Source organism: Kogia breviceps, chromosome 3, assembly GCF_026419965.1.
Source record: "Kogia breviceps isolate mKogBre1 chromosome 3, mKogBre1 haplotype 1, whole genome shotgun sequence".
NCBI classification, from domain to species: Eukaryota; Metazoa; Chordata; class Mammalia; order Artiodactyla; family Physeteridae; genus Kogia; species Kogia breviceps.
In genome coordinates, this window is record NC_081312.1 from 60503630 (window position 1) to 60647808 (window position 144179).

General features: G+C 37.6%; 1 protein-coding gene across 2 annotated transcripts; it reads left to right on the top strand.

Annotated features, from left to right (window-relative positions):
- The first annotated feature begins 2058 nt into the window (after positions 1 to 2058).
- SEC23A (SEC23 homolog A, COPII coat complex component) lies at positions 2059 to 65995 on the top strand. Of its 2 annotated transcripts, none has more exons than XM_067028559.1 (20): positions 2059 to 2135; positions 7698 to 7939; positions 9709 to 9766; positions 9978 to 10064; positions 11453 to 11689; positions 17579 to 17658; positions 18437 to 18581; positions 24509 to 24667; positions 26061 to 26176; positions 29876 to 29999; positions 34760 to 34840; positions 35860 to 35949; positions 37613 to 37719; positions 41734 to 41887; positions 48820 to 48897; positions 51140 to 51301; positions 53721 to 53807; positions 55429 to 55584; positions 57264 to 57329; positions 64581 to 65995. In XM_067028559.1, the coding sequence occupies exons 2-20, from the start codon at positions 7719 to 7721 to the stop codon at positions 64668 to 64670; spliced, it is 2298 nt and encodes a 765-aa protein (XP_066884660.1). In that variant the 5' UTR covers positions 2059 to 2135; positions 7698 to 7718; the 3' UTR covers positions 64671 to 65995. The 2 variants fall into 2 exon arrangements, with proteins under 2 accessions (XP_066884660.1, XP_058915110.1); XM_059059127.2 differs by lacking the exon at positions 2059 to 2135 and adding an exon at positions 2637 to 2826.
- The last annotated feature ends 78184 nt before the right edge of the window (positions 65996 to 144179 follow it).

Below are 144179 nucleotides of genomic sequence, written 5' to 3' on the forward strand. Positions count from 1 at the left end.
ATGGAGTTATTCCTTTTGAATGAGTAAGTACATGAGAATACCACATTTTCTTTTTGTCCTTAGAAATATATTGTTAACTAATTAATTCTTGAGTTTGAAAAATTCATTTAGGAAGTGGTCATCTAAAGATTCCTAGTTTAAGATTATTAGGGTCTAGAGCGCTGTTCTCTATCTCTGCATTAATCTTCTGAATTCTCAACTATATTCAATGAGAGCTAAAGCATAGTACAAAGGTCTAGAATGATGTTGCAGTACTTTGAGCATTGCAAAAAGAAAACTGAAGGATAATGCCATAGTGATGACTTGCTTCACTATTCTATCATCTTAGGTAATTCTATCATTTTCCATTTTCTTATTATTTTAGTATATTTTGAAGCATGGTTTGGAACAATTAATGAGTAATGATGAAATAATTCCATGGATGATGAAGTAGGAGAATGTTTCAAGACATAGGAAAAATAAGATCAATAAGATTCCATGACATATCCTAGATTTACAAGAGTCCAAAGGACACATATGACCACTGCAAATAGAGAAAGTTTTATCCTATTTTTTTTTTTTTTTTTTTTTTTGCGGTACGCGGGCCTCTCACTGTTGTGGCCTCTCCCGTTGCGGAGCACAGGCTCCGGACGCGCAGGCCTAGCGGCCATGGCTCACGGGCTTAGTTGCTCCGCGGCATGTGGGATCTTCCCGGACCAGGGCACGAACCCGTGTCTCCTGCATCGGCAGGCGGATTCTCAACCACTGCGCCACCAGGGAAGCCCAATCCTATTTTTTTAAAAAATAAGTTTCCTCTTTGTTTTTTGGAAGACCTTTAAGAAGGAATAAAAGTCATGAAAAAAAATCAGTCCTTACAAATAGTACTCCCAAAAGAGGAAATCTCAGAAAACTAAAGTTGGGTCTAATAGATCCTGATGATATGTACAGGGTTAAACTCTTAAACTCATTCACCTTTAAGCACATAAAGACAGATATGAATGAATTTGTTACCCATCATAACATTTATTTCATTGTAATAGGAAACAAAAGCCTTTTGTTCAGCTGAAAACATAGGCATTATGACTTCTTAGACTTCATTGAGCTGGATGGCAAAGATCCCTTTCTGGGGACCGTAAAATGAATGAAATTACCGAAGGTGCTAAACTTTGGTGTATTCCTCACTGAATTCCAGGATCCTGGCGGATCCTCTCATCTATGTCTATTTACCCTACTCATTCTTAGATCTTGTTTCTTTTTGCGAATGTCCTTATTCCACCTTTATATCATTGTCTACAGCTATTTACCTGCTGTACTTTCAGCCAAGAATCCTTGTTAACGTAGTATCCTGAGCCCACTTCATTTGCAGGCCTATACAGAATTTTGGCTTTTGATTCCCATTTCCTCTTCAGGATTGTATTAAAATTTGATAAGCAAACTCATACTCTTTTACCTTACAAAACAAGCTTAGAGAAAGTAAAATATATGTTTGCTGCATATCTTATTTCTTGTGAATATAAGCTTGGAAGAACAAAAAATTGATCTTTTTCTCTATTCCATAAAATGCTTATAGGGGTAAGCTTTGCAGGATTTTAGGTGTTGTCCTATCTGGAAATAATTCCGTGAGCAACCCCTCACTGAAGGGTGGGGTTGCCTGAGACCACCAAGCTCGAAAGCTTTTCCAACCACTTTCTGTCTGTCCCATTTTGCTCAGTTCTTTTCTTGGAAAGAGAAGCAGAAAACACATCAAGATTAATCAGCCAAAGATTGTAGTGTGTGTGTATGTTTGCGTGTGTGTGTGTGTGTAGGGGGAGAGGTGGCAGAGGCAGTGTAGGAGGAAAGAGGTAAACTGACTAGGAATACATGAATAGTGTATAAATAGTATATAAATTCTTCCAGACCAGACATTTGGCTGTTTTGCCTACATCGTATCACAGCATCGCTACTGTGACTGGCACAAAGTAGATAGATGTTCAGTAAATGTTTGTTGTACTAAGTGAAATAACTAACTTCTCACTTTGCTTTTTCAGGGGCTATGCAGCCTGTGTTTCTTGGAATCAACCCGGGCCCTAGAGGAGAGGATGTCCTAGCGCAGGGGTCCCCAAGCCCCCACCCTCACCTGTCTGCGGCCCGTTAGGAACCCAGCTGCACTGCAGGAGGTGAGCAGCACGGAGTAAGGGACGCTTAATCTGCCACTCCCCATCGCTCACATTACCGCCTGAACCATTCCCCCTACACCCCTGAAAAATTATCTTCCACAAAACCGGTCCCTGGTGCCAGAAAGTTTGGGGACCACTGTCCTAGAGGACACCTCCATTTCTCTCAGCAAGCTGAGGAGTCTGGCGACAGAAGGTCACACATCATGAGACCCGTGGGGAGTGGGAGCCGCCATAGCTCCGGGGAGAGGGGCCCGGAGCGCCATGGCGCACCCCACCCTCGCGCTCCAGTTCCACCAGGTCCCGCGCCCCTCCCCGCCCCTCCTGAGTACCCCTGTTAGGTTTGTCATTGTCACCCCGCCCCTCCAGCTCTGGTCCCCGCCTCTAACCCCTCCCTATCCCCTCCCCCCGCTCCGCCCTGGTCCCGCACCTCCCCTTCAGTTCCCTGGCCCGGTCGCCCCGCCCCCAGAACCGTCCCCTCCCCCTCCCTCCCCCTCACGCCCCGCCCCCCCCGTTTGACGTGGCAGAAGCGGCACCAGCCATATTAGTCTCGCAGAGTTCTGCGCCGATGCCGGGGGCGGAGCGGCGCCGGCCCTGATTGCGGTGCCACGGCTGATCTGGCTCGGCGGAGAGGGCGGATTTTGTTAAGGCCGAGGCTGCGACAGGCGCGGATCTCGTACGTGGTGGCACTGTGGTAAGGATCCACTTAAGGGCTGCCTCGTCTCGGCTCCCTTGGGGGTCCGCGGGCGCTCATTGGGAAGCGGGGGAGGGGCGGCTGTGCGGCGGCGGGTCCGCGGGCCGGGATATCAAGGGTGGTGCCTGCTCTGCCGTCTTGGTGCCCCGGGGCAGGCGGGGTGCGCCGGGGCTGCGAGCCGGCCCGGCGGGGCTGCCTGAAACCCTGAACTTGTCACCCTCTCACCCACCACCCTCTGCTTAGTTCTCTCTGGGCCTGGGAACCTGGCCCCCTCACCCACCTGCCCTGTATCAGGTGCGAAAGATGGGAGTCGGGTGAAAAACAGCAGTTTGGGCATCTCCCCCAGCACCCCACCCTCCGCTCCCGGCTGATCTGCCTTCCCCACCCCACCCCATCACCGCTTCTGGGTACTTTGACTTCTTGGTTCATTCCCTGCCTGAGCTGAAGAGCCCTAGACTTTGAACCGAGGTGACTTCGTCACCCGTAGTTCGGCCTTGGGAGTTAAAGGGGATAAGGAGAAAAGTGCCAGGTATAGCTAACACCTTGGGCCTTGATTATAAATAGACTTCAGTTATCAGATTAGACCAATTGTATCTACTTCATTCAGCCGTGTTTTCCCGTTTTGGTGGGAAGGGAAAAGTCATAGTTACATCTGCATGTAATCACTGGATTGAGTAAGTTGAATTCGTGTTTTCACGTGAACTTCCTCAAGTTACATCCCTCAAAGTCGTTGGTAACTAGCCAAGTTAACTTGGTTAAAAGAAGTTTTAGATTTAAATATAGATTTAAATATAAATGCGTGTTAAGTCTTCCTTCTCTCCCTTCTCCAGTAGTCTAATGGACATCATTTTGGAAGTCCAGTCATTTTTAATAGGCTCATAATTTTAGATTTAGAAGGGGTCTTGTAGTTTTCTAACCCAAACCCCTGATCTTACAGATGAGAAATTGAGGATCAGAGGGGTTAAGCTATTTTTCCAATATAATAAATCTAGTCATGGGAAGTAGTTGAAGACACTTCATTGAAGATTTTAGGACAGAAAAGTGAGAGAGGCACATATAATTGTTAACAAATATATCTGATTGGAAGGAACTCACATTTTACTTGCAGTTTACAATGTTTTTCACTTAGTTATCTATAAATGGGCTAAACTCGGAATATTTAAAAACTTTTAATTATTATTGAATAGGTAAAGCCTTTTAAAATACTGTGGGCACATAACTGATGTTCTAGGTTAAAGTGACTTAGTGCTTCTTTGCTTTTAGTTATACCATGAGAAAGTATTTAACTAAAGTAACTCCCAATGATTATAAGTTGTGCTGAAAAATGAGACATTTCTTTAGAATGGTCTTTTGTGTTTGTGCCACTTAAAAAAATATATAACGACTAGTATATTAAGTCTGCATCCTAGTATAGTGTTTGAATCCTATTTATTTAGTTTTATGTTTTTAAACAAACATAATAGTAGGGGAGAGAATGCTTATCAAGTAATGCTATTTTATAAAAAGCTGGTTTGTAAAAGGACTTTATTTCAGATATGCTATTGTTGAATATGGGACCAAACCTGGCAAAATTTGTACTAGAATGAGTGGTTTTAAGATTGAGTAATTTCTCCCTTGGAAAGGTGGGAAGTTGAGGGGGTGTTTTGCATGCCTATGTAATTGGACCAGTTAAGAAGAAACAGGTGGGACTTTTTCAAACCACTGCTGGAAAGTGAGAAGGTAAGAAATAAATGTGATTTAGTGAACAAATATGATCTTAGAGCAGAGAGACTGAGAGGAAGAAGAGTGAGGAAGAGGAGGGGAATTGTACTCAGATATCACTCAGGTGATATTTAGTATGTCTCAATAAAAAGTAAGGATGTGGAGTTAGAATCCAGAATTGTTACCTGTTGTAGAAACTTAAATCTGGCTATTGCCTGTGTGTAGATGTCTTCATGCTAAGTTTCATAGAGCCTTTCTCTACTGGGCTCCCAGATTTTGAATTAAGCCCTAGAGTCCTAAGGAGGTGATTCTCAATAACTCATTATACTCTTTTTTTTTTAAAAATGGTTGCACTTATAAATTTATTTATTTTATTTATTTATTTTTGGCTATGTTGGGTCTTCCTTGCTGCGCAGGCTTTCTCTAGTTGTGGCGAGTGGGGGCTGCTCTTCGTTGCAGTGCACAGGCTTCTTATTGCAGGTGGCTTCTCTTGTTGTGGAGCATGGGCTCTAAGCACATGGGCTTCAGTAGTTGCAGCACGTGGGCTCAGTAGTTGTGGCTCATGGGCACGGCCTGTGGGATCTTCCTGGACCAGGGCTTGAACCCGTGTCCCCTGCATTGGCAGGAGGATTCTTAACCACTGTACCACTAGGGAAGTCCCAAGACCCCTTTATACTCTTAAGCATTATGAAGCACATAATACTTAAGAGTATTATAGAATCCAGAAAAAGAAAAACCTGGCTTAATAGAAGACAGGTAGATTTTTATATCTACTGCTTTGCAGTCTATTGTAATATGTTGTTTTGGTTGAATTGTGTGAAGGAAGTCTGGCTTCACGTAGGTACATGGTTGGAAAAAGGAGAGGTAATATTAATAGCTTTTTCGTATTAAAAATGTGCATATTCTTTGATACTATACCCAAACTCGACAGTTTTAATTAAGAAATCAAGGCTTAATTGCAGTGTGGAGTCTGAAACCTTAAAAATGAACTTTTTGTACTTATTGCATTATAACCCATTGGTCTGTCCTGCACTTTGAATGGATCATTTACCCATGCATGATTTTATAACTTCATGAACAGATCATTTGGGAGCTCTTGCTTCACTGAATAATGTGTATCTTCCAAATGTTGGAATGTTTCATTATACAGTATATAAAAAATCATATTATTATCACTACTGGTCTCATCAGCAAAATCTTTACATATTAGGAAGTTGTGAGGCTCATGGTATTAGGTACAAGTTTTAAAAAATTTTAATTTTTTAATTTAAACTTGAGAAAGCTCAGATTTTATCATTGGCAAAAAATACTGTGAATGGTTTTGCAGGTGACAGGCTCACTTCATCCATTTTTAAGAAAATATATAACAAATACCTAAGTACTAGTTATATACTCTTCTTGGAGAATTGAGAAAATAGTCACTCAAAACATTTTTTGTGTTTTGTCATTCAAATGAACAACCCTGATTGGTTGAGTATATTTTAATAGTCTTTTGATGCTTTTTGGTGATGCATTTTAGATGTATCTCAGATTATAGATGCAATTAAGTAACAAACAGAAAACTTCATTTGCTTTATGTTCTGTAGAAATAATGGGAGGGATTGCATACTCCTAGAATTTATAGTCACATCTGTAGCATGGAAGCTGTTGCTAAAAATCATTTCTCTTTCAGAGGAGGTTGTTTCTCCTCTTATTGTTGCCTGTGTTAAAACTGAGGTTGGCATCTTCTAACTCCTCTCTGATTATCCCAGACCTTTGTTTTATCATTATCTTTCAACAGCCACTTTTTCTTGAAAGCTCATATTATCTTTCTCAAAGCTGTCTCCTGTATTTAGCTTTAAGATAATCTTTTCTAAACAAATCTAGATATCTTAGGATTTCTCTCTACCCTTTATCAATCTTTGAAAAATACATGATCGCTTTTGAATAGCATAAAATTCCTTAGCTGTCTCTGGAATTCTGATATGAGGAAATACAGTGTTTAATTTTAATTTTATTTTTTAATTGAGGTATAATTGACATATAACATTTCTTTTAGAGAAGGGAAGGGTCTTAGCTGCTTAAGATACTTAAGATTTGTTAAGCTTCACTTTCTGTAATTTGTATTACTAAAATGTATTTGGACATTTTTCTAAAATTAAAATTGTTACTATATCTAATAATACCTTTTCTTCCCTTACTTATTACATTTTAGAATCAGTTCCTCATCCTATTGTTGTTCTTAGCTACTTCAGCATCCATGTTGCCTTTGCTGGCACCCTACCTTCATAATTCTTTGGTTCTTGATGCCATTCATCTCTCCCACAAGTCTTTTAGCCAGCCACATAGTACTTGAAATTCTATCTTCTCAGACCTTTACATTTTACAGTTTCCTTCCATCACTAACCACTGTTGCATTTTGAGAGCATGAGATAGATAGAACTGCTTCCCAGGTAGGAGAGCTGGCATCCTAGTCAGGAAGCTAAAGAATAACAAGATGGAGATGTCTCTTGATACTGGGCACTAACCAGAATGGCATCTCCCTCTTCCAGTGGTAAAGTTAAATGATTATATTGAAATTATATATCTCAAATTAGAGTTTAAAATGCTCTCTTAAGTTGGAATGTTAAAAGTATTCTGAATTAAGTTTCTGCAAGAGAGGTTAAATGATGCATGATAAAAAATTACCTGTCTAAAATAGAAGTACCTAGTTTTAGAAGAATATTTTTGTTTTGCACCCTTAAATATTCTCTTCTAGCAAGTTTAGTGGAAACTTACTACTTTCTGGGTAGAAAAACATGTGAGTTTTAGAATTTAATATTTTTGACAATCTATTTATTAGAATAATGTAACTCACAAGGCTGATATGGAAAACTTAGGATCTAGATTTTCCCCCATTTTTGCCTTAAATCAATAGGACATCTATTTTATTATTTATTATTTTTTGCCATAGTTTTTTTTGAGAGTGAATAAAAAATGATAAAATACCTCTCATTGGGCCTAATAGGCATTGGGTTCTGTAGAGCCGTTCATTATTTTATAATTGTGGTCATTGTTGTTTGCTAATTTTTTTGAGATAAATATTTTCATTTGGTTATGATTTTTAATGGATTAATATTGCTGGAAGTGGGAAAAACATACTTATTTTGAATTTTAAGAGGATTTAAAAATATCCTTTAATTTTGTTACAGAAATAAGAATCAAGCTCTACAATGACAACCTATTTGGAATTCATCCAACAAAATGAAGAACGAGATGGAGTACGATTTAGTTGGAATGTTTGGCCATCAAGTCGACTGGAAGCTACAAGAATGGTCGTTCCAGTAGCAGCCTTATTTACACCACTGAAGGAGAGACCAGATTTGCCACCCATTCAATATGAACCTGTTCTGTGTAGTAGGACCACTTGCCGTGCAGTTTTGAATCCTTTATGGTAATTAAAGTATATGGAAAAAACTAATGTGTCACTATGATTTAAAAAAATATAGTTTCTTTCTTGCTCATTTATTTAAGAATATCTTTGTTTTTGTTTATAGTTATTTTTTCAAATTAAGGTAGTCAGATCCAAAGAGCTATAAAATTTTAGGATCATTCTAGTTGTAGTGAGTTGATAAGAAACCAAATGCAAAGTTGTCACTGTGTAAACTGTTAGATTCTATCAGTATTCTCTAGATACTGATGCTGGCAATCAACCCATCTTGTGTCATTTGAAAAGTCATAATTGAGTGGTATGGTGTTTGAAAAATGTTATGATTTCTTGTTACATAAGCCAGACTCTCAAGAATTAACTTTTATTCCTCTTTCTGCTCCCTCTCTCTCCACTCAGTCCACTAGCAAATCTGGTGGATTCCATCTCCAGAACAATCAGGATTCTGTCTCTTACTCTCTGCTAGAACATGGTACTTCAAAATATACCATCTTTTTCCTGGATGGTTTCATTATCCTCTAACTGGTCTTTCTGTTTCTGTTCTTGCTTTTCAGCAGTCTCTTCTCCACTCAGAAGCTAGAGTTTTACAAATGGATATCAGATTATTAAAATCGTTCAATAGCTACTTATTACACTTGGAATGAAAAATCCATAGCCCTTATCAAGACCTATAAAGCCCTATATGATCTAGCCTCTGTGTATTTCTGCCCTCATCTTGTATCATCCATTTTCTTTATTTTCATCTGCATTATACCTTACCCTCTCTCTTATCCTTGGATATACCTAACTTACTTCTACCACAGACTTTGTGCAATAGCTATATGTGCTGCCTGGATTGCTTTGCCCCTAGATTTTCCTGAGACTGGTTTCTTTTCATTCTGATTACATGTCAGTTGTTTATTTTTTTATTTTTATTTCTTTTGGCTGCATTTGGGTCTTTGTTGCTGTGCACGGGCTTTCTCTAGTTGCCGCGAGAGGGCTTTTTGTTGTGGTGCACAGGCTTCTCATTACTGTGGCTTCTCTTGTTGTGGTATGCGGGCCCAGGGACGTGTGGGCTTTAGTAGTTGTGGCTTACGGGCTCTAGAGCACAGGCTCAGTAGCTGTGGTGCATGGGCTTAGTTGCTCCATGGCATGTGGGATCTTCCCGGACCAGGGATCAAACCCGTGACCCCTGCATTGGCAGGCGGGTTCTTAACCACTTCGCCACGAGGGAAGTCCCTCATTTGTTTATTAATGAAGGCTTTCCTTTAAAGTAGCCCTCCCAAATACATTCTCATGTCCTGCTTTGTTATCTTTAATCTTTATTATCACTATCTAAAAGTATGTTCTGTGTTTATGCATTTACTTGTTTGTTGTCTTGTCTTTCTCTTCTACAATATAAACTCTGATAGCAGGGACCTTTGATCTTGTTTACTTCTTAATCATCAGCACCTAGAATAATGGCATTCAATAAATATATTTTTATTGAATAAATGCTTTCTATATCTGAGTTTAGAAGTTACTGAGCCATTTGGAGAATAAAAAATAGGATTATCTTAATTTTATTGTTGATATTTGCTATATATTAGAAGTTACAATATGTTCATTTTGGTGAACTTGTATGTGTTAAAAGTATGAATTAAGTATTGGCAACACCTAAAAATACATGGCTTTTAAAGATTGCTTTGATATCAATTTGAATGTATTCATTTTCAGAAAGAAATTAATTTTATTGAAATTAGAATTATTGTACAATTAAACTGAACCATGAGCTATTGTATCTTTTCTTAAAACAGTCAAGTGGATTATCGAGCAAAACTCTGGGCTTGCAACTTTTGTTATCAAAGGAATCAGGTAAGAAAACCCCTGTTGCAGATGTTAATGCTATAATACTGCTCTAAATATGCAGAAAGATGCATATTTAAAAATAAAGATGAAATAACTTTATATATGATGAAACTATCTTTTTAAATAATTATGTGGTCAGGAAATAATTATTTTCAGTTTAAAATTTCATTACTCACAAATAATTTGTTAAATTTTTTTTTTTTTTTTCTACCTGCAGTTTCCACCTACTTACGCTGGTATATCTGAACTGAATCAACCTGCTGAACTTTTACCTCAGTTTTCTAGCATTGAATATGTAGTCCTGGTAAGAACATAAGAGTGACTCTTTAAGAAATTTAGGGCTTCCCTGGTGGCGCAGTGGTTGAGAGTCCGCCTGCCGTTGCAGGGGACACGGGTTCGTGCCCTGGTCCAGGAAGATCCCACATCACGCAGAGCAGCTGGGCCCGTGAGCCGTGGCCTCTGGGCCTGCGCAAAAAAAAGAAATTTAAAATATCCAGTAATTTATACCAAAATAACTTAAATTGAGCTGACTTAAAAGGCATCACCCCCTTTTTTTTTTTTTTAAGAAGATGTTGGGAGTAGGAGTTAATTAATTTATTTTTGCTGTGTTGGGTCTTCGTTTCTGTGCGAGGGCTTTCTCTAGTTGTGGCAAGCGGGAGCCACTCTTAATCGCGGTGCATGGTCGTCTCACTATCGCGGCCTCTCTTGTTGTGGAGCACAGGCTCCAGACGCGCAGGCTCAGTAGTTGTGGCTCATGGGCCTAGTTGCTCCGCGGCATGTGGGATCCTCCCAGACCAGGGCTCGAACCCGTGTTCCCTGCATTAGCAGGCAGATTCTCAACTACTGTACCACCAGGGAAGCCCAAAAGGCATCATTCTTGATTCTCACATTGAATTGATTGAGAATTTCAAAGGTAAGAACTGTCAAGGTCAGTTTGAGTAAGGTAATTTCTGTTGTAGTTATTTGAAAGGTGGCCAAGGTATTGGGTGGTGTGGTTTGCTATACCGAATAGATCAATACACAGTAAAGTATCAATTTTGCTTTGTAGTTAGAAGGTCAATTACAAATACTTGGTCAGTATGATGCTAGAGCCTAATGATATATTCCAAAGTCTAATAATGAAATTACTCTTGCATTGGCCCTTGTTAGGAAAATCATTATTCTTCCCTTTCTGAACAGCTTTACATAGTTATTTACATATTTAAGTATTAAGGTAATATTTTTTATGAATGTTTTAGAGAAACCAGAATATGGTTCACTGTGCCAGTCAGTAATTTGTCCACACTGGCTAGTTTCTAGTTCTCTTATAATCCAATTCAGGGTTAGATAATTATTTTATAAAAATCACCTAATTTTGCTTTTAAGCTTTATAGTTACTATTTTCTTATTTTAAAAGAAATAAGTGCTTATTATAAGAAATGAAACCTCATGCAGTTAAGTAAAATTGAAAGTGAAAATCTCCTTCATGTAACTATAAATAATGTTTTTAAACTGAATTTTTCACTTGATGAGGTCTTGGATATCTCTCCATGCATATATAACCTGTTTCATTTCTGAAATGGCTTTATTAGGATTCCATTGTGTAAATGTATTGTAAATTATTTAATTAGTCCTCTATTGATTATCCTGTGTATTGTGCTGAAGTGTTAATACTTTTAAAACATCTTTTTTTATCGCAACATTTTTTAAAAGCGTGGTCCTCAGATGCCTTTGATATTCCTCTATGTGGTTGATACTTGCATGGAAGATGAAGACTTACAAGCCCTGAAAGAATCTATGCAGATGTCATTAAGTCTTTTACCACCTACAGCTTTGGTTGGCCTTATTACTTTTGGGAGAATGGTGCAGGTTCATGAACTTGGATGTGAGGGCATTTCAAAAAGTTATGTCTTCAGAGGAACAAAAGATCTGTCTGCCAAACAACTGCAGGTAAACAACAAGAATGGTAGTTTTAGCCTGTTTGTGCACATCACTCTACGTCTATAAATGCCTTCTAGAAAATATTATGAGTGACTAATATAATTGTATTATAACAAAGCCTTTAAATTTAGTGTTGGCCTCAGCATTCTTTCATTTGCCTTAAATTGTTATCGTAGAGATTGAAGACCCTTTACTTTTTTTTTTTTTTTTAACATCTTTATTGGAGTATAATTGTTTTACAATAGTGTGTTAGTTTTTCCTTTACAACAAACTGAATCAGTTATACATATACATATGTTCCCATATCTCTTCCCTCTTGCATCACCCTCTCTCCCACTCTCCCTATCCCACCCCTCTAGGTGGTCACAAAGCACAGAGGTGATCTCCCTGTGCTATGCAGCAGCTTCCCACTAGCTATCTAATTTACATTTGATAGTGTATATATGTCCCTGCCACTCTCTCACTTCGTCACAGCCCACCCTTCCCCCTCCCCATATCCTCAAGTCCATGCTCGAGTAAGTCTGTGTTTTATTCCCGTCCTACCACTAATCTCTTCATGACATTTTTTTCCCTTAGAGTCCATATATATGAGTTAGCATACGGTATTTGTTTTTCTCCTTCTGACTTACTTCACTCTGTATGACAGACTCCAGGTCCATCCACCTCATTATAAATAACTCAGTTTCATTTCTTTTTATGGCTGAGTAATATTCCATTGTATATATGTGCCACATCTTCCTTATCCATTCATCTGTTGATGGGCACTTAGGTTGCTTCCATGTCCTGGCTATTGTAAATAGAGCTGCAATGAACATTTTGGTACATGAGTCTCTCTGAATTATGGTTTTCTCAGGGTATATGCCCAGTAGTGGGATTGCTGGGTCGTATGGTAGGTCTATTTGTAGTTTTTTAAGGAACCTCCATACTGTTCTCCATAGCGGCTGTATCAATTTACATTCCCACCAGCAGTGCAAGAGTGTTCCCTTTTCTCCACACCCTCTCCAGCATTTATTGTTTCTAGAGTTTTTGATGATGGCCAATCTGACCGGTGTGAGATGATATCTCATTGTAGTTTTGATTTGCATTTCTCTAATGATTAATGAGGTTGAGCATTCTTTCATGTGTTTGTTAGCAATCTGTATATCTTCTCTGGAGAAATGTCTATTTAGTTCTTCTGCCCATTTTTGGATTGGGTTGTTTGTTTTTTTGTTATTGAGCTGCATGAGTTGCTTATAAATTTTGGAAATTAATCCTTTGTCAGTTGCTTCATTTGCAAATATTTTCTCCCATTCTGAGGGTTGTCTTTTGGTCTTGTTTATGGTATCCTTTGCTGTGCAAAAGCTTTTAAGTTTCATTAGGTCCCATTTGTTTATTTGTGTTTTTATTTCCATTTCTCTAGGAGATGGGTCAAAAAGGATCTTGCTGTGATTTATGTCATAGAGTGTTCTGCCTATGTTTTCCTCTAAGAGTTTGATAGTGTCTGGCCTTACATTTAGGTCTTTAACCCATTTTGAGTTTATTTTTGTGTGTGGTGTTAGGGATTGTTCTAATTTCATACTTTTACATGTAGCTGTCCAGGTTTCCCAACACCACTTATTGAAGAGGCTGTCTTTTCTCCACTGTATATCCTTCCCTCCTTTATCAAAGATAAGGTGACCATATGTGTGTGGGTTTATCTCTGGGCTCTCTATCCTGTTCCATTGATCTATATTTCTGTTTTTGTGCCAGTACCATATTGTCTTGATCACTGTAGCCTTGTAGTAGAGTCTGAAGTCAGGGAGCCTAATTCCTCCAGCTCCATTTCTCGTTCTCAAGATTGCTTTGGCTATTCGGGGTCTTTTGTGTTTCCATACAAATTGTGAAGTTTTTTGTTCTAGTTCTGTAAAAAATGCCAGTGGTAATTTGATAGGGATTGCATTGAATCGGTAGATTGCTTTAGGTAGTAGAGTCATTTTCACAATGTTGATTCTTCCAATCCAAGAACATGGTATATCTCTCCATTTATTTGTATCATCTTTAATTTCTTTCATCAGTGTCTTATAGTTTTCTGCATACAAGTCTTTTGTCTCCTTAGGTAGGTTTATTCCTAGATATTTTATTCTTTTTGTTGCAATGGTAAATGGGAGTGTTTTCTTAATTTCACTCTCAGATTTTTCATCATTAGTGTATAAGAATGCCAGAGATTTCTGTGCATTAATTTTGTATCCTGCAACTTTACCAAATTCATTGATTAGCTCTAGTAGTTTTCTGGTAGCATCCTTAGTATTCTCTATGTATAGTATCATGTCATCTGCAAACAGTGACAGCTTTACTTCTTCTTTTCCTATTTGGATTCCTTTTATTTCTTTTTCTTCTCTGATTGCTGTGGCTAGAACTTCCAAAACTATGTTGAATAAGAGTGGTGAGAGTGGGCAACCTTGTCTTGTTCCTGATCTTAGTGGAAATGGTTTCAGTTTTTCACCATTGAGAACGATGCTAGCTGTGGGTTTGTCATATATGGCCTTTATTATGTTGAGGAAAGTTCCCTGTATGCCTACTTTCTGCAAGGTTTTTTTTTTTTTTTTTTTTTTTTTTTTTTTTTTTTTTTGCGGTATGCGGGCCTCTCACTGCTGTGGCCTCTCCTGTTGCGGGGCACAGGCCTCGGACGCGCAGGCCCAGCGGCCATGGCTCACGGGCCCAGTCTCTCCGCGGCATGTGGGATCCTCCCGGACCAGGGCACGAACCCGCGTCCCCTGCATCGGCAGGCGGACTCTCAACCACTGCGCCACCAGGGAAGCCCTCTGCAAGGTTTTTATCATAAATGAGTGTTGAATTTTGTCAAAAGCTTTCTCTGCATCTATTGAGATGATCATATGGTTTTTCTCCTTCAGTTTGTTGATATGGTGTATCACGTTGATTGATTTGCGTATATTGAAGAATCCTTGCATTACTGGAATAAAGCCCACTTGATCATGGTGTATGATCCTTTTAATGTGCTGTTGGATTCTGTTTGCTAATATTTTGTTGAGGATTTTTGCATGTATGTTCATCAGTGATATTGGCCTGTAGTTTTCTTTCTTTGTGACGGAAGACCCTTTACTTTTGAAGTATCTTTAAAATTTAGAGTGAAACTGAAGCTATTTTACTAGAGATTTGAAGGGCTTATAGAAGAGTCATGCTGAAGACTGAGAGAAGGCAACCACAGAATTTTAGCTTTTGTTTCTTTACATCTCACTTAGGAACTAAACACTTTGTGTTTGGCAAGGGGACATATTTTAAGGCTTGAGAGTTAATAGGTGAACCATGAGTATATATATTTTTTCACATAGTAGGACATTTTTATCTTTAGGGCAAATTGAAGCTTTGTCTTCCAAGGCAGGGAGTTATGTGTAACATACTAGGATCATCTTGGTGTATTTTTCAAAATCTTTTTCTGTCCAGAGATTATGATAGATCATAAGAGAGTGAGTGAATATGTGCTTCAACTGGAAGATAGTTGAGAGGGTAGAGATTGTTTATGTAAGTGTTAAACTTTCTAAGTGATTCTTTTTTTAAAATTAATTAATTTATTTTTAGCTGCATTGGGTCTTTGTTGCTGCGCACAGACTTTCTCTAGTTGCGGCGAGTGGGGGCTACTCTTCGCTGCGGTGTGTGGGCTTCTCATTCAGTGGCTTCTGTTGTTGGCAAGCATGGGCTTTAGGCACACGGACTTCAGTAGTTGTGGCACATGGGCTCAGTAGTTGTGGCTCGCAGGCTCTAGAGTGCAGGCTCAATAGTTGTGGTGCACGGGCTTAGTTGTTCTGAGGCATGTGGGATCATCCCGGATCAGGGATCGAACCCATGTTCCCTGCATTGGCAGGCAGATTCTTTTTTTTTAAAAATAAATTTTATTTATTTATTTATTTATGGCTGCGTTGGGTCTTCATTGCAGTGCTCAGGCTTCTCATTGCATTGGCTTCTCGTTGTGGAGCACGGGCTCTGGGCTTGCGGGCTCAGCAGTTGTGGCTCGTGGCTCTAGAGCGCAGGCTCAGTAGTTGTGGCACACGGGCTTAGTTGCTCCACAGCATGTGGGATCTTCCCGGACCAGGGCTCAAACCTGTGTCCCCTGCATTGGCAGGCAGATTCTTAACCACTGTGCCACCAGGGAAGTCCCTCTAAGTGATTCTTATACAACCCCCAGTTGAGAAATTACCCTGATTGATAAACGTGGTATAAAGTAGACAGATATGAAATCAGACTTTGGAGGCATCCAGGTAGCCCAAAATGAAGAAAAAAAAAAAAAAAAGATTTTGAGGATGACTAATTTGAAGCTTAGCAGACTGGGATAGTGGTGCTGCAGTTAACTGAGACAGGAATATGCATTTTGGAGGGGGAGGATAAATGAACAGTGAATATGATAGTGAATCATAGTAGTGATTAAGATTTGAGGAAGTGGGGAAAATTAGAGTCTGTGTTCTTTCAAGAGGTTTGTTGTTGAAGGTAGGGAAGGAGATGGTGTGAAAGTTTGAGAGAGAGAGGACTGAGTTAAAGAGGTTTACTTTAGGAGGGACACTTGAATGTGTTTATACACAAAAAGAAAGAGACTGAAGAGGGTGAGTGAAAGCAAGAGTGAGATGAGGAGAGTGAGGTTTCACAAAACATGACAGAGATTCCTTCAGGAGCATAAGAAGCAGAGTACCTTGAAGGGGAGGATCACTTGTTTCCATGAGACAAGAGAGAGTGGGCAAATTTTAACCTCTATGTACCTTAGTTTTTTCATGTGTAAAGGGAGATAATAATAGTATCTATCTTACAGAACAGTCATGAAAATTAAATGGATTGTGCTTTTAGATGTTTGCTATTACTGTTATTTTTAAACTGTAAATTTATTTAAAGTAGTTTATTTCTAGTTCTGATTGTAGAATACATTTTACTTAAATTATGTAATACATATGTAATACATAAAACATCTGCCTTTTTGAAACAATGAATGCATGCAAACTAAATATTTTTCTCCATCAAAATGTTTTTATCTTCCTTCTCTACGCATCTTGTTGAAGAGAGCCTGGTCTTTGTTCCCCAAATAGTTCTGGATTCAAATCTTAAACTCTTCTAGTTGTGTGATCTTGGGCTGATCTCTTTGCTTGTTTTCTCCTCTTCTATGGAAAGGAATAAACAATACCTATTTTACCAGATTATTTTATTTTAATACTAAATGAAATAATATGTGAGAACACTCAGTGTAGTGTAAACTCTTTCAGGGCTTTATAGCAAAATCTAGATTAATATCTTGCTTTGCTACTTAACTAGTTTTGTAACCTTAGGCAAGTTACTTAGCCCTTCCGAATGTCAGTTTTCATTTGGAAAGCAGGAATTTAAAAATCTACTTCATTGTATTTTGTGAGAAAATAGTATATACAAAGAGTTTAACACAGAATCTGGCACATAGGTCCGCAGTAAAAAGTTGCTGTTCCTTCAACAGTGTAGGAAATACTGCAGGATGGGTTCAATAATTTTTTTTTGCAAATCTTTAGACTTTCTGATTTTCTGTTATATACTTTTATTCTATTACTTTATGACAGCATTTCTAGATTCAAGAAAATTTTAGTAAAATAACATTATTTTCATGTGTCTAGAGAGGAGTTCTGCACACATCTAAAATTCAGAACTAACCAAACTGGCAGTTTGGTTAGGCATTAAGTCAGAAAATTAAGAAGAATAGATGTATAAGGTGTGTGTACCTTATAAACCCCATTAATTCAATTCCTTGTATCTCTCCTTTATATTTATTACAGTTGCAATTTTATACTTATTTAGCTAATGATTTAACTCTTGTCTGTTTCACCAGATATAAATTTCCATATGGTCATATGTCATAAATATTTGATACATCTTTGTAGGAGTAATTAAATGGATATCACAAAAATAATCTCTTTACAGGAAATGCTGGGGCTCTCTAAAGTACCAGTTACTCAAGCAACACGTGGTCCTCAGGTACAGCAGCCACCTCCTTCCAATAGGTAATAAATACAGCAAAGAGAATTTTACAATTCATGTGGCTATTTTAAGCATCCTATATCCTTAACTTGAATGTAGGGATTCAGTGATAGTATATTGTTAAACATTTTTAGGAATATAAATATTGCATTAGTATACTTTTTAAAGAGTTGAGGTAGAATCACATCGCTGAAAAGGTTTGGTTTTTCTTTATTACAATGTAAGGTGTTTCTTTAATTTTGATATATTCTTGATTTTCTAAGTTCAGAAAAACTTAATTTTTGTGGTTTGAGGGCAGCCAAGCAAAAATAGTGCCCCCACAAGCTTTTCATTTTGCCTCCTTAGCCTTGTAGTAGCTTTTTCCACTAAACTTACTAATCAGAGGTGGTCTTACTAAAACTGAGTTGATGTATCTTCTCATAATTAATTCAATAACCTTAAAACTTACTAGATTGGTAAATGGAAGATGCAGTCTCAAAGTAATACTTGGTTTGAGTGTTTTATTTATAGTAGTTGTACTCGGTGTGGTTCCTCTCCAGTGGGCAGCATCACCTGGGAACTTATTTGAAATGCAAAATTTTGGTCACCACCCCAGACCTACTGAAACAAAACTCTGGAACCAGCAATCTATGTTAAAACAAGCCCTCCCACCAATTTTGATGTACACAAAAGTTTGCGAACCATTGGTCTACTGTGTATTCAAATTATTTTTCTCTATTTTTAAGAAAGTGGACAATTTGTTTCTTAAACCCTCACCCACAAACATTTATAAATGGCTTTTTATTTAATTTTGTTTTGCAGGTTCTTACAGCCAGTACAGAAAATAGACATGAATCTCACAGATCTTCTGGGAGAATTGCAGCGAGACCCGTGGCCTGTACCACAGGGAAAGAGACCTTTGCGTTCCTCTGGGGTGGCACTTTCCATAGCTGTAGGACTACTTGAGGTAGTGACAGTAGCTTTGTTTTGGAATGTAAATGTGTATGTGTGTGTATGGAATGATGTGTACAAGATAATGTTGGGTGGAAAAATCAGGTCATAGGACAGCACATATGTGATTTTATTTAAGTTTGATCTGTGGTATATCCTTTTGTGTATAGAGAGGCTTCTGGAAGGATATTTACCCAATTGTTAACAGTGGTGGGTTAAGGAGAATTTTACTTTTAAGTAGAATTTGAAAATTTTACACTTGAAATATCTTAGCTTTGTAATTAGAGTTTTTTAAAAAATGTTTTTTAAAATTTGAAATGTTATTAAATTTATAGAAAAGCTGCAAAGGACTTTTTGTCTGAAGTGATGTTACTAACCCCTTGAATACTTCAGTTGTATTTCCTATAAACCAGGATATTCTCCTACATAACCATAATACAACTTTCAAAGTCAGGTTTTGAAATATATGATACATACACTTATATATTATATAATACTTAACACTGATACATTACTACCATCTGATTCTCAAAACTCATTTAAGTTTCACTGGTTATCTCAATAATTTCTTTTACTGAAAGGATTTAATTCAGAGGCATATATGTAGTGGTTATGTCCGTTTAGTCTCCTTTAGTCTGGTATAGGTCCTTAGCCTTTCCCTGACTTTCATGACCTTGGCACTTTGGAAGATTTAGGCCAGTATATAGAATGTCTCTCAAATTAGGTTTGTCTTGATGTAGCCTCACAATTAGATTGAGGTCTTGCATCATTGGCAGGAATATCACAGAAGTAATGGTCTGTTCTTATTGTATCCTCTCAGATGGCACATGATTTTCATTTGCCCATTATTGATGATTATCACTCATTACGGTGTGTCTCCTAGGTTTCTCCACTGTAAAATTACTCTTATTTCCCCTCCTTTTGTAATTAATAAACATTAGATGGTGAGGATCTTTGAAACCATGCAAATATCCTATTCCTCATCAAACTTTCAATTTATTCATTTATTAATATCACTGTGGATTCGTGGTTTCCTATTTTTTACAGTGAGTTATCTGTTACTATCATTTTTTATTCTTTTAACTTTCTACTTTGACATAATTCCAAACATGGAAAAGTTATAAGAATGGTTCAAAGAATTCCTTTAAACCTTTCACCCAGAGTCCTCAAATGTTAACATTTTATTACATTTGCTTTATCCTTCTCTCTCCAGATATTTATATAGGTAGTGTGCTCTCTCTATAAATATAGATGTAGCTATATATAGGTATCTATTTATATGTTACACACATATAAATTTTAAAAAACCATTTGAAAGTCAGTTACAAATGTGATGTCCCTTTACTTCTAAGTTCTTTTTTTTTTTTGCGTTACGAGGGCCTCTCACTGTCATGGCCTCTCCCGTTGCGGAGCACAGGCTCAGCGGCCATGGCTCACGGGCCCAGCCGCTCTGCGGCATGCAGGATCTTCCTTGACCAGGGCACAAACCCGTGTCCCCTGCATCGGCAGGCGGACTCTCAACCACTGCACCACCAGGGAAGCCCTACTTCTAAGTTCTTTAGTGCGCATTTCTTAATTACATTAGAACATTCCTTTGTATAACCGCAGTTCATTTAACAATCATGAAATTAACATTGATATAACACTATTTTCTAATCTTTAAACTTTATTCAGATTTCACCAGTTATCCTAATTAATACTGTGTATTGTATTCAGTTGTCATTGTCTCTTTGGTGTCCTTTATTCTGGAACACTTCCAGTTTTTCTTTGTGTTTCATGACAATACTTTTTAGGAGTATAGGCTAGTTATTTTGTAGAAGGACTCTCATTTGGGTTTATCTGATCTTTAATCATGAGTAGATTGAGCTTATGCACTTTTGGGGGGAATATTGCAAAACTGATTTGTGTTCTGCTTAGTGCAACATATCAGGAAATTTTATTACTACTGTTGTTACTTAGCTTTGATCACTTGGATAAGGTGGTTTCTGCCAGGTTTCTTCACTGTAGAGTTACTTTTTTTTCCACTGTAGAGTTAAGTATTTAATGGGGAGATACCTTGTATATTCATCAAACTTTTACTCAATAGTTTTAGTATTCATTCATGATTCTTGCCTGGTCAATAATTATTGTGATGGGTGCTAAATAGTGACTTTCTAATTCCATAACTTCTACATTTATTAGTTGGCTTTCTACTTGAGGAAGAGCATTCTGTTCTTCCCCATTTATATATTTATATTGGTGTGGATTCTTATTTCATCCAATGGATTATATTCCTTTACTATCATTATTTATTTTGATACTCAAATTGTCCCAGATTTGGCCAGTGGGAGCCCCTTCAAGCTGGCTCCTGGGTCCTTATTATATGTCATCATTGTTTGAACATTTGCTTGCTTTCTAGTACAATACGATATTCAAGGCTCATCTTACACCTGCCTGGACCTGATATCAGCCATTTTGAAGCCCTGGTTTCTTTTAGCTTTGGTTCCACCAGGCAGATCTAGATGCTTCATGTGCTCCCTGTTACTGGAATGTCCTTACTTGTATGTCCTAGTGGATCGAGCTAAGAAATATATATATGTGCACATGTATATGTATGTATGTATGTTTCTATAAATGTATATATACACACATACCTATATAATTATGTATGTGTGCATATATACGCATATATCTAAGTACCCCTGCATACATCTATGTCTGTCTCTATTAAAACCACAAACACTATATATTAAAAACCAAGAGTTCTTTCAGATATATCAAATTCCAGTTCAGTACCACAGGGTTTATTCTCTCCTTCCCATATTTGTAACTCCCTTCTCTGACCACAGGAAGCTGGTTCGGGCTATTCAAAATATGTGTACTTATTTGTTCAGTCCTAGAATACACATAGAATAGTTTTAGAATTTCTAGCTCGGACCTCTGAAAAAGAAGCCTAAGAGTTAGAGCTCAGTATTTTTTAACATTCTGAGGATATACAGGACAAAATATACTGTACTCAAAAGTGAACAGGGTTAGTTATCCACAACCTCCCTCCTCTTAGTGTGGTTATGTTTTTCATTTGCTGTACATTCTGTGCATTTCTTTTTTTAAAATCCCATTCTTGTTTTGCATGTGTATATATGTGTCGGGAAACATTAACATGATTCCAAAGCAGAGTTGTACAAAAAGTTATACTCAGAGTAGTCTCAGTCCCTTTGTTGGATGAAACTTGTCTTCTAATAAGGTTCTTAAGAAGACTTAAGGGTACAGAATTTCCTAACCTGTTGAATGTTTAAACTGTTTTTCTGTGGTCTTTTGATACTTGAAGGATAGCTTGGTTGGATATAAAAAGCCTTGGTTCTCACTTTCTTTCCTATAGTTTTTGAAAATGATGCTCCATTGTTTTCTTGCTTTGATGTTGTTTTTGAGAAGAGTGATGCCTGTCTAATTCTCTTGCCCTTGTAAATTATTTGATCATTTGCTTGGACTATTACTAGTATGTGTTGTGGATTAATTTTCTCTAGTGCCTGGTGATCCTTTTCTATATGTGTATTCAAGTATTTTGTTTCTATAAAGTTTTCTTGTATTACAGTTTTAAGTGTTCGTTTTTTCATTGTTTTGTTTATCTTCTTTAAGAACTCCAATTATACATAAATTGGATCTTTGCTTGTTTTCTATTTCAACCACTTTATCTCTGATCTTTTATTATTTATTTCGTTTTCATGCTCTTGATTATTTTCTTGCTTTTCTTTAGTGCCCCTTAATAAGTTTTCATTTGAATCTGGCAGTTGTTCTATGCTGGCTGCTAGCTTCCTTCTTTCTTCCATGTACTTTTCCCCAAACTGCCCTTGCTTGTGTGTAAGGCTTGCATGGGAGATAGCTCACTGGGACTTAGTGTTTATTTTATTTTTTTTTACTTATAAGTAACTTGAAGTTTGAATGCTTTTTGAGTTCCACATATGAAGGTGTGTGGTTTGTATACTTTAATTTGTACTTGTTCTTTACTGATGTTTCAGCTTTACAAGACTGCTGTTACCTCAGCAGGATGATACCCAGTATGAAAACAGTATTTTTATTTGTTTATTAATCTAGTTTAAGAATGTTATAGAAGTAATAAGTATACCTAATAAAAACATTCAAACAATATGCAAGGATGTATAAAAATGAAAAGTAAAAGGCAGTTTTCCTTGCTCTTGCCTAGATTTGTTAATCATGAATTTAAAAAATTATCATCAAAGTATATATCATTGACATTCTTTTCTGAAGATAAAGTAGCTTGAAAATGCACTGTGTATTTTTGTTCAATAACTGCTTATAGAAATTAGAAACAAACATTTCAAATATGATATAAATATTGTTAATTGTGGAATAGAGTGGTTATACACATAGAGAAGGAGATGTAATTCTTTGTCATTGCAGTTTTGCTGCTTGCTGGAGAATCTTTCATGTATTAAAGTCTTAGGATACCTTAAAATTTTTTTTTCTAGATTCCCTGTTTCTTTTGAATTGTACTCAGTTCTTTTGTTTATTATAAATTTTCTGAGTTCTTGCATGTCTAAAAATGTTTTTTAATTTTTCCCTCTCACTTCATTTGTACTTTGGGTCCCTATCTTCAATAGGATCTTTGAGCCATTCCTTGCTAGTATTCTAACAGATAGTTTATTGGATAATTTGATGTAGTCTCATTCTTAGTCCTTTTCAGGAAACTTACTTTTCCCACTGAACATTTTTAGAATGTTCTCTTTAATTTTAGAGTTCTGAAATTTCATTAGGCTGCGTTTAGGTTTGATTATTTTTTCATTAATTATGTTTGGTTTTTGATAGGTCCTTTCATTCTGAAGACTCCTATCATTCTTCAGCTTACTTTATTTTTTTCTTTTTTATTCTTTATTCATTAGATTGATGCTGGACTTCTGCATTTCTTCATATCTTTATTTTTTTCCTCATATTTTCCTTCTTTGCTCCTATTTCTTAGAGGTTTCTTCAAGTTTATTTTCCATATCTCTAACTTGGTCTTCAGACATGCTTCTTTTTAGCCCATTCTTTGAGGTATTTTTACTTTTGCCATGATTTTAATTCTAGAATCTCTTGAGAGTTGTCATATTTGTTTTGATATTCATTATAACATGTGTTCTGTTCTGTATCTTTCAGCCCCCAATTTCTATGCTAAGAACCTTCTCTGGGAAGATTGCCTACTTTTCTCAGAGAGCTGTTCTTAGGAATTGCTAAAATCTGTTGTCATTAGCTGCTGTTTCTGGAACTGACTGCACTTCTTTGGCCCATTGCTGCTTTTTGTGTTTTTTTGACTCTAAATGTAGAGTTTTTAAGATATTCCCTTGGGAAGATCTGGCTTACTTTTGGTATATATATATATATATGTACATATATATTTTAAATTATACATAATATATATAGTTAAAATTCTTTTGTCAATCCAGTACAATCTGTTGTTTGGATTCCTCAAAATTTATAGTCTGCTGATAGTACTCTTATTTATTTTTTAAACAGTACCATTTATATCATTTCACTGGCATCTTGGGAAGAAGGGGGAGGTAGAATGAAGTACTTAATCCATCAGTTTGAGTTAGAAATATAAGTTGTGCATGTATTTTAAGCATAGAAAACAAAAATAACAACCAAACAGAAAAAGATACCCTCTTTTCTTCTTCTTTTCCTACTCTTCCCTATCTAGTACTAGTTAAGCAGGAGGAACATCCTTGCTTATAGGGATCAGGTTTATAGATTATTTTAAAATGAGGAAGGCATTGCTATTAGAATAGGATTTCAAAAGAAAGATATTCACACAAACATCTTGTTTTTAAATTTTGTTTTAAACATTTGATTATTCTTGGAAAATGTATGCTTCCCTGTTTTCTAGAAAGAATATATCAAAATTCACTATCATAAATGTATATCCATATGTTTTCCTTTAAACTCTTCTCATGAGTTACTTTTTCCTGATAGTGTACTTTTCCCAACACTGGTGCTCGTATCATGATGTTCATTGGTGGTCCAGCCACTCAGGGGCCTGGAATGGTGGTTGGAGATGAATTGAAGACACCCATAAGATCATGGCATGACATTGAAAAAGACAATGCCAAATATGTTAAAAAGGGAACTAAGGTAATTTTGGTTTTTAAGTCTTTTTGCCTTATTAGAAAAATTCATTTGATGGAAGAGGAAGAATATAATTACTTTATGATAAATCTGATATTGTGATGATCCTGCAACTGCTCCTCAGAATTAGAGAAATAGTCTTTTTCTTCCTTGATAATTTGTTATATTTTTTCCGGTTTTAAATATTTAAAAACTTAATAGGGGGCACCAATAGGTGTCTCTTTAAAAACTACTCCTGAGAGAAAACTGTGTGTCTTTTAAAAATTTATTTGTTTATTTATTTATGGCTATGTTGGGTCTTCGTTTCTGTGTGAGGGCTTTCTCCAGTTGTGGCAAGCGGGGGTCAGTCTTCATTGTGGTGCACGGGCCTCTCACTATCACGGCCTCTCTTGTTGAGGAGCACAGGCTCCAGACGCGCAGGCTCAGTAATGGTGGCTCACAGGCCCAGTTGCTCCATGGCATGTGGAATCTTCCCAGACGAGGGCTCGAACCCATGTCACCTGCATCGGCAGGCAGATTCTCAACCACTGCGCCACCAGGGAAGCCCTCTTTTTTAATATTCATGTTAAAGAATGTCTTTCCCATCAGGAAGAATTTCTTGAATTTTCCAATTTTTCATTTCCAGGAGGCTGCCCTTTAGATATGTATATTGTTCATAGCTTGAATAGTCCGTTATTTTCTCGTAAGTTGTTCTCTGTTCATGTAACTTCAATTTTATCTGGGTTTATGTCAGTACATTTTCACTACTGTAGATTCTTGATACCCTTGTATTGGTTCTGCTTGTTAATGTCCCATCCCTCCCCCGTTTTTAAAGACATTGTCTAAAGTTTACAATTTTAGTTTAGTTGTCCTGTATTATCTCATATTTCTTTTTGGTAGTCATTATTGTATTTTTAGGGTGTAATTAATAACAGATAATTTTTGTCACTATTAATGGATGCTTTTTTTTCCTGTCACCTAATTTCCCTTTTGAATTTGGAATATTTCTTAGAGCTTCAAAAAAAGTTTTATATTGGTTTATCTTAATGCTTTTGCTATTGTCTATTTTTCATGTTACTTGAGTATAGATTTATCCAGAAAAAAGATTTGTGTTGTTCTTCCATCATGTGTATGTATGAAGTGCAACATGCCTTTTTTCAAGGTTAGCTTGAAATTTAGGAGTTCATTTAGAATGAATAGCATTTAAAGAAAAGAATGTGAAAGTGTCAGACTTATTAGAAGTTATCGTATCATTTTATGAGACGTTATAGAAAATTAAATTAGAACAAATCACATTTAAATTATTATGGATTATTCTTTTAGTATTTCTTAGATCATTTTGATTTATTAATGGCAAAAGATTTATAGGATGATTAAGTTTGTACATTACTTTGATTTGATCTTAAAAAATCTGTTGTAGCATTTTGAAGCATTGGCTAATCGCGCTGCTACGACTGGTCATGTTATTGATATCTATGCATGTGCATTAGATCAGACAGGTCTCCTGGAGATGAAATGCTGTCCTAACCTTACTGGGTATGTATATACATTTTTACAAGTATTGCAGTTATAAACTAATAATGACACTTTACAAATATAAACCAATAATGGAAAAATAAATAGTCATTATCCTGCCACTCCAGTGCAACAGCTGTTAACAGTTTTTGATACTCCTTTCAGTAAAGCTTACTTTAAATTTTTTTCTAAAATACAGTTTAAAAGGCACAAGTTCTGTTTGAAAAGATCATCTTCATACCCTTCAGTCATTTTTTTATATTATTATTTTGGTAGCTTTTTTGAGATGTAATTCACATACTATAAAATTTACTCATTTAAAGCATGTAATTTAATGGGTTTTTTTTAAAGTGTATTCTACCCATCACCATAATTTTATTTTAGGACATTTACATTATCCCATCAAAAAACTCTGTACCTATTAGCAGTCACTTCCCATTTTTCCTTCCTCCCCCTCCTGCTTTCAGTCTAGACAACCACTAAACTACTTTCTGTCTCTATAGATTTGCCTGTTCTTGATTTTAGGGGGAAACCATTTTATCCTTCACCATTAAGTATAATGTTAGCTGTGGATTTTTGTAGATGCCTTTATCAGGTTGAGTATGTTCCTATGCCTAGTTTGTTGGATTTTTCTTTGAGTGAGATGGGAAGTCAGAGAGTTTTCAGGAGAGGAGTGATATGATCTGACTTAATGCTTTAAAAGGATCATTTGACTTTAGTTGTCTTTAGTACGTAGAGGGACACAGGAATATCAAGTGGTGGCATCACAGCTGGTGAGAAATGGTTGGATTTGGGGTATATTTAGAAGACAGAGAATTTGCTAGGAGGTTGGATCTGGGGTTTGAGAAAACCAAATGAGTCGAGAAGGATTGAGTTGTCCTTTATTGAAATGGGTAAGACTGGGAGGAAGAACATTTGGGGAGAAGATTAGAAGTTCAGTTTTGAACATGTTTGGTTTAAGATGCCAGTAGACATCCATGGGGAGAGGTTGAGTAGGCAGTTGGATATTAGAAACTACAATTCAGAAGATAGGTCTGAATTTACATCTAGAGATATAAATGTGGGAGTTGTCAGAATATTGCTGTGGTTTTTATTTTTTATTTATTTATTTTTTTGGCTGCGTTGGGTTGCTGTGCACAGGCTTTCTCTAGTTGTGGCAAGTAGGGACTACTCTTCATTGTGGTGCATGGGCTTCTCATTGCAGTGACTTCTCTTGTTGCGGAGCATGGGCCCTAGAGTACATGGGCTTCAGTAGTTGTGGCACACGGGCTTAGTTGCTGCACAGCATGTGGGATCTTCCCAGACCAGGGATTGAACCCATGTCCCCTGCATTGGCAGGCGGATTCTTAAGCACTGTGCCTCCAGGGAAGTCCCTATTGTTGGTTTTTTAAAGCAATAAAAATGGATGAGATTGTAAGATTGTGTAATTTAACACTACGAAGGTCATTGGTGATCTTCCTAAGAGCACTGAAAGTTGACTTAGAGTGAATAAGAAAAGGAACAGGAGGAGGGATCGGAAGCAGCTAACATAGACCAGAGCTTCTCAAACTTTCATGTCACATGTACAAGTCAGTTGGATATCTTGTTAAAATGTAGATTCTGGATTTAGTATGCATAGGATGGGACTTGAAATTCTGCTTTTCAAACAAGACCCTTGGTGATGCTAATGTTGTTGGACCAAGGGCAGCACTAAGTAGTAAAGGTATAGACAGCTCTTTCATAGAGATTTGCTGTAAAAGGGAGTGGATTAGTAGGGTATGTTATACGTTGCTGTTAATTTAGGATGTTTTACTAGGTTTAGTGATAACATAGATCATTCTAGATGACATGTTTGCAAAAGTAGAAAATCTGAAAAAATCTACATGCAAACTATTAGAATTAGTATGTTAAGTTTTCAAGACTTCTAAATCAAGGTCAGTATACGAAATTCAACTATATTTTTGTATAATAGTAACAAATACAGTAGACCCTGGAACACCATGGGTTTGAACTGCACAGGTCCACTTATAGGTGGATTTTTTTCAATATATACATACTATAGTACTACATGATCCTTGGTTGGTTGAATCCAAGGATGTGGAACCATGGATACGGAGGGCTGACTAAAGTTTCACACAGATTTTTGACTGCACATAAGGGTCTGTGCCCTAAACTCCGCATTGTTCAAGGGTCAGCTATAAAGAGCAAACAAAATTTAACAGCATACAATCTATAAGAGCATCAGAGATAACATAAATTAGGACTTTAGCAGTATCAAAAACAAAATTTCCATTGATTAATTATACCATATCAGTTTTTTTCTTTTGCCTAATGTAATTTTTGATTGTTTTATTGTTGTTTTAAAAACTACTTAAAATATTTTTAAAATATGATGAGCAAATACATGTAAATGTTTGTACTCAGGTTGTATATGGATATCTGTATCTGCCTTTTGATTTAAACAGTAGAAAGTTTTACATAGCTTCCCCTACTTTGCATTTTTTACTTATATCTTGGAAATGGGTTTATAGTAGTACAGTTGACTCTTGAACAATTTGAGGATTGGGGGAACTGACCGTTTGCGTAGTGGAAAGTCTGAATATAATTTTTAGTTGGCCCTCCATATCTGTGGTTCCTCTGTATTTGCAGTTCTGCATGCTCAGATTCAACCATCAGTGGATAGTGTAGTTCAGTAATATTTACTACTGAAAAAAATCTGCTCATAAGTGGACCCACGCAGTTCAAAACCTGTGGTTTTCAAGGTCAACTGTATATTACTCCATTGTGTGGTTGTACCGTATTTTATTCAGCTAGTCTAATAGATGGTCATCTGGATTGTTTCCAATCTTTTATTATTATAAATAATACTTCAGTGAATAGACTTGTGCCTATTTTTTGCTTTTTGGTTTTTGTTTGCCCGATTATCTTTGGGATAGATTCCTAATAGTGGGGTGGCTGGATTACAGAGAAAATACATATGTAATTTTGTTAGATACTGTCAAGTTCCCTTGCATTGGGTTTGCACCATTTTCCATTCCCATAAGCAATTATGAGCATGCCCGTTTTTCCACAGCCTCATCAACAGAATATGTTGTCAGACTGATTTGCTGATTTATTAGGGTGGAAATGGCATCTCAGAATAGTTTTTATTTGACAGTTAGTGTTTTTAAAACTTAAAAAAATTTATAAAGGTACATGGTTACTGAAAAAAATTTAACAGTACTTAAGTGCATAAAGTGAAAATGCTCCCCAAATATGCCTGTATTCTCATTCACTGGGTATAACGCTGTTAAGTTCAGTGTGACACACAGAGACAATATATGCGTATACACACACTACACATGGAGATATTTATTTTTAAGAATGAGAATGAATGCTGTGAACTGTCAGATGTCTTCACCAGTAGGGAGAACTGGGTAGGGAGAGACACATATATTACTATGTACCCTTTTGTACTTTTTGAATTTTGTAATGTATAGATGTATTACCTATTTAAAGAAGAATTTTTAAAAATTACTGAGGACAGATACAAGTGTAAGGGGCACTCAGGTACCCTCAGAATTGAGATTATTTGTGGCATGGGGAAATTTTCATATAATTGAGTTTTTAAAATTAATGTTAATATCACACATTTTTGGGAAATATCTTTAAAATTTTGTTGGTAGTGTTGAAAAATAATATACTTTTCTGGTTTTACACATGGACCCTTGTGTCACATTGTTTTTTGTTCTTTCCATGCAGAGGATACATGGTAATGGGTGACTCTTTCAACACTTCCTTATTCAAGCAAACTTTTCAAAGAGTTTTTACCAAAGATATGCATGGACAGTTTAAAATGGGCTTTGGTGGTACATTAGAAATAAAGGTAAGAACCAAAACTTGACATGTATGGTATATTACCAAGAGAGAAATTTGTAGGCTTGATCATAATTTTAAAACATCATCAATCAGATTCAAGATATGCTTTAAAAATAGTGGTTATTTTCTATTAAACCTGGAGTTAGAGATTTGTTCACCAGAAAAATGTTCATTGTTAAATGTACAATGAAATTATACTTGAGCATCCTGAAATGTTAAAACAAGAGGAAATTATATAAGTAAAATTTCCTTTAACTCTATTTTTTGTTTATATAGGGTTTAACTTTTTTTTTTTTTTCGCGGTACACGGGCCTCTCACTGTTGTGGCCTCTCCTGTTGCGGAGCACAGGCTCCGGATGCGCAGGCTCAGCTGCCATGGCTCACAGGCCCAGCCGCTCCGCATCATGTGGGATCTTCCCAAACCCGGGCACAAACCCGTGTTCCCTGCATCGGCAGGCAGACTCTCAACCACTGTGCCACCAGGGAAGCCCTAGGGTTTAACTTTTTAAGTATAGTCATACCTCATTTTATTGTGCTTCGCAGATACTGCATTTTTTTTACAAATTGAAGGTTTGTGGCAACCTGTGTGGAGCAAGTCTGCTGGCACCATTTTTGCAACAGCATTAGCTCACTTCATGTCTCTGTGTCACATTTTGGTAATTCTCACAATATTTCAAACCTTTTCATTATTATTAGATTTGTTATGGTGATCTGTGGTCCGTGATCTTTGATGTTACCATTGTAATTGTTTTGGGGCACCATGAACCGTGCCCATTTAAGACAGTGAACTTAATCAATAGATGTGTGTGTTCTGATTGCTCCAGCTGCTGGCCATTCCCTTGTCTCTCTCCCTTTTCTCAGGCCTCTCTACTCCCTGAGACACAGCAATATTGAAATTAGGCCAATTAATAACCCTACAATGGTCTCTTAAGTGTTCAAGTGAAAGGAAGAGTCCCATATCTCTCACTTTGAATCAAAAGCTTTGTGAGGAAGACATGTCAAAAGCCAAGACAGGCCAAAGCTAAGTCTCTTGGTTCCAAACAGTTGGTCAAGTTGTGAATGCAAAGGAGGAGATCTTAAAAGAAATTAAAAGTGCTACTCCAGTGAGCACACAAAGGATAAGAAAGAAAAATAGCCTGACTGCTGATATGGAGAAAGTTTTAGTGGTCTGGATAGAGGATCAAACCTAATACAATGTTCCCTTAAGCCAAAGCCTAATCCAGAGCAAGGCCTCTCCTCCCTTCAATTCTAGGAAGGCTGAGAGAGGTGAGGAAGCTGCAGAAGAAAAGTTTGAAGCTAGCAGAGTTGGTTCCTGTGGTTTAAGGAAAGAAACCAGCTTTGTAACATAGAAGTGCAAGGGGAAGCATCGAGTGCTGATGTAGAAGCTGCAACAAGTTATCCAGAAGATCTAGCTAAGATAATGAATGAAGGTGGTGGCTACATAAAACAACAGATTTTCAATGTAGATGAAACAACCTTCTACTGGAAGAAGATGCCATTGAGAACTTTCATAGCTAGAGAGAAGTCAGTGGCGGGCTTCAAAGGACAGGCTGACTCTCTCGTTAGGGACTAATGTTGTTGGTGAGTTTAAGTTGACCTAATACTCATTTACCATTTCTCGAGATCCTTGGCCCCTTAAGAATCTACTCTGCCTATGCTCTATAAATGGAACAACATAGCCTGGATGACAGCATATCTGTTTACCACATGGTTTACTGAATATTTTAAACCCACTCTTGAGACCTACCACTCAGAAAAAAAATATTCTTTTCTAAATATTACTGCTCATTGACAATGCACCTGGTCACCTAAGAGCTCTGTTGGAGATCGACAACGAGATTCAAGTTGTTTCCATGCCTGCTAACACAACATCCATTATGCAGTCCATGGATCAAGGAGTAATTTCAATTTTCAAGTCTTATTTTTTAAGAAATACATTTCATAAGGCTATAGCTACCATAGACAGTGATTCCTCTGATGAATCTTGGCAAAGTAGATTGAAAACCTTCTGGAAAGAATTCACCATTCAGATGCCATTAAGAACATTTGTGATTCGTGGGAAGAGGTCAAAATATCAGTCTTAACAAGAGCTTGAAAGAAGTTGATTCCAACCCTCATGGATGAATGTGAGGGGTTCAAGACTTCAGTGGAAGAAGTAACTGCAGATGTAGTGGAAACAGCTAGAGAACTAGAATTGGAAGTAGAGCCGGAAGATGTGATTGAATTGCTGCAATCTCATGATAAAACTTGAATGGAGAGGAGTTGCTTCTTATGGATGAGCAAAGAAAGTGGTTTCTTGAGATGGAATCTACTAAAGATGCTCTACAGATTGTTGAAATGACAACAAAGGATTTAGAATATTACATAAACTTAGTTGATAAAGCAGTGACAGGGTTTGAGAGTACTGACTCCAATGTTGAAAAAAGTTCAACTGTGGGTAAAATGCTATTAGACAACATTGCACGCTACAGAGAAACTGTGAAAGGAAGAGTCATTCGATGCAGCAAACTTCATTGTTGTCTTATTTTAAGAAATTGCCACATATATCCAGACAAATCTCTAATTCAAAAAGATACATGCACCCCTATGTTCATAGCAGCACTATTCGTGATAGCCAAGACATGGAAACAACCCAAATGTCCATCGACAGATGAATGGATAAAGAAGATGTGGTACATATAGACAATGGAATACTACTCAACCATGAGAAAGAAAGAAAGAATGCCCTTTGCAGCAACATGGATGCAACTAAAGATTATCATACTAAGTGAAGTAAGTAAGAAAGAGAAAGACAAATATCATATGATATCACTTATATGTGGAATCTAAAATATGACACAAAGGAACCTATCTACAAAACAGAAGCAGACTCACTGACATAGAGAACAGACTTGTGGTAGCCAAGGGGCAGGGGGCTGGGGGAGGAATGGAGTGGGAAGTTGGGGTTAGCAGATGTAAGCTATTATGTATGGAATGGGTAAACAACAAGGTCCTACTGTATAGCACAGAGAGCTGTATTCAATCCTATGATAAACCATAATGGAAAAGAATATATAAAAAAGAATGTGTATATTTGTGTAACTGAATCACTTTGCTGTACAGAAGAAATTAACACAACATTGTATATCAACTATACTTCAAAAAAAAGAAACAGAAAAAAGAAATTGCCACAGTCACCCCAACCTTCAGCAACCACCATCACTCTGATCAGTCAGCAGCCATCAACATCGAGGCGAGACCCTCCACCAGCAAAAAGATTATGACTCACTGAAGGCTCAGATGATAGTTAGCATTTCTTAGCAACAAAGCATTTTAAAATTAAGCTATGTATATTGTTTTTTAAGACATAATGCTATTGCACACTTAATAGACTACAGTGTAGTATAAACATAACTTTATGTAACATAAAGTTATAGAACATAACTTTATGGGAAATTAAAAAATTGGTTTGATTCTCTTTATTCTCAATATTTGCTTTATTGTGGTGGTCTGGAACCAAAACCACAATATCTCCAAGGTATGCCTGTATGTTTTTTTTAGTGCAAAATTTCCTTATGTTAGTGCTAGATTCTTTAATTGCAGGAGTTGGTATCTAACTTAAGAGAAACATTTTTCTGTTCTATTTGGATAATCAGTAATTGTTTTTGGTAAGTTGTTGATATTATTCAATTCTATCATTCATTTCAAATTTGGGATTCAAGAAACCCAAAGGCTTAGTGTTATTTATAAGTATCTTACAAGCACATTGATTTTGAATTATTAAATATTTCTTGTTAATCTTCTTATTTCATCGAATGTTTGCTATATGTCCAGGATTAAGCTAGGAAATTGTAGAGATCTCAGGGAATATCTAAGGCACAGGTATTCTTATAAAGAACTTATTCTTGATAGAAAGACAAGATTAACACATGTGATTGAATGAAACAATAGTAGATTATAAAAAAGCTGTAAAGGTTTAGGGAAGAAAAATGAATGTATGCAGGATACAATTTATCCTAGATGGTTTTACAGTGACTTAGAGTGGCTTTTGAAACATGGCAGAGTTTAACTTGGTTGAGGAGACTGATTTTAGTAGAATCAGCATGGTATGTTTGGGAAAACTGCCCAGTGAGAGTGGTTGGTTTATATTGGAATGTAAGTGAAATAGTTTTAATTGTGTGGTTTGGTTGTAGTTTGGAGATGCATGTGTAGGCAGAATAAGCCTTTATAGTTTAATGAAGAACAGTGTTTGGGGTAAAATTTGTCTTAATAGTGGTATTCAGGATTTGTTAGGAAAAAGAATCTCATGTAAGAAAAGAGTTGGGCTTCCAGATTTTTAGATAGAAGATAACATTAGCTTAAATTTTGGGGTTAGTGGAGATTGGAAAGGAACCAGTCTTGGTGACAGATTTTCAATAGGAGTTAAAATAGAAGATGGTACACCAAAGTGTACTAGAGTCATTCCTTGGTATCTGTAGGGTACTGGTTCCAGGACACCTCCTCCACACCACCACTGCAGATGCTCAAGTCCTCTATAAAATGGTGTAATATTCTTATGTAACCTACACACATCCTCCCACATACTTTAAATCATCTCTAGATTACTTATATTACCTAATAAAATGTAAATGCTATGTAAATAGTTGCCTGTACACAGCAAAGTCTAGTTTTGCTTTTTAGAACTTTCTGAAAAACTTTTTTTCAAGTATTTTCTATCTGAGGTTGGTTGAACCTGCAGCTGTGGAACCCACTGATATGGAGGGCTGACAGTATATTCTTATTTTGCAGACCTCGAGGGAAATAAAGATTTCAGGAGCTATTGGACCCTGTGTGTCTCTCAATTCTAAAGGACCTTGTGTGTCTGAAAATGTAAGTCATCTTTATTCTAAAAATAAAATACAGTTAATTCTCAGGGCAGATCCAAGAGAGACCTGGGGTGGCAGTCTATAGCATTCCTTTCAAAATTATTGTGTGGGCTGTTTTTCAGTAGAATGTGGCTCAGCTTCCATTGGTATACCTGTATTTGTTGTTCTTTCCACATACCCCTTTTCCCATCCACCCCTAAATTAAAACTTTTGTACTGTCACCAGTCTTCTATTTTTTATGCTTAAGTTATTCCTTGCCCAGCATGCCTGAAAAAACAACAACAACTATGATTTGGAAATTTGGAGACTCCTGAAAGTCAAAATTAATTCTGAAATTTTTTTCCGTAGTAGAATTTCCGTCAAAGTAGCCAGCAGAATTAAGCTTTTAAGCTTCAATTCCTTTCTTTTCTTTTATCACATCTAGTGGACATATAAGGCACTTTGAAATGGTAGAATCATGTAGCTGTGGAGAGGATGATGGGACAAATAACAAAGTGTGCAATCATCTTTACAATGACAGAGTTTAAAAATTAATTTTAAGCAGTTTGCATGGAAAAATTTATATCTAAGAAGTTTTCTTGGGAATTAGACTGCTTAAATTACACAGTTCTGATCCAGAGAACCTATATTCATATATGCGTATGTTATATGTTAAATCACTATCTCTTTACACACATTAGTTGGATAGAAGGATAATGTTAGTTGTAATTACTTCATTAAATGGTGTATATTTTTAAAGTCTACAATATGAAGAACTTGTGTCAATACTTTTGTAATTTACTTAGCAAGTATTTGAATTAATTATAATTTTATTTGTGTAAAAATTGCTTAAGTTTATTTCATGGTATATTTATATGATCTTAAAAAATCTTAAACCTCTAACATTTATTGAATTAGTTAGAAACCTGAAATAGATTTTTTCTTACTGGTATTTTTTTCCACTTTTTCACCTTAATATATATATATATATAGTAATAAACTATATTCTCTGGTTTTCAAACAGACTGTGTTTTATTTTTACAGGAGATAGGAACAGGAGGCACTTGTCAATGGAAGATATGTGGACTCAGTCCCACTACAACCTTAGCCATATATTTTGAAGTTGTCAATCAGGTATGACTTTTTATATTTGAATATTGAAATATATATTTGAAAAAATACTTAATTTAGGCCATGAATATTTCCAGAGCTTATGACCCAAAGCTTATTCTGTTTTGGAGTTTTTGTTTGTCATTTTCCATTTCTCAAGGCTACACTCCTTGGTGAGAGGACATACTATAATAGAGATGTCAGGGAAACCTGCAAATGCCCAACCTTGGGCAACCTTACTTTTAGTCTTAGTTTTCTTTTGTTTTTAATAAAAAATTGGAGCATAAATAAAATCTTAAATTCTGTTCTAGTTATGCATTTTTGTAACTAGGTATCTAGTTCCTCCTAGGTGTCTCAAGGTATATAATATTTGAGTCCTCCTACGAGAAAGTTTAATATATCAAAACTTATAGAAAAAGATTGGAAGGTAAAGATGCCAATATTTGGAAAGATTTTATTCTGCTGCTGCAGGAGAAAGTTATCATATTAAAGAATGATATAATGGATAAATTATTGACTTATACACCAATAGTTACTAGGCATAAAATGAGCCACAATGTATTAGTAGTCAGCCTTCCTAAGACAGGTGCAGGAATTTTTTTTTACAATTAAAATTTGTGAAAAAGATAGTGGCTCTTATTGACAAACAGTTACAACAACAACAAAGCAAGAATGTTGTCAAAGGGCATGAAGAAAGTTTCCCTATTGACCACCCCACTCTTTCTTTCTGAGGATCATTATCATATATTACTATTGGTCTCTTCTCATTAATGGTTTTCTGTTAGTCATCTCTTCATCATGTGATTATCTTCCTCAAAGCTCTGTTTTCATCTTATGTACCTAGGGGAGGAGAACATAGCTCAATTTTTTTTTCTTTTTTTAAATTGAATTGTAGTTTATTTACAACGTTAGTTTCAGGTGTACAGCAAAGTGATTCAGTTATACATGTATATTTTTCTATTCCTTTTTCAGATTCTTTTCCCTTATAGGTTATTATAAAATATTGAGTATAGTTCCCTGTGCTATACAGTAGGTCCTTGTTGGTTATCTGTTTTATATATAGTAGTGTGTATATGTTAATCCCAAAGTCCTAATTTATCCCCCACCCTTTCCCCTTTGGTAACCATAAGTTTGTTTTCTATGTCTGTGGGTCTGTTTCTGTTTTGTATATAAGTTCATTTGTATCATTGTTTTTTTAGATTCCACATATAAACCATATCATATGATATATGTCTTTCTCTGTCTGGCTTACTTCACTTAGTGTGATTATCTCTAGGTCCATCCATGTTGCTGCAGAAGACATTATTTCATTATTTTTTATGTTAGCTCAATGTCTTTTTATCCAGTTACTATTAGGCAAAATTGCCTCACTTATGCCTTTTCTTATCTGTTAATTTCTTTACACTTCTCCCTTCATTTTGTTTTTTCATGTTTCTCTGAATTATATATTACTTGAAATTGATTTCCTAGCTTGACTCACTCCTCTTATCCTCCATAATTTTTCTCCTCTCCCAAATCCGTTTTTTTTTCACGTGGCAAATCACCACTGTTTTCTATGCACTGGAAATAAGCATCCTTCTGATAGATTTTAGAATGAATTTTGTTAGTGCTAGGATATGCAGTCTATGACTATATGACAACAATGTAATAGATCTTGCTTAGATTCTACTCTTTTATATTTATACAGCATAATGCTCCAATTCCTCAAGGAGGACGTGGTGCAATCCAGTTTGTGACTCAGTATCAGCATTCAAGTGGGCAGAGACGTATCCGAGTGACCACCATTGCTAGGAAGTAAGTTGTATTTGTTAGAGATTTGATTTACATATCAAAACTATTCTGGGTTGTGCTCCCAAACTGGCTTCCTATTTTGAGTGACGTTTTGGAATGAAGTTAGTCTGGAAAGGATTCTTAGATGAGGTGAGTCTAGAAGTGAACAGGCTTTTGGTCTTTTTCTGTTTGTTTTAGACTTGATTGTCTGGGTAGGAAAAGTGTTGGTCAGTATAAACTTAACCTGATTTAGGCATAGCTTAGAAAATGGACACTAAAGGCATTGTAACTCTCATTTTATTGAACTGTATTTAAACTCTAGCTTCATTTCTGAAAACCATGAGACTATTTTGGTGAGTGACGGACATGGCCTAATGAACAGTGTTGTGTTGGATGGTCTGTTACTTAGCAGAGGGTAGTATGTAGAGAGATTTATTGTCCTGTTGTAACTTTGCTTTGACTTAAAATCCTAGATGAATGTTAAGGGAATACATTATTCCTTTGAAGAAAAAGTGCCCCCTGAGCTTTCCTTTAGATCTGTTCATTTGCATGTCATGAACTTGGAAGTATTGATTCTTGGCGAACTTGTCAATTTATTTATGGCCCCTCAGCACACACCCCCAACCCCATATGCATGTATAACTTAACTTGGAATTCAAAACATTTACTTAAGGAAACAAATGGGCATACCAATTTGAGGGATATTTTATAAAGCCACTGGCTTAGACTCTTCAAAAATGTCTTAGAAGGCAAAGAAAGTGTTAGTAACCAGTTCAGATTAAAGTAGACTAAAGAGAATTACATCTAAAGCCAATATATGATCCTGGATAAAATCCTGTCAGGAAAATTTTTGCTATAGAGGACCTTGCTGAGACAGTTGGGGAAATTTGAATATGGTCTACATATAGGATAATAGTATTTTATCAATGTTTAATTTCATTAATTTAGTAATTAATTGGGGCTATATAAGAGAATTTTTTTGTTCTTAGGATACACACTGAAGAATTTAGGGGAAAGGGTGATGTATCTGTCACTTAGTCTCAGAAAGTTTGGCAAAAGAAAAAGTGTGTGTGTATGAAGGAAAAGAGAATGATAAAGCAGAATGTTACAGTGCTAACAATTGATAAATCTAGGTGATGGATATATAGGAGATTATTCTACTTATAGCTTTATATTTGAAATAGTCTTAAAATGAAAAGTTCTAAAAAGAGTTAGGTTAATCATTCAAGAAAAAGGGAACTTCTGTCATGAGAAATTTTTCATGGGTTTATATATTTTCAGTTTTTTACACAGAATTTATGAGGCTATTTGTAGAGAGATACTATGTGTGTTATGGTGCCATTTATATCATTGTGTCTCACCAAAGCACCCATTCTTTCAAATTAACTTATCCTGACCATTTTCAATAATCAAGGCTTATTTTTTTTCTCTATTTATTAGAAATATGACTTTAGGGGCCTAGGCAAGTGCATTTGTTAAGTGAATAAGCCATATGAAAATAAAGGACTCAAGTTCCTGAGATACAGTCAAAAGTTATCCTATATTTATAGAGAAAATAACTTTGATCTGGAAAGTTTGGTTTGAAACTAGTTGTAAGAATCACAGTGAAGGGGTACTGAAAATACAAAAGACAGATTTTACAATGTGAACAAACCCTTTAAACTTTAAGAGCAAAATTTTAAATTTATGGCTAAAGAACTTTTAAGTAGTAAATTTTTATGTGCTTACTTGCTAATTTATTTTCACTACTGAACCATTATATTGATATTTTCAGAAGAAAAATGTCACCTTTATGTTTCAGTTTGAAGCAAGTGAATACCATGGTCATACAAGTTGGGAAAATACCAATTTAAAACAATTTTGTTTTGGGGAGTTCCCTGGTGGTCCAGTGGTTAGGCTTCGACACTTTCACTACCATGGGCTCGGGTTCAATCCCTGGTTGGGGAACTAAGATCCCACAAGCCGTGCAGCGTGACCAAAACAAACAAACAAAACCCAGCTTTGTTTTTAGCTCTATGATATTTTTTAATTGAAAAATTAAAAAATAGGAACTTCCCTGGTGGTCCAGTGATAAAGAATCTGCCTTCCAATGCAGGGGACGCAGGTTCAATCCCTGGTTAGGGAACTAAGGTCCCACATGCCGCTGGGCAACTAAGCCCGCGTGCCACAACTACTGAGCTCATGCGCTTCAACTAGAGAGCCCATGTGCTGCAAACTACAGAGCCCACGCACTCTGAAGCCTGCGCGCCACAACTAGATAGAGAAAACCTGCACGCCACAACTAGAGAGAAGCCCATGCACTGCAACGAACAGCCTGTGTGCGGCAACGGAAGATGCTGCATGCCTCACCGAACATCCCGCGTGCCGCACCTAAGACCCGATGCAGCCAAAAAAATATTTTTTAAATAAAAAAATAACTAAACTAAACTATTAGTATAATCGCTAAGTGTTCAAATTGCACTAAAAATAACTTTTGAAATTACCAGCTCTTGGGATTTCCGTGGTGGTCCAGTGGTTAAGAATCCGCCTTCCAATGCAGGGGATGCGAGTTCAACCCCTGGTCGGGGAACTGAGATCCCACATGCTATGGGGCAACTAAGCCCATGCACCACGACTACTGAGCTCGCACGCCTCAACTAGAGAGCCCGCATGTGCAAACTACAGAGCCTATGTGTTCTGGAGCCCGTGTGCCACAACTAGAGAAGCCTGTGTGCTGCAACGCAGACCCAGTGCAGCCAAAAATATATATATATATATTGTGCTTTGCATTGTGTATCTTTTTAAAAAATAATTACCAGCTCTTATTCCTTTATTTATTCTCATTCTTTTCTGACTCTTGGTATTTCGTTAGACTGAGATAATTCGTGGTTATCAGTCATCTGGAAAATATTTTTAAATTTTTCGTCTATTTGAAAATAATTAAAAATAGAGGAAGAAAGGAGAAGAATTTTGAACGTTGCTGCCGGGATTTTCTTGGGATCACGTCTTACATCTTTGAGTCATGTAAAAGGGGTTCAGCTTTTCACGAAGTCTATAACTATTGCCAGAATTGCTTAAAGTGAGGTACTTTAGAACTAAGATCAGCTGAAGTATTACAAAACTCTGTGAAATGTTAAACAAACAAACAAAATTATTGCTGGGTCTACCCAAGGTCAGTTTGGATTAGATTTATAGAACATGTGAATTTAATAAATTACTGCTATTTTGTACGTAATTTCAAATTTATCCCTTAGACTAAAATTTTTACTTATTAATTTTTGATTGGTTTTAGTGTGTTAATGTGGAGAGAAAAGAATAGATAATAATTTTAATTATGTAATTTTTATCACTAATAATTGAATTAAAGACCAATGAGAAAATATTCTGATACTTTATTCATTTTCCAGTTTAGTAAATGACAATTAGTCTGGGAGAAAACTTTATTTTTCTATTCTAATATTTTTGCTTTTATAAAATTGAATAAGTGAATTTTTAAAGTCTGATATACCAACTTGTGTATCTATGTACATATGCACACACATTTTTACATGTAAAAATCTTAATGTTTTAAGGAATATGTTTGGAAATCGACCTTTACAGTTATTTTAGAGAATTTTATTAGGTTTGGATATATTTTTCTGAAGAACAGTGAGTACTATGCTGAAACTATTACTAGTGATTTTTTTTTTTTTTTTTTTTTTTTGCGGTATGCGGGCCTCTCACTGTTGTGGCCTCTCCCGTTGCGGAGCACAGGCTCTGGACACGCAGGCCTAGCGGCCATGGCTCACGGGCTTAGTTGCTCCGCGGCATGTGGGATCTTCCCGGACCAGGGCACGAACCCGTGTCTCCTGCATCGGCAGGCGGATTCTCAACCACTGCGCCACCAGGGAAGCCCTAGTGATTTTTTTTTAAAGCTAATTTTTCTAGGTAATATTGGAATTTTGAAATATTGAAGTAATTTTCTGTATCTTTTAAATTTAAATCTGTGTGACAGCCAACTATGATATCATGAATATAATAATTTAGCAGCATTTCTTGCTTTCTTCTTCTTGTCTTTAGCTGGGCAGATGCTCAAACTCAAATCCAAAACATTGCTGCATCTTTTGACCAGGAGGCAGCTGCCATTCTTATGGCTCGGCTGGCAATATATAGAGCAGAAACAGAAGAAGGTCCAGATGTGCTTAGATGGCTAGACAGACAGCTCATTCGACTGGTAAGAAGTAAACATCATACTTTTCTAGATCCGTATGCATTTATTTGTAGTCAATTATTTTCTGATAATCTCTTTCAAGGTACTTGACAGTGTAACTGAAAGTCCGTATGAGGGACTCCTAATAAAGTTGCTGAGAAAGGCATAGTAATGGATAGCAGAGTTAATTTATCTTTTCCAGTAAATGAAAATGCCTTTTTTCCTTAAAATAAAAGAGTGACAATTATGTAACCTGTTTTTGTTATTATTTTGGGGGGCTGATATGAAATTAATTCCCAATTTAATCCTAAATTACTATATCTGTTTTTACTTTTTTTGCATATTTTCCTTCATTGCTGTGGTTTAAATTTTATATTTTCATTTTAATGGAAATTTTAAGAGAAATTAGTTAGGATATAAAAATTATATACATTAACATATAAAAATATAGGCAAATCTTTTTTATCTGGATCTAGATTACCAAAGTGTATGTTAGTAAAGTTATTGATAATGATGATTTACTTGAGCTTGTAACATGTCAGGAGCCCATTACTTTCATTATGACCTAGAATGATTAGTTCTGTTCTTTTTTTTTTTTTTTTAAATATTTATTTATTTGGTTGCACCAGGTCTTAGTTGCGGCACACGGGCTTCTTAGTTGTGGCATGCGAACTCTTAGTTTTGACATGCATATGGGATCTCATTCCCTGACCAGGGACTGAACTCAGGCCCCCCGCATGGGGAACTCAGAGTCTTATGCACTGTGCCACCAGGGAAGTCCCAAGTTCTGTTCTTAATGCTTCATTTTCACTCAGCAAATTCTGGCCTATAATTTCCTTGAAAGTACTTCTTCAGTTCACCCTTCAGCTCAGACAGCCTGTTGAGAACTCTCTCTGCTAAGCTATCAAATTTCTGTTTGTAGCAGGAGGTTTTTGTGCCCTTTGTCTAGATTTTCACACAGTTTTTAAAACATTATTGAGGGAACTAGTCTTGGTTTAATAAAGTTAGCCATTTTTTGTAGCATCATCCAGAGCTTTTATTCTTTCATTTCTAGCACCTCTTTGTGAATAAAGCAGTCTTATGACGACATCAGCTTGTCTTTTTTTAACAATAGGCATAAAACCTTTCTTGGAGTCAACCACTGATTGGACACCATCAGTACAAATGTCAACATAGTTCCTCCAAGGTGGACTTTTGTTTCCATATAAGAAGATCAAAACATTAAATATATTTTGACCTTTGCTTGTTTAGGGCAGCAAAGTTCTCTTGAATTTCACTATTATTTAGCAACTTGACATGACATTGGTGAAATCTGTTGACTCATCAGCCTGAATAGAGAAGCTGTTATTTTTCAGCTAATTACACAAAACTCTTCAGCATCACATAACATGTCATGAATGCATCCACTTGTTATATTGTTTTAAGATGGAACCTTTTCAATTTCTCAGACTTCATCTTGTCCTAGCATTTTACTTACTGTTATTTTACATGTCATTGTTAGCACTCATCAACTATATGACTTTTTCTTTTCTAGATAATAAATTTTGCTCCGAAGTATCTTGCTTCCTGAGCCTTTTCACTGATTGTGACTTTGTTTTAACAAACGCTTTATTGTTTTGAGAGTCTAAAAGCTGTTTGAAGTAATCAGCACCTTTATTTGTCAAATGGTTATGATCTGTAGTAAAGTACTTTTTCCACTTTGCTGGAGCTATTACTACATTTGTAGGCTATGACATGACACAAAATTGGATAGTACAACTTGGCTTATCAGCCCCATGTAAAACCCACTGATAAGTAGCTTTCAGTGTGAAGATGGACTTTTTCTGTGTTCTGTTGTATGGGTTTAGTGAAATGACTCAGAAGATTGTAATTCTTTGGAATTCTCTGTAGGCTTCTGTCTAGACTCTTTCTCTTCTCACACCTCAGCTTCAAAAATTGCCATATTGTTTGACATGCCTGTAAAACACAAATGCTAATAAAATATAAAATAGACTTGTCTTGTAAATAACTGAATGAGACAGTTGCAAAAAGTACAAAATGATAAAAATCTCACAATATAATTAAATTCTAAGCTACATATCCTGCAGTTTGCACCATTTACAACAGCAGCAAGTTGAGAGTAGAGGACAGGCAAGTCATGACATAATGAAAATTATACTCTGATCGTCTGTCACAGCAGTATAGCTTGTCTGTTCCCATGAGTCAGTTGGCAACTGTGTGTAAGAGGGGATTGGTGGAGGTAGTTTCGGAGGGAAAGGCTGACATCATCAGACTGTTGCCGTGCTTTCTTTGCAAAACAGCTTTCATCAATTATCCATGACCCCCCCTTGTCTTGTGTCAAAAACTGAGAATGGAGTTATCCAAATGAATATAGTCCTACTGCCACGTGAGACTAAAAGATCTGCAATGAAACTGATAACAGGATAACTTGGAAACTGCATCACTGTGGCTGGCATCATATGGTGTGCAAAGTTCAAAAAATAATTTTTAGGGCTTCCCTGGTGGCGCAGTGGTTGAGAATTTGCCTGCCGATACAGGGGACACGGGTTCGTGCCCCAGTCCAGGAAGATCCCACATGCCACAGAGCAGCTGGGCCCGTGAGCCATGGCCGCTGAGCCTGGGCGTCTGGAGCCTGTGCTCTGCAACGGGAGAGGCCACAACAGTGAGAGAGGCCCGCGTACCACCAAAAAAAAAAAAAAATTTTAAAATCACAGTTTCTTATAGAAACCCTAGTGACTAATATATGGTAAAAGTGATGGGAATATGGTTTTTACATTCTTTTATTGGTTGAATCAAATTAGTGTACAATTGAAGTGAAGTGATGTGAAGTGATGACAGATGAACCTTAGTATAGAAGCTATTCTAAGTAGCTAACATAGTGTAGCCTCATTTTTAAATTTTTTAAAATTTTATTTATTTTTGGCTGTGTTGGGTCTTTGTTGCTGTGCGCGGGCTTTCTCTAGTTGAGGAGAGTGGGGGCTACTCTTCGTTGTGGGGCGCGAGCTTCTCATTGTGGTGGCTTCTCTCATTGTGTAGCATGGGCTCTAGAGTGCGTGGGCTTCAGTAGTTGCGGCTCGTGGGCTCAGTAGTTGTGGCTCACAGGCTCCAGAGCACAGACTCAGTAGTTGTGGTGCACAGGCTTAGTTGCGCTGCGGCATGTGGCAACTTCCCGGACCAGAGATCGAACCCATGTCCCCTGCATTGGCAGGCGGATTCCTAACCACTGCGCCACCAGGGAAGTCCCTAGCCTCATTTTTTGTAGTGATTCCCTATTGCTGAATTTTCAGCTATAACAATGATAGCAACACAAACAGAGAAAGGATTAATGCCTCTTAGGTACTACACTTTTCTAATTTTTTTCCTAATGAAAAACCTGTGAAATTATGCTAACAAACTTCTTTACCTCAATTTGGTATAGTGAATATAATTGTTTTCTTTTTTTCTTGATGACTAAGAGTCATTTTAATTAAAAATAAGCTAGTGGGAACCTTTTGTATAGTGCAGGGAGCTCAGCTCGGTGCTCTGTGGTGACCTAGATGGGTGGGATGGCGGCAGGGTGGGAGGGAGATCTAAGAGGGAGGGAATATATGTATACATATAGCAGATTCACTTTGTTGTACAACAGAAACTAACAACATTGGAAAGCCACTATACCCCAATTAGAATAGATAAAATAGAAGAAAAAAACAGAAATAAGCATCTTTTAAAAAACTATTTTGGGGCTTCCCTGGTGGCGCAGTGGTTGAGAATCCGCCTGCCGATGCAGGGGTCACGGGTTCGTGCCCTGGTCCGGGAAGATCCCACATGCCGCGGAGCAACTAAGCCCGTGAGCCATGGCCGCTAGGCCTGCGCGTCCGGAGCCTGTGCTCCGCAATGGGAGAGGCCACAGCAGTGAGAGGCCCGCATACCACAAAAAAAAAAAAAAAACTATTTTGTAGCTAATGAGCATCATATGGGCAAGATTGGTGCTGTACCACATTTGCTTCTGACAGCGTTAATATAAGCTTTCATTCTCCTTGGTCAGAATCACTTAAGATTTCGGTATCAACACATGATATATGCTGCTTCCATTCTCAGACTCTTGTTTGGGTCCATCTTGTGTCTGGCTTCATGGATCTGTTCCTTACCTTTTTGGCTCCTGACCTTTTCTACTGAATGACATCTTCGTATAACTTAAAATTACTATTTGATTTTTTTCATCTTTGACCTTTGGTTTACCCACTAACTACTCCCTTCAGCTGTGCTGCTAGCTATGATGGATGAACAGTTCATCTCTCAGGAAATCATTTCTCAGGAAATTTCATTCCCAGGAAATCTCTCTTGTTTGAGACTCTTGGGGCTTTCCTTGAAAATTTTATCACAGCTAGGTTTTCTTCTTACTATACCAGTGGGACCAGGCACTTCAGTTGTGCTGTTTTTAAGGAGGACCACTTTTGTCATTACCATTTTCTTATAGAGGTTATGCTTTGACCCTTTGGGCCCATTTATGTGGATGGCTTTATGTATAACTAATTGCTGAATTGAAAACATGACTAAACTTCTTGCAAGTGTTGTTATATTCCTCAAGAAAATTGTATTACTTATGCTTTATCTGCCTAATCTTATTACTTCTAAATAACTCGAATGGTGGATCTTTGATATACCTCCTTTATGCTTCAATCTTTTTTCTCATTTGTATTAGTGTTTTGGTTGGATTGTAAATAAGGACTACTCCTCATGATTACAGTAATTAATGCTGGGGCATTTGATAAGTGTTCAAAAAAATTTTAAGAAGTAACCCAAAGATTAGAAATTTATGTATGTGTATATTATACCAAATTTATATTGTTTTCTTTGGTAGAGTATAGATGATATTATCAAAAAATAAGTTAATATGTATTTAACCTCTGGATGCAGAAGGATTTTAAACATGAAAGGTAAAATCAGGAGCCATTAAATAAAAATATTAAAAGATTTTATTGCATTAAAATGAGACAAAAGTCTGTGTGGTAAAAATACTATTAGCAGAATTTCATGCCAACATTTGTTATATGTATGACAGAATGTGAAAATTTTCATGTACAAGAGCTGTTACAAATCAGTAGTATTTGGGCAAAAGATGAGCAAAGTGATGAGCAAGAAATTAGCAAAAGAAGGAATGCAAGTGACCAATAAACATATGAAAAAGTTACCAGTCTTATTTATAATCAAATCAGATGATGTGTGACATACTGGCTTTTCCATAAAATCTTTTCAATGTGTTTGATATTCTAGATCTCAAGTGTATTTTATATTCTGGATCAGCACTGTCCAAGAGAACTTTCTACAGAGGTGGAAATGTTCTGTGTTCGGCACTGTCCATTATGGAACTACTACCCACATGTGGCTCTTGAGCACTTGAAATATGGCTAGTGCAACTGAGGAACTGGATTTTAATACAGATTAAATTAATTTAAATTGCATCATAGCTAGTGGCTTTCATACTGGACAGGGAAGATTATTATCTAAATCTATAAGTTTCGTCAGTGAAGTGTTATTAGGGGGCTTTGAAGACAGAAACATTCTTATTCCCACATACCAAGATCTATTTTCTGAGGATTAGTGCTACAACTATAGCTTTTCTATCCTTTGGATAACTGTGGTTCTGAAATGATTTTTCCTAGAAGCCAAAAAATGTGATCAAACCAATTAGGCCTTTGTATGTGCTCTTTAAGGCACAGATAACTACATAAATTATTTAGTTGAACATTTTAGGCTGTAAAAGTCCTGTACTACTTGCAGCAGTGAACCTTTTGTTATTTTTTGCTTATTATTTTTGCCCTTGATCATATTCAAGTACCGATAAATGTCGCCAGGAAGTAGACCAGTTACATAAGTACTATAAAAACTTTTTAGGTCAGAGACTTTCCTCAAGAATGAGAGGAAACTAACATTTATTGAGTGCTTAGTGTCAGTCATTGTGCTAAGCACTTTCTTGTGGATTATCTCAGTTATTTAGATGCCTTTTGTCACATTATCATAGAGGGTTTACTTCTCTGTTGCTAGAGTATGTGTCTCCTTGATTTCCTTCCACTTTCTGCCTTTGCATTTCTTTTTTTTTTTTTTTTTTTTTTTTTTTTTGCGGTACGCGGGCCTCTCACTGCTGTGGCCTCTCCCGTTGCGGAGCACAGGCTCCGGACGCGCAGGCTCAGCGGCCGTGGCTCACGGGCTTAGTTGCTCCGCGGCACGTGGGATCCTCCCGGACCGGGGCACGAACCCACGTCCCCTGCATCGGCAGGCAGATTCTCAACCACTGCGCCACCAGGGAAGCCCTGCCTTTGCATTTCTTTACCGGTTTACCTGTTGATCTTGCTTTTCTTCAACAATTCTTTCTTTTTGGTCTTGTTTCTAGTGTACCCAATTTTATACCATCAATTTGCCTTTGGAGCCACTATGGTATTTTGATAGTGCATCTTTCTGTCAGTAGACTATTGTCTTTTTTAGGTAGAGTTTTAGGGGGTGCCTGTTGAGCTCTTCTGGGCATCGTCCAAGAGCTCTTTATTTGCTATCAGAGACAGTTTAAAAAAATTCAAACATTTTAAGATGAGTTGTTTTGCATTAGAACAATGTATTATTTGTTTCCAAAATTCAAGTTTATGTCTTTGGTTGTAATCATTCTCTTGGTAAGTCTATAAGTAATATTCCAGTTTTATCCTATATCAAGTATCTTGCCTCCTAAAGAGTAATAACTTTAAAAATAGAGTATGCAGCTGATGGGACATATTTGCTCTCTTTAATTTGTGTCCCAAGCAATTTTGGGTGTTATCATACAGAACAGATTTGGAAATTCTTTTTTTAAACAGAATTCTTTATGGTTGTTCATAGTTGCTGAATTAAAAGTGACAAACATTCAAACATTCAAAAAAATGGAGTATGCATAGACAAAGTTTTAGCTCTGTGCCAGGGAATATATTACTAACATGTTTTATTTTATTTAGTGTCAGAAATTTGGAGAGTATCACAAAGATGATCCAAGTTCCTTCAGATTTTCAGAAACTTTCTCCCTTTATCCACAGGTAAGTAGATAAAAGGTCTGTGTTCTTAGTGTTGACAGTAGCATTGGGTTTCACTTTTCCTGTTGTCTTTTATTACTCATTTTATAGGGTCAGTCTTTTGGTTAGGTTTTAAGTTTTGAGATAGCTAAGAAATTAGTATTATGCTTGAATAGCTAGTGAAAAGTATGTAGTATTTTTATGATGGCCTTGCAGATAGCATTTATTTGTGTTGAGTAGAAATTTACACTGGAACCCTACTGTGGAGTAGAATTAGGTGTGAAGCAGATTAGCTTTCCATCTGATATAAGGGATCTAACTAATTACAGTAGTACCAAAAGGAAGTAATTTTACAAATCTTTAGCTAGTCTTATAGCATGGTCTCATTGCCTGAGAACAACTTTATGGGGACATCCCAGATAAATAGAAAAGAAGCTAATTTGATTTATCTTCCAGAACCTTTTCCACTTGGGTAGTGGAGTCTATCTGTTGTTTTGATAGATAGTTTTAAAAGTCTAGGTTGTTTATATAATGAGTAATAGAGATAATATTTATTCAACTACGTATATACTATGTGCAAGGAATTTAGGAGAATAAAGATGGCTGACATGGATCCCACTTTCAAGGAGCTGTCATTCTGAAGGGTGAGATATGAAATATACATAAACAACACAGGAAAGAAAGTGAGAAATACTATGAGAGATATATAACATTTAAAGGAAACTTTAAAGAATCCTTCCAAATGGATGATTTGATATATCTTTATAGAAGAGGTAGTATTTTGTTTTAGCTCAGACTGGAAGGATGATTAATATTGAGATGTGGAAATTCAAATTTTTGCTCACAAAAAATTTGTTTAAAGCTTCAACTTTATTAAGTTGAAGTATAAGAGCTATATTTATTTTTTGAAAATCGTTTAGTGATCTGTAACCTAGAAGCTCCATGTTTATACGGGGAGACTTTCCTAAATCATTGGTTGAGGTTTTGGGGAGCTAGGAAAAGGCAGGGTCTATTTGTCTTAAGGGAGGCAACCCTTTGTGTTTTGGGAATTCTCAGGCCTCATCTTCATAGAGAAACTAATAGGAAAGGGAATTGAGGGCATTGGTCTAAGTATTTGACTAAATTCTCTACACTTTCCTTACTTTCTCTTCTCTCCCTCTCCAAGCCTTCTCTTTGGGCTTTTGGATCTTCCAAGAGATCTGGGCATCCCATCTTTTCCTCTCATTGAAAGTAGAGAGCCAGAGGATCCAGAAGTGCTTTTTTCTTTGGGTTTTCAAAGCCTTATGATCTTCTAAAAGGTGACATAAACTAAATCTAAGGGAGGTCTTCATTTATAAAATATTTACCCCCAGATTTACCAATTATACATTTTTGTAAGTAAACAAGAATGATTGAAGTGGTAAGGGATGAGAGAGCCTCTCAGTGAATTATGGATCACTGAAAAAAGGAACAGGAATAAGAATTTCAATGAGTGGCATGTGTTGGGAGAGAGCTGTGGAATGAGTCCCAGGCAGGGCAGCATGTAGGCACTTGAGACCTGAGGGCTGAAGGAAGTTGAGAGAAGTAACTAAAAGACAAATGGGAGTATTTTGGAGCTGATCCTATTGATTATATCAAAGAGCCCTCATGTCAAAGGATAGTGTAGCTGTCCTTCATCCAGGCCTAATTCACCCCCCTTTTGATCTCTTTCACATGAGGAGTAGGTAGAAGGGGAGAAAATGAAAGGAGAAAGAAATTATGAAACAAAGTCTAGAGAATGTTTCTTAAGGATAAAGGAGACCTTAAATATTAAGAAATAAGTGGGTATGTACAAGTCCTTTTTTTTTAAACCAGTGCAGTTTTGGGGATCTGTCTGTTAATCTATTTTTATGTTCTCTTAGAGTCTTTTGGTGGTGGTAATGAATAGAAATAAAAGAGCTCAGAGATGTGGACAGAGAGATGAAGAATAAAAACAAAGGTTGCTGCTAATGCGTCACCTAGCATCAGTCTCTCATAACTTAGATCTGAGCAAGGGGTTGTTGTCCCTATTCTTGTTTTCCTTTTGAGTCACCTTTTTTGCTTTAATTTTTAAGTTGTTGTTGAATTATATTTTTAAGTAACTGATAAATATCATGAATAAGATTCTTCTGAGAAATACAATTTAGAATGTTCTTATTGTAAGGTGTTGTTTTATTCTGTTAATGGTTGTAATCAAATGCTTTTGTAGCAGTCAACTTGCTGTAATATTAAAATCAGTAAAAGTTATCTCACATGTTTTATCTTGTAGTTTATGTTTCATTTAAGAAGATCTCCTTTCTTGCAAGTTTTTAACAATAGTCCTGACGAGAGTTCATATTATCGTCACCATTTTATGCGTCAAGATTTGACCCAGTCTCTAATCATGATTCAGCCTATTCTGTATGCATATTCTTTTAGTGGACCACCAGAGGTAAGAGGGGCAGTAAAAGAAATTGGTTTTGTTACTGTGATGTGTGCTATTAAAAAAATAAAACAACTAGGTTTTTCTTGAAATATAGTTATTAAATACAAGAATTTAATTCAAGTGTAGTTATCTTAAGTTATTCATATATTCACTTAAAAATATTCATGAGTGCTTACTATATGCTATATACAATGCTAGGCTGTATTAGGAAATCATTAAAAAATAAAACAACAGTGAGGTAGAAGAGACTTTTTAAAGATCATTTTGTCTAGTCGTTTAGTTGATTAAATCCTATAGGGCTCATGATTATTCTTATGTCTTTAACAATGTCTAGAGGTAGTGATGATTCTAGAAACTGTCTTCCAGAGTTTAGTGTCTGACAATTAGGGCATTCTGTCTAAACAGAACTTCTTGTTTTAATACAGTCTCATTCTCCTGTAGTCTTTTTGGAACATAAGATACAGTTGATTATAAAGATATACTTTAAAAAGTGATAAAGTCATCCATTTTGCCTTCTTAGCAAACTGTCACACTTATTTTAACCTATTATTAAATAAAGAGTTTTTCCGTTCTAAGGTTAAAATGATCTGTTTCACTACTTAAAAGTATATAGTGACTATATTTGAAAGTAATACTTTAGGAAGGTTTATTATAAAGAGAATATTTATAATATCTACTGATTAATGATCTCTAATGATGCCTTTATTCACTGTTTTGTAAAAAATAGTGGGTAAAATGTTGTATTTAAAAAAAAATTTATTTATTTGTTTTTGGCTGCTTTGGGTCTTTGTCACTGCACCCAGGCTTTCTCTAGTTGTGGAGAGCGGGGGCTACTCTTCGTTGTGGTGCACAGGCTTCTCATTGCAGTGGCTTCTCTTGTTGCGGAGCATGGGTTCTAGGCACCTGGGCTTGAGTAGTTGTGTCACGCAGACTTAGTAGTTGTGGCTCATGGGCTCTAGAGCACAGGCTCAGTAGTTGTGGTGCATGGGCTTGCTTAGTTGTTCCGCAGCATGTGGGATCTTCCCGGACCAGGGCTCGAGCCTGTGTCCCCTGCATTGGCAGGTGGATTCTTAGCCACTGCGCCACCAGGGAAGTTCCCTAAAATGTTGTATTTTGTTACTATAATTTTTAAAGTAATTTGTCATAGTTTCTACTTTTCTAGAAAATACATTTTTAATATGTTGGTCTATATTTGGTCTTGTAGTTCTTTGAATCAGGAAAAAAGTTTTAGAAGTAACGTTTTTTCTTATTATCATAGTAATATATGTAAGTTGTAGACATCTGGAAAATGTAGAAAACTGTTTAGAAGAAAACTGGAGTCCCACTGCCTACTCCTATCAAATTTCAAACTCTCTGTTTAATCCATGAATCCCATTAGCTTCATTTCTTAAGACTTTGCTTTTGAAGTTATCCTCTTTCTCTTCTGCATCATCACTTTCTCTCATCAGGATCATTCTCATGAACACAGAAACCTTAATAGCGCTCATGTTAAACAAAAAGCCCCTGGACTTCACATTTTCTCTAATTGCCACCACATTTCTCTGGTCCCAGTCACAGCTAAATGCAGAAAGTTACTTGTTTATATGTTCCACGTCACATTCTCTTCTCAACCTGTATTAGTCAAACTCTTGTCCCTAATTTTTTTGTTTTTTATTTATTTTTTATTTGGTCGCGCCGTGCAGCTTGCGGGATCTCAGTTTCCTGACCAGGGATTGAACCCAGGCCACAGCAGTGAAAGTTCAGGATGCTAACCACTAGGCAACCAGGGAACTCCTCTTGTCCCCAAATTATACTGAAACAACTCTTATCAAGGTCACCAAAGCCTTCATCTTGCCGGAACTCTCAACAATATTTACCTTGAGGATTCTCCTTGAAAACCTCTTGCTCTAGGCTTCTCTGACAATCTACAACACCTACTGGTTTTCCTCCTCCTCACTGCCTGTTCCTTCTCAGTCTCTCCCTGCTGGTTTCTCCCTTTCCGACCTCTAAGTGTTGGTGTGCTCCGGGCTCAATCTCTGACTTCTTCTCTAGTTTCCCCTTCTCTAAGTGGTGCAGTCTCACCATATAGCTTTAATTACCATCTTTATGCCTGTGATACCCAAGTTCAGGCCACTTCCTTCTATTTCATGTTCAGTACTATTTTTCCATCTCCAAATTTGTTCTGTCCCAAGCTTTTCCCCTCTCACTCAGTGGTGCCACCATCAGTTAGAACTCTTTCCTCTTGACTGGACTCTATTTTTCAATTGTTACTTCAGTTTAGAGATTCCTCAAAGTTAAATTGAAATAAACTTTGAGAATTCCTAATACCAAGAGGTTTTATATAATAAGATAATAAATTTAAAAATTTAAAATATCCTAGAAAGATCAATTTTATGTTTTTAATTATTTTTTCCTGCTTCCTCTTTCATTGTTTTCTTCGTGTCAGCCGGTTCTTCTTGATAGCAGCAGCATTCTTGCAGATCGTATTCTCCTCATGGACACATTTTTCCAGATTTTGATTTATCATGGTGAGGTAAGAGTCCATAGCACTTAAAGCTAAGCACGTAGGTCCGCTAAAGTCTTTTTATTCATAGAAGCTTTCCCCCCTTTACTGTATGACTAGTGTTTCCTCTGTGATAAGCTTTATTTCCACTTTTATAAGATATGTGTAAAGTGTGATTCTTCCTTCTACAAGTTTTTAGACTTAATTTGCAATTGACCCATCTGTGGTTATTTTGTCTGTTTGTCCACACATAATTGGAGAAATGGATTTTATACAAAGCATAGTTGTGAAAGTAAGAGTGTTAGCATATCATACTTTTGGGTTTTACCTGAAGACATTGAGAGGGGAAAAGTCAGCCTTTGTCAGTAGGCAGGCTTTCCTTTTCATTATTTCATGTAACCATTTGAGTAGTATTCCACATGAAGTATTTAAAAAAATATTTCACTTGATTCTAAAAACTGATGTAAAGCACAAATTAATTAAAATTTATAACTTCAGTTAATTGGAATGGTAAATGAAAAGAGCAGAATATTTGAGTAGCAGTTAAACTTTAATCTAGGTATTTAGCATAACTCTGTTCATTCCTGCATTTATTCATTCAGCCAGTATTTAAGTGCTTCCTCTGTTTAAGAAAGCACTGAAATCTAGATTCTTTGAGAGATACAGATCTCTTTTTTTCACAAACCTACACTCAAGCTTATAGTCTAGTATTCTAGTAACTTCAGCAGATATATTTTTCCAGTATTTTAATTGTAAATGATTTTAGATTTGCACTGTAATGGTGAAGACCTTATTGAAAATATTACTTTAAGTGATATTATCCAGGACTTTTAAAAAGACCTATTGATTATCATTTTTAATTGATACCAGTTACTAGTGCAGTTTACCTTTTAAGAATAATGCCTATGATATGACAGAGCTAGGTTTTTTGCTTATATCTTTTGTCTTTTCATACTTTTGTTTCTTCAAATAGCTCATTAATGTACTTAAATGAGAAATCAGAAATGCAGATGACTGTTCCTCTGTTAAATACGGAGATATAAAGCAATATAGAGTATACATTGATTGATTCAGTTAACTTAGAAATCAAGCCAGTTTTAAATTTATGGATGATTTAATTACATGGTTTTTGGAGTCATTTTCCTTAGTAAAACAATTGATTCAGATGCTCTTTTATAAGTATATTATTTTTATAATATTATTGCTATTATTATTAAAGTTTTTATGTTTATATATCTTGGGAGAATGTAACTCCATTGGTACAGACTTCATTATGGTAAGTCATTAATTTTGAAGTCTCTGGGAAATCTTCTGTAGTGAAAATCCCCCTTATTTGTCATAAACTTAGATAGATAGCTTTTAGCTAACATTAATATAAGTATAATGTTTTACAATTTTTCTGGCTGAATTATTATTTCTTTTTACATTTAAAGGAGAAGAAATATCCTAATTTTGCATCTACTTACTTAAGAATACTGAAATTAGCATTTGTAACTTAAAAAAAATTTGTAACTTAAAAAAAATAAATAGGATAATGTTCTATAATTTTCTTATTTTCTGAAGATTGCTTCGTTTGAAAAAAAAATCTTCTCTTAAAGTTTTTGGTTAGGCAAGAAAAAAAGTCATAATTTTTTAACTGTTGTAAAATTAGACCATAGCTCAGTGGCGTAAGTCGGGATACCAGGACATGCCAGAATATGAAAATTTCCGCCACCTTCTGCAAGCCCCAGTGGATGATGCACAGGAGATCCTTCACTCCAGATTTCCAATGCCGAGATACATTGACACGGAACATGGGGGCAGTCAGGTAAGTACTGTTAATTTGTTTGTGTGTTTGTTTGTTGCTGGTTTTACCAGTTGATCCTACTTGCCTTCTGATGTTAATTTGAATAGACTGCTTCACCAGGCACGTGAAAAAGGAAGGAGATGGGCAGATGGTTTCCAGGGGAAGGTATGCTTGCTTTTTGCTTTAGCTTTGAGAGCAGAGCAGTAAGATTATTGACTAGCTGTCTAAAGCTAGTGGTGTATCCCATCTTCTTCCTCCAGCCCAGCTCTGGTAAAGAGCCAGGATGGCATTATGGTAGTATGCAAGCTTAGTTGAGCAAGAAGATATGAACAACTTGGGAAATAATTTAGTGTACTTTTCTTCAATCTGTTTACTTACTGGTAAAGTCTATGAATATGAAGTTTGTGGTAACAATGTTTTTCTGTTTTCCTCATTCTATCATTTCAATTTTCTAGGAAATATAATAGGAAAGCATTATGGCATTGTAAAAAGGTGTGTAATTTTTAGAATTATGAGGATTAAATAAGATACATGTACATGTACATGTAGCCCTTTTGGGCCTTACAGAAGACTCAGGACCCCTTAACATACACTCTTAAAACACTTTTACTGCTCCCTTGTAATTCTTATTAGAGTTATATAAATTATAGATTATTGTAAGTTTGTTTCACTTGTTCCTTAAAAGCACAGATGTTACTTTGTTTATTAATGTATCCCTAGTGCCTAGCACAATATTACATAGTAGGTATTAAATATCAGTAACTATTATTCAGAAATGATAGCAATTATTATTAGGGTTTTACTATAATAGAAGCTACCCTGTATTGAGAATTTGCAAAGCTGATAGTTAGCACTTTACATACCTTCTCTCATTTGATTCTCATAGCAATCCTATTGTTATCTCCATTTTACAGATAATAAAACTGAGACTTAGGATACTTGTGGCCAAGGAAACATAGTAAATGGAGGAACTGGGATTTGAATCCAGACGTTCTGACTCTTGAGCCAGTGCTCTTGTGTTTCTACTTTTAGAGTAGAAAAAGATTTTATATGGTACTAAATTTCAAAAGACAGGACTGTCCTTGTTCTTCCAACATATAATAATAATTTATGACTGGTTCTCTCATTGATGTTTCACCACATGTAGTGCTGTCTTCCTCTTTTATTCTGGTTATTATTTAATGATGATAAGGCATAGTGGATAGATGGGTAAAATGTTGGGTAAGTGCTCTCATAGAATAGCCACAGTTTAAAAAAGTTTGAGAGTCATTGTTTAAAAGAACATGTATAGGTTTTCATGGTTTTTATTTTTATCATTTTTGGGGACTTCCAACCTCTGATGACGTTTCAGACCAGGTATTTGGTAAATGTCACAGTAACCTTGTCATAATTGTTGCAGACATAATCTTTATATGCTGAGTTTTGTACTCAACAATTTGTATTTGTTACTATGAATGTTATTATGTATGTATGATTTGGTGAGAAGAGGTTATATTTATTATTTATGTGTAAATAATTAGTGATTTAGTGGCCTATATATTTCAAAATTTAGTTCATTTTTTAAAGTTGCATTTTAATAAAGTTAATTTGACCAAAACATATTAAATAAAATTGAGTTTAGATGGTATAATACATTTGTTTAGCCTATATTGACCAAATCTATTTTTGATGGATAATGTTATTTCTTCTTTGCTTTTAAGGCACGTTTCCTGCTTTCAAAAGTCAACCCTTCACAGACTCATAATAATATGTATGCCTGGGGACAGGTAAGTGTAAATAGCAGATGTTGGAAATTATTTCTTTGTGTTATCATAGTTTGTTATTTTAGTGAAAGCTACATTTTTTCCTATGTACTTGGTAATTTCTGTTGGAAAAGTAATAAAAAAATAAGAGTCAAAAATAGAATTAGCATTTGGTGGCACCACAGAAAATAAAAAAGTGATTATATCAAATAGATAGAACCCCTTCATATTTCAAGTTTAACACTTTACCCTTGAGATAAAAAGCAATAAAGTATAGAATATGAGATAGGAGGTGATGATTCAAGCTGAATGCTAGACTATGAACCATAAAAGGCCACAGTAAGCTGGGAGTGGTCAGGGATTGTGGTTGAGCAGGAGAGGCTGGAAACCTGGAAATCATTATTAATATATTTTAATTTGGTGGAAGTCCTACCTCTTGATACAATATATCAACATTTATCAAGTGTTCCAATCTTCATGACTCTATATTGGTACTTTAAGATCCACAGTGATCATCCCTGCCTTTGAAGAGCTTGTAGTCTAGTATTAGAAATAAAATACATACCTAAGTAGTTAAAGTACAAGGCGGAGTGGGCTATATGCTTTTTTTTTTTTTTTTTTTTTTTTTTTTTGGTATGCGGGCCTCTCACTGCTGTGGCCTCTCCCGTTGCGGAGCACAGGCTCCGGACGCGCAGGCCTAGCGGCCATGGCTCACGGGCCCAGTCGCTCCGCGGCATGTGGGATCTTCCCGGACCAGGGCACGAACCCGTGTCCCCTGCATCGGCAGGCGGATTCTCAACCACTGCGCCACCAGGGAAGCCCGGCTATATGCTTTTAGGAAGATGTAAAGTATTATAGGGGGATAGATGAGGAGGAGTGGAAGAGGTCACATGGTGGCAGCAGGAGAGGGTGTCAGAATAGAGCTCAGAAAAAGAGACATTTCCTTTTAGAGTGGTTATTAATCCAGTAAGTAGAAATTGTATGAGGAAGGGAATTCTAGGTAGAAGACAGTATGGAATAAGGTAAAGGGTACATGTAGGGATGAATAGTAGAGCTATAAATTGGCAATATATTGTGCAGCCAGATTGTGGAGGCTCTTGAATGCCAGGCTGAGGACTGAGGAGCTGAGTCTTTATTTGGTTAAGTAATGGAATGTTATTGAAGGTTTTTGGACAGAGGGGCAAATTTGAGTCTTAGATAATACAGTCGAATCTTAAGATTAATTGGGAGCAGTGTATAGGTTGAAACTGTATCTATCGAAGTAATCCAAGTGAGAGGGAAAGAAGACAAGATGGTGAAAGAGAGTAGATTTGAGCAATGTTTCAAAAGTAGACTCAGTGAGATTTGATTAGAAGTTGAAGGAAAGTAAAACTTACTCCAGGGCAAGACAGCTGTATGCAAAATGTGAATTCTGACTGAATTCTGGATTAGAGAGAGTGAACAGCTTATAAAGAACATAATTGGGATGATTTGTGATATTTGAATGTGGACTATATGTCAGATACTAGTATAATATTATTAAATTTCTTGAGTGTGATAATGGTGTTGTGGCTATGTAGGAGATTGTCCTCGATCTTGAGAGATATATCCTGAAGTGTTTGGGGGTAAAATATCATGATGTCTTCAACTTGCAGAAATTATTTAACAAGAAGAAAAAGAAAAGGAAAAATATATAGAAACATAAAGAAAATGTGGCAAATGTTAATTGTTGATTTTATGTTTAGAGTATGTGGGTGTTTGTTCATTGTACTTTTCTCTCGGTTTGAATTTCTGAAAAATAAATAGTTGAGGGAGAACAAGGTAAATGGGGTTTTGAGCCTGGGTAACTGAGGAGAACATGTGCCAGGAAGTGGGAGGGTAAAAAGAAAATGTTTGATTTTATTTATTTTTTATTTTATGTTTGATTTTATTTTTTTGCCGCATTGTTTGTGGGATCTTAGTTCCCTGACCAGGGATTGAATCCTGTCCCTCGGCAGTGAGAGCACAGAGTCCTAACTACTGGACCACCAGGGAATTCCTGAAAATGTTTGGGTTTAGACTTTGAGTTTGAGATACCATCTAGATGCCCAAATTGAGGAGATTGTTGAGAATTTGGGTTTGGTAATCAGGGCAAGGATTCATAGACAAGTGATACTTAAAGTCATCACAGTAAATTCTTGTCCAAGGAGAGAATAGAGAGGCAAAGCAAGGATGAGATAAAACCTTGAGGAAGTACAAGTGGTAGGAATATTTTATAAATAATCAGAGAAGTGGAAGGAAAATGAGAAGAATACCACATCCTAAATGACGAGGGAGGACGTTACAGAAGGAAGAAGGGAGTAGCAAATATTGAGGTGCTGCAGACACTTGATTTGATGACTAGGAGGTTATTTTTGGCCCTCGGTAAGGAGTTTTAATATAGTGGTTGAGTAGCAGATAGATTGTAAGGAATTAGTAGGTGGTAAAGAAGTGGAGGTCATAAGTGTAAATGATTCTTTGTGTGTGTCTGTGTGTGTGTGTGTGTAAATGATTCTTTTGCAAATTTAGCCTGAGTGAAGAGTAGGATGATTGTTATTAGAGTAAGGGCACAGAATTTATTTGTGGACCAAGTGTAAGGAGCTAATGTAGGGGAGACACAAAAGAACAGCGTATAGATGTTTAAATTCCTCAAAAGAAGACAGTGTGATCACACACATTGTATAATGGTTAAGCATTGGTAAGGAGGCAGGACATTTCTTTCTGCAAAAGCAAAGGATGAGAAGAAGGGTAAAGACAGAGAAAGATTTTGAGGTGGAGAGAAAACTCACATTGGATAAGCCACTTTCTTTTCAGTAAAAGATTATTTGCTAAGAGAGAGAAATGCTGGGGTTAAGGACTAGAAAATAGAAAAGATCAAAAACAGCTATAGGGAATATAAGAAAGCAAGAGAAGATGATACTTAACTCTAGTTAACTGAGTATTGGTTTTGGTTCTGGATCCCACAACTTAAGAAGAACTTATTTAAGAAAAGAAAATTACAAGAATTTAGAAAAGTAGCACCAATAAATAGAGTTAATGGAAATGGTGAATAATCAATATGAAGGGGAAGTTAAAGGGTTGAAGGATACTTTAAAATAGTACTTGTCAGGGGTCACATATCACGTGCCCCTAGGGACCAGGTGAACAAATGAGTGAAGCTGGCTGCATATAAGAAAACTTGACTCTCAGTGTCAAAAAGCAATACCTGGGGGCAGCGGGCTATGGCAGACTAGGGTTTGTGGGGAGGGTACACAAATCCTTTTCTAAAGGGGGTAGTGTTCCTCCCCTCCAGATGATTGTTGCCATACACATAATTCAATTAACAAAATGTTGTGAGCTCACATTATGAAGACCAAATAAAATCTATCTCTTTGTGGCTGAATTTCTGCATTAAAAAAGCATGGTTTAGTTCTTGGAAATAATGGCTTGTTCCTTGTTTTGGGAGGTTTAAATTACAACATGGAGATGTAGATGGAAGACATAAAGTAAGGAACTTGTTGAGCTGTTAAACATGGAGAGGCATCATTCTGGGCTGGTTATTGAAAACTCTGCCGGTTACTAAACTTCCTATGCCTTCTCTTCCTTGTCTGTTATAGAGTTTGATGACATATACTTGATATGCCCAGTAATACTCAGTAAATATTAGTTATTAGTTTTCCTTGTTATCACTGGAAAAAAAGTCTCTCTAAAGATATTTAAGATAGGAAAGAAAACCTATTTTAAACTGAAGTTTAATTATTACTGCCTGGAAGTAGGGGCATTAGAGACATAAACAAGAGCCCTAACACTTAAGCCAGACCCTGAAAGACGGAGATTATTTCATTGGGTGAATATGATGGAGAAGGAAATCTCAGGCAAAGGAACAAACATGCATATTGTTTATCTGATTCGCTCATTTGTTTATCCATCCACCCATTCATCTATTCAGTACTCAATTTTGAAAGCCATCACCTTTGGAGAAACTTAAGTGTACTTACTTGTTATTAAATGAATTCTTTTTATTGATTTGATAAAAAGTTATTTAAATATTTACAGTCATTAAGTTAAATTATATCCTTATACTATATGGTGGTTTTAATTACATTGTTATCAGGTCTGTCTCTCCTTAGATTTTTTATAAAGTGTTTTCCTCAGAGAGGCAGTTGAAGACAGTTTGGGTTTCTTCTCATTGTTGCATTTTAGAAAATATAATCATCTTTTCCAGGAGTGCACTTTAAAAATTTTTGTAATTTTTTGGCCGCTGCACACTGCACATCATGTGGGGTCTTAGTTCCCCAAGCAGGGATCGAACCTGCTCCCCCTGCATTGGGAGTGCTAAGTCTTAACCACTGGACTGCCAGGAAAGGCCCCCAAAAATGCATTTGATTTAGCAAAATTTAGGATTTAGTTACAGTTACACCTTTGGGGGAAGCTGACATTTGATCCTATCTTCTATGAATAGATTCTCACAAAAACAAAACAAAAAAATTTCTATAGGATTTTACTTAGACCATTTCTTTTTTTCAGATTGGTTCCAAACTATTTGAAAAATCTCTCATTTGTATTAAACTTGTTCATGTGTCTAAAAACAATGAAATTTTGGTCTGACATATTTAAATCAGTGTTTCTCAGTCTTTATGTTTTGTTAAATTTGAAAACATCCCTTTCCTGTAATGCTGTTTGAAATGTCAAAATTAAATAAATATGTTAATTAGAAGTAAGAAAGAAACCAAGAGCCCTAAGGTCTTTTTTGACCTATGATTTTTGTAAGAGAAATTATGTTAATATTTTTATAGATAATAGCCAATAAACTGAATCTGTACTGTGTTTTAGTCATTATGCTAAGATTTTCATACACTTCTATTTGTTAAAACACTCCTGTAAGGTGAGTACTATTAATCCTATTTTTCAAAAGAGGAAATTGAGGCTTATATAGTTTAAGTTAACTTACCTCAAAATCACACAGCTAAACTGTGACAGGGTCTGGATTTGAACCTAGGTTATTCTAACCCCAGAATCAGAATTTTTAACCATTAAGCTAAATTGATGATTGAAATTTAGGGAGTTAACATGGTAGCCAAGCATTTTACTAAAAATTATGGAATTTAATACCTTAGTTTTCTTTTTGTCAGAAATCAAGTACCCAGTGTTAAGTATTATCCACCGATGGCCTGAAGAGGGCACCACTGCAACACTGCTTCTGTGACTGTGCTGGAGGTCTCTGTTGCTATAGTGCTTCATATACTGAATGATATAAAGCTTGGAACTTTTTGCTTAATCCTGGATATATTTTAAAGAGAAAAAGAGTGCAGTTGTAAAATTGAGATCAATCAACTGCAAATTTTTTATAAGATTGAGTTGAGCATTAGTATTAATCACTTCAAATAAGATCACAGTATATGAATTAGAAAATCTCTATATATTTTGTCTTGACTAGGAGAAATAGATCTGGGATTGGGTGAACTGAGGTGGAAAAATATGTAAAATGGAAAAAATTCAGGTATAATAATAGTAATGTTATATGCCTACTGTGTGTGTCAGGTATTGTTCTATTTGCTTTACAAAGTTTAACTCATTTAATCATTATAACAACCATGTGAAATAGGTTCTGTTATTATCTGTATTTTAAAAATGAGGAAACTAAGATTCAGAGAGGTTAAGTAAGTGGCAGAGCCAGGATGTGAGCTCGGCAGTGTGGTTCCAAACTCTGAGCTCTTAATTCCAGTGCTGTTGTCTCCCTTCATTATCAAGTTTTTCAAGTTCTTATAAATTCACATATGAAAACACATAATAAAATTGATTTTCCATTATTCAGGAGAGGTTATGGCATATCTGTGCCTATGCCAGCCTAGAACCACAAGAGCTATAAAGTCAGAGCTCATATTTGCCACTAACTTGCTGATATCCTCTGAAAATTACTTAATTTCCTTGTTTTAGATATTTTATATATACTGATAAATAAGAAACTGGATATCAGGTGAAAACTTTAAAAATCCTGATATAAAATATTCTAGAAAAACTTTCTTGTTACAATAAAATTTCATTATTAGTGGATTGGATTACTAAGGTAATCAACACAGTTTTTATTAAAATAGAAGTTAGGAATTTTCCCTAACCCTTGTTAATTACTTAGAACCCACAGAAATCAATTAAAATTACTTGAATGAAAAAATATAAGTATAGTTTATTTTTAAAATGATATAAATTCTCTTCCTTCCATCTGATGGTTCTGCTAAAATGTGTGAGTGGAATTTTATTTTAGTAAACAGGCAGCAATAAGGGAGACTTATTTCTTAGTAGTGGTAAAAACACCAATACATTCAAGACAAATGAACACTTTACAACTTTAAAGATTAAGTTGGGGATGGAGCTATTGTAAGGCCAATTGGTAAACTGCGGTACAAATATGACTCTGACCACATGGGGTTAGTGCAGACTCCAAAAGTTAAAGGACATGGTCCATGAGACTGCCCTGACTTCAGATGCCAGCCGAAAGTCGAATCTCAGGTTACCCACACTTCTGACCGACTGGCTACAAATCCGTGTGTGTGTGGGGGTGATGAGAAAGGGAGGGTGGTGGGGTGGGCAGTGGGTGGGTAGAGTGGGTGGGGGGTCAGTTCCCATTACCCCCCTCCCCAGGTTTGGTAATTCCCTAGAACAACTCACAGAACTCAGGAAAGCACTATATTTATGATTACAGTTTTATTATAAAAGTTACAAGTTAGGTCCAGCTAAATGAAGAGACAGCAAGGTCTGGGAGGGTCCCAGATACAGAGCTTCTGTGCCCTTTTCCCATAGAATCAGGATGCGTCACCCTCGCAGCACATTGATGTATTCCTCAAACAGGAAGCTCCGCTGGGCTTTGGTATCCAGTGGTTTTATTGTTTTTGCCTTTGTTTCTCTTAGGCATGATTGATTGAATCTCTAGCCCTGCATCTCTTCCTCCCTGGAGGTCAGGCTCTCTTAAAGCCCAGGCATCTAATTACATGGTTGATCTTTCTGGTGACTGGTCCCTATCCTGAGTCATCTCATCTCATAGCATAAACTCAGGTGTGATCTGAGGGGCTCATGAATAACAGATACTACTATCAGGAAATTCTAAGGATGTAGTTTCCCTCTCAGGAGTCTGGGACAGGAATCTGGGACAAAGGCCAGCAGATTCTTTATTATACAACAGGAGCATAGACATTATTCTGCTTAAAATGATTTCCTTGTCTATTTTTTTACACATTTGCTTATACACTTTAAGGTATCATCTCCTGTGTTTTAATCATAGAAAATATCTTTCTTTTCCTCTAGGAGTCTGGAGCACCTATTCTCACAGATGATGTTAGTTTACAAGTGTTTATGGATCACTTAAAGAAACTTGCTGTGTCAAGTGCTGCTTGATGTGCTAAACATATTAAGAACACTTAAGAAGATGAAATAATATTTCAATTTTTTTCCCCCTTTTTCAGTTAATCTGTGGAAACCAATAGAGAGATCTCTCTAGACTCTTTTTGTATTAGTATGGTTTGAAACAACAAATGGAAAAATGTTCATGTTTGTAGATTAAGCTAGAATATAAGAGCAATAAGAACAAATTTGTTTTGCTTGCCTCAGTATTATAACTGGTTTTAGAAATTTGAGGTCTTTATAACATGTTAAAAAGTAAAGTCTGCCTTGTACTACAGAGATATATAACTCATTTGTATGTTGCAGACAAATTCAAAGTGGCACTGAATGTTCTTGACCTTTTGAAAACTTGTTTCTTAATTTTAACCAAAAAGTAAACAAGATCATCAACAGTAATGATAAATGTGAGAATTTTTGCCTATTCATTGAATATTTTTCTGTGATTTTCAGCACTTACGTATACACTATTTCTGTATTTACTCTGTTAAGGCAGATTTATTTTTATGATGATTTGTTTAGGAATTATTTGACTTTATATATGGTAATTTTCATGAAGATAATTTAATGTTTTTGGTCATTTGAAAAAATAGTTTAGAGATGAAAGTTTTTTGGGGTAACAATTCCACAGTTGACAACATATGTGAAATTCCCAAAAAGTACTCAACTATGTGATTAAAAGTGATAATTTTTTTAATAAAGGGAGATAGAAAATAAACAGTTTGGCACAGTACATTTTAGAAAGGCTTTGCAGAAAAAGGACTTTTGTAACTTCTAAACCAAATTTGGTATTCACTGCATGGTTTTGTTGTTTCCCTTTGTTTTACTAAGGTAAATTTTACATTATATCCTTCAGTATTTTAAACTATTTTGGGAGTTTACACACTACTTTTGGTTTTTGCTTCCATTTTTTGAACTTTATTAAGTTGTAGTTCTTATTGAAACAGTATTATCTAATATTCTGTTGAATTTTATCATGTGACGTTCAGTTCTATTTTGATTTATTCATTAGTATCATTCACTTTTACCTTTTAAAGTTTACTTGTAGCAGATGTTTACATTGCTAAAGCCAGATATGTTTGACAATGAAATTTACATCAAGTACTGCACATAAAAGGTGGTGCTATGATATGGGCCCAGAAGGACAGTGTCATGATTGTACTTGCATGAACACTATCATTTGATGGTAAAATAGACAGAAACTTAAAAAAATTTGTTTATATGTTATATTCAATTAGAGTAAATAAGTTGCTCTGTTCCATTTTATTTGAATTGAACTGTGCTAGGTCTAAATACCAATAAAATATACTTTTTCTCTGTTTTCCTGCTTATTTTGAAACCTAGTAAGCCTGAAAAGCCTAATGTAAAATTAAAGCGTTTATAAAACCTGATATTAGTGGATTAAAAAGTTACTCATTTTAAAAAATAACAGCTTTATTGAGGTTTAATTCACATATTACACAATTCACCCATTTGAAGTGTAAAGCTCAATGGTTTTTAGAATATTCATGGAGTTGTGTAGCCATAACCACAATCAATTTTAGAGCATTTTCATCTCCCAAATAGTTAATTTGTTTTTGCTATAAGGAACTGAGGAAAATCCCTGTGATGATGATACATGTTTAGTTTGCCTGGCCCCTTAACTTATATTCTTTAAGAATGCATTGTTTTTTCTTCTCTTGAGTGATGAGCTGCTACTTACTCCTAAACTGTCCTCTACTTCTAAATCAGTTACAGCCGAAGGTACTAAAGTATCTCTGTATTTAAGGGATAAGGATGAACAAATATATCATCATACCCTTTTAGCTTACCATTTGAAAGAAGTCACCCTGGATAATTTTTGTGTATAATTTAGCTATTACTAAATTGCTAGCTATTTAAATAGACTTGAAGGAAGAAATGTTTAACCCTTTTAATGAACTTAGAGTGGATAACGAATATTTGCTAAATCACTAGCAGCACTGAGAAGCTTTGGTGTGTCCAGAACTATTAGGGAATTCATTCTTGAATCTACTTACCCCTAGTGGCTTTATCTCTGAAAATGACTTTAGATCTCATCCATGCACACTTATATTTTGTTGTAACAGAATAAATTTATGCTTTTATTGGCTGATCAAAAATGATCTGATACTTTCTCTATCCAGTTCCCCACTTGATAAACTTCCCTCTCATATACCGTAGCCCAGACTGCATCTAAGGAATGTGCTTGTTTTCCAGTCCAGACCAGAAACTAAGGAATCATTTTCAACTCTTACTCTCCTCAACATCTTTAGTAACCAAATTATACCAATTCTATCTCTGTAATATCTCCCTAATCTGTTTACTGTTCTCCATCTTACTGCTATTCTACCTTCATCATATCTCACCTGGTTTGTTGAAATAGCCTTCTAACCAGTCTGCTTTCCCCAGTCTCTTTTTCTCCATCTTTCTCTTCAATTCACTGCAACGTGGATATGATTATGTCATTTCCTCTGCTCTCATAATGAAATCCAAACACTTTGACCTGGTAACATTGTATACTACACATCAAATCCATAGCTCTCTCCTAGAAATAGTACAAAGGATGCAATTGGAAAGGTAGTGCTGGAGGGTGGTGTCTAGTTCTACTTAAGCATTAGTCTTAGGTGTGATGTTTGGGGTCAATATAGTGACAAGAGCAAATGCATTCTTTATTGGTTGTTAACAAACTAAATGCTGTGGCTCATTGCACTTGGCTGTTAAAAAAATGAACATATTTTTTCAGTTAATTTTCAAACACTACTGACAAATTAGGATTATTTGTTTTCTAACGTCTAGCTTTACATTTTAATTTATCTTTTTCCTGTTTCTGATGTACATGCATACATCTTGTACTCTTATGTGCTCAATTTGTATTCATCTTGAGCATTTTATCAAGTAATTCTAGAGATATTTCTGTTTCTTGTTTGCTTTTTAGTAGTTTATGAAATTAATACATTCTTCTTATGTTCATTCTACCTTCTTTGTTTAATATATTGAAACAAAAGCTGGTCTAAGTTTAATGTATTATCTGGTGACTATAATAATAGGAATGCAATACCAAGTATGTAATAGTGAAGTTACATTACTAAATCAGATTTTTTTTCTCTCTCACCCCTATCTATGGCTTATACTGAAATAAAGCCCAATTATTTGGGTTGAAGATGTGATCCTGGAATATAAAGGATTTTTTTAACTTAAGTAAACATAGAAAAAAATATAAAGTAATGCATCTAAAGCATTTGGAAGGTGGATAGAAATATTAACTTCAGGCTTTGTTAGATCAACATAAAATTAGCTATGTATTTTTAAAAGTTAAGGGTAACAAAGATAAAACCAGGATACATACGTTTTAAACCAGAATGTGTAACTTCCAAACAGTAGGGGAAAAGAAGCAATAAAAGTAATTTTATCAATCAAGAGAAGGCAAGAAAGATTAAGAAGGCAGCATGACAGGGAGATCAGCTCGGTGCTTTGTGACCACTTAGAGGGGTGGGATAGGGAGGGTTGGGAGGGAGGGAGATGCAAGAGTGAAGACACATGGGGATATATGTATATGTATAGCTGATTCAGTTTGTTACAAAGCAGAAACTAACACACCATTGTAAAGCAATTATACTCTAATAAAGATGTTTAAAAAAAAGGCAGCATGGCAAATGGGAAAGCATGGTAAATAAACACAAAAAGGAAGAAATAAGGGATTAATATTTTTTAGTGAATTTTGTGAAAATGGAAAAATATCTACTTATTGGTCTTTCACTGTAATAAACAATATTACATGTACTATTTTTTTTTTTTTTTTTTTTTTTTTTTTTTTCGGTACGCGGGCCTCTCGCTGTTGTGGCCTCTCCCGTTGCGGAGCATGGGACAGGCTCCGAACGCTCAGGCTCAGTGGCCATGGCTCACGGGCCCAGCCGCTCCGCGGCATGTGGGATCTTCCCGGACCGGGACACGAACCCGTGTCCCCTGCATCAGCAGGCGGATTCTCAACCACCGCGCCACCAGGGAAGCCCTACATGTACTATTTTTGAACCTTCTGCAAATGTGTCTTAAGACTTTATAAAAATTGGTCTTTTCATGTACCCATGCTCTACAGAGTATAGCCAGGTTGGTCATTCTTTGTTCATAGTTGATTGAAGAACACTTTTTATTAATTTCAAAAGTTTTTTTTTTTTTTTTTTCATTTAAAGCAACAGATACACGAATAGGAAATCAAAGATAAGTTTGATAGAGATTCATAAAAATTCCATTGCACAATAAATTCATAAATTCTTAAAACTGTTTTTTTAGGATTTATTTTAGTGGCTTTCAAAAAGCTTCTTGGTCTGAAAAATTCCACTAAAATATATAAACCAGAAAATTCAAGATAAATTCCTATTACATTTGGGAAAACCCTCCAAAATTTTTCTTTTGCAAAAAGGAGAGCAAATGGCTCAGTGCTGGTGAATATTGACATTATTTGATCCATTGATTTAGAACAAATGTCCATTTATGGTGAAAATGATCAAGGCATTTGAACATTGCTCTTTTAGTTTCTTCTGACCATTTAAGACCAACATCTTTTTGTTGCTTTCCTGGCATTTTTTGAATTTGATTCTTCAGTGTAAATGCCTATCTTACATTTTGTCATTGCATAGCTAATAGTCTTCTCTACAATTGCTGTGTGCTGCTCTTTGAGGAACAACTTAAAAACTTTAAATGTTTTACTGTACATTGTTCAATTCTGTTTAGGCTGCAACCGTTTTGATTTCTGATCAACCTCATCTAAAACTTCACACCAAGAAAAATTTCTAAATTGTGCCACTAATGTACTGGTTTATTTTCTTGGTTAGTCCTTTAGTTTTAAAGCAATAGTTTAAAAAGACAATTTTAATTGTAAAGATACCAAAATTCAGTAAAAGTTTCCATATACACACTAAAATTTGTGCTTACAGAAGAAATTACACCTCAGAGTTCACAGTGTTTCACTGTTTCAAAATTTAATAACAAACAAAAACTCCAAGTGGTCATATAGATTGAGAGAATTGTTTTTTCATCTTTGTAATTACTGTGCTGGTATTTTTTGAACCTACTGTTTAAACACCAGGATATTTAGAACCATAGGTATTGAAGACACAAAATCTTCCCAAGGGAGCTGTAATGATTTAAAAAATGTTACTAACTTAACCTTCCAAGTGCAAGGGTGTCTGTGTATATTGGGACTGGATTGTATGGGAGTTCTCTGAATCAAGTTCCATGGAGAACACAATGTTTATGAAAGGATAAGTAGTAACAATGTACTAATCAGAAGGTTATACACATATTATTAAAACTCAGCAGTAGCCATAGCAATTGTATAGATTGTAGACCAATAAAAATTGTTTCATTTTGGAGTATTTTATCACTGACATTATTTGGAATTGCTGGCATATGGTGATAACACTCAAACCTAGTGTTCTGTCCTTGTTACACTATTGTCCTCGGACACTAAACAATCAGGTTTGATTTACTCATAATTATATAAGAAATTTCAATGAAAATTACAACATATTTAGAATTGAACAATGAAAGTACTCTATCAAAACCTGTGGTATGGGAAAAAGGATTATATATTGAGGGATATATATTGTTTTAAATGCAACTGGAGAAGAAGGATTGAAAATAAATGAACTTTGTATTCAATTGAAGAAAATGAAAAGCAACAACAAATCTAAGGAAAGAAGGGCAGAGGAAATAATAATGATAAAATAAGAATTTTAACGAGATAGAAAACAAACAAAATAAATGGAGATGTTTCATAAAACCAAAAAGATAATAGCTCTGAAAGTCTTAAACCCATTTCTAAAGCTAAGAAGAAAATTGGGTATCAGCTTATCTTCTGAATAATTTTACTGGAAATCTTAAATGAATAATTATTCAATTTATTTTTTGTCCAGGCCAATTAAGTAGCATCATTGTTTAGTTGTTTAATTATTTAGTTGTTCAATTAAAATTAATCATTTAATGAATTTCAGGGAAAACGATGTTAAAATCATACACTTACTACTTATGAATGTAGAAGTAGTTATGAAGTTGAGAAATTGTGGAATTTTGTAGTTAAAAGAGTCCATTGAGGTCATTAAGTCCTATCTCCTTTCCCAGTTCAAGAATTCCCTCACAGTATCCCTGATGGTTGATCATCTGACCTCTGTAGGACACTTGCAGTGACAAGTAAGACAAGAGAGCTGTAAATTGCTGAGTGCTACAAGTGACTTACACTTTTAGAGAAAAGATAGTGAATTGGGAGGGATTAATATGTGACATACCAAAATAAGCCTTGACCAGAATTTGATGGTGAACATTTAAATCTGTTTTACACAACACATTCTGAGGACTATAACCATTGACCCGCAAAGCCATCTGGCACTCTGATACTGTCATTAAAAGAGAGTGAGGCAGCCCATAATGCAGGAAGTGTGTGCCAGTTTAGAAATATGCTTTCCAAGCAGGACACCATGCACATACTTTCCAACAGAGCACTATGTGTTTCCCAACTTCAGTAACCGGAGTACATATTTAGGTGAGAAAAGAGCATTAAGAGGCTGGTGGTGCAAATCTGTTTCCTAGGGGAAATGTGGCCTGATCTGCTGGGGAAAATTCTATTTTCTGATCTGTGTCAAGATCTTGCTTAGCTGCCTTAACAGGGTGAAGCAGCCACAGAATGATCCTATGTATACATTTACCTGTTCTAAGGACTGCACCGTTTGTTTTGGCAAAACAGGGAAATCCATAAAATCAACAATTTTTGTAGGGGTTAGAATATTTTCTAAGAATAACAAATCTGCAGATTACTTATGAATTACAGTAAAAATGTCATTAGAAGTGATAAGTGTACTGATTAAAGAACCTCCAATGAGGAAGGGTCACATTTCACTAGATTTAGTGGTTTAGGGCTGATACTGCCTGTCTTCAAGGCAATTTAAAAATAACTTAATCCTCAGAGGTTTAAAAATTAATCTTCATAAAATCCTTGTGAGATGCTGATAGGTCAAGTATTTTGCATGTTTGAAAACATTTGTGAAGAAAAATTCAACAGAGATGAGAGAATCGTAGCGCAGTGCTTCTCAAACTTGACCAGGTATAGGAATCACCTAGTAATGATAAAAATGCAGATTTTGAAGGTTTGAAATTGAGTCTGAGATTTTTGCATTTCTAACAAGCTCCCAGGTGACAGATACCATTGCTGCTTTCTGGACCACAATTTAAATAGCAAGTTCAGCTGGAAGCAACATTTTCACCATGGTTTGGAACTTCCATAAGAAGAAGTCCAGCAGTCAGTTGGAGATGTGCATTCTGGAATCGGGAGACTCAGGTTTGGGAACTGTAAGCATAAAACTGATAACTGAAGCTATGGGTTAGATGAGGTTGCTCTTATTTAATTTTTGACTAAGTGCTAACAAGGTAGGTAGGGAGCACAGAGTCAGACACAGTCCTCCTCCGTTGAGCACAGATTATTCCATCATGTATGGTCTCTTGAAATGTTGAATTCTAAAATTCTATTTTTAATGAGAACATTAAGCCAACTGATTTATCAAATGCATCTTTTTCAGCAAGGAAGTATTTCTATTAAAAAGGCCATCGGCACTTCCCTGGTGGTGGCAGTGGTTAAGCATCCGCCTGCCAATGCAGGGGACGTGGGTTCGAGCCCTGGTCTGGGAAGATCCCACATGCCGTGGAGCAACTAAGCCCGTGCACCACAACTACCAAGCCTGTGCTCTAGAGCCCGTGACCCACAACTACTGAGCCCACGTGCCACAACTCCTGAAGCCCGCACGCCTAGAGCCCATGCTCTGCAACAAGAGAAGCCACCGCAATGAGAAGCCCCGCACACTGCAACGAAGAGTAGCCCCCGCTCACTGCAACTAGAGAAAGCCCACGCGCAGCAATGAAGACACAACACAGCCAAAAATAAATTAAAAATAAATAAATAAATTTATTTTTAAAAGCTATCAAGTTACTGAAATATTAATGGGAGTACAATATCATATAACTGAAGAGAATGTTTTCATTGAATCCTGGGTTTTGATAATACCCAGAATGAGCTTCTATATTTTGATAGGGTTGTTGAGAAAATGAGATTCTGAGTAATAAACTTAGTTAATAATTGCCTTTAAGTATGTTAGGGAAGATGCATACCATTTTTTAGGACCGTGAAAGCCAAGGCATATTATGAAGTGTTCTTAATTAGGTATGTTTATTAGTTACTTAGATAACCATTATGGGTTAGATAGACATGGATATTCCTGGAGTTAGAAAAATAAATTTGACAGTCTGAGCAGTCTTTAGACCAACAGACTACTGTTCTGTGTTTGTTGTATCTTCTCTCTTTTTTTTTTTTTTTTTGTGGTACACGGGCCTCTCACTGTTGTGGCCTCTCCCGTTGCGGAGCACAGGCTCCAGACGCGCAGGCTCAGCGGCCATGGCTCACGGGCCCAGCCGCTCCGCGGCATGTGGGATCTTCCCGGACAGGGGCACGAACCCGTGTCCCCTGCATCGGCAGGCGGATTCTCAACCACTGCGCCACCAGGGAAGCCCTGTTGTATCTTCTCATCTTCTTATATATTTATTTACAGTAGGCCTTTTCAATTATGTTCACTTATTATCATACACATTTTGACATGGCTTGTTGTAAATGACTCTAATGATTAGTTTCCATTTGGAGTCTGAAGTCCAGCAGGGTTTCAGGGAGCTAACGTTTTATTATTGCAGGTTCTCTGGCAAGAACATTCATGGCGCCCGTTGTGCTTGCTCAGCCTTATGGGCGACAGCTGCATCTGCTTTTCCATCTGTACCTTTCAGTTTTAAGTCGATATCATTAGCTGTCTGACTACCTAATGAAGGAAACTAACTGGATTGAAAAAAACTCCACCTTTCTCCAAGACCTTCCACAAAAAAATAGTTATGTGAAATGATGTGAGGATTTCTCATGATTAAATAGATCATGAGGGGCTTCCCTGGTGGCGCAGTGGTTGAGAATCCGCCTGCCGATGCAGGAGACACGGGTTCGTGCCCTGGTCCGGGAAGATCCCACATGCCGTGGAGCAACTAAGCCCGTGAGCCATGGTCGCTGAGCCTGTGCGTCCGGAGCCTGTGCTCTGCAACGGGAGAGGCCACAACAGTGAGAGGCCCGCATACTGCAAAAATAAAAATTAAAAAAAAAAAAAAATAGATCATGAAACTGTGATGGTCGAAAAGATATTTAAACATGACCAGAGTTTACTTTTATTATTAAAAATATGAACACAAAATGTGTTTAATAATGATGTAGCTATGCTATATGTTCTATATAGCTCTGTTCCTGTCATAGATAAAACCCACTCATAAATGAAATCTAAAGTTGCCACTACAGGGCAAGAAAACCAAATCTTTAACATAGTATACTAGAGACATCAATCATCGCACCTGTTACACTCAGCAAGTCTCTGCTTGCAGCTCCTGTGCTGAGCTAAGCAGCCAGCACCAGTCTCTTCCTTAAACAAAGGCACGGGATCAAGTTTCCTAAAGGCACCTAAACCACAGACTGGCTGCTGAAATGACTTGGCATGAAAAAGTTTTCCCAGTAAGGATTCTGGTAATTAATTAGACTATTTAAACTTCCCTCCTCTAAAAGTTGAATAGGAAAACCCAGAGAGCAGCAGCCATTCTGTAATGAGAGGAAAAAAACGAGAAGAAACAAGGAGTGGAAGAGGCACGTTGATTGTGGAACAAGAGGGTGAAGGTTCATGAGCTCCAGCTGGAGGAGGGTTCCTAGATGGCTTTGAATCTTGAAGCATGGCTATTTACGGAATCCTTTCACCCTTATTGCCAAATGTGCCCTTACATCAAATCCCCATTATTGAAGACGAGTTAAACTTATTGGTGAAACAAAGATCACATTGACCATGATGATATTACCTCTTCACCTGGCTATTGCTAAGAATAGGGATTCAGTATTCAGAAAACTAATCAGGGAAAGTGAGATACGTGACACATTTGGAGAGTCCTAGAAGATACACTGTTGTATCTTACTTGTTCACTTGAAACAGATAAGGTTCACCTGGATTGGGTGTCTTTCTAACACTATCCAGGAGAATTCCTAACTTTCAGCTTTCTGAAGACAACAGAAAGCCTTAATATCAATGAGTAATAGGAGTTATATGTAATTCACGTTACATCTTTGTAATCAGTGCATTGAATGAGTAGGGATCATGAACCGTAATTCTGTATTTTTATCTCCGTCCCTTTAAACGCGTTCAATGTGTGTAGTTTTCCACCTGTCAACTACTTGAGGAAGACCCTAGCAGGCTGATAATTTTTGGGTCACTTTTTCCAAATAGATTCCTCTAAGTCATAGACATAGTCTCATTTAACAATAGCCATGTCCTGTGCCCGGTGGGATACATGCATCATCTCATTTACATTTCTTTTTTTCTTTTTTTTTTGGCGGTGTGCGGGCCTCTCACTGTTGTGGCCTCTCTCGTTGCGGAGCACAGGCTCCGGACGCGCAGGCTCAGCGGCCATGGCTCACGGGCCCAGCCGCTCCGCGGCACGTGGGATCTTCCCGGACCGGGGCACGAAGCCGTGTCCCCTGCATCGGCAGGCGGACTCTCAACCACTGCGCCACCAGGGAAGCCCTCATTTACGTTTCTGAATGGTGGTCTGTCTTATGGCTCACGTTGTAATCTGCTATCTGTGTTATCTTAGTCCAAGTCACTTGTTTCACATTCATCCACAAGAATAGTATAAATTATACATAGGTGGAGAATTCCATTGTCAGTCTCCGGCTCCTCTCTCAGGGATACTTCTCAGTCAGCATGTCTTGGGAATAGTGCTGTTCTCCATATATGCTTTTCCCAGGACCTGGAGATTTTCTCCTGGGTCCCACCCATTCACCTCTTCCTCCACAGTATTTGCTCTGTGATATATAGTTTTTTTTTTTTTTTTTTTTTTTTTTTTTGCGGTATGCGGGCCTCTCACTGTTGTGGCCTCTCCCTTTGAGGAGCACAAGCTCCGGACGCGCAGGCTCAGCGGCCATGGCTCACGGGCCCAGCCGCTCCGCAGCATGTGGGATCTTCCCAGACTGGGGCACGAACCCGTGTCCCCTGCATCGGCAGGCGGATTCTCAACCACTGCGCCACCAGGGAAGCCCTGTGATATATAGTTTTTACTTTAGGACCTTTATTCTGAGTCATAGGATTTGCTTATAAACAGCTCAAAGTAAACCTGAAGAGACAAATCTTCATCAACGAATTCTAATGAAAGGCTACGTGTGCCTCTCAAATGCTAGACGAGGCCATCTGTTTGCTTTTCTTGTTAGTGAAAATGGTGATTTGATGCAGCAGCTTTGTGCAGAATGTTGTGGTTATGTTCTTCTTTGCTTGCTGGGTCTGTTGTGCTGGTGGGGATTCTTTGTGGGCTGTAGCCATGGGAAGGGTGTTTTGCTGATGAGAGTCCCTCCCTGCTAGGTGTCTGGGCTGAAAATGGACACTACTTTGCATAAATCTACGATGCCTGTGTAACATCGGTGTTTCTTGGCAGTTGTTGATAAAAAATATCTCAGAGATTAATATCTCTGAGATATTATGTAGGTTACATTAAGTGCTGATACACTAGAGATAAAAATGATTTATAGGGCAGTGCCTTGTGCTAAAAATATCAGTTGCTGATGATTCTAGAAAGTTAGAAATAGAACTAACCTACCAGTCAGATATCTGCAGGGAGGGAGGCATGAGGTATTTAATCATTTACCCTCCCTGGAAAGAAAATTATAATTTCATTTCAACTAATCAATGAAAGATTCTCTATGTGCTAGGTGACTCATACATTAGAGTATATTTGTCCTTTATTTCTGACTCTGTGATTTAACAAAATTAATATTACAATATTATTTCTAGCCAAGTTTTCTTTACTATTAGATTTTAGAAGGATTGAGAAACAAAACTTGTCAAGAGACAAAAATTATTCTGTGCTCTTTTTTTCTATTTATAGATGTGTCATTACATTTCTCTATTATTTTCACTTTCAGCTTTTTTGTAAGAATTGCTGAACTAGCTCTTGAATTGAGTGAATATTTTAATTCACTCTGTTTTTTATATTATTAAGCCATCAATAAACAAAAGAGAGAGTGACTAAAGGAAGAAAATAACGATATAATAAAAATAACAAGGAAAGCATTTCAGAGAAACATGTTAGAAAATGTTGAAGAAATTTCAATCAAGAGGTGAAAATAGCTTGAAGGCACTAACACTTTTTCACCTCAGGGGGGCAGCAGCTATTATAAAACTGGAAAGAAGTCGTTTGAGTTTCTTTCTCCTCCACTTTAAATTCTGAACTTTTCTATTTCTTTTTGTGATTTTTGTATATCAATTCCCATGCCTTAGTGTTTGATTTTTGAAAGCTAATCCTTACTACTGTGTAAAATAGTTGGACCCCCAAAGTGAAAAAATAGTTTGTTGAAAGTGTACAAAATTGGAAAGTATGACTTTAGCTCCACATCATGCATGGAAAGCTTTCAAAATCTGAGTTCCCAGTAGAAAATTACAAATACATGAAATTTAAAATTTTCTCTGTAAATCAATTCTTTTAAAAGTAGCAATTGTGGACTCTATAGCACAATTAAGAGAGGCTGGGTAGGGATTTTGAGGTCACATTTCATCCTAGAACCACATTTTTGACCTATAATTTCTTGCAGAATATTTAATATATTAGTCATGTTTCCATTTGGTTACAATCTAAATACAGATTTAAAGTATGATGTTCTTTTTTTAAAGCAAAAGCACAATAACCATAACCAGGGGAATTACACAAAGTTATATTTGGTGGTAGTTTCTAAAACGTTAAAAATTCTCTCTTCAGTTTCCTTGCTTGAGTGACTTACTTATCCTATGAGTGGAGATCTTCTGTGGAGATAAACAGCTTTGGTAAATGTGAGATATAGCAGGCGTTTCAGCTATTTTTTAGCATCAAGGTTTGAGTATTTGCTATTTCCAGTAGGGGTAATCCAACAGAGTTTAGATTCAGAGGTGTTTTCTTTTTTTTTTCTTTTCTTTCTTTTTTTAAAGTATAATCAGATGTATTTTAATCTAGTAAATAGAGGAAAACAGATATAGTCCATATCTTTTAAGAAGAAGAATCCACCGGTGTTGATATTAAGAACAAATGCAGAGGCCAGAGGGTGGCAGAGTGAGGTGTTTAGGAGCACGACTGCATGGGCTCAAGTCCCAGCTTTGCTGCTCCCCACCTGAATCACTTTGGGCATGTTTTCTAACCTCTCTGGACCTGCTTCCTCAGCTGTAGGATGGGGACAATCACAGTACCTACCTTATAGGGTTGTGTGAGGATTAAATGATTAAGTGCCTGTAGTATGCTTAGAACATTGCCTGGAGCTAACAATGCCCTGTAAGTGTTGGCTGTCATCATTGTCATGGGAGGCCTTACTTCTTTCCCTCTGATTCTTCCTTGTCTATTCGGCACCCCACGTTATTATTTGCCTTTTACAGATGAAGAAATTAAGACTTAAAGACCTTATAAAAGCTTGTACAGCTGGTAAGTAGTAAAGTCCATGGATTATACTGTCCCGATTGTACACAAATGCATCATAAACTGCAAATGAATAATATACTTAGTAGTAATTAATAACATGAACTGAGCACTCACTTTGTGCCAGGCACTGTTATATGTGCTAAGGATAACCTCTGAGATAAGCACTATTATTATTCCTATTTTGCCAATGAGGAAACCAAGGTGCAGAGTGGTTAAGTAACTCACTCAAGATCACATAGCTACTTAGTGGTAGACTTGAGATATAAGTCCAGGTAGTTTGATCCAGACTACATGACCTATTTTTATTCTTTTCCCTGAGGGTGATTTAAATTCCTGTGGAGCTTGTATAGGGTCCTGAGATCAGGGAAGGATGTTGGAGGAGGTCACTGAACGGCTCTGCCCACTGGTTAAGTGGAGAACTGGACCTGGGCAATTGGATGCTCCTCAACCCCAACCCCATCCTCAGAATGATGTTCTGCCCACCGTTCCTACGCTAGAGGCTCTTTCAAAGACACAGCCTTAAGAGGATAGGTATTGAGGGACTTCCCTGGTGGCACAGTGGTTAAGAATCCACCTGCCAATGCAGGGGACAGGGGTTCAAGCCCTGGACCGGGAAGATCCCACATGCCACAGAGCAACTAAGCCCATGTGCTACAACTACTGAGCCTTCAAGCCACAACTACTGAAGTCCACGTGCCTAGAGCCCATGCTCTGCAACAAAAGAATCCACTGCAATGAGAAGCCCATGCACCACAATGAAGAGTAGCCCCCACTTGCTGCAACTAGAGAAAGCCCGCGCGCAGCAACGAAAACCCAACGCAGCCAAAAATAAAATAAAATAAAATAAATAAATTTTAAAAAATAGGTATTGATGAGACCATCTGAACTGAAAATGTGACAGAACCCAATTAAGGCGTCTATATAAACTTTTAAAGTTCTGGCAGGTGAGTGCAGAGATCTACTTATCTAGTGGCCACCCAAGACGAGCCTTGCATGTAAGTTCCCTTGCTTATTAAAATTGTCATCCAGTAACCTGGAGTGGTCTGCCTCTTTCCTCAGCTTTTGCTCTCAGTGTATGGGGGTCAGGTGAACCAACATGGGGTCATTTGGTCATTAGTGGCTTCTGGCTGGAAGGCTATTCTATTTGGTCTTCAGTCATCAACCTTTCCCTCACTGCCTGTTGCTCTTGTAACTTGTGGGCTGTTTCTCTTGGTGATGCTCCAGGATAGCCCAGCCACGAGCCCCTGCTGACAAGCTCCCACATCTGCTCACATGGGTCCTGCTGACATTCCCAAACTCAAGCCTGTCCACACTTTGGCCACTGGCTGTGGGCTTTCATCACTGCCCCATGCTAGGGTGACCTCTTGCTTGATGTACTGATTTGTGATTTTCAAGTAACTTCTGCATCCTTTGTTAAAGGTTTTGAAAACTTCTGTGGTTCTCTCTATAGAGCTCCCTGCCTGAAGGTATACTTGAGTAGGTGTAAGGCACTGTTCTCATAAGCCTTCTCCACACTGATATCTACTTTATTATAATTGCCTGTTAGAACAAAACTCCAGGCAGGAACAAAGACTCATACTCCTATTGATTGGGGATTTACACTTACCTGAAATCTCTACTACTTATCTCCTCCACCATGCATGTTGATGCTGAGTTGAGGTACACGGCCTTACACTCATGTCCTAAATATCCCTCCTTTACTACTACCCATTTCCTACTTTCCTCTCCCTCTCTACCCAGACTCCTGATTTCTTTAGTTTTAATGGAGATATAATCTATTTCCAGCACTATCATTACCACCAGCATTGTCACCATCACTGGGAATATATAGCATATTCCCAGACCCTGGTATTGTATTAGGCATGTGTTGCAAAGAGACTGTTGGTACCTGCAAGAAAATCTAACTTTACAAGAGTTTAGGGGGGTCATTTCAATTGGGTAATATCTGCTTCTGCCAATTAATACACTGGGAAAATACAGTAGATGAAACTGGTGAGATAAACAAGGGTCATATCTTCAGGGGCCATGTAAACCAGGTTAAAGAGTTTTGATTTTATCTTGAAGGAACTGAGGATCCCATGGCAGATTTTAAGCAGGACAATGTATGATCAGGGTGGAAAACCTGAAGGTTGGTAAGGCTGGGTGGAATCAATAAAGAGGGCAGCTGGGAAGTACCTGTGGACATCTAGGCAAGAGGGATGATGCTGGGAGGAGGGTAAGGGGAGTGACAGGACCTGGAGATTGGTTGTAGGAGGGCGAAGAGACAGTCTGCCTCTGCTTGGAGTTATCTCATTTTAGCTAGAAAATTCATACTTATTTTTTTAACAACTTTATTGAGATATCTGTGACATATACAAATTGTATACATTTAAAGTGTACAACTTGATGTTTCGATATATGTATATATTGTGAAAATATCACCACAATCAAGCTAAGTAACATACCCATCACCCCTACATAGTTACGATTTTGTGTGTGTATGTGTAGAGAAGTTTTAAGTTAAGATATATCTTCTTAGCAACTTACAGGTATACAATATAGTATTGTTGAAAATGTGAAATATACGTGTATATGTGTACACGTTCTCACAGCAGAATATTATTCAGCCTTAAGAAAAAAAAAGAAAATCCTGCCATTTGAAACCACATGGATGAACCTTGAGGGCATTATGCTAAGTGAAATATGCCAGAGAAAGACAAATACTGCATATGTGTTCTTTTAAAAAAGATATAATTAATTAATTAATTTTCTTTCTTTCTTTTCTTTTATTTTCTGGCTGTGTTGGGTCTTAGTTGTGGCACGCAGGATCTTTTGCTGCGGTGCATGCGCTTCTCTCTAATTGTGGTGTGCAGGATTTCTCTCTCCAGCTGTGGCACATAGGGTCCAGGGCACATGGGCTCTGTAGTTTCTGGCACTCGGGCTCTCTCATTGTGGCACATGAGCTCAGTAGCTGTGGTGTGCAGGCTTAGTTGCCTCGCGGCATGTGGGATCTTAGTTTCCCAGCCAGGGATCAAACCAACATCCCCTGCATTGGAAGGCGCATTCTTTACCACTGGACCACCAGGGAAATCCCTGTATATTTGTTATTAAAGAGCTTACCAGTGAAGCCTTCCCTGACTTCCCATAGCTTGCTTCCATAGCTACCTGTACACATTTGATAAGATAAATTTTTTTACTCTGTCTTTCTCACTAGAATGTGCTGTCCCTAATGAGGGCAATTATTTTTCCCCAAAGTTTTTGTATCCTCAGGATTTATTGCATTGCTTGGTACATAAAAGTCTGTTAACTATTTGTTTAATAAATGAATGGATGAATAAACAAATGAATAGACCTATCAGAGTAGTAGGTGTTACTCTGTGGAAAGTTATGGCCAAGCCTTGGCACACAAATCCCCTGACTGGACATCAGTGGGAAACACCTGGATCCTGCAGAGCAGACAAGGGTATTGGCCCAGAACCGGCAGAGCAGGCATGTCAAGGCATGAAATCTGAACATTAGACACAGGCGGGGCAACCTGACTTCTTATGCAGCAAAACTCATGTCTGGATTTTAATGTATCTGGGTATAAAAAATCAGGGATCCCTCCATTCTATACTTCTCTGAGCTGGTGGACTGAAATTCTAGTGTGCCACCATGAAAAGCAAGGGTAGTAAAAGGGAGCCACATCCACCTACCTGCATCTCAGATAGATATCCTTTGCACTATTTGCTGTGCAAAGCAGACCAAAGAGAAAGCAACTTTGAACTACTTTATGTCTCCAGTCTTGCCTGCCCTCCAAACCAAAGCAGCTCTCGGTACCTCTACCACACACGTGCAACACTTGTTATTGTTAGATTTTTATGATTTTTGCTAGACTAACTGGTGTGAAGCTGTATTCCATTGTTTGTTCCAGATTTTCCAAACTTTTAATCTTTTATTTTAAGAAAGTTGTCATATCTGGATTCCTGATCCTCTACAAGTACTTTCTGTCTTTGCTTCCTGATGAGATTCAACAGAAATTTGTCCATTTTATTGGTTCTTTCAAAGAACCATCTTAGGGGTTATCGTTCTAATATTTCTGTTTTCCTATTCATTATTTTCTTTTCTTATTAATTCCTTTGTACTTACCCTTGACTTGCTTTATTGCTTTTTTATAAGTGCTCAGCTCATTAAAAAATTTTTTTTATTTTAAAAATTATTTATTTATTTATTTATTCGTTCATTTATTTTGGCTGTGCTGGGTCTCAGCTGCAGCACGCAGGATATTCAGTTCTGGCATACGGGATCCAGTTTACCGATCAGGGATCGAACCCAGGCCCCTTGCACTGGGAGCATGGAGTCTTACCCACTGGACCCAGGGAAGTCTCTCAGCTCATTTACTATGATGCTTTCTTACTTAATATTTAAAGTGTTTATGAATATTTTCCTCTGAGTACCTTGTTGGTGATACTATATTCTTTTATATGTAGTTTTGGTTATTTCTAAATTGATCCTAATGATGGCTTTGATTTTTTTCTTTTACTTAGGAGGTTTTTAGGAGGTGGTGTTTGGTTTGTGGTATACATAATTTGATCTACATATCCAGTAAGTTGATCTTATTATGTATTTCTTGAAACATCATCCTTTTTTTTTTTTTTTGCCTACTTGATTTGCCAAGATGCAGATGGTGTCAAAGTTCCCTACTACTATTGTGTTGCTGAAAATGTATCCTTGTATTTCTAAGGACATATTTCCTGTGTGTGTTTTCAATACAATCCTAGTCGGCATATAAAGATTTGACTGTTATACTGATACTAAGGACTGTATCACTTATTAATATAAAACGATTCTATTTGCTCTATGTAATGCTTTTGGCCTTATAGTCCTCTTAATTTGTTATTAGTATTTTCATCACTGCCTCTTTTTTGTTTGCCTTTGTTTCTCATACATTTTCCTTTCCTTTAACTTTTTTTCTTTTTATGTCACTTGATGTTAGATGGGGCTCTTAAACACAGCAGTTTGGGACTCAGTCTGCAACCCTTTGACTTCAATATGTTTGGTGTTACTTGTCGTCTTGTTTCATGTTTTGTTTTCCCATTTTTGTGCATTTCCATTGTTTTGAAATTTGGATCTAATTTTCTTTGCTTTTATCTTTCTTTGGAGATAGTCACACACATATTTAAATTCTGCTAGTGGTACTTAGCTTTCAAAGTTTTTCAAAAGCATTCTTAAACTTACATTTCTCTAACCCCCAAAGAGTAAAACCATATTTTTGATTACCATTCAGAGCAGTTTAACCTACCCTCCACCTTCTCCTTGCTCATTGTCCCTCACCCACCAAGTTCTTCTTAATGAAATCTGGGTTTTATTTTTATTTATTTTTAAAAATATTTATTTATTTACTTGGCTGCACCAGATCCTAGTTGCAGCGCGCGGGATCTTTGCTGCAGCATGGGGGATCTTTAGTTGTGGCATGCGGGCTCTTAGTTGGGGCATGCTGGATCTTGCTCCCTGACCAGGGATCCAACCTGCGCCCCCTGCATTGGGACTGCAGAGTCTTTAAGGGAAGACTTAAAGACTTTCCTTAAACGGAAGTCCCGAAATCTGGGTTTTAAAATTCAGATTATAAAAATTTTAAAAATACTGCATCTTTCAAGAATGTTTTGCTATTGCTTTAGTTTTTATTTTTAAACTATTCCTAGATGATTAAATCTATCTTGGTTTCAGTCATTTTTGGAGCTCTGGCACATGCCTATGTTATTACTCCCTCATTTTTACCTCCTTCTAGGCTGCTTCTTTGGTCAATTGAAATTTGTTTTCAAATGTGTATTTTTTAAAAGGTTTTAAAAATATGAGTGGGTATACTTTCTAAAATACCTGAATTTGTTTTATTGCTTTCACAAGTGTGAGACAACTTGGCTGTATGGTTGAGAAATGTTGCCTGCCATATCAGTAAACAAAGGATGCTGCGGCCATCAAGCCGGAGGCCACTACAGCCACGCCCAACTGTGCACCCGGAAGGGATTCAGGCCAGCAGGATACTGGCCCTAGATAGCTAAGGTGCATATCAAAGGAATAATTTCAATGAGCCCAGACTCTTGCATCTTCCCAGAGAAAAGCACTAAATTAATTGAGAGGTCTGGTTTTCTTTAATTAACAGCAATCTTTAGATGTTCCAACTACCTGGTTTCTGTTGCAAAGCTTGTATATACCCTGGCTTCTCTCTTAACTCTTCCGGAGCAGCCCCTCAGAGCGATCTGAGAGCCTGTCTTCCAGGCTTAAGTCCTCAGCAAGTCCACCGAATAAAACATAATTCTCAACTTTCAGGTTGTGTTTTTTTTTTTTTTTTTTTTCAGTCAACAGCTGTGTATAAAATTCTTGGGTCAAAATAAGTTTCCCCTCAGCTGTAGCAGAGTGGGGACAAGGTGCTGCTAAGAGCAGGCCCCAGACACCTCCACAGACTTGCACGCTTGATGGTTGCTCCTCAGCGTGGCCTGGTCCTTGAACAGGCCTCACAGGTGTCCAGGAGGCTGGTGGCCACCTTTTTTTGCCTTTCCCCCAGCAAACACCTCCCCACTGGGCCTTGTCCCGGAAGCTCGGGCACTGAAGGTGAGGAGTGAGCAGAGAGAGTTTGTGGAGGGCTGGGCCCCTGATTAAGGGTCGTCTGGTATGGGTGGGTGGGGCGATTGGAGAGGGCGTGGCCCTGGTAGAGTTCCTGCGGCTCCGCGTCACGAGGGCCGGGTGGGCAGTCGACTTCTTAATGTCCTCCATGTGCTTCACAAAGAAGCCGTGGACGACCTGTGTGTTGGTGACGGCCTGCAGCAGCGTCCTTTGCGGAACATTGAGGCCATACACCCAGCTGGGCTCCGCCACTGGGCGTCTCCAGCGCCCCAGGCCATAGCGCTGCCCCCAGAACTCCTGCGGGCGGAAGCGGCCATGCGTGCTGCGGCTACGCAGGTTACCCCGCCGAGGCTACGGCTACGCAGGTTATTCCGCTGCCGGCGCTCTGCGATGTAGTGCTGGCCCAGTTCCGCGCTGGCTCAGTTCCGCGCTGGCCTCGCTGCTGTGTCTCCGGGCCTGGCCTCCTGAGCCGCTCACATGAAGACGCCAAGTGCCGCTGGTGCAGCAGGTGGGCCACGTGCGGCCCCTGTGGCTCGCGAGCCCCTCGGGCCTGTGCCCGGCCGGCATGACGAGCACGCGCAGCAGCGCCGGGGGCTCCAGGCCCGGCCCAAGCGGTGAGCATTTTGTACTAAATACCGGATGGTTTTGGTTGTGCATTATTTCATAACCTAGTTATATCACATAGAGATAAATGATCTGCTTTGAAAGGTTTTTCACAAATGAGGGTTTAAAAGAAAATATGGTTTAAAAAAACATAAAGGGGTCATACACTCTGAGCAAAATAACTAAAATAGCATAATATTTAAGGGTCATTGTCATTGGTTGTTTTGTAATTTATTCTGTAGAAAGAGGGCAGAGAACCTAGGAATTACTAGTGTTTCTCAGCAGAGCATATGATTGCTACTCCCAGTTAGTACTGAGGTAAACTTGGCTTTCTTTTCTAGAGAACATTAAGTAGGTGTTTTTTTTTTACCCCCTCAACAAGTATGACTTTTATTTAAAGTTTTTATCAATTTTGGACTCTGTAGTAAATATTGAGTACATCTGGTTTTGTAGTAGATGACTCATAGTTGTTGTTTCAGGAAAATCTGTATTTTTAATTCTATTTGGTCTGAATAAATGAGTTTTGTAATAAGTGCTTATGGTCAGAAATGGAGTAAATGAACTCTGGAAAAAACAAACAAAGAAACCAACCCCCCAAACCCCTCAAAACAAACAAAAAATGAGTGTCCCCTTAAATCTTTTAAAAGTTTTTTTTCCCTGTCCTTTGGCCTTGAATGTTACAGTACATTTTATTTTAATCCAGAGCAGGATAAAATAGGGGGCAGTATGGTATAGTGGTTCAGAGGACTCACTTTAGTACCTCACAAACAGGTGTTTCAGGTTTCTATCTGCCACTTACCTGCTTACCACTTACCAGTCATAAGATTTGGGGAAGGTTAAGCCTCAGTTTTCCCACTAGCATGAGAAAGGAACCCAATGATGGTATTTAACCTCACAGAGCTATTGTAAACATTCAGAGAGTTAATTTGTATACAGTATTTAGCCCAGTACCTCTTATGTTACTCAATTATTATTTATTTGATTTCCCCTTCTGTCTGTTGGGACTTTTTTCTGGAGATGTCAGTTGTCTGAATTTCAGTCTTTCCTTTTCTTTTTCCTTTGTGGTCATCATCTTACCTCTTATTGTTTTCTTACAAATTTATTCTCATTTTTTCTTTTATCAAACCTCCCTTTTCTCTCAGCCTAGATTTTAATTCTGCTAATGTGTTTCCAAAACTTCTTAAAGTCATGAAATATAATATACATACGGAAAAATGTATATAGCCTAAATGTACACATTGAGGAATTCTAAGAGAATAAACCATGTGTATCAATTAAGGTTAAGAAACAGAATATGGCAGCATCCCAGAGGCTCCCCACATGCCTCATCCCACGGACAAACTCTTTGTTCCTCTCAAAGGTAACAGTCTTCTGACTTTGATGGTAATCACTGCCTCGTTCTTTCTTTTTTAATCATTTGACAACCTAAGTATGCATCCCTAAATATTCCAGTTTAGCTTTTAAACTTTATGTATAAGAAAACAGACAATATGAAGTTTTTGTCTGGCTTCTTCCACAAGTCAACTGTATTTATGGCTCTTTTTTTTTTCTTGTGGTACGCGGGCCTCTCCCGTTGCGGAGCACAGGCTCTGGACGCGCAGGCCCAGCGGCCATGGCTACCGGGCCCAGCAGCTCCGCGGCATGTGGGATCCTCCCGGACCGGGGCACGAACCCGTGTCCCCTGCATCGGCAGGCGGACTCTCAACCACTGCGCCACCAGGGAAGCCCTATGGCTCTTTTTTGTGTTGTGCTGAGTAGTTGTATGCTGCTCATTTTCATTTCCATATGATATCTCATTGTGTACATCACCATACTACCCGTCTAGAGGTGGACAGTTGGGTTGTCTATGGTTTTTGGCTGCTAAAAAATGCTGCTATAAACATTCTTTAAAAAATTTAGAAAGTACAAATTATATGTATTTAAGATATACAACATGATGATTTGATGTACATATACATAGTGAAATGATTACCACAGTCAAGCTAATTAACATATCTTCTCCTCATATAATTTAATTTTTTTGTGATTAGAGCACCTGAAATCTATTCTTAGCAAATTTCCAGTATCCAATACAGTATTATTAATTTGAAATTTGTATGCTGCTGCACCCTGTGATATTTCTTAGGGTAAATATCCACAGGAGGGTTTGTTGGCTAATAGAGCATACATATAATCAAGTCTACTACATATTGTTAGAACATTCATCAAACAATGCTGTGTGCTATAGTGCGTTTAATTTCTTTAAAAAGATTCATTTTACCCTCTCATTTCACCCTGCTCCTTGTCCAACTTCTCTTTGTTAGATCCTGTGTCTTTTTAAAATAAAATTTATTTATTTATTTATTTATGGCTGCGTTGGGTCTTTGTTGCTATGCAAGGGCTTTCTCTAGTTGTGGTGAGCGGGGGCTACTCTTCATTGCGTTGCGTGGGCTTCTCATTGCGGTGGCTTCTCTTGCTGTGGAGCAGAGGCTCTAGGCGTGCAGGCTTCAGTAGTTGTGCCTCTCCGGCTCGAGCAGGCTCAGTAGTTGTTGTGTATGGGCTTAGTTGCTCCATGGCATGTGGGATCTTCCTGGACCAGGGCTCGAACCCATGTTCCCTGCATTGGCAGGCGGATTCTTAACCACTGTGCCACCAGGGAAGTCCCCTGTGTCTTTTTATATTGTTTTTGAAGACTAATCCGAGTTTGGAAATTTTCTTCAGGGATATAAAAAGAGTTATTTTCGGGCTTCCCTGGTGGCGCAGTGGTTGAGAATCCGCCTGCCAATGTAGGAGACACGGGTTCGTGCCCTGGTCCGGGAAGATCCCACATGCCGCGGAGCAACTAAGCCCGTGAGCCATGGCCGCTAGGCCTGCGCGTCCGGAGCCTGTGCTCCGCAACGGGAGAGGTCACAACAGTGAGAGGCCCGCATACCGCAAAAAAAAAAAAAAAAAAAAAAAAAAAAAAGAGTTATTTTCAGATGTTAACTCTTTTTTCCTGGTTTCTGATTTGTTGTTTTCTTTATCCTGTATTTTTTCCCCATAGACTCGTGTTGGTTTTTTCTTCTTTTGTTTCCTTGAACAAGGTGAGGTGAGTCCAGACTCCATATTTGTCATCAGACAGGGTGAGTAGACTTTTTCTTACCCCCCTCACCCATAACTTCTACAAACTGTATTGATGTGGTTCAAAGATGTTTTGGTATGATCTGTTTTTCACAGGACACGTGAAGGGCAGGTTGATGCTTTGCACTTTCAACCCAGTTTCCCATTTCTAAGTAGGCATTTGTTCAACTGACATACTGTCTATCTCTGATGCTTGATTCTGTGATATGTGAACCAATATAATGCACAAAGGCTACAGTCCCTAGCATTCAGTGTTCATAGTGAGGACACAGATGTCACCAGTCCCTCCCTGCATCCCCTGCCACCTCTGTACACATACTTACTGTCCCACTACTTTCTGGTATTTGCATTCTCTGCCTGATGTAGAGATTTGGAGGAGTGAGGTAGGGAAGGGGAGTCTTGTGTGGTATTGTGTTTGACACGTAGAAAAGCACCCAAGGAGCACAGAGAGCAGCTGCCTTTGTCTCTGGTTGCTCCATTCTTTCGGACTCTGAGTCAGGGGACTGAAAGTGGGGGAATAGAAATATCTTTTATGAATTTTAAACCAAGGTACAAACCCTGGTCTGGGGGTTAGTGGTTGGCAGGAGCCTGAGGGCACCCTCTGGGCAGCTGGTAATAATCTTTTGATCTGGGTGCTGATTACACAGATAAGTTTGGTTTGTGAAAATTCAATGAGCTACACACCTATGATGCATGAACTTTTCTGTATTTTACTTCAATAAAAGGTTCTTTTTTAAAGGTTAAAAATAATTTTTGTTTGTGTATTTTCTTCCCTAAGTGGCTTCTTTTTCATGAGGCAAACCAGAGAATGTGGTGTGATGAACAACTGTTAGGTTTTTCTCAGTGTATTTTCAAATGCCTTGGGCTTTGTGTTGATTCCACTAAGATTGTGGCATGAGGTTATTGATCAGTTAGTTGTGTGTGTGGTGTTAGTCTTATATTTTCTTGGATTATTTACTGTGAACATAGGAGCATCTTTATGGGAGGATGTTAACCATATTCCACTTTGACCTGGAAGCTATAACACATTACATTTAATTATCAAAGTAGAGAAACATGAGGGCAAGGTGTGTGTGTGTGTGTATATATATATATATATATTTTTTTTATATACACAATTTTTTCTTTTTAAGAATTTTTTTTTGATGTGAACCATTTTTAAAGTCTTTATTGGAACTTCCCTGGTGGCGCAGTGGTTAAGGATCAGCCTGCCAATGCAGGGGACACGGGTTCGAGCTCTGGTCTGGGAAGATCCCACATGCCACGGAGCAGCTAAGTCTGTGGGCCACAACTACTGAGCTCCTGCGCCTAGAGCCCGTGCTCCACAAGAAGTGAAGTGATAAGAAACTGTCTTTCAAGAAGGAGTTGCTGGAATTTTGTAAGCATTTTAGGAGTTAGGATGGATTTTAGGGAAGAAAGGGCAGTGTCAGTCTAGTAGTATCATGCTTAGGAAGCTGAAACTTTAGTGTATAGAATATGGAAGAAGTATAGTGTATGGAAAAAGCTTAAAATCCCATGGAAAATCAGTGGTGAAGCTGGGGCATGGTTATACCCCACTGGCTTCAAGTGTCTGTGAGGACAGTATGATGGAGTGGAAACAGCACGGGCATTGTAAGCTTAAAGATTTGTGCATTTGACCCTTGAACAACATGGGTTTGAACTGCATGAGTCCATTTATATGTGGATTTTTTTTCTGTAGTGAATACTATGGTAATAGAGATGCAGAACCAGGCATATGGAAGAACCAGAAATACAGGGGAACCATATATACAGAGGGCTAGCTATAAATTGTACACAGATTTTTCAGCTGCACAGAGGTTTGGTGACCCTAACCCCTGAGTTGTATTTGGGTCAATTGCATTTGAAGCCAAGTTTTTACTGTTTATAATTGCTTGACCTTGACCAAATTAATTTACTTGTCAGAGCATCAGTTTTCTCATCATTAAAATAATGCAGGAAAATAATACTACCTCATTGGGTTGTTGCTGAGAGAATGAAATGGGAATGTGAAAACAACTTGGTATAGTGCCTGGGACATAGAAGGTTATCAGTAAATGTTATATTCTCTTTTTTCATGCATTCTCCTTTTTCTCAATCCACTCTTTATGAGTTTTTAAGAAATTTATTTTATTGAAGTATAATTGATTTACAATGTGTTAATTTCTGCTGTAAGCAAAGTGATTTAGTGATATATATATATGTGTATACGTATATATGTATGTGTATACACACATATATATACATTCTTTTTTATATTATTTTCCACTATGGTTTATCACAGGATATTGAATACAGTTCCCTGTGCTATACAGTAGGACCTTGTTGTTTACCCATTCTATACATAATAGTTTGCATCTGCTAATCCCAAACTCCCAATCCATCCTCTTTATGCATTTTTAATGTCACATTTGTTACCATGGCAATTTTGTAGTGAAAGCAATACAAAAGTCAAGAATTTCATTCATTCATTAATTTATTCAGTCAACATATTTTTTCCAAGTACCTTTCCCCAGTTATCTTCTATTGTATAGTAAGTCCCAAAACTTGGTGGCTTAGAACAATAAAGCTTTATTTTCTTATAGTTCTGTGATATGGGCTCAGCTGGAGAGTTCTTCTGCTGACCTTGCTGATGGTCATTCTGGTGGCTCATTCAACTTGTGGGTCAGGTCGCGGCTGGATTAAACTGGGACACTGGGTTGACGGGACCTCTCTCCAGCAGAGTTGCCCGATTTCCCACGGGCTCCCATGGGCTCCAAAGCAGAAGTTCCAGGTCTTCTCAAGGCTCAGACTGGGAACTGGCACAGTGTCATTGCTACTGCATTCTGTGATTAAAGCTAGTCGCACGGTGTACCCTAATTACGCGGAGGGAAGCACATGAGTGTGTTTATATTGGGAGTTTTGGGTCACTGGGAGCCTCTGATATAATAGACTGTAACAGTGACTACTGCTGTGGTAGATATTCACAAAGGGGTGGGGATATAAGGAAGTGAAACTGATGTTGAAAGGTTACATTCTAGTTGGAGATATGGTGAATATACAGGTATTGTTAAATAACACTGAATTAAAGCCATGATGCCTTCTACATAGCATCTGGTGTCAGAGTCCCTCTTTTCTTTTTGGGATCCTCCCTTCCCCTTTCTCAGTGCATGAATTTTGGGTAGAACTGATCTTGATCCCTGTTCCAGAGGTGAGCATGTAACTCAGAGCTGGGCCTCCTACCAACAGCCCTAGGACTTCTGCTAAGATTTTGGGAAAGAGGGTCCTTTTCTTCTGGGATTTCCAACCATTAGGATTATATAAGCCACCTTGTAGGGAGAGCTTGCTTTAGAGAGAAAATGCACGGAGGGAAAGCAGAGCCAAAGACATGGAGAAAGAGGCAGAGAGTCCAATGACACTGATTGAACCTCTGGACACAGCTAGCTGGGCCTTAATTCCTTTTATTTTCTGCCAAGGGAACCAGTGCAGTTCATTTATTGGATTTCTTGCCAATGAAAGAGAAGACAATGTGGGCTTGAGTGCCAAGATGAGTTTTATAAACAGAAAGAAGCAGGAAATCAGAGATCAAGGTCAGAGGGAGCTGATGCAACTGGGAAGTCGCTGTTGAAGAGGTGGACTTCACTGGGCTGGGAAGAGGGAGGAAATAAGGGCAGAGGAGAAGTGCGTAGAAAGAAAAATTTCTGTTATTGAAATGCAAACAATAAAATGTGATAAAGAGTAGGTTAAAGCAAACTCACCAAGTCAAGTCTGGCAAAAGTGGAAGTTAAGTAGACTTCTTATCCCAGATCTTCATGCCTTCAAACAGTTCTTTTTCTTAGTAAAGGCGGAGTAAATTTCTCTTAGAACAGTATTTGGAAAGAAAAATGAAATGCAAAGGGAAAGAGACAGTAGTTATTAACTAATTCTTCCAAACAGTAGTTTGGATGATAACAACAACAACAAAAATGCTTTGCATTCATTTGGGTTGAACAGGGCACCTCTTCCATTTTTAGTTCAGTGAGTCTCACAGAGACAATAACATCAGATAAAATAATGTCAGATCTGGCCTTTAGCATTTGAAAGGGGAATTTGACCTTTAAGTTTTAAAGGAAATGAGAAAGGTATTACATAATTAAAAATCTGTTTCTGTCTCTTAAAAGCAATTCAATTTAGGTCAGGAGGCAACAGTCTCCCTTTCCTTCTAATTGTTTTGTCTTGGCTCCTGGTATCCTGTTCTTGTTTCTCCTGTGAATAGTTCCTTAGTGTTGGGCAGATGTCCCCACTGGGTGTACCATGTTAATGGGGGAACAATAGAGGCAGTATTGTCATCCAAGAGAAGTTAATACTGGATCCAAAATAGAATGATAAACGAGAACATGTGCCTCTTACACGCCTTTTAGTAGCAAACCCTCAACTGGGGTTTGTTTTCTATTTGACCTTTTTGATAAACCTGCTATTAGGGAGCATGGACGAAAGTATTCAGTCCCATTCAATTGCTAAGGTGCTGAGGCTGTCCCCTTCTACCCAGGCCATCTTACGTTTAACATTTAAAAAGAGATCAAGTAGAAATATTTTTAAAAATCATGCAGATGTATATTTGAATATAATTAATATTAAAATCAAGACTAAACCACTAAACCAATCACTTAGTTATATTTCTGAGGATACATGATAAAAAGATAAGTCATTGAAAAGTACAAAAGACTAATTAAAATTTTAATTTTTGACTAGGTAATGAATTCACAAGTTTCAAACATCAAAAAATATAAAGAGGTTTATCTCTGTCCCCCTTCTACTCAGTGGCTATTCCTCACAGGTAAACACTGTTAAAAGTTTGTTATTTAACCCTTCCAGATAATTTTTATGCACACAGAAGCCAATCTGATATATTTTCTTTATTTTCCTTTCTTTTGTGAACAATTGGCTGCATACTTTACACATTTCCTGCATCTTCATTTTGCTTTTTCACTTAATAATACATGTTGGAGATGAGAAGACTGATGATTTTAAAAGAGCACTAGATGTGGACTCTGGAGATTTGTGTACAAAGCTTATCACTATATCTGTAGCATATTGTTGCCTCCTTTTAGAAAGAGACATAGAAAAACAAATGCTGGGTAACTACTTGGATGATAATCTTCAGCCACAGCTACTCAGTTTTCTTTATGGCAGCCTACTTTACTTTTTACACATGTAAGTCATATTTCTTGTAGAATATAGGAAATAGAAATAAGCAAAAGAAAGAAATCATTCATAATTTTTGCATCTCAAAAATATCCATTTTCATCTTGGTGTTTATTGAGAATCTTTCCTTCCTCCCTCTGTCTCCTTGTAGTTTTCTCCCTCTTTTTCTGTGTACACATATACACTTATTCACAGATACATGCAAACATACATATTTTTAAAAGATCCCATTATACATATAGTTCTGCAACATGATTTTCTCACTTAAATCAATGAAAATTGATTTAAGTGTATACAATAGCTGTATACAATAGCTTTATTATTTTTAAAATTCACTCTTTTAAAAAAATAAATTTATTTTATTTTTGGCTGCGTTGGGTCTATTTTTGGTTGCAGTGTGTGGGCTTCTCATTGCAGTGGCTTCTCTTGTGGAGCACGGGCTCTAGGCACATGGGCTTCAGTAGTTGTGGCACACAAGCTCAGTAGTTGTGACTTGTGGGCTCTAGAGCACAGACTCAGTAGTTGTGGCCCACGGGCTCCATGGCATGTGGGATCTTCCTGGACCAGGGCTCGAACCCATGTCCCCCTGAATTGGCAGGCAGATTCTTAACCACTGCGCCACCAGGGAAGGCTCTATACAATAGCTTTAAATCACAGCCAATTATTCTACTTCATGGATAATCCATAAATTATTTTACCAATCTCCTTTGGTTGAACATTTCAGCAACTTCAAGTATTTACTGTCATAAACGACTTCACATTCTGCAACATTCTTAAGTGCTTAATGTCTTATTGACAGGAGATTTTCAGATACTTTGCCAAAAGGCATTTATTTCCCCTTTATTCTGTTTTGTTCTCCCCTTTCCTTCCCTTCCTTTCCCTCCCTTCCTTTCCCTCCCCTTCCTTCCCCTCCCATCCCCTCCCCAGCTCCCCTGTGTCTTTCTTTTTTTAGAAACACTTCCATTAGTAATGTATTTCATTCTTTCCTAGTAAGATAAGGAGCCTGAATCAGGGTGGGCACCTGGCAAGGAGGCTAAGAGGAGACTTAACAGCTGGTGGTGAAGAGGAAGAGAGGTTTCTGCCTCTGTAAGCTCCCCATGGTCATTAAGGCAGCGTACAGCCCTGCCTTTACACATGCCTCCCAAGCTGATGTATGTCATCCTTCTCTGATGGATGCCTCTTTTCTCTTTCAGAGTTTGTCTTGACATAGTATTTTAATGAGAGCTCACTGGTATAAAAATGCAGCCCATGTGGCCTGAATGTTTAGCGTCCAAGTTGGTTTTTATTTAGAAAGGCAAGATTTATTTGGAGACATAAGTTCTGATATGTTTATTCGAAACAAGAAGCCTCACTCTCTTATGGTACTGTTAGGCATTTCACCGGAGTAGAGTCCGTAGGCTGCAGGAGTTGGGAGTTAAGAGTAGGATGCTGGAAATTAAAATAAGGGCCACTTACCTGAGCCTGCTGGAGAAGAAAAATGCATTTGAATAGGGTGAGAGCATCCATAATTGTATTATGTCTTAATTTGCATCTCATCTTCCAGGCAGGTCATGCTGGGTAGTGGAAACAATTAGCATTTCATAGTGTAGTAATCCTGTATTCTAGAAAAACAACCCATATGTGAAAGCCAAATTAATTCACAGAATGATGACACTGAACTCACCGGCACCATCTTTGGTTCAGTCCATGCGTGGTTTGTATTTTCTGAGGCAGGGGAAGCAGAGGAAATTTTGGAGATCAGGGCTTCTCTCCTTTGAGGAAGATACACGCTGTTGTAGTAATTTTCCTTCTGCTCTTTCAGTGTGGTGTTGTGTACTTGTGTGTGTGCTCATCTGAGATTCTGGGCTCAATTCTCCATTCTTTCACAATTAATTCACAGTTTCTGTGAGCACTACATCACAGAGGCATGAGCCTTTGTTACTGACAATGAGAGACTAGGGTGTGTTTATTTATCCCTTTGTGATAACTGACTCATCTTCATCTCCCAAATCACCTGGCCTTAAGGTTCGAAAATTGGGATGTTATTTTCAAGCTGTAAGTTGTTGAAGTAAATAATCTTTCTCACTTCAGATGCAACTAATTGATGTCTTTCTTGGTAAGTGGTTCAAATTCCTCCATATTTCTTTAAAAAAAAAGTACTAGGTATATGAGTAAGAATCATTGATACTCAAGACCCCATCTTTCTAACCATTTTTTTTTTTTTTTTTTTTTTTTTTTCTTTTTGCGGTATGCGGGCCTCTCACTGCTGTGGCCTCTCCCGTCGCGGAGCACAGGCTCCGGACGCGCAGGCCTAGCGGCCATGGCTCACGGGCTTAGCTGCTCCGCGGCATGTGGGATCCTCCCGGACCAGGGCACGAACCCGTGACCCCTGCATCGGCAGGCGGATTCTCAACCACTGCGCCACCAGGGAAGCCCATCTTTCTAACCATTTTAATGTAGCATAACATTTCCTAAACTGCATCTGAGCACAAGAATTTTCTGGAGTCTAATTTTAAAGGTTTTCAGGTCTTCTGGCTAGATAGCCTGTGTTTGCCCCTCTGGACCTGCTTTCAACTCTTCTCCATTCTGCTCCACGTCCCAGCAGTGTGACCTCTAGAAGCACTTCAGTGTGCTCCTCTGACTTTTGACTTCTGGTTTGGTTCAGCCTTGGCAGGAGGTTGGAGGGAAAGAAGTTGGGGTGTTCACCTCCCCAGCTCTTTCCCTGCAGGCCACAGTGTTATAAATCATGATTAAACAACCAAATGCCTACTTTAGATTAGGACCTACTCACCCCTAGTTCCCAAAGACAAAGAAAAATCAGAGCCTTTTTGTTGTTTCTTTTAATGTTTTTGTTGTTAATTACTATGGAGAGTGACAAAAGTAAATGACATTATGAAAGTTTAAGAAATCTTATCTAGGTCTTATAATTATTGTTTCTGGGCTATAGTTCCTGACTCCTTTTTTAAGTCATAACAAAGTCTTTGTGTTTACTTCATATTGAAAAAAATGATGAAGAATAATAATTCATTTCAAAGATGACTTCTATATATTTAACCCCAGTAATGGTACCACTCAGAATATATAGCCCTTGGCCCAGCCAACATGGAAAATATGAATGGACATACATGGTATGGTTGGAATATTCAATCTGTTTTTTTAAACACTAGTTTGAGGCTCCATAAAATCGATTCAGTGGAGACAAATACTGATCATGAAGACAGCTAATGCAAAGAGGTCAACTCTGCCCATTTCTCCTCATTTTCCCAGCAGCTCCTCAAGGTCAGCTAACATGTCTACTTTATTCTGTAGATCTTCATTAGGCCTAGGGCAGGGCTGTCCACAAAGTGAGCCCTTCCAGGTGCCCTTGAAAGAAGAGAAGATATTAAAGGTTTCAGTGAGTTATTTTGACTAAAAGTAAACATGGCATCTTGAAATAGTGAATAGATAAATCTGACTGAGAAAAACATGCATGTGAGAAAGTGGGAGAGATGAGATTGCACTTGTGGGTTGGGAACAGCCTGAGGAAGGCCTGGAAAACCAGGTCAGAGAGCTGGAACTCTGTAGAAAATGAAAAGGCATTAAAGGGAATTTCAGATGTATTTCTCTTCCTTATGCTGGAAGGAAGCTACAGGGAGCTTGAGAGGGAAGAGAGACAATATAGGAAAACTATCTTTTCTCAGTTCTCATCTGTCTCATGTAAATTCTTTAAGGGCAGGGAACATATGTTTTGTTTCCTGCTGCATCCCCAGAGCCCATCTCAGTGCCTGCATAAGGTGGGTCTTCTGGAAATGCCTGTCTTCCCTTCTCCTTTTCCATTGTTTTTAGAAAACTATAGTAGGAAGAGCTAAACTATGAATGTATTTTTGATTTTATCTGAAATCAGGTGGCATTCTTTATTTTTCCACTGGGATGCTCATAATCTTGATAGCATTTTCATCTGGTTATTATATTTTTCTTTTTTATTTACCCTTAAGGGAATACATTTGAGGTAGTTTTGAATTTAATTTTTATATTTAAGTTTGATATTAAATATTGTACTCATAATGCTATTTTGTGGCATAATGTAAAAGCTCATTTTAAAAAAGGAAATAAATTTACTTTGCTTAAAGCTTAAGATATCACATTTTTGTATTAATACATTTCTTATATATAGGTATATTAATGTCTTGAGGTAGACTCCCAGGGGTTATTTCTGAAGTAAAACCCTTAGGTAGGGACATTTTGTGTGTTAAAAAATATAATTATAGTGCTAAACTATAAGCAAATGTTTTCTTTTCCAGTCTAACCAAGTATGGACCTCAACTTATATTTTTCATTTTGTTTCAAAATATATTATTAGTTCAGTAAAAAACTCAAAGAATTAAGATACACAAAAACAAATTTTTTTTTTGTTACTAAAGCATCGTAAGGCCAAAAATAACATGTATCTTAGTGATGATAATTTATCTATTCAAGCATTTTAGTCATAGAGTATTAGTTCCTGAAGAAGAACTTCAAAATTATATAAAGTTTAATTCATCTTAAAAACCATATTGAGAGCACTGTTTTTACCTGTCATTTGCACTTTACTTGCCTGTCACTTACACTATTAACCCCTCTGAGGCATGTATGCAAAAATCCATTTTCCATATGACCATCTGGTACTATCACACTGACCATCACTTACCTGGTTACTACCATACTATGTGGTTGACACTTTTTTTCTTGAAAATTAGCTTGATGGGTTAATTTTCAAGGGTTAGCAATAACTTGGGCTGAATTACAAGTTACCACTAAAATAATAAGTCCTTATATGATGGAATCTCTTTTTCTTGCTGCAGAGTCTCTCTTTAATGGGTATCTTCTGCCTAGAATGCCTGTCCCCTTCTTTGTCTGCTTCAGTCCTGCTTTTCTATGTTGCCTGACACCCAGCAGGCATCAAAATATTTGTTCATCGAATGAGTACATTCAATAATTAGTGAGAGAGGAGGTTTTTAAGCCTGAGGACAGCAACAAAAAATAATTTGGTATAAGTGTGTCCACTTATATTACACACCAGTTATATTCAGATAGCATAAAGTTGTCTGGAGGCTAAAGGGAGCTGGCATTGTTTATTTTCTCCAGGGTAAGGAAGATAGAATCCAGCAACTGCCAGGGACATGGTGGGGGGAAAAAAAACATAGCAGAGTAGAAGAGATATTGTGAAAGGATCAAAAGGATGTTTCTTTTACCTCTTCTTCCTGCTTCTGCTTTTTGTGCTGACCACTGAAACTGGGCCCATGCATGGGATCTTGATAGAGGTGTCTGAGATGTTGTCTCATAGCCTAGTGCGAGTTTGTTGTTATTGATTTTGTGAATTTGCTTAATCAGATATCATTTATTCTGTAGTATATTTGCATAGGTGGTTGTTGAGAAGTAATAAATGATTTATCTTTTGTTTAAAAATGATCTGGATTCAGTATCTTATTTATATATGAATTCTGATCGTATATTGTGGAGGTCATCAGGCTTGTCACTGCAAATAACAGCAGTAATCTGGGACTGCAGAAAATATTCTTAGTGAGGATCTTAATATTAAACCCAAAAATCTTAAAAAGAAGATAAATGACCCCTAGGATATTAGAAGAGACTCTCAGGTCCCCAGTGGGTGAGACATAACATGGCATCTGCTGTTTGGCTCTACACATAGTAGTTGCTTAAGAAATGGCACTGTTTTTGTATTTCCAAGGGCTGAATTTTGGGCTATATAATTACAGCCTCAAAAATAATGTGGTGAGTATTTGTAGATTTTTAAAAGAAAGTTAACATTTCTATTTTTTATTTAAGGGAAGGAAATAAAAACAAACCCTATTACTTATGTTTATTCTCCCCCAAAGCTAGGTTACTCTTTGGTTACACTGGACACTTTGGGGCTATTTATTAAATTACTACTTGGGCTCTTGGTTGGCAGAATGGCAGAGGGCTGTAGTGCATCATTTTGAAGGAAACCAGAGCAACTCTTGACCTTGGGTTGCCCACAATTGTTTACTCTGTTTTTATTTGGCCACTGATGTCATTAGAAGCACATACTATCTTTTGAGTAAAAAGACAGTAATACTCACCTTGTTATATATTAATTTGTCCAGAAGATGTTAATTTATATTATAACCTAGATATTGAGAGAAGAGGATAAATAAAATAAAAGTAGTGTTTGAAATAAAATTTCTTAAATTCACTGATCCAGTTTGTCATTCTTATTTGAAATGATAAGAAGATACCTTAGGGAAGAATGCAGATTCTAATGATTAAATCTGAAGGCATCATGGAACAAGGGAGTTTGAAACTCATATCATTTTATTATTGTCAATAGTAGTCACACAGACTGACAGGAACACCTAATAGATACCTTCTTCAATGAATTTATGAGCTAATCTGAATTAATCTTTATAAAATCCTGTGAACCATCTATACCTGGACACTACACCAAGCAATCCATGAGAGGCCACATGGCTTTATCATAATTAGAAGAGAGAGTTGGAGCCTGATGTATTCTATGCAATCATAAAAAAAAGCTTCAATTCACTCTGCTGTGATTAAAACTCCAAGATATACAGGGAAAGAACAAAAAGCTCTATATTATAATTCTCTGGCATGTTTAAGAATGAATTGAGTAGCTCAGACCTAAAGCTATCATGGAGAACAGTGATTAGTCAAAACACAAATGTGAACAGGCCCCAGGCTGTTGTTAAAAAGAATAGGATAGTACCAACCCTGTGCTGAGGGGGTATGGGCACCTTGACTAAATTATGAGGCAGGCAAAATGTGAGACTCAGTTTCCTTGTCTCCAGAATAAGGCTTTTGGATTTAGATGATCTGATAAGTATCTTTTAGGTTTAAAATGTCATGAGGCTATAATTCTGAAATTTAGGGATTCTCCATTTTCTTGGGCTATTAGCTGTCTTTGGGGCCCTCCTTCATCTATGAGAGGTCAGCCTTTTCTCCCCATCTCACACCTCACTAAGGGGCTTCACCCAGATCTGTCTCTCACCCAGCTCTGGCTGTTTTTATCTCCTTTGTACTCTCTCCTCTCATGGATTCTTCTTCAGGACCTCCTAGGCCAGCAACCTAATTTGTTCAAATGATGATTTTAATACGTTACCTCTTGGGCTTCCCTGGTGGCGCAGTCGTTGAGAGTCTGCCTGCCGATGCAGGGGACATGGGTTCGTGCCCCGGTCCGGGATGATCCCACATGCCACGGAGCGGCTGGGCCCTTGAGCCATGGCTGCTGAGCCTGCGCGTCTGGAGTCTGTGCTCCGCAATGTGAGAGGCCACAACAGTGAGAGGCCCGTGTACCGCAAAAAAAAAAAAAAAAAAAAAAAAAAAAGTTACCTCTTCCATGAGATATCTGCACTTACAGAGGGATATATGCGTAGTTCCCTTTCTTATTTCCTTTAGCCCTTTCAGCATTAAATTAGACAGTGAGGTTGAATCCTGTAGTCCCAGGGAAGGAAGGATACAAAAAAGCACAGACAGAAAGAAAGACTTCATTGAGTTTCTGTCAACATTTTTTTTTTAACATCTTTATTGGAGTATAATTGCTTTACAATGGTGTGTTAGTTTCTGCTTTATAACAAAGTGAATCAGTTATACATATGTTCCCATATCTCTTCCCTCTTGCGTCTCCCTCCCTCCCACCCTCCCTATCCCACCCCTCCAGGTGGTCACAAAGCACCAAGCTGATCTCCCTGTGCTATGCTGTTGCTTTCCACTAGCTATCTGTTTTACGCTTGGTAGTGTATATATGTCCATGCCACTCTCTCACTTTGTCACAGCTTACCCTTCCCCCTCCCCACATCCTCAAGTCCATTCTATAGTAGGTCTGTCTTTATTCCCATCTTTATTCCCGTCTTGCCCCTAGGTTCTTCATGACTCTGTCAAGATTTAAAACAACAACAATAACACTAGAAGCAATAGATACAAAATTCCTGGATTTTAATAGTAGGTGCTAGTTTCTGCTTCTGGTAATGGCTTAGGATCTCCTGTCAGAATAACCCTTCCACATATAACTATAAACACTGCATAAAATGGAAAACACAACCATCTGAAGGCATTAGAGAGCAAACCAAAGTAGGCACATTTGTATGTATTTTATATGGACATTTAGAGTAAGGGAGCAGCACTGGGTGGGTTTCCAATTTCTTATAGATTTTAGCCTGGAGGTAGGTAAGTCCCAACTGGCACACTAGGAAACCAAACCATAGAGAGTAAACCCATAGCCTTACTGAGTATAGGATTTGAGGTGACCATAGCAGCTGAAAAGTAAGGGAGGAATCCAGGAAAAGAGAGAGCCACAGAGAGGGAGCCCCAAATTCTTTGTACAATTGCCCAGATATCTAGATGGGTCCTGAATAGCACATATGCAGGATGACTCTAAGCTTCCCAGCTAAGGCTAAATAAGAGAGCTGAGCTGAGATTTCAGAGTTTCGAGTTTGAGTTCAGCCTAGGTAACGTTTTGCCAAAACAAACAAAAATAAATCTCTCTGGAGAAACATAACAGAATCCAGAGTCTCTATAATTTATCATTTATCATGTCCAGGTGAATTCAAAATTACTAGACATGAAGAAACAAGAAGATGTGACCCATACAAAACTGACCCAAAGGTAGCTAGATGTTGGATTTAGCAAACAAATATTTTAAAGTAGTGATTATAACCTTGTAAAGGATATAAAGGAAAATACTTCTATAATAAATAAAGATAGCTCAGCAAATAAATTGAAATTACAAAAAAGAACAAGATATAAATTTTAGAACTGACAAATATAATACCTGAAATAAAAATTCACTGAATGGGCTTAATAGTTGATTAAAAATGACAAAAGTAAAAGTCAATGAACTTTTGGATAGAGCAATAGAAATTATCTAATCTGAAGGACAGAGAGAAAAAGATTGAAAAAAGATGAGCAGAGACTCACAGATCTGCAGGGCAATATTAAGTTAGGTTGAAAATAAAGGGATGGAAAAAGATATACCATGTGAACTATAACCATAAGAAAGCTGAGTAAACTGTTTTAATATCAGATAAATTAGGCTTTGAGACAAAGGTTATTATAAGAGATAAAGGGGATTCCATAGTGTTAAAAAGGTTAATACATGAGAAAATGTAACAGTCATAAATAAGTGTGTACCTAATAGCAGAGCTTCAAAGTACATGAAGCAAAACTGGACAGAATTAAAGGTAAGAGGAAACACCAGGCACTTGAGAGTTTTCTAGATCCCCAAAGCTTTTCTTAGTTATTAAAAGTCAGAGCCTGATGGACTAAGAGTACAAATAAAATGAACCTGAAAATAAAGAGGATGCAAGATGTGGACATTTATAGGGACATGCCCAGAGCATGAAGATTTGTGCCTTATTTCTGAAAGCACTGTGCAGGAAGATGGAAAGCAAAGGATGAAGTGGATAAGCCTGGGGCAGCCTCACTTAGTCTTTATGTTCAGATTTTCTGAGCCTGCAGGGCCACACAAAAGTGCTGAGAGGGCTGGTAGGCTAAAAGAGGGCCCTGCCTGAATGAGGAAGATTCAGAATGTGCTGCCTTTGAGACTGGATTGGAGTTGAGGCAGGAATTGAACACATTATTTATCAGACGCCAGTGCATGATGCCCTGTGACCAGGTGGGGTGAGCTACCATAGATGCTAGTGGACCAGATGTCTTTCTTCAGCTGCCAAGATTTCTTGTAACCCCCTTGGGAAATTATGTTGTCATCAGAGGAGAAGGAAGATGGAGGGGAGTGGGAGAATCTTGAATTGACGTAATATTTACCCAGTGAGACAGTTATAAATCAGAAGCGGCAAGACTAAGGGATTAAAAACATCTTTTAATGTTGAAATTGAACAGTTTATAAAAGTGCATAAAATATACATGTACAGATTACCAAATCATCCAGATTAAGAAAAAGGACATTGCTGGTACTTGAGAATCTTTTAGTATGTTCATTCATGGTCACAGCCCCTTCCTTCTTGTTAATGGTAACCGCTATGTTGATGATTGATTGTTGTTTCTTTTTATTTTCGAATAATTTTACTACCTATCATATAAGAGCAGTCGTGCCATAATTATTCTTGTACAGTGGCCACAATTACATGTGCACACATTTCTGTAGCACAGATAACTAGGAATGGCGTTGCTGGATCACAGGATATGAATATCTTTGCCTTTACTGAATACTGTCACACTATTTTCCAAGTGGTTCTACCAGTTTTCATGCCGTGTAGTGTATGCAGGTTTCTGTTGTTTCACATTACTGACAACTCCTTTTTTTGGTATGTCAGACTTTAGTGTTTTTTTTTTGCCAACAATGCTTACAGTATTTTGCAGTCTTCATTCTCAGATGGTGACTTTCCATTTCTCTGAGAAAATAGAATAATCAGAATAGATATGCCACATTCCCATCACTACTTCTACCTGCCTACCTGTGTCAGTGCCCCTGTAGTCTGCCTTTCCTCCCATTATTATGGAGGAACTGTCTGTGCTTTTAGCTGTGGCAATCATCTCACTTATGCCCTAGATCCCATCTTTTATATCTACTCAAGGACATTGCTCCACTATTTCTGTCCTCTTTCTTCAGCATCATCATTTCCCTTTCCGCTACTGGACTGTTTGCATTAGTGTACAGACAGGCAACTGTTTCTCCCAACTTAAAACAACAACAACAACAAAATCATGGTAGTTAACACTACTGCCAGCAGCTGCTCCATTTTTTGTGCTTTCCTTTACAGACCTTCTAAAGAGTTGTTTCTTCTTTCTGTCTCCAATTCCTCACTTCCCATTCTCTCATTTTTTTTTTTTTTTGGCGGTACGCGGGCCTCTCACTGTCGTGGCCTCTCCCATTGCAGAGCACAGGCTCTGGACGCGCAGGCTCAGCGGCCATGGCTCACGGGCCCAGCCGCTTCGCGGCATGTGGGATTTTCCCGGACCTGGGCACGAACCCGCGTCCCCTGCATCGGCAGGTGGACTCTCAACCACTGCGCCACCAGGGAAGCCCCCCATTCTCTCTTAAACTCAATCAGATCAAGCTTTCTCCCTTACTATTCCCCAGAACTGCTCTTGTCAGTCACCAGTGACTGCCATACTGCTAACTTCAGTGGTCACTTCTCAGTCCTTATCTTACTTGGTCAGTCAGCAGTATTTGACACCACTCTTTGTTTAATTTTCCAGGATACTTCATTATTCTTTCTTGGTCATCTTTGCTGGTTCCTCTTCATCATTCTGATCTCTTAACATTGGACACTCTATACCTCAGTCCCTAGACCTCTCCTTTATGTTTTCCATTTCCATTGACAAACTTATCCAGTCTAAGGTTTTAAGTAGTATAATTAAGCTTGCAACTCCTAACTTATATTTCCTTTCTGGACCTGTTCAGGGAATTCCAGATTTGTGTATTCAATTGCTTACTTGACAGATTTACTTGGATGTCTAATAAATACCTTAACATGCCTGAAACCAAACTCTTGATTTTTCCTAGGGCTGCTATACATTTGCTTTATGCAGATTAGAAAAAAGACTTATCTTTCTCTAGACAGAAGATCCCTGTGTAGGGTGCACAGCTTTGGCTTCCGTTTTTTTTTTTCAACTTTCCTTAACTTCCTATAGTCTTCTTTTCAGTTAATAGCAGCTCCATCTTTCTTGTTGTTTTAGTCAAATATTTTTGAGTTATCCTTGACTTTGTTCTTCTTTCCAACCATGTCCAATTAACCAGTAAGCCCTGGTGGATATATTAAATTGGATAAGAGGGAAGAGACTCCTAGCTAAGGAATAGCAGAAAGACAGGGAGGCCAAAGAGCTCGAAACACATTTGAGGTAGCTCTTCAGCCTTGGTTACGCTTCAGCTTTGCCACTGGAAATGTCTTCCTTTCTACCTTTCATAGCCCAGCTCATCTTTTGCAGCTCAGCTCCAATAGGATCTACTTTGCTGAAATTTCTTTAACTCTGTTTTTAGCACCAAACTATTCTTTTTACTACTTAGCATTCTTTGTGTCAGTTTTGTTTTGCCTTGGTTTCCTTTATGTAGAATGCAGATATTAATATTACCCAACTCATAGAGTTTTATGAGATTAAATTAATACTTGTAAAATGCATTGAACAGTGCCTGGCACACAGTTAATACCAAAAAAAGTTAGCTCTTTTGATAAGGCTGATGATGTCACTGTCTTCCTAGTAGATTGTGTGTCTCTGAAGGGTCAGTGGTGTTATCTGAGTCATCTTTTTTTTTTCTTTAACATCTTTATTGGAGTATAATTGCTTTACAATGGTGTGTTAGTTTCTGCTTTATAACAGAGTGAATCAGTTATACATATACATATATCCCCATATCTCTTCCCTCTTGTGTCTCCCACCCTCCTTATTCCACCCCTCTAGGTGGTCACAAAACACCGAACTGATCTCCCTGTGCTATGTGGCTGTTTCCCACTAGCTATCTATTTTATATTTGGTAGTGTATATATGTCCATGCCACTCTCTCACTTTGTCCCAGCTTACCCGTCCCCCTCCCGGTATCCTCAAGTCCATTCTCTAGTAGGTCTGCGTCTTTATTCCCATCTTGCCCCTAGGTTCTTCAGACCATTTCTTTCTCTGTTTTTTATTCCATATATATGTGTTAGCATACAGTATTTTTCTCTTTCTGACTTACTTCACTCTGTAGGACAGATTCTAGGTCCATCAACCTCACTACAAGTAACTCAATTTCATTTCTTTTTATGGCTGAGTAATATTCCATTGTATATAGGTGCCACATCTTCTTAATCCATTCATCTGTTGATGGAAACTTAGGTGGCTTCTATGTCCTGCCTATTGTAAATAGAGCTGCAATGAACATTTTGGTACATGACTCTTTTTGAATTATGGTTTTCTCAGGGTATATGCCCAGTAGTGGGATTGCTGGGTCGTATGGGAGTTCTATTTTTAGTTTTTCAAGGAACCTCCATACTGTTCTCCATAGTGGCTGTATCAAATTACATTCCCACCAACAGTGCAAGAGGGTTCCCTTTCCTCCACACCCTCTCCAACATTTGTTGTTTGTAGATTTTCTGATGATGGCCATTTTGACGGGTGTGAGGTGATATCTCATTGTAGTTTTGATTTGCCTTTCTCTAATGATTAATGATGTTGAGCATCCTTTCATGTGTTTGTTGGCAATCTGTATATCTTCTTTGGAGAAATGTCTGTTTAGGTCTTCTGCCTATTTTTGGATTGGGTTGTTTGTGTTTTTGATATTGAGCTGTTGAGCTGCTTATGTTTTCTGGAGATTAATCCTTTGTCAGTTGCTTCATTTGCAAATATTTTCTCCCATTCTGAGGGTTGTCTTTTTGTCTTTTTATGGTTTCCTTTACTGTGCAAAAGCTTTTAAGTTACATTAGGTCCCATTTGTTTATTTTTGTTTTTATTTCCATTTTTCTAGGAGATGGGTCAAAAAGGATCTTGCTGTTATTTATGTCATAGACTGTTCTGCGTGTTTTTTCCTCTAACAGTTTGATAGTGTCTGGCCTTACATTTTGGTCTTTAATCCATTTTGAGTTTATTTTTGTGTCTGGTGTTAGGGAGTGTTCTAATTTCATTCTTTTACATATAGCTGTCCAGTTTTCCCAGCACCACTTATTGAAGAGGCTGTCTTTTCTCCACTGTATATTCTTGCCTCCTTTATCAAAGATAAGGTGACCATATGGGCGTGGGTTTATCTCTGGGCTTTCTATCCTGTTCCATTGATCTATATTTCTGTTTTTGTGCCAGTACCATACTGTGTTGATTACTGTAGCTTTGTAGTATAGTCTGAAGTCAGGGATCCTGATTCCTCCAGCTCCGTTTTTCTTTCTCAAGATTGCTTTGGCTATTTGGGGTCTTTTGTGTTTCCATACAGATTGTGAATTTTTTTGTTCTAGTTCTGTGCAAAATGCCATTGTTAGTTTGATAGGATTGCATTGAATCTGTAGGTTGCTTTCGGTAGTATAGTCATTTTCACAATGTTGATTCTTCCAATCCAAGGACATGGCATATCTCTCCATCTGTTTGTATCATCTTTAATTTCTTTCATCAGTGTCTTATAATTTTCTGCATACAGGTCTTTTGTCTCCTTAGGTAGGTTTATTCCTAGGTATTTTATTCTTTTTGTTGCAGTGATAAATATGAGTGTTTCCTTAATTTCTCTTTCAGATTTTTCATCAGTTTATAGGAGTGCAAGAGATTTCTGTGCATGAATTTTGTATCCTGCTACTTTACCAAATTCATTGTTTAGCTCTAGTAGTTTTCTGGTAGCATCTTTATGATTCTCTATGTATAGTATCATGTCATCTGCAAACAGTGACAGCTTTACTTCTTATTTTCCGATTTGGATTCCTTGTATTTCTTTTTCTTCTCTGATTGCTGTGGCTAAAACTTGCAAAACTGTGTTGAATAATAGTGGTGAGAGTGGGCAAACTTGTCTTGTTCCTGATCTTAGTGGAAATGGTTTCGGTTTTTCACCATTGAGGACGATGTTGGCTGTGGGTTTGTCATAGATGGCCTTTATTATGTTCAGGTAAGTTCCCTCTATACCTACTTTCGGGAGGGTTTTTATCATAAATGGGTGTTGAATTTTGTTGAAAGCTTTCTCTGCATCTATTGACATGATTATATGGTTTTTTTCCTTCAGTTTGTTAATATGGTGTATCACATTGATTGATTTGCATATATTGAAGAATCCTTGCATTCCTGGAATAAACCCCAGTGGATCATGGTGTATGATCCTTTTAATGTGCTGTTGGATTCTGTTTGGTAGTATTTTGTTGAGGATTTTTGCGTCTATGTTCATCAGTGATATTGGCCTGTAGTTTTCTTTCTTTGTGAACATCTTTGTCTGGTTTTGTTATCAGGGCGATGGTGGCCTCGTAGAATGAGTTTGGGAGTGTTCCTCCCTCTGCTATATTTTGGAAAAGTTTGAGAAGGATAGGTGTTAGCTCTTCTCTAAATGTTTGATAGAATTCTCCTGTTGAGCCATCTGGTCCTGGGCTTTTGTTTGTTGGAAGATTTTTAATCACAGTTTCAATTTCAGTGCTTGTGATTGGTCTGTTCATATTTTCTATTTCTTCCTGGTTCAGTCTCGGCAGCTTGTGCATTTCTAAGAATTTGTCCATTTCTCCCAGGTTGTCCATTTTATTGGCATATAATTGCTTGTAGTAATCTCTCATGATCCTTTGTATCTCTGCAGTGTCAGTTGTTACTTCTCCTTTTTCATTTCTAATTCTGTTGATTTTAGTCTTGTCCCTTTTCTTCTTGGTGAGTCTGGCTAGTGGTTTATCAATTTTATTTATCTTCTCAAAGAACCAGCTTTTAGTTTTATTGATCTTTGTTGTCATTTCATTCATTTCTTTTTCATTTATTTCTGATCTGATCTTTATGATTCTTTCCTTCTGCTAACTTTGGGTTCTTTTTGTTCTTTCTCTAATTGCTTTAGGTGTAAGGTTAGGTTTTTTATTTGAGATGTTTCTTCTTTCTTAAGGCAGGAATGTATTGCTATAAACTTCCCTCTTAGTGCTTTTGCTGCATCCCATAGGTTTTGGGTCATTGTGTTTTCATTGTCATTTGTTTGTAGGTATTTTTTGACTTCCTCTTTGATTTCTTTAGTGATCTCTTGGTTATTAAGTAGTGTATTGTTTAGCCTCCATGTGTTTGTATTTTTTATAGATTTTTTTCCTGTAATTGTTATCTAGTCTTACAGTGTTATGGTCCGAGAAGATACTTGATATGATTTCAATTTTCTTAAATTTACCAAGGCTTGATTTGTGACTCAAGATATGATGTATCTTGGTGCTCATGTTCCATGAGCACTTGAGAAGAGAGTGTATTCTGTTGTTTTTGGATGGAATGTCCTATAAATATTAATTAAGTCCATCTTGTTTAATGTATCATTTAAAGTTTGTTTCCTTGTTTATTTTCCTTTTGGATGATCTGTCCATTGGTGAAAGTGGGGTGTTTATATTCCTCTACTATGATTGTGTTACTGTCGATTTCCCCTTTTATGGCTGTTAGCATTCGCCTTATGTGTTGAGGTGCTCCTGTATTGGGTGCATCAGTATTTACAATTGTTATATCTTCTTGTTGGATTGATCCCTTGATCATTATGTAGTGTCCTTTGTCTCTTGTAATAGTCTTTATTTTAAAGTTTATTGGGCTTCCCTGATGGCGCAGTGGTTGGGAATCTGCCTGCTAATGCAGGGGACACGGGTTCGAGCCCTGGTCCGGGAAGATCCCACATGTCGCGGAGCAACTAAACCCGTGAGCAACAGCTACTTAGCCTGCGCGTCCGGAGCCCGTGCTCCTCAACAAGAGAGGCCGTGATAGTCAGAGGCCCACGCACCACGATGAAGAGTGGCCCCTGTTCGCTGCAACTGGAAAAAGCCCTCGCGCAGCAACGAAGACCCCACACAGCCAAAAATAAATAAATAAATTTTAAAGTTTATTTTGTCTGATATGAGAATTGGTACTCCAGCTTTCTTTTGATTTCCATTTGCATGGAATATGTTTTTCGATCCCCTCACTTTCAGTCTGTATGTGTCCCTAGGTCTGAAGTGGGTCTCCTGTAGACAGCATATATGTGGGTCTTGTTTTTGTATCCATTCAGCCAGTCTATGTCTTTTGGTTGGAGTATTTAATCCATTTACATTTAAGGTAATTATTGATCTGTTATGTTCCTATTACCATTTTCTTAATTGTTTTGGGTTTGTTATTGTAGGTCTTTTCCTTCTCTTGTGTTTCCTGCCTAGAGAAGTTCCTTTAGCATTTGTTGTTAAGCTGGTTTGGTGGTGCTGAATTCTCTTAGCTTTTGCTTGTCTGTAAAGGTTTTAGTTTCTCCGTCAGATCTGAATGAGATCCTTGCTGGGTAGTAATCTAGGTTGTAGATTTTTCCCCTTCATCACTTCAAATGTATCTTGCCACTCCTTTTCTGGCTTGCAGAGTTTCTGCTGAAGGATTAGCTGTTAACCTTATGGGGATTCCCTTGTGTGTTATTTGTTGTTTTTCCCTTGCTGTTTTTAATATTTTTCTTTGTATTTTACTTTGATAGTTTGATTAATATGTGTCTTGGCGTGTTTCTTCCTGAACTTATCCTGTATGGGACTCTCTGTGCTTCCTGGACTTGATTAACTATTTCCTTTCCCATATTAGGGATGTTTTCAACTATAATCTGTTCAAATATTTTCTCAGTCCCTTTCTTTTTCTCTTCTTCTGGGACCCCTATAATTTGAATATTGGTGCTATTAATGTTGTCCCAGAGGTCTCTGAGACTCTCCTCATTTATTTTCATTGTTTTGTCTTTATTTTGCTCTGCAGTAGTTATTTCCACTATTTTATCTTCCAGGTTACTTATCTGTTCTTCTGCCTCAGTTATTCTGCTATTGATCCCTTGTAGAGAATTTTAAATTTCATTTATTGTGTTGTTCATCACTAGTTTTTGCTCTTTAGTGCTTCTAGGTCCTTGTGAAGCATTTCTTGTATTTTCTCCATCCTATTTCCAAGATTTTGGATCAGTTTTACTATCATTATTCTGAATTCTTTTTCAGGTAGACTGACTGTTTCTTTTTAATTTGTTTGGTCTGGTGGTTTTACCTTGCTCCTTCATCTGCTGTGTGTTTCTCTGTCTTCTCATTTTGCTTATATTACTGTGTGTGTTTGGGGTCTCCTTTTTGCAGGCTGCAGGTTTGTAGTTCCTGTTGTTTTTGGTGTCTGCCCCCAGTGGCTAAGGTTGGTTCAGTTGGTTGTGTAGGCTTCCTGGTGGAAGGGACTAGTGCCTGTGTTCTGGTGGATGAGGCTGGATCTTGTCTTTCTGGTGGGAAGTCCACGTCTGGTGTTGTGTTTTGGGGTTTCTGTGGCCTTATTATGATTTTAGGCAGCCTCTCTGCTAATGGGTGGGGTTGTGTTCCTGTCTTGCTAGTTGTTTTGCATAGGGTGTCCAGCACTGTAGCTTGCTGGTCGTTGAGTGGAGCTGGGTCTTGGTGTTGAGATAGAGATCTCTGGGAGATTTTCGCCATTTGATATTATGTGGAGCTTGGAGGTCTCCAGTGAATCAATGCCCTGAACTTGACTCTCCCACCTCGGAGGCACAGCCCTGCTGCCTGGCTGGAGCACCAAGAGCCTGTCATCCACATGGCTTGGAATAAAAGGAAGATAAAAAGAAAAAGAAAGAAAAGAGAAGGTAAAATAAAATAAAATAAAGTTGTAATAAAACATTAAAAAATTTTTAAAAATATTTTTAAAAAGTAATTTAAAAGAAAGAAGAGAACAACCAAACCAAAAAATAAATCCACCAGTGATAACAAGTGCTAAAAACTATAGTAAAAAAACAACAACAAAAAACCAAACAAATAAAACCGACAGACAGAACCCTAGGACAAATGGTAAAAGCAAAGCTCTACAGACAGAATCACACACAGAAGCACACACACACACACACTCACAAAAAGAGAAAAAGGGAAAAAGAAATATATATCATTGCTCCCAAAGTCCAGCTCCTCAATTTGGGGTGATTTGTTGTCTTTTCAGGTATTCCACAGATGGCAGGGTACATCAGTTTGATTGTGGAGATTTGATCGGCTGCTCCTGAGGCTGCCGGGAGAGATTTCCCTTCTCTTCTATGTTCTCACAACTCCCAGGGTTGAGCTTTGGATTTGACCCCGCCTCTGCGTGTAGGTCGCCTGAGGGCGTCTGCTCTTCTCTTAGACAGGAAGGGGTTAAAGGAGCAGCTGATTCAGGGACTCTGGCTCACTCAGGCCGGGGGGAGGGAGGGGTACGGATGCGGGGTGAGCCTGTGGTGGCAGAGGCCGGCGTGATGTTGCACCAGCCTGAGGCGTCGTGTGTTCTCCCGGGGAAGTTGTCCCAGGATCACGAGACTTTGGCAGTGATGGGCTGCACAGGCTCTTGGGAGGGGAGATGTGGAGAGTGACCTGTGCTCGCACACAGGCTTCTTGGTGGCGGCAGCAGCAGCCTTAGCATCTCATGCTTGTCTCTGGAGTCTGCGCTGATAACCGCGGCTCATGCCCATCTCTGGAGCTCCTTTAAGCGGCACTCTTAATCACTTCTCCTCGAGCACTGGGAAACAGAGAGGAAGAAGTAGTCTCTTGTCTCTTCAGCAGCTCCAGTCTTTACCTGGACTCCCTCCGGGCTAGCCGTAATGCACTAACCCCTTCAGGCTGTGTTCACGCCGCCAACCCCAGTCCTCTCCCTGGTATCTGAACGAAGCCCGAGCCTCAGCTCCCATCCCCCACCCGCTGCGGCGTGTGAGCAGATAAGCCTCTTGGGCTGGTGAATGCAGGTCGGCACCGCTCCTCTGTGCAGGAATCTCTCTGCTTTGCCCTCTGCAGCCCTGTTGCTGCGCTCTCCTCCATGCCTCCGAAGCTCCCCCCTTCCGCCACCTACAGTCTCCACCTGCAAAGGGGCTTCCTAGTGTGTGGAAACCTTTCCTCCTTCAAGGCTCCCTCCCAGTGGTGCAGATCCCGTCCCTATTCTTTTGCCTCTGTTTTGTCTTTTGCCCTACCCAGGTACCTGGGGAGTTTCTTGCCTTTTGGGAAGTCTGAGGTCTTCTGCCAGTGTTCAGTAGGTGTTCTGTAGGAGTTCCACATGTAGTTGTATTTCTGATGTATTTGTGGGGAGGAAGGTGATGTCCACGTCTTACTCTTCCGCCATTTGAAGCTCCCCTTTCTGAGTCATCTTTGGACACCCAGAATTTTTTGACTTGAATTTATTATTTATTAATTTTATGTAAAAATCTTATAAATGCCGATATTTATACATGTTGGGAAAAACCCTTTTTCAGACTACCCTAGACACATTACATTCTGTAGTACACTTTTCAGCATGAAGAAAAGTACCCGATATTTTGAGTCCAAGTGCCTAAAAAGTTATGTAATATTTTCTCTGATGAGGTAGTGCTTCGCAGTTAGCCTGGAGAACAGCTGTGGTCTCTGTTTATGGTACTCATCATTACAGTTGTTTCTGAGTATCTGTGGGGAACTGGTTCCAAGCTTCCTGTGTATACCAAAATCTGAGGATGCTCCATTATGTGAAATGGCATACTGCAGTCAGCCCTCCAAATCTGCGGATTCTGAACCCAGGGATTCAACCAACCAGAATTCCATCTGTGGTTGGTTGAATCTGTGGATGTGAATATCCAGCATTTAACATAGTGCTAAGCACAGAGTGGATGATCGATAAGTGTTTATTGAATAGATTGATTCATAGTACTGGGCATGCAGATGTTGTTGGACAGACATATATGTATGGAGGCAGCAGTGGTGCATTTGAAAAAGGGCTGCAATTAGATTTTATGGCAAAGCTCTGGCCCAGACTATACCAACTGCATGACCTTGGGCAAGCGACTTAACCTTTTTGAACTTTAGTTTCTTCAGTTGAAATTAGAGATAATATATCTTAGGGTAATGTTTTAAGGACCACTTGAGATAATGTATATGAAAGTACTTCGTAGTCTATAGCTCATGATGCGAATTAAGGTCTTTTGGTATTAAGGTTTGTAATTCAAAGTATACCTAGTGTAATTACAAAGCAATGAGAGTTACTGTAAATTGTATAAGAAAATCAGTCCTGTCATTTAAAACTTACCTTTGTTATAATGTATATGGATCTCTTTATTCTTTGTGTGGAAAGGTGATGCATGGCTTACAAATACTTTTTGCACATATAATGGAGGCTGTGAGAATGTTTCCACACTCTGCTCCCAGAAGGTTAGTTTCTGGCTTGCTTGAGTAGTTACAACTGAAGTCTGTTCTTTGCAACATGGCTTCTTAGTCTTCTTCTACCTTAGAAAATCAATTTGTGAAAGATTGCGTAGGCTGAGCACAATCAAACATTATTTTGAAAGTAATTTGTAGATTAAAATTTTAAAAATCCATTTATTAATCAGTGAGAATATAGTTTTTTTCAAAATAAATTGCTAGGTGAACAAATCCACACAAAATCCCTGACACTCGAATAGCTTTCTCTTAGGTGCATTTTTATCAAGCAGTTTATGTACAATGATGAGTGGTCAGCTTGAAATCTTAGTCAGATAGAACTCATATCTCCCACATTCCTCACTGCTGTGGGCTGGTCTGCCTGCGCTGGTGTTTTTCAGCAAATCTCAGCTCTTAGGTCTAGTGCAGTCTTTGAGCCGAGAGGGGCTGCTCAGACAAACTTTGTTCTTGTTCGTGCAGCTGTGTCTTACCCCATTTGTTAAGGGTTTCTTCCATGTCTCCCCACAAAGGTAAATAAAGAACTGTTCTAGTATTTTGCTGTTGCCCTTTAAACCTGGCCATTTTGAAACATAATAAGCCTAGTGTCTATGTTGTAGTATTGATTACACTTCAGGCCCTGGGTATTGGTAATCTGTCTCATCATTTAATGCTTATAAACATTGATGAAACTGCTCGAGGAGCCATGTGCGTCATCAGTGGCAGTTGCAGATCTCATAATTGTACTGAAGCTTATATGTTATTGGTTTTTCCTGAAGGATGTGACCCAAACATGACTACCTTGCAACTATTTAAGATATTTTATTGCTTTTAAACTTATTTTGAGACTATTTCAAGAACATTTTAGTGGTGTTAGAGTGACTCTCAGTTTAGATTCATTCATTTCTTTGTTTCACCCAGAAAGAGTTATATAGAAGGGTCTCTGCTTATTCTATGTAAGTAGGGAAATGATATCTAATAAGATTGAATATGTAGTTTTGTATTTTTAAAATTTAGCCCAAGTTCTCATACACTCTGGATAATTCAAGTTTGTGATTGGGGAAAGCAACATGATACCCAATTTCAATTTATAAAGTCAGATGACTCTTTAGTTTCTGGTGTGTGTGTGTGTGTGTGTGTGTGTGTGTGTGTGTGTGTGTGTGTGTGTGTACATTCCTTTTCCTGGGGCAATGAAGACCACTGACTCAGAAGAGGAAAGTCAGGAGTCAGCAAGGAAAACCCTTAGCTTATCTTTCCAAATTTTATCCCAACACAAGTGGGAGGTATTGCTTGCAGTGCCATTGGCTACAAAGGATATCCTGTAAGTCTTCCTGTAGGAAGTGGCAACTTAACCTAAGTTTTGAAAGATGAGTGAGAATTAACTAGATCCAGAAGGTAGAGGGTGATATTGCTGGCTGCGGGGGTAGTGTATAGAAACATGGCGTGAAATATCACATGTAATTGGGGAATTGTTTTTGAACTGGTGGAATCAAAAAGAAAATGTAGGGGACTGGTGGGAGTGAGCCTAGACCCACAATTGGGCAAAATAATTAAGTTGTTGCTGAAGTAATTGTCATCATGATCATCATTAACATCATCATCATCACCACCACCGCCTTACTCTCACTCCCACCATTGTTGTTATCATCATCCTGGCAAGTAGCATACCAGGCTCAATTAAGGAAGTGGCAGAAAGGAAAATGTTGAGGCAGTCTAATATGTAGGATTTGGAGACTGATTTGATGTGGGGTGACTTAGGGGTAGATAGGTTGTTGTATTTGGGCTGCATGTGGGACAGCCAGTAGAGATGTCAAGCAGGGATATGGGCATGCAGGACTGAAACTCAGCAGAGAGGTCTGGGATGCAGACAGACTTTGGGAATCATATATGAAGCCTTTCTTCTTGTATTTCTTTTTTTGCAAAGTATACAGGAGAGGAAATAAGGGAAGAGAGAGTAAACTGTACTTTTAGGGGGCTTGAAAAAATGTTAATGTTTTGAAAAGGAAAAAGGGAAAGAGGAGAGTTCAGAAAGAGGACAAAAAGGAGTAAAGGGGAATTGGGGAAAGTGTGAATAGCAGAAAGAAAAAGAAAGTTCATTTATTCCTTTATTGAGTGCCTATTGTGTATAGCCATGTGCTAGACACTGCAGAAACAGAAAGAGTGAATGACTGTGACACAAAAGACTGTGCTGGGTGTTATGGGCAATGTACGATGAGTCTGATAGAGTCCTTGTTTCCAAGGAATTCATGGTATATTAGTGAAGAGAGGCATATAAGCTACTAACAAGAAACAATATGAGGGAAAATGAAATGGCAGAATGGTAATAAATTATTCCTGAATGGAATTGGAGAAGGTTTCTTGGAGATGATAACATTTAGGCAGAATCTGGAGGCTTGAGTGGAATGTCTCTCAGGGAGAAAGAGAGGAAAGAACTTTCTGGGTTGGTGATAGCACATGAGTGTTATCCACTAAATTGTGTTCCCACCAAATTCATATATTGAAGCCCTAACCCCCCACGTGACTATATTTGAATATAGGGCCTTTAAGGAAGTAATTAAGGTCAACTGAGGTCAGAGTGTGGGACTCTTATAGGACAGGTGTCTTTATAAGAAATAAAAGAGACACTGAAGCTCTCTTTCTGTCTGTGTGCTCACAGAATAAATTCATTTGAGGGCACAGCAAGAAGGCAGTCATCTGCAGGCTGGGAAGAGAGCTCTCACAAGAATCTGAATTAATTCTGACACCTTGATTTTGGACTTTTTGCCTCCAGAAAGTGAGAAAGTAAATTTCTGTTCTTTAAGCCACCCAGCCTATGGCATTTTGTTGTGGTGGCCTGAGTAGATTAATACAGTGAGCAGCTCACAGAGTCACACAGTGTGTTTAAGGGAAGATGAGTAGCTATGTGAGTCTGGAGACAAGGCCATAGGAGGGGGTGTGGTGGGAGATGAGAGAGTTAAGTGCATTCTTTGAGTAACTGGATAACCTTGAAGGAAAATGGCCACTTGGCTTAATACCTCTTGGGTTGTAAATACTGATCATGGAGTTCTGTGAGCAAAAGGAGCAGACATGGGAAAATTTGGGAGCTCCTTAAGGAAGGTCAGAGCTAATAGTCAAAATAGATTTACATCACAAAGGCAGTTAGGGTAGCCATCCCTTATAATGAAGACCTGAAAAATTAAGTAAAACATGAAGCATTTCCCACATTTCCTAATAGACAAGGTCTGTTGCTATATAGACAGTAGATACAGTATGTTTCATTTTTTGATTTTTGGCTCCTTGATTAGCAGTATTTGAAAATCAGCTTGAGGGTAACGTTGGAAGCACCATCCAGGTGACTATATTCATTAATCTTGTTACTGTCAGTGAATGGAATGCTCACACAGGCAGGCTCACTGAACTCTTGTGAAAATGTTCCTTTTCCATCTTGTTGAACCTGTGAGTTTCAGTGTTGATACGTTGGCTGATTAATGCTAGTCTGGGCCAAGTCAGTCATGTACAATGCAGCCAGCATTCCCTTGAAAAATCAACTCTCATTTAGAAGGAAATGGAAAGTTGTTACAAATTAAACACTAAAGGGAAAGGGGGATGACAGATGTTTAATTGCTTGCTTTCTTGTCCCTTCTTACTGTGTGAGATGCCCTTATGAGAAGGGCTAGAGTAGACAGATTACATAGAAACAGCCATTTAACTATCCTCTGTCTCATCCTTATGATAATATTCATTCCTCATTTTATTTTTAATGTATTCCCTGTTTGTTACAGTTTTTCAGCATCTGATTATACACAAGGAGTAACTGCCCCCATATATCTGTCATTGGTTGGAAAGACAATTTTGAGTGAATTTTAATATGATTTTTAAAAAATTTTATTTTACTTATTTATTTTTGGCTGCATTGGGTCTTCGTTGCTGCACATGGGCTTTCTCTAGTTGCGGCGAGCGGGGGCTACTTTTCGTTGTGGTGCGCAGGCTTCTCATTGCGGTGGCTTCTCTTGTTGCGGAGCACAGGCTCTAGGTGTGTGGGCTCCAGTAGTTGTGGCTTGTGGGCTCTAGAGCAGAGGCTCAGTAGCTGTGACAACACGGGCTTAGTTGCTCTGCAGTGTGTGTGATCCTCCCGGACCAGGGCTCAAACCCGTGTCCTCTGCATTGGCAGGTGGATTCTTAACCACTGTTCCACCAGGGAAGCCTCTTGAGTGAATTTTATACTCACTCATCACATGTGAAATGTGGAAAGCTCAGCCTTGAGAAGTTCAAGGAACTTGTCTCTTTTCATCCTAGGGCCTTCAGATACTTTTGAGCTACTCAGACCAAGGTTTGTCATGAACTTAAAAGCGTCTAGGGTCTCACCGTTAGAGCTCATTTTCTGTGGTGTTTATCAAGACTGTCAACAAGTTCTCTTCCTGTTTCTACCTTTCATTTCTGATCTACCCCAGCCTCTGAAACCCACCTTTCTGGTTATGACCTTTGGCATGATTTGGAGTTTGTTTTCTGGCTTTATGCAATAATAGCTGCTAGTAAAGGGACACTCTGGTCTGTGGAGGGGACTGACTGAGGATTAAACATTCTAAAGCCATCTGCTGAATGGGGTCATATATATAATATATTGAGCATGGAACCTGGCACTAAGTAATGCCATATACTTCAGTAAATGTTAATTCCTTGCCATTTTTCCACCCTTAGCATTTTCAGATGTCAGAAGGAGATGATGGTAGAGTAGAGTTGAGACTTTTTGGCTGTTTGCTAGACAGAATCTGAATTGAGAAGGGAGATTTTGGAGTGTGGAGTGAACATTTTTTTTCTCCTTTGACCCATCACAAGATCTAGTGTCATTTAGTTCTTCCTCCTAGGTGTGGCTACTGAAGTTGGAAAACATGGGTTCAAATCCGCACTCAGTAGCTGTGTGACTTTGAGAAAATTGCTTAGTGCCTTTGTGCCTCATCTGTAAAATGGAGATGATAATAGTACCTAACTGAGAATCATTGAGAGGAATAAAAGACATCACATGGAAAGCACCTAGAAACAGAGCCTGGTGGTTAAAGAGTGCTTAATAATATTAGCTATTACTATTGTTAGTGTTATTTTCTTGTTATCCACAAAAGTGCCTGGCATATATATATATATTTTTATTATTACTATCATTATTATTGTTACCCACATTAGTCATTTTCTGTAGACATGAGTGAAACAAATTCAGGGGTGGGTACAGTTTGTGCATTATTAGTCTTATTTAAATGGTACATGTGTTTATTCATATATACTTACTAGATCAATAAAAAATGCAAACTCTTATTTCAGCTTTTATTTTTGGCTTCTCTTTTTCAGAACCACCAGAAGCCATTTCCTAGACAGGTGAAGCCACTTATGTCTTTGCAGCTGTGTGCTGAGACTCGGTAGCCAGTATATAAGAGGTGCTTGGATGAGACAAATCTTGTATCAGAGTCAGATTTATAACATGATGCCTTGACTGCTGATGCCTTGAAGTGACCCACTTTTCTCCCCAGGCTTTGGCTCCTTTACTTGCTGGGACCTCTACAAGTTGCTTCCCCCTACCTAGGGATCATCTACATGAATTACTGCTTTCCTGCCTCCATCTCACTGAGAATTGTTTGATTCCTGGCTCTTGTCTGTTGAAATCTCATCCGTTTTCCTGTTCCTGGGTTCGAGTAATTGCATACTGTTTACCTTGCTGGCCTGGAGGCTGACCCTTCTGTCCTGACTCCTGATTCTTACCTGGCCTTGTATTATCAATAGCCTTTCAGTCTAAACATCTTCCTGGTCATACTGACCCATCACAACTAATCCTGCCCAAATGATCAAAGCCTTTCCTGAAAAATTGCTGTGGCTGATATACACCACTTCAGGTTTAGTTGCCATTTGGTAGTTCTAGAAGATTTTGAGAGAATTCTGTGCCTTGCCTTTTGTGGTTCACGAGAAGTGAGTGGGTATTGTTCAGCCACAAATGAAAAGTGGGTTTGAATTTTTATTCTTGAGACTGGATCCTTGCACAGTGGGGGTGGGACAAAGAACAGTCCCTAGTTACCTGGCAAATCTATACACATTCTTTTCCCCAAGTAGTGGGCATTTCTTATTTCGTTTTCTTCCACCCCAAATCTGTGTAGTGCTGCATAATTTTTTAAAATAAATAAATAAATAAATAAATTTATTTATTTATTGTTGTCTGTGTTGGGTCTTTGTTGCTGCACGCGGGCTTTCTTTAGTTGCTGCACGTGGGGGCTACTCTTGCAGTGCTTGGGCTTTTCATTGCAGTGACTTATTTTGTTGTGGAGCACGGGCTCTAGGCGTGTAGGTCAGTAGTTGTGGCTCGCGGGCTCTAGAGCACAGGCTCAGTAGTTTTGTCGCACATGCTTAGTTGCTCCGTGGCATGTGGGATCTTCCCAGACCAGGGCTCGAATCCATGTCCCCTGCATTGGCAGGTGGATGCTTAACCAGTGTGCCACCAGGGAAGCCCTGCATAATTTTTTGGGAGAATAAATTTTGTTTGTGTCACAGACTCAGAGAGTCCTTGATGACATGTTGACAGGTATTGGAAATGATGGGATTGGAGAGCTGACAGGTGACTCATGCATATGCATGTCTTCTGTGATTATACATAGTAATCTATTTATGGTAGCATAGTCATAGCGATCAGTGAGCAGTAAACAAAGCTCTCAAAGCCACAGGGAGAGTTTTTTTTTTTTTTAACATCTTTATTTGAGTATAACTGTTTTACAATAGTGTGTTAGTTTCTCCTATACAACAAAATGAATCAGTTATACATATACATATGTTTCCATATCTCTTTCCTCTTGCGTCACCCTCCTTCCCACCCTCCCTATCCCACCCCTCTAGGTGGTCACAAAGCACAGAGGTGATCTCCCTGTGCTATGCAGCAGCTTCCCACTAGCTATCTAATTTACATTTGGTAGTGTGTATATGCCCTTGCCACTCTCTCACTTCATCACAGCCCACCCTCCCCCCTCCCCATATCCTCAAGTCCATGCCCTAGTAGGTCTTTGTTTTATTCCCGTCCTACCACTAATCTCTTCATGACTTTTTTTTCCTTAGATTCCATATATATGTATTAGCATATGGTATTTGTTTTTCTTCTTCTGACTTACTTCACTCTGTATGACAGACTCCAGGTCTATCCACCTCATTACAAATAACTCAGTTTCATTTCTTTTTATGGCTGAGTAATATTCCATTGTATATATGTGCCACATCTTCTTTATCCATTCATCTGTTGATGGACACTTAGGTTGCTTCCATGTCCTGGCTATCGTAAATAGAGCTGCAATAAACATTTTGGTACATGACTCTTTTTGAATTATGGTTTTCTCAGGGTATATGCCTAGTAGTGGGATTATGGGGTCGTATGGTAGTTCTATTTGTAGTTTTTTAAGGAACCTCCATACTGTTCTCCATAGTGGCTGTTATCAATTTACATTCCCACCAGCAGTGCAAGAGTGTTCCCTTTTCTCCACACCCTCTCTAGCATTTATTGTTTCTAGAGTTTTTGATGATGGCCAATCTGACCGGTGTGAGATGATATCTCATTGTAGTTTTGATTTGCATTTCTCTAATGATTAATGATGTTGAGCATTCTTTCATGTGTTTGTTGACAATCTGTATATCTTCTTTGGAGAAATGTCTGTTTAGGTCTTATGCCCATTTTTGGATTGGGTTGTTTGTTTTTTTGGTTATTGAGCTGCATGAGTTGCTTATAAATTTTGGAGGTAAGTCCTTTGTCAGTTGCTTCATTTGCAAATATTTTCTCCCATTCTGAGGGTTGTCTTTTGGTCTTGTTTATGGTATCCTTTGCTGTGCAAAAGCTTTTAAGTTTCATTAGATCCCATTTGTTTATTTTTGTTTTTATTTCCATTTCTCTAGGAGATGGGTCAAAAAGGATCTTGCTGTGATTTATGTCATAGATTGTTCTGCCTATGTTTTCCTCTAAGAGTTTGATAGTGTCTGGCCTTACATTTAGGTCTTTAACCCATTTTGAGTTTATTTTTGTGTGTGGTGTTAGGGAGTGTTCTAATTTCATACTTTTACAGGTAGCTGTCCAGTTTTCCCAGCACCACTTATTGAAGAGGCGCCACAGGGAGAGTTTTTACAGCCTCTGTGACCAACTGTGGTACCTCTATTTTATTTATTTATTTATAGTTAGAATCTAGTTTTTATTCTTTTCTAAATTTTTATGAAGTATAAAACACTGAAAATTAGGAACTGTAAATCATTGCCTATTTTCTTATAAAATATATGGTTTAGATCTTTTTATTTGTGTGTATAATAAATTTTCTGAACATAAAGATTATATGAATTATCTTAAAGATTTAAAAAATAATCATAACTTTTAATGCAAATTAGAATAAATCTTTTAAATTGATGGAAGATTGTATGCAAGGATACTGAAATCATAAGGAAAGAAAGTTTCATTCTGTAGATGTAGATTAACAGCACTGACATTGTCCATCCTTTCATTTATTTATTCATTCATAGGTATTATCACGTGCTTGCTGTGGAAATCTCTGTGCTGTATGCTGGGGGTTATAGTAATAAATGAAACAGTCTCTGCTGTTACAGAGATTATATTGAAATGGGAAGGAGAGAAGCAGTGTAAACAATTGAAAAACAAGTGCTATTGAGAAAACAGTTGAGTGCTGGATAGAGAATAATGTGGATTGGGGTCGAGAAGAAGGGAAACCCATGCCGATAGAGAACTCAGAGAAAAGTTGGCAGCAGTGGTGGGGTAGTTTTTAAAACTCCTTGAATTTTCCCCGTAAAAACAGAGCAATTAGTATAGCAAAACCAAAAACTCATTGGCAACATCTACCAAAAAATGAAGTAACGAATTATCTCCACAAACCTCAAATAAAAAAGGATAAAGCCATACCACAGACAGCAGCAAGACCAGAGTAGGATCAGCAGTTGTGTGTAATGAAGCAGAGGAGAGGTAATGGAACTTCAGGAAACAAATTACCAATAGGTATTCATCTCAAATAGAGGAGTCCCCAGTGACCATGGAAAGCCAAACTGAGAAACAGCAATGAAAACTAAGCGGAGGCTTTACTAGTTCCCAGTTCACATATGAGTATAAAGTGACCATGTAAAATTGGATGGTGCTGGAATGGTCTGGGCCTGATGAACTCATAATACCAATCAACGAAATCTCTTCTAGGACAGAGCTCCCCCTCACCCCCACCCCACAGAGATAACTGCGGGGAGTAGAATCTACATTGAGAGGACAAGAATACTAGGGCAGAGGAGAGAAGTGTCAGATAGAAAATGGAGGAGGGAGCAGGGGTGGCATATCTCACAATATACACAGCCATATTTTTTAATACTTCATGCTAACAACAGAAGAAAGAACCGTAGAGAGTAAAGCAAGGAAAGTTTTCCTGGCCCATTCCTCCTATTACACATGAGCAACAAGATTGGACCATGATCACATTCCATATAAGTTATTATTACTAAAAAATAGAGAAATGGAGAGAATAATAGTCTTCCAGAAAAGAAAGAATGCCCACAAAACATGAAAAAGCTAACCTAGTATTTCAAAATGATTTTTAAAAATTAAGAAAATAATACAAACTATGATCAAACAGCATAAGTAGAATTGGGGGTGGTGAATTCTTTGGTCATTTAGGCAAAAAGACCAAGGCATTTATTAAGAAAAGAATGTCAGATTTATATAAAAATTTTTGATATCAACATTTTATGCCCGAAGATAATGGAGTAATGTATTTGAATAAAATGTGAGCCAAGCATTTTATATCCAGTTAAATACTGACCTTCAAATATAAAATCCTTGGGAAAGCTCTATATAGTACAACTCAGGAAACATTGCTATTATAAGCCTTCCCATAGAATCTACTGGAGAACAAGTTCAGATAAAAAAATGACTGGGTAAGAAATTGAGAGTGATCTATGTACACTACATATTTGCCTGTAAATAATGGACATAAGGGGGGCTATATATATATATATATATATATATTCAAAACATATATTATGTTTTGAAACATTACAACTGTTAAAAATGTCAGGAAAAGCAGAAGAATATATGGTAAGCAGGATAAACTTATTGGTAGCTTTATAGTTATTAACTGAGAATTAAAAAAAATACTTCAAATTATTCTGGAAATGAAAGAGAGGAGGTAGAAGAAGAGGTTACTGCCTAATTTCAGTATTGGTCCCACTAGTAAACAAATAGTATGCAAAGAAGGGACAGGGACTAAAGTTATTAGAAAAAGGGAGTGTGAAAGAAATAATTGAAACAAAAATACAAATCTTGGGCTTCCCTGGTGGCGCAGTGGTTAGGAGTCTGCCTGCCAATGCAGGGGACACAGGTTTGAGCCCTGATCCAGGAAGATCCCACACGCCACAGAGTAACAAAGCCCGTGCGCCACAACTACTGAGCCTGCGCTCTAGAGCCCGCCAGCCACAACTGCTGAAGTCTGCGTGCCTAGAGCCCGTGCTCCGCCACAAGAGAAGCCACAGCCATGAGAAGCCCGTGTACCACAACAAAGAGTAGCCCTCTTTCACCACAACTAGAGAAAGCCCATGTGCAGCAACTTAGACCCAGCACAGGCAAAAAAAAAAAAAAAAAAAAAAAAAAAAAAAAAAAAAAAAAAAAAATTAAAAAAATACAAGTCTTTCTAATACCAAAAGATGCATTCCCCAACAATGCAAAATCCAAGTCTAAGCTATGGTACCTCTAATTTAAAAAGCAAGTTTGATGATAAGCTTATTGAACTTGAGAGTCCCAATATAATGCTTTTATTTTAAACTTCAAAATCATGATGAAGAACATAAAGTCTGATGAAATGAAAAAGAACTGGCATTGTGGTGAACAGGAGCCAGAGTTCCAGGCCTCACTTAATAGTTGTGTGACCTTGGACAAGTCATCCATTTTGAGTCTCAATTTCCTCATTCTTAATGGGAGCTTAATAATATCTATTCCAGCATATCTTTTCCAATGAGACTGTTGTAGGGAAGAAATGAAATGACGCATATGAAAGGGTAGTTACGCATGCCCAGGAGAAATAAACCTGAAGACAACATTCTGTGAGAGAGGTTATGCATCTGGTTCTATTCATTTTAGGTGCCAGAATCTTGGACTTCATTGTTCGGGAATCTGTATTAAAAAAGAATAGTTGTGTGTGTGGGGGGGAGTTCTTAGTTTGGATTTTACGAAGCCAACAAAAGGATTCGATGAGAATGATTGAATTCATGTTTCTAATGAAACTACATACACTTGACTCTACATCAGCTAGATAAGTATAAATACAACACTACAGAGACTATACAGTGATCTTCTGGAAAACTTGGATTTTCTTCACACTAAGCAGCTGATAAGAACAGCTCCTCAGTGTGTTGAAGATGCTCAGGTCTGCTCTTTTAGCTGTTTGTTCAATTAACACCGTCTGTGTTTCTTTCCTGGGATTTTTCAATTTGGTTTTTTTCCCAGGAAATCATTTCTAATTGCATATTTTTCAGTCTCTGATGATGTGATTGATCAAAGGTCATTTTGGTGATTTAGGGACTCTGCTTTCCTTTCTGTAAAATGCTACTTTTCCAAGCTGTGGAAATGCAAGACGCCTGGAGGTTAGTGGGTCTGTAGAAAGGAAGCTGTTAACTAGAGAGGACAGAGGGTATCTTGGTAAAGTGGATGACCTACTGTGTGCTTTCCTTATCCCACACGAAGGTGCACCCTGGGTCTACTGGTTCATGTGGCCTGCTGGGTGGGGGTCCTGTTAGTTTCCACATGCTCATATTTTTATGCCCTTCTGTATTAGTCACACTTCTCCAGAGAAGCAGAACCAATAGAATATATCAATATATATATGGGGAAATTTAATATAGGAATGGCTCACATGGGTTTGGAAGCTGAGAAGTCCCATGATTTGCCATCTGCAAGCTGGAGAACCAGGAGAGCCAGTGGTATAATTCAGCCTGAGTTGGAAGGCCTGAGAATCAGGGGGCTGATGATGTAAGTCCCAGTGTGAGTCCAAAAGCCCAAGAACCTGGAACGCCAGTGTCTGAGGGTAGGAGAGGATGAATGTCTCAGCTCAAGCAGAGAAAGAGTGAATTCACCCTTCCTCAGCTTTTTTGTTTTATTTAGGCCCCCAGCAGATTGGGTGATGACCACTCACACTGGAGAGAGGGCCATTTGCTTCACTCAGTTCAACAATTTAAATGCTAATCTCTTCTGGAAACGACCTCGCAGACACATCCAGAAATAATGTTTTACTAGGTATCTGGGCATCCTTTAGCCCCATCAAGTTGACACATAAAATTAATCATTACACCTTCCAACCCAGGAAGCCACTTCATTACACCCTAATCCCAGCCTGGCAAAAATACACTTGTCCTGTGGCTGCTCCATAACTCAGATTTGACTTTTAGGACTTAAGAGTAGGGTTTCTAGTTGAGCCACAGGGCTTAGGGTTCTTCAACTTTAATTATAGAGTCCAGCCAAGGGTCCTTTCAAGCAATAGACCTGGCCCTGATCTTCCAGAGTTGTCAGTACTGGGAACGGATTTAAAAAACAAATCTTTGCTTCACCCTTCCTATAGTTCTTTCTCTAACTTGAGTTCACTATCTTTCCTGCTCTGGGCTGTTTTCTCTGTGAGGTGAAAGCTACTGTCTGTTTTCACTCAACATCATTTCTATAGAGTCTGTCATGGTATAGAACAAATAAATGCATGTATAAATTGAGAGCATCAAAATTACAAAAAACCCTATAAACATAAACAAATATATTAATATCACAGTTGTCAAACACAAATTGCCAATCAATCATCAGTTAATTAAATTGCTTACAGTGTTGTGATTTAATAGAAAAAGTTAATGAAATCAGGGCTTGAATTTAAATCTAAGCTCTGACTTAATAGCTGAGTGACCTTTGGCAATTTATTTAGCTGTTTAAAACTTCAGATTTCTTAACTTTCAAGTGAAATGATACATGTAAGTGTATAGCACAGCATTGCCAAGTAATAATTTCTCAATAAATTTTAGTTATAATTTTTATAATATATCAAACATAGCAAAGAAATACTTTATTTTTTTTGAAGAAGTTAAAATACTGAGTGGCAAATTAGTGTGTGTGAAAATTGGCATAATCTTTCTAGAGAAAAACGTGACGATATAAGCAAAAAACATTAAAATGTGCATATCCTTCAACCAAATATTTCTGTGTTTAGGAATTACTATAACAAAATAATCAGGCATTTTTATAAATATGTATGTCAAAGAATTTCTGCTGACAGTTATTTATAGTTATAAAAAAGGAAACAAGTATTCAGCAATAGGTGGATTTCTAGGTAACTTTTTAAGATTACCATATAGAAATGTGTATTTTAAAAAGGGAAAATACCCATAAAAGGCCAAGAGAAGAAGCAGATCACAAACCATTAAAAACAATATGGTACTATAAATACCCGGATGGTCTAATAGTCCTTGTAAACTGAACATGTCTAAAACCAGACTCTTGATTCCCTTCAATGTATTCCTTTCCCAGTGTTCCCATTTCTGCAAATGACACTTTTTAGCTGAAATCTTTTTTCTTCAGAGTACTTACACTACTGTTATATATTTATATGTATTTTTAATCTGTCTCTATTATCAGTATGTTAATTTCATGGGAGCAGGCATCCTAACTATCCTGTTCATAGTAGTATTGATAATACCTAGAATAATGACAAGCACATAGCAGGCATTGATGTATATTTATTGATTTATTGCATGAATGACTATTTAAAATGCATTAAATAGAAAAGGATATGTGAAAGTGTTACCAGTGATTAACTCTTGGAGGCAGAATAATGGTGATATTTTAGAGCTCTTCTATATTTTTCAATTTTCTCACTAGTTAGAAGAAAGTTATTAAAATTGGTATAGAAAGACTAGTTTGTAAGCTTACTGATTTTTAGAAAATCATGTACACTGTTGTTTTTAATGGTCAGGAAGAAAAGCAAAGAATGAAACTGTATAGTTTGCTATAATAGGACTGTATGATTAACATATCAACAGAAGATCAATCAAAATAATCATAAAATTGACAGCAAAGAGAATTATTTAGTTCAACTATCATTCCAGAGAAATAATTGCTCCTAAGATGGCAGTGTACTATCCTCGGAGAAGCCTTGCTTCTCCAAAAAACTGGATCAGTACTCTTAAAACAAAATCACAGGGTATCTAATTTTAGGAAACTTTAGTTCCAATTTCCTTCATTCAAGTTGCATTTATTTTTATCTTATAGTAAATTCAATTTTTGTTTATCTGATTTGAGAAAAATAGTTTATGGAATTCTTTATGAAATTGAATTTCTATTGTGTTGAATGAAGCCAGACTTATACTTTGCAGATCTTATGTATACCCCACAAAGTATATAATATGCTTTTAAATTCTTTACCCCAGAGAGGTCTTTGCAGCTCTCTTGATATTACACCAAAAAAAACCCCCAAAACCAAAAGAACTTTTAAACCTGTTTTCTCTGTTTACATTGTTTTATACTGTATTATAAGTTCCTAGTAAGCTAACAAATTATAATTTTGTTCTTAACTTTGATCAAGTGCCATGCACATCTCTATGCTTAAAAAATGTTACTTTAAATAAATCTCAACACATGGAGAATGGGAAAGAGAGAATAATTTACAAGAAAGAGTGTAAAACAATTTTCTTTTCATAATACATTATTACTACATGGTATACCCTGGGGTACTAAATATGAAACAGCTTCGATGGTGCATGTTTGTTAAATCCAACAGATAATGGCATATGTCTAGCTGTAATAAAAAAAAGAACAATTCATTTTGATAGTGTCACTGAAGTTAATATTACCTCCAGCATTAGAAACATGATGTTTCTCTGAGTATATGCAATTATTTTATAGGAATCAAACTACTGTTCATGGATGTTAATAAGACAGTTTCTATCACGTACCTTGTCTTTTTAATATTCAAGTAAAAGCCTTGTTAAAATGACTGAAGACATGCATATTTAGTTATTAGTTAGCATTTGAAAGTACAGACAGTAGGTATTAGTGATAATGCTTTGGGACTAATTTAGGTGCAATTATGGAGTTTTTATTACTGTTCATTATTTTTCAAAACAGCACATTTAGTCAAATAGATACTAGTTATAAAACAATTTTAATAGGGCAAATACCAACATAGGCGTTCCTATCTTTATTCCACAATGAGTCATAGTGTTATTATATGCTTCCAAAGGGAACTAAGAATTATTATAATTGTGACAAGGATAATAACATGTCCTTAAAGCAAAACTCATGCAGCAGATTTGGTGTTTGCTTATTCTTTCCCTCCCTCCCTCCCTCTCTCCCTCTCTTTCCTTTTTTCCTTCAATAACTATTTATGGAAAGCCTACTATCTGGTATATGCTATCCTGGCTTCTGGGAATAGAGTGGGAAATAAAACATATATGGTCTCTGACCTTGTGGAGCTCACAAACTAGAAGAAGAAACAATTATTCATTGAGTTAACATATGTTTATTGGGTAGCTACTATGCGCCAAACACTCTACAGCAGTAAAAACTACAGAAAAGGGCAACGAGGTAGAAAGCACTTGGTATATTCCAGAACAGAAAGTGGGCAGACACAATCAGTGGGTTGGATTGGGCCAAAGTAGAAGAAAAGAGGCTGTTGCAGGCATTGAGGTGAGAGATGATGATGGCTGCAGCTAGGGCAGCGGCAGAGCAGCTGGAGAGAAGGGAACAAATGTAAGATCCACTGAGATAGTATAATTGACAGGATACTCAGAGGGTACCCTCAAAATATTAAGGTCTTTAGCTTTGCTGATCCCTCAAAGTCTACTTCAAATCTGCTTTTCTACAAAACTATCTCTGATGACTTACAGCTAAGAAAGACCATTATTCACCACATATGAGGTCAGCTTTATGTCCATTGTAATAGATATATACTGGCTTTTATTGTTTTGCAATATTTCCTTTATCTACCAGCTTGTTAGCTTTTGAAACTTTGTTTTATATAAATTAATAATTATATATATAATATGGATATAATATTATTATAATTAAAAAAGTATATTTAAACCCTTAAACCTAATAAACATAAGTCAGTGAACAATTAAGGGTTTGGTACAGGTGCTCTTTACCTGGGGATTTTTAAATAGGAAGTCAAGTTCCACTACATCCTGGCACTACTTTGAAAGAGATCCTTTGTCAGGACACATATCATATAAGAGGAATAGAACTGGGCTTCCCGAGTAAATCATTCTGTTTCCTCTACAGGTTTTATCCTGTAAGTCTTTTATTTGGAACTTGGATAAGCCATCAGATATTCCTAACATAGTACAGAGTTATAGCACTAAACAGACTTAAGGAAAAGAGGCTTTATTAACTTCATCTTGCTTTTTGCTTCATTTGTACACCTTCATCATAATTCCTTTCCCTTGAAATCTCCTTTAGACGTTATTCTATACAGAAAATCACAAAAGAATTGTTCCTGAGAATCATAGGAATAATCTCATGAGCTCTCAGCAAGACAGTTTGAAAGTGAGTAATATCAAATTCTCTGTTTCAGCAACAACATTTTATCTTCTGTTGAATCTTCATCTCTGTGATTTGCAGTGGTAGTCATTAAAATAATATGATGGAAAAAGGGACATGGCGGGAGATGAGGCCAAAGAGGGATGGATCTTGACAGATGGAACTAACTTTAAGGAGAGGAGAAAATTGATTTTGGTTTTGTGCCAAGTGTACTTGGAAATAGAAGGTTGTAGTCTTTATCCCGTGAGTATATTAGTCTTCATATATCACTAAGTCCCTTGGGTAAAATGGCTACTACCACAGAAGTGCCTGTCACATCAGATTTATCTAACACATTTGTTGCAGAGTTTTATTCTTCTAGGTCAATGAGGCATATGAATCCATCTTTTTTGTGTTTTTGTAAGGTTTTTATCTTGGTCAAAAAAAATCTGTATTAAGGTCCAAAGTCTCTAGAGCAAACCTTGGAGAAAGGTGTGTATTGTTCCAGGTTGATTGCTATGGGAATGTAGATGCAGGACTTCCTATTGTGAGATTAATGAAGAAAATCACCCGCCATTGCCCACATTACTTGGCACTTTATTCTCTCCATAATGGAGAGAAGTAAAATTCAAAGAACAGCAAAGAATGCTTAAAGGGACTCATTGGAAATAATGAAATAGTAGGACTTAAAAATAGAATCATAAAGGTTAGATCTGCAAGAAATCTTAGATGCCATTTAGGTCTGTCTTTTTATTTTACCGAGAATCACAAATCTGGATAAAATCTCCTTTTGCCCAGAGTCATAGCTACTAGCATCACCTATGTAGGGGCTTTAGCTAGTTCAGAGCTGGGCTAAGACTCAGGGCGGGTCATGACTCCCTTTATTCTATCTTGAAGCTTGAACTATTATTACTTATTGAAATTAACTGTAAGGTGCTTCCCTGTCTAACTTACTTCCTGTCATTTCTCACTACACCCTCTCTGCTTTCTGGTGAGTCTCATCATCTCCTAGGACCACAAATGTACCAGCTTGTGTTGCTTCTTACTTTTGTCAGATTATCGCTCATTTCTGGAAAAGTCATGCCCTTACTCTGCCTGTCAGCTTACAGTCTGCTACATTTGATGGCCTGTTCTGCTCAGTCAAATCCCACTATGCCACAGAGCTTTCCCTTACTGCTCAGTCCTGACAGATTTATGGTTCCTGAATTTCTAAATTATTTGCAGTTTATAACAGTGGCTCCCAAGCTCAGCTAATCTTCAAAATCAGCTGGAAAGGTTTTTCAAAAAATTATATAAAAATTTATTTAAAATATAGATTCTTGAGCCCTACTTCCAAAATTCTGTTTTGAGATAGGTCTGGAGTAGAGCCCAGGAATCTACTAAAAAAACCCCCAAACCTCTAAAACTCCCCAGGTGATTTTGATGAGCAGGTAGATTTGGGAACCAGTGATCTAGAATACATAAGAATTTAAAGTTTGTCCTATGTGAAAATTTCTTTCATGTGAGTTGTTTTGTATTCCAACCTGTAAGGCGAACCTTAATGTGGTTGAGGATAGTAGTAAAGGGAGGAGAATGGTAAGATGTGCTTGTAAAAGGGAATGAAGTCTGTTTGCAAAGGAAATAGTGGGAAGTAAGTTCCTTGAAACAGTAGCTACTATCTGTGATAAGACAAATCTGGTGAAAATTAAAATGAAGGGAGACGCCTAAAGATATTTGTTCCACAAAACTGCTAGTTAGATAAGCATCACTTGATACTGCGAAAGAAAAAAGTACTCTAAAATCTAGCACAGCTCGTAGAGTTTAAATGTGTATGTATTCAGTTTGAGTCTTAGCAAACACTTCTAGGGACCATATCCTTTTAAGTATTGCCTTTACTTTGTTTCTTTACTGAGTTTCTTTGGTTCCCAAACTTTTGTATGTGTTAAAACATTCTGGGGGCCTGGGTAGAGCACAGCCCTCAGATTCAGTAGGTCTGAGGTGGGGTTTGAGATTTGCGTTTTTGACAAGTTCCCAGTTGATGCTGCTGCTGGTTCACTGCTGTAAACTTCAGCTTATTCTTCACTTGACTTCTAGGACTTCATGTTCTCTTGCTGCCCTGGCCAGTCTAAGTGTTCTCTACTGGACACTCCTCTTCCTCCTTAATTTGAAATTGTGAAATGATCTTGGGAGAGCTCAGTTCTCAGACCTCTTCTGTATGTACACTCACTCCCTAGGTGTTTCTTTCCGTTTCCATGGCATTATATACCATCTAGGTAAGCTCAAATATATGCCTATAGCCCATCTTCTCATTTGAATTCCAGAATTGTCTGTTTACTTGTCTATGAGATATCTCCACTGGGTGTCAGATAGGCATCTCACAGTTCACGTGACCAAAACTTAACTCCTGATTCCACTCCCCAACCTTCTCTTCTTCCAGCCTTCCTCATGTCAGGAACAGACACAACTGTTCTCCCCTGACCCAGAGCATTAATCAGCATTTATTTTTATATGTCTTTTACACTAGAACCCCAGGAGAACAGGATACTTTGTTTCCCTATTTTATTGGCTATCAGCTGTACCTAGACCATACAATAAATATTTGCTGAATGAATACATTTGACTGGATGCATTTATGATAGACTGGAAGGTTGAATGAATGACAATAAGAAAACTTTAAAAAGTAAGAAATGGCAATAAAGACTAAACTTGGAAATAGAGTATATAGTCTGTATAGATCAAGGATGTAAGTTCAAAGGCCTTCGGCTTCAGTAGGCCATGTGAAAGAGTGAATTTGTCAGGTAAGACCTTAGGCAATGGCAAGGATTCTGGTGGACTGGGTAGTATATCCTGGCCTAAAGGTATCCAAATCCATTAACAAAAAAACATATATACTTTGCTGGCCAAAAACAAAACCAGAAACACTTCTAAACGTAGAGCAGAATTCTGCACTAGCTGTTAGTTTGCAACTGCTGATAGCATACAAATTCTATGGCAATGTAATGGTAGTTCTTCTAATTACTTTTATAAATGTAAAAATGTATGGTGTAAGTCACAGAAACTGCACTGAACAGGGAAGGTGTTTGGCCTTTAGGGTTCTGGAAGATTCTCATTAACTCATCTGTGATCTTGGATCGACTAATTAACTGTCATGGGATTCAGGTTATCCACCCCTTGAATGTAGATAAAAATGTCACTCCCTCATGTACAGACAGATTTATGTTTTTAATTTCCTAGAGTACAGGTGCCTTTTAAAATTAAAAGTAATTAAAATGATATTTTAAAGCATTTGGACTTAGAAAAAAGTCTCTTTGTATATGTATTCTATTTCTCCTCCTTTTTTCTGCCTAAAGAAAAGTAGGCATACCTTCAACCATATCTCTCATTTGAATTCATGTCCTGTCCATAAGAAATGCATAATGAATGTATTGATGAATTACCATACAAACTGAGAAGCTGCATGCTGGTTTGCTTGAGGATTCAGTTAAAATTGAACAACATTATTGTGAATAATCAAATGCTGTTTTGAATAAGAAATTCAAGTAAACAAAGCAATTAGTAAAATGTGGTGTTTATGAGGTTGAGTTAGGCAATCTTTATATATATATAATTCTTATATATATCTTAAATATAATTTCAGAATTGAAAAAATAATAGCTTGTAGGAATGGAAAGTTTATATTGGAATTAATAATAAATTTCTGAATAAAGGCCAAGAAGTCCTTTTAGTTTGTAGTAATTATATCACCTTCCTTGATAATACAGGTTTAATAAAATTTTAATGTTTTTATTGTGCTATGTTTAGTGATAATATTAAAGATTATCCTTGCCCAATAGGCTGCTATTTTAAATGTATGTCTATAAGTATATAACATATATGTCATTCTCTGTCCCCACCATAAGACCATACATACGATTTGATTTTTTTCAAGTAGGGAATGTTTGGAATTTTTGAGCTAAAACCTGAAGACTAGAACTTATAGACATAAGAAATATGGATGTTAGGATGTTTATGAAAAGCAGAAATAGACATTTTCATGGAACTTGACTAGAGACATGGCCAGGAAAGGGTAATATTTTAGGTTATTAGGAGTCAATAACACCTCAGGGCAGAAAGCCCCAAGTAAAGAGTATTTGAGGGGAAGGGAGGGGTTGTTATTGTTGTGAGGCAGTCTTTGAAGTCTCCCCATTGTCTCTTGCTACTTTCTGGCCACCTTTACTCTTATAATCCCTGCCCAGCCACCTCCCTGGGTCTTGAAATGGTACCATATCAGATGGTGGGTGATAGTTTGAATCTAGTCATATCTTTGTTGTACCAAAGTTACTGATAATATTGAAAAACACTGACTTTTCCAAATATTGTTGGATATTAGAAACTTAAACTTCTATACTTTATGATATATAATTAAATCCTTTACTACTGTATAGCTTAGCCATTAGCAAACTGGTACAGGTGCCAAAGCTGATAGCACTCCAAGTCACAGGTGGTTCTCATGGTATCTAAAGTGATGATTGAACTAGAGCCACAGGCAAAATGGCAAAGTAGAAGTTAACTTTGGTTCCCACCCACTTTCTCTTTGGCATCCTTCTTCCAGCAGTCAGAGTAGAGTGTGGTGATCCTCATACCAAAGTCTTCTTTGATAGGTTCTTTGATAGGTTTGGAGGTAGCGAATGACGGAGTCACAGAAAGCCAGAGGTAGTGTACCAGGTGGTATGTCCCAGGTAGGGACAGTGACTTTTGGAAAGGGTGCAGGAGTAATGGTTTAGAAGAGGCATTATGGAGTGAGGAGTCTCCTGCACCATTCTCAGCTCTGAGGGATCAGGTACGATGAGCAGCCTTTACCTGGACGGTTGTTAGAGAAGTGGAGTCCTTAGTGGGGAGCCAGGAGAAGCAGGTGGGGTTCAGAGAGGCTGTTTCTGAGTGATTGCTCAAAGGGAAGTGAGCCTCAGCTGGGTCTCAGCACACCAGCTGTCAAGGGTGAAGGGAGAGGGTTTTCAAGGCAGTCACTGGTAGTCTGGGCTCTTACTCATTCTCTTTGGGCGTTAGGTGGAGGTGAAAATACCTAGCTGGCAAGGCTGCTGTAAGGATCAGCTGTAATTGCCCTCCTTGGACATACCCTTTGTTTCAGAATTTTTTTCCAATCCTGCCTCATAACGTAAAAGTTTATTCCCTAAGTGGAGCTGATCTCATCTATGGGGGAAATAAAGATTGTTGGCTTCTGCCTTCCTCTGTATTGCTGCTCTCCTTCTGCTGTACTTCTCTTTGCTGTAAGAAGAGGGGTCAGCGATTTGGCTACTCCATTCCTGAACTGTTGCCAACCCTTGGTAGATGCACAGCATCGCGGAGAACTCCCAAGGCCTCATTTGCTCTATAAAACCTTAAAATCACTTAGTGATGCTTATCAACAGCTAATATTAATGGATAATGATGAAAACCGCAGTTGTCTTCCCAGAACTGACAGCATAAAATTAATCTAGACTGGGCCATTTTCTTGTTAGGGAATGTTTAAAAATTATGGAAATAAAGTAGCATATTTTCCAACTTCCATCTTGTAAAAACATTTCTATATACTTTAGTACTAAAGTTCCATGCTTTTTTTGCAATAACAACCTCTAATGCAATTGGTTGAACTCTTATCTATCTGAGGAAAAGAAAACATATTAGAAAAATTTCAAAAATTTTAACAAATTTTTAAACTTAAATCTTTACTTATAACTGTTTTTATAAAGTGGTTGTAATGTTGCTAAATAGGCCTGCAGAAGATCTGATAGATTTGTTTGGATCATGTAGGCACCTGTCATCAAACCATCATCTTTGATTATGAGATCAGCACCATGGAGGGAGCTGAGAGAAAGAACTGTGCTATATGTTCACTGTGAACACAGTAAATACTCATGGCCACTTTGGTTTTTTTTTGTTTTTGTTTTTAGTTGGAGTCAGAAAGTTTTTTCTGAACAGTTTTTGGTTGTTAAGTATCAAACTCCATGTCTGTATACATAGTGGTAAATATTGTATTCTTTGAAGTTTTCTGTTTAAATTTAACAAATATTTACTGAGCACTTATTACCTGTAAAACTCTGCAAGCTGTTTAGTGGGATATGTATGTATATACATACATATATATAATTATAAAATATATAAAATGTATATAAATTTCAAACTTCAAATTGGATCTCAAGTGTTTCTGAATATGTGTGTATATATAAGCACCTGTATATATGTGTGTGTAGAACAGCAAACAATATTATCTTTTAAAATAGCTAGTACAGTAATTATTTTTAAGAGGCTTATTATTTTCCCTGAAGAGGAATTCACTGATCCACTTTTGGAGGGGTTATGTCAGAGCTGAGTGAGAGAAGGAGGCTGGGGGCCCCTTGTGCAGTATTCCTTTGTTTTAATTATACCTCGGTGTTACCCTTAGCTTTGCGTGGAACACAGAGCTCCTCCAGTTCAAAAGTAAACTCATCTCTGCCTATCCCATGTTTGCTAGAAGGTGGGGACCTGGGACTCTAGTCTTTTTTTAAAAAAATTAGTTTTTATTGGAGTATAGTTGATTTACAATGTTATGTTGTTTTCTGCTGTACAGGAGAGTGAATCAGTTATACATATACACATATCCACTCTTTTTTAGATTCTTTTCCCATATAGGCCTGGGCCATACAGTAGGTCCTTATTAGTTACCTACAATATTTATATATAGTAGTGTGTATATGTCAATCCCTATTTATCCCTCCGCCCCCACCCCCGCTCCAAAGCCCTCTATTGTTAGCCCTGTGCCACACTTCATCTCTGAAGGAGGCTTTTTTTCTCATTCCTGAAAATTTCTTGACCATCTGCTTATCAGCTTCCAAAATTTGTTAACTTCATTTTCTGTGATTTCCTTTACCAGACTTCTTAGTATTTTGGGTTTGTTAGTGTTAATTCCTTTACTTTTAACTTTTGGGCTTTTGGGAAGAAGCAGAGATAATCCCTTGTACACAAAAATGTGTTCAATTACCTATACTTAATCCTGTGGCATCTTTGAACATAGCCTTGAGACCCAGCATTTTCACGGCATTGCTCCCAGACCATTGCATGTGTTGGTCGGAAAGATTCCCAGTTTATCTCATCCGTACTGCATATTGACACAATCAGAAATTTACTATTAGATAACATCTACCATATTTCAAGTCTGAAGGACATTACATCACTCTGTGGGGTATCTTTGTGTCTTTATATGCTGTAGAGACCTTGGTACATTCACTAAATACTCCAGTGGGCAACAAACAAGTATCCCAGCTGGTACATAAAGTTTGAATAAGACATGCAGTTGGCCTTTAAGGAGTCTGGACTCCAGGTACTCTGCGGAGGGAGCTAGGAACACCCATAAGTAACTATAATACAACAAAGGAAGTACCAAGTGCTCCATAGTAGGTCTTGAGAAGGTACTCTGAGAATTCAGGAGAGGGAAAAATTAATTGTGATGGAAGATACATGAAGATCAGTGATGAGTTGGCATCTTACCTGGAATAAAAAGATGAATAAGAAGGGCATTCCAGGTAGAGGGAAAAGTGGCAAAAAAAGGAGTGGAAGTATGAACGCTTGAGTATTGCATTTATCAAATTTCATTGCTTTTGTGATGCCATATATTGAAAAATTATCAACTATTTTATGTATTATTAGGAAAGGGAAAAGCCCCACTCCCAATTAATCCATGATACAATGTCTTTTCTTCGTAATTTAAATTTCATTCTTATTGGGAGTTCTTTTAGATTTATATAGACATGGATTTCATCATATTTTATTCTTGTGCATTTGTGAAAAGGAAAATATAAGCAAAATAAGTTGAGTACGATATTTCAGTTAGGTTTTAAAATTTAGAATCAAATCAGAGTCTTCTGAATCACTAAACTATGTAGAGTTGATGATGTCCATGTTCTTCCAAAGTGTTATCCTTGTACCTTCAAGTACTTTGGTAATGCAGCAGTTCTTAACAGAGTGCTCTACTCTTGTCTTTTGAATTTTGTTCCAAGCTACTGATCCCAAATTTGTGAGTTTTGTTCCAGGTGTCATCTTGACTTTATCAGGAGGTATCAATAGGAAGTGCTTTCTTGATCTTACCAGAAGGTGTTAATTGAACAATAATGACCTGGACTCATATACTTTCTTTAAATGACCCTTCTGTAATTTGTTGGCTGAAATGTTGAGGGGTTGCATTTTTTTCTGGTCATGCCACTAGGAATAATGACTCAGTTCCTGTATGTGCAGGCAATGACAGTTTGCCACGACTGGCCTGCATGGCAGTGGTTGTAAGATGCCATTGGTATAAGGCATACACCCTGATTCTGGAAATGTTAATATGTGAAAAACTTAACATCTTAGAATGGATGAGATGCAGTACTGTGATTTGAAATTAAGAACTTGTTTGTTGTAATTGAGGAATAGCTGTCTCCCTCAACATTGATAAAGTCAGAGGTGTCTTGTTCACCATTATATGCCCAGAGCCTAGCCTACCGTGATGCATGGCCCAGAGCAGATGGGCAATAAATACTAATGGAATAAATGAGAAAGGGTAAGAAAGGACAAGTTGGTCTCTTTGTCTGGAGATACACTGTCCAATATGGTAGCCACTAGCCACATCTGGCTATTTAAATTTCAATTAATGAAAATGAAATAAAACTCAAATTTTAGATCCTCAGTTGAACCAGTGCTATTTCAAGTTCTCAGGAGGCATAGATGGCTAATGGCTACTGTATTGTATAGTGCAGATACAATACATTTGCTTCATCACAGAAAATTCTTTGGATAGGCCTGATCTAGAACATAGGGAACATGAAGGAGAGTATTGGGAAAGGATGGAAAGGGATTTTGAAGATTGATGGTGATCTTGGGAAATTAGACACACGATGCTCAGTCAATCAAAACATGAAAGTACATGCCTGGGATATCCTTAAAATAGTGTGCCAGTTTTTTAAAAACTGAATTTATCAGGTGCTGGAGTACTGAAGTTCTACAGCATGTATATCTCTAGGCTATTCTTAGATTCTTCTATCTAGCAATTAAAGAAAATCCAGAAAACTACTGTAACTGCTATGTTGCCAGGCAGTATTGTAGTTTGTAAATTAGAGTTGTCACCTTTTGCTTTCTTCTGTGACTTACTCAAAAGCTTTCAAAACTGCTTAAGGCAGGGTTGCATGTATGGTAGAATATTTAGAATCTTATGGGCAAGTTAGAGCAAAGAGGGATATAGTGGAGATTAGAGGATATGGAAAATTCAGGGAACCAAATATATACTTGTATTAGGAAAAACACTCAGTCTTTCCTTTCTTTTTTTAAAAATTAATTAATTAATTAATTAATTAATTAATTATTGTTGGCTGTGTTGGGTCTTCGTTGCTGTGCGTGGGCTTTTCTCTAGTTGCGGCGACAGGGGGCTACTCTTCATTGCCGCATGCGGCCTTCTCCTTGCGGTGGCCTCTTTTGTTTCGGAGCACGGGCTCTAGGCGCGCGGGCTTCAGTAGTTGTGGCACATGGGCTCCAGAGCGCAGGCTCAGCAGCTGTGGCACAAGGGCTTAGTTGCTCCGTGGCATGTGGGATCTTCACGGACCAGGGCTCGAACCCATGTCCCCTGCGTTGGCAGGCGGATTCTTAACCACTGCGCCACCAGGGAAGTCCGGTCTTTCCCTTCTGAGTAGGGAAAAACCCTGTTCTCCACCTCCTGTGTCTTTCTTTCCTGTGTGTCTCCTTTACATTCACACTACTACCACACTCCACACTCATAGCACTTCTGACACCAGATGTGTGGATTTTTTTCCCCACCCAAACAGTTCTGTGACACTAGCTGGGTGTTCTACAGTTTAACTCAATTCTGACACTACCTGGAGATAGTGTCAGATCCCCAGATTAAGGGCTCAGTCTCACAAAACTGTCCCCACTTCAGATGCCAGTTACAAGTCCAGGTTGTCACCTGTGCTTCTGACAGATTGGCTATAACCCAGAGTTTCCCATGACCCCTTCCTGGGGTTGGATTAATTTACTAGAGTGGCTCACGGAACTCAGGGAAACACTTACTTATGTTTACCAGTTTACTAAAGCATATGATAAAGGATACAGATGAACAGCCAGATGAAGAGAGAGATACATAGGGTGAGGTCTGGGTTCCCAAGTGCAGGAGCTTCTGTCCCTGTGGAGTTGTGTCACCCTCCTTGTATGTGGATGTGTTGACCAACCTGGAAGCTCCCTGAATCCTGTGCCATTGCGATTTTATGGAGGCTTCCTCGCATAGGCATGATCTATTATTAACATCATTTCCAGCTCCTCTCCCTTCTCTGGGGAAGTGTGTATGGGGGAGGGGCCGAAAAGTCCAAGCTTCTAATCATGGTGTGGTCTTTCTGGTGACCATCCATCATCCAGGAGCCATCCAGGAGCCCACTCAGAATCGCCTCATTAGAACAAAAGATGTTCCTAGTGCTCTTATCACTTAGGAATTTACAAAAGTTTTAGGAGCCCTGTGCCAGGAACCAAGGTGGGGTGGGGGGTAGGGGGTGGCTCAGAGACCAGTATATATATATATATATATATATATGTTTTGTTATCTCACAGTCTTCTTTGTGTAGAATTCAGATTTACTTTAAGGCCGAATCGTTCTTTTTTTTTTTTTTTTTTTTTTTTTTTTTTTTTTTTTTGTGGTATGCGGGCCTCTCACTGTTGTGGCCTCTCCCGTTGCGGAGCACAGGCTCCGGACGCATAGGCCTAGCGGCCATGGCTCACGGGCTTAGTTGCTCCGCGGCATGTGGGATCCTCCCGGACCAGGGCACGAACCCGTGTCTCCTGCATCGGCAGGCGGATTCTCAACCACTGCGCCACCAGGGAAGCCCCCGAATCGTTCTTTAAATTGTTTTTTGTTTTTGTTTTTGTTTGTTTTTTGGGTGAGTGCTGAGAAAAGTTATTGTTCATTGTTTTTTTTTATTTTGCCAGTGAGAAACACACCTTTTCTAAATTAATTATAAAATTAGGACCCATCCATAGCTCAGCTAACTTCCTCATCTAATTCAAGGCACTAAATAAAATGGGAATCTCTTTTTTGTACTCTGTAAGGTATAATCAATTATTCCATGAGTATTTCAGTAGCTATATAGTGGGCTTCTCTGAGGATCTTTACTTGGGCAGAGTGGTAGTATGAACTTGAGGTTAAGAGGATGGACACTGGAGCCAAGTGGTCTGGGTCAAATCCTGGCTTTGGGAGCTGTGTGACTTCAGACAAGTCATTTAATTTCTTTGTGTCCCAGTTTTAGTCTCTGTAAAGTAGGGATGATAACGATAGTAGTTCTCTTGCGTGATTGTTATGAAAATTAAATGAAAACATACATAAGCTCATTAAATAAAATAAATAAATAAATAAATAAATATGGTAACTAACTGAATAATAAAGCTTAGAACAGTACCAGGAGCAGAGTAAGCACTGTGTAAGTATTTACGATTATTTTCTGATATTGTTCCAGGTGTCTTCTGCCTGGTTGAATGATTGAATGTCTTTTAGCCATGTTCTTTTTCATTACCTTTACATGAACTTATATCTGGTATGACAGTATGATCTGTACATGGAGATGGCAACAAAGGAAAGTTTTATATAATAACCACTATTTTCTATACCCTTTGGGGAGAATTGAGCCTAGAAGATAGCAGATTTTATTTTTATAGTTTTCTGTAAGAGAATATTCTGGTTAACAATTGAGCTCACAGTTGTTTTGGGAGGTGGTTTGACATTTGTAAAGTGAAGTACAGGAGTGTCACTTGAAAGACCACATGGTGTCTGTCAGAATCTGCCACACAAAATTCTAGACAATTGGAATAGACATGGAAGGATACAGAATCGTCTTTGTACTTTTGTGACCCGGGTAACCTTCCCACCTTTCTCTGTGGTAGCATGAGCAGTTACTTACATCCAGAGTATATGACTCTCTGTGTTTATATTGTGGGTAAAAATAAGAAAAAAATGGTGGAGGCATTGTTTTGGAAATCTGATTCTAAATTGTACTATCTCCCTGATTTAGAAAGTCTCTCCCTTTTATTTAGTGATTATATAATAAACACTTGTAAAAATATTTAAAACTTCGGGGTAAACTTACCAAAGCATACATTTCATAAATTCTTTATTGAAACAGAACATGGATTGGTGGTTGCCAGGGCCCAGAGGGAGGGCACAGTGGGGAGTAACTGCTAAATGGGTACCGAGTTTTGTTTTGAGGTGAGGAAGATGTTTTAAAACTAGATAGAGATGGTGGTTGTATACACTGTGAATGTACTAGATGTCACTGAATTGTTCACTATAAAATGGTAAATTGTATGATATGTGAATTTCACCTTAGTAGAGAGAAAGCAAGAAAGCAAGACAAAACAAGCACAAACACACACAAACTTCCAAGTCCCAAATTTCCAAAGCCATGGCCTCACAAAACAGTAGGCCAATTGCCTACAAAACAGAACAAAAAACAGAAGGATAACCTTGTTTTTATTTAACCTTTAAAATTGTTAGGGATGTTTATTACTTTCCCAGAAGAATATGGCTTATTTTGCCGCCTGTGAGGCTTCGTGACTGCAAGTTTTTGCTGACTTAAGGGGAGTGTCAGCAATCTTGTTCTCATGTCATCTGTATAGTTTTCATTCACCAGTATGTTGTTTTAACTTAATAAAGGATATTTTTATCTCTGTAAGGATGGATTTGATTGTACTACTGTGTTCCCTTAAACTTGGTTTATGGTGAAATAGGCTTTTATAACTTGCACTGTATACATATTTTTTGGTTTACTATTGCTTCTTCCTCTATCATGTTATGAGTATGTGTTTAATTTGAAATGTGTAATTTAGCATCAACGGCACGCATCCTTTTGGTGTGGTGATCAAAGAGGCACTTTCCCTATAGCAATAAACAAATTGTGAAGTGAATGCAGTATCTAAGCTAAGCTGATGATGGTGATTTATATTGGCTCATATTTAACCGATGGAAAGATATGATAGCTCATGCAAAAGCTTATAGAAACTAACATTGCATTAAAAAATCTTTCAAAACCCTGTGGCTCAGGATCCCTGGGCTCACAAAATGGTGCTGTACAGACTAATGGTTTTTGTAACCTAAGGGTCTGTGTTGAGTTTGCAATTTACTGCACCTTTATTCCAGTTCAGCTAAAAGTATTCCCAGCTTCTGGGAGAGCAGCAGGTGTTTAACTAAAGCCTTTGGCCTGTTACCATAGTCCATCTGAGAAAGAGACTATGAACCTTTGAGTCTCAACCTCCTATTTGACTCATTTACTCTAGGTTTAAATCCAGCTCTTTCACCTCCTGGCTATGTGATTTTCGACAAGTTATTTAATCCTAATCCTCAGG

Bases quoted from the DNA above. Each gene is read 5' to 3' on its own strand.
- SEC23A (XM_067028559.1), top strand. From the start codon at position 7,719: ATGACAACCTATTTGGAATTCATCCAACAAAATGAAGAACGAGATGGA. The intron at 10,065-11,452 runs GTAAGAACATAA...ATTTTTTAAAAG, and splicing joins GCATTGAATATGTAGTCCTG to CGTGGTCCTCAGATGCCTTT. The intron at 57,330-64,580 runs GTAAGTGTAAAT...CTTTTCCTCTAG, and splicing joins ATATGTATGCCTGGGGACAG to GAGTCTGGAGCACCTATTCT.